General features: G+C 46.2%; 2 protein-coding genes across 7 annotated transcripts; one reads left to right on the top strand and one right to left on the bottom strand.

Moving 5' to 3' along the window:
- Nucleotides 1–31,513: 31,513 nt before the first annotated feature.
- On the top strand, nucleotides 31,514–68,690 carry IL6ST (interleukin 6 cytokine family signal transducer). Of its 3 annotated transcripts, XM_040420911.1 has the most exons (19): nucleotides 31,514–31,644; nucleotides 37,726–37,788; nucleotides 41,486–41,803; nucleotides 52,726–52,846; nucleotides 53,490–53,576; nucleotides 54,234–54,409; nucleotides 56,731–56,873; nucleotides 57,685–57,841; nucleotides 58,013–58,095; nucleotides 60,443–60,650; nucleotides 62,541–62,723; nucleotides 64,592–64,696; nucleotides 64,776–64,922; nucleotides 65,577–65,717; nucleotides 66,348–66,444; nucleotides 66,562–66,643; nucleotides 67,283–67,976; nucleotides 68,010–68,236; nucleotides 68,270–68,690. In XM_040420911.1, exons 2-17 carry the CDS (start codon nucleotides 37,737–37,739, stop codon nucleotides 67,889–67,891), a joined length of 2,709 nt encoding a protein of 902 aa, XP_040276845.1. In that variant the 5' UTR covers nucleotides 31,514–31,644; nucleotides 37,726–37,736; the 3' UTR covers nucleotides 67,892–67,976; nucleotides 68,010–68,236; nucleotides 68,270–68,690. The 3 variants fall into 3 exon arrangements, with proteins under 3 accessions (XP_040276845.1, XP_040276844.1, XP_040276846.1); XM_040420910.1 differs by having other exon boundaries at nucleotides 67,283–68,236; XM_040420912.1 differs by lacking the exon at nucleotides 53,490–53,576 and having other exon boundaries at nucleotides 67,283–68,236.
- Nucleotides 68,691–71,773: 3,083 nt separating this feature from the next.
- On the bottom strand, nucleotides 71,774–107,754 carry IL31RA (interleukin 31 receptor A). 4 transcript variants are annotated; one of them, XM_040420906.1, is made up of 16 exons: nucleotides 107,680–107,754; nucleotides 102,587–102,652; nucleotides 100,778–101,053; nucleotides 95,568–95,682; nucleotides 95,342–95,496; nucleotides 94,549–94,694; nucleotides 93,448–93,616; nucleotides 89,897–89,973; nucleotides 89,198–89,414; nucleotides 86,531–86,716; nucleotides 77,688–77,789; nucleotides 76,860–77,006; nucleotides 76,071–76,211; nucleotides 73,872–73,965; nucleotides 73,646–73,724; nucleotides 71,774–73,359 (listed from the first exon to the last, which is right to left on the bottom strand). In XM_040420906.1, the coding sequence occupies exons 1-16, from the start codon at nucleotides 107,687–107,689 to the stop codon at nucleotides 72,973–72,975; spliced, it is 2,367 nt and encodes a 788-aa protein (XP_040276840.1). In that variant the 5' UTR covers nucleotides 107,690–107,754; the 3' UTR covers nucleotides 71,774–72,972. The 4 variants fall into 4 exon arrangements, with proteins under 4 accessions (XP_040276840.1, XP_040276841.1, XP_040276843.1 ...); XM_040420907.1 differs by having other exon boundaries at nucleotides 100,778–100,964; nucleotides 107,680–107,694; XM_040420909.1 differs by lacking the exon at nucleotides 73,872–73,965 and having other exon boundaries at nucleotides 73,214–73,359.
- Between the last annotated feature and the right edge of the window lie 30,713 nt (nucleotides 107,755–138,467).

Raw genomic sequence — 138,467 nt, 5'->3', positions numbered from 1 at the left:
ATAAAACTTGACAACCATCGGTTTCCTTTCTCTTTACTGCCCCTTTAATAGATTTTCTATCACTCAGGGCTGATGAGGCCCATGTCTCCTACAACAATCACATTAATTATCAGTAGCACAAAAACCGAGCGTTCCACAGAGAACTCAGGATGTGCCATTTCCTGATACAATATCCGTAGTAAGAAGTTATTCTTATCCTCAAAACCTCCGGGGACAGAAGGAATTCTAACCAAGTGACCATCGGCCAGAGACGTGAAGCTCCCGGGCACCAATGCAACGTCTATGACAGGGCCCCGACCCACTATGTGCTACCGGAAATAACTGTGTCTACTTAGGTGGCAGGAAGACCTTTGGGCCCCTCAGGGCCTGGATGTGACTCTTCCCTGCGGCGCTCTTAGGCCTCTTGCACACGAACGTGGTTTGGTTCAGCATCCAAGCCTCATTTTTTGCGACTCTGGTGCGGACTTATTCACTTCAATGGGGCCGCAAAAAATTATAGATCATATCCTATTCTTGTCTGTTTTTCAGACAAGAGTAGGCATTTCTATAATGGGCCGTCTGTTCCGCTCCGCAAATTTGTGGAAGGCACACGGGCGGCATCCTTGTTTTGCGGATCCGCAATTTGCAGACCGCAAAACACGACACGTTCGTGTGCAGGAGGCCTAAGGCTGCGGCTAGACGGCAATCTTGTCATGCGTGGCACTGCAACCATTGAACTCCACTGCGACCGTGACCCCAGAATTACAAAAAATTTGTGTTGGATTTTTTTTTTGGGGCGATCCTGGTGTTGTGGCAACCTGCGAGACGTGCTGCAACTCCGTTCAGTTCAAAGGCTGCACTGCTACACCATGATCTTTGGTTGCAGATCAAGATGGCGGTGTAGCCCCAGCGTTGGGGTATTGACTGACGGCACGGCTGGATTTTGTGGCGGCAAAATCATGTGGCTGGTGGCTGCCGTCGTCGAGTCGTGACCTTACACAATTTGTTTGCAGTGGGTTCACATACTTTTGGCCATGTAATGCATGTTAGAAAAATACAAAAACAAGTGCTTTCTTTGACATTTCTATTCACTGACGATTCAGCTGTATGTACTCAGGTCCTGGCAGCTCCCATCAGGTCTTGTCGGTAGGTGTCAGGTAGGTGGTTGCACTGCCAATATATTGCATACAGCTTGCGGTTGTATTCCTGACAGGGGTCTTACTTGGAACCTATGCTGTCTGTGAAGCAACTGCTTCGGCAATTCCAGGCAGCGAGAAGGGGGAGGGGGGCTGTGATTTCTGGAAAGTCCTTCCTAAGAAAAATCCATGCATCTGATGGTCATTTGCAGAAACCTCATCAAACCTCTGCTTCTACAGCCCTTCTGGGATGGATCGTAAAAAGGATGTCACCCATTCAGTGGGGGAGGGGTGCTGATTCCAGGAAATTGTGTTTTGTTTGTGAAATAATTTGAAAATTTCAACAAATTTACTTAATTCATAACAAACTGAGATGCAGGATGTGCTGATAAACTCCCGGCCCGCCATCGTGTGATATACAACTGTCATAGGCTTCTTGCACACGACTGTATGGCTTTTTCAGTATTTTGCAGTCCGCGGAACGAAACAGCTGGCTCCTGATAGAACAGTTCTATCCTTGTCCGCTATGCGGACAATAATAGGACATGTTCTATCTTTGAACGGAAATATGGAAACGGAAGGCATACGGAGTACCTTCAGTTTTTTTTGCGGATCCATTGAAATGAATGGTTCCGTATACGGAATGCAAAAAAACGGAACGTAAACGGGAAAAAAAAGTTTGTGTGCAAGAGGCCATACTCTTACATCAGCCGACCACAAAAATTACCTGCCGTGGGCACCAACTGGGAGGACCCGGATAAGGGCTCATGCCCACAACCTTTATGTATTTTGCAGTCTGCAAAAAACGGATCTACAAAAAATACGGATGACGTCCATGTGCATTCCTTATTTTGCAGAACGGAACAGCTGGCCCCTAATAGAACAGTCCTATCCTTGTCCGTAATGCAGACAATAATAGAACATGTTCTGTTTTTTTGTGGAACGGACATACGGAAATGAAATGCACACAGAGTACCTTCCGTATTTTTTTTTGCGGACCCATTGAAAAAACAGAATGGACACGGAAAGAAAATACATTTGTGTGCATGAGCCCTAAGGGTCCATTTACATGTCCGCATGAATGGGTCCGCATCCGTTCCGCAATTTTGCAGAACGGGTGCAGACCCATTCATTTCAATGGGGCCGCACTTCCGTTTTGTGGCCGCTGCAAAAAAGTTAGAGGATGTCTCTTAGCCAACCCCCCCCCAGGTGCCAGTATCAAGTGCCAACCCCCCTCCCCCCATGTGCCAGTATCAAGTGCCCCCTGCTCCCCCCATGGCAGTAACAGTCGGGCATTAAAAAAAATAATAAACACTTCTACTTACCTCCATGTCAGCGATGCGATGCAGCCTCTTCCTGTGTCCCGCCCTGTATTGTGTCCCGCCCTGTATTGTGTCCCGCCCTGTATGTCCATATATGGAGTCAGTGCTTGTATTTCAGAAAAGTTTCTGCTGGGATTCGAACCTTCTGTATCAGAGGCAAAGCACCTAACCACAAGACCATAAGAGATGCCTTGCTGCTGACTGAAAAAATATGAGACTTCTACTGTTATAGCTGGCTAAGTGTACATCTATACACATGACAGCTGCTCATATATAGAGATATAGCAGAGCTGAGTGTGCTGGGACAGCTGTCATATAGAGATATAGCAGTGCTGGGTGTGTTGGGGCAGCTGTCATGTGTATAGATGTACACTTAGCCAGCTATAACAGTAAAAGTCTCATATATTTTCAGTTGTAATGCAGTTGTAATGCAGTTGTAATGCAGTTGTAATGCAGCCTTTATGGCTGTGTGGGTAAATGCTTTGCCTCTGATACACTGATACATTGGAGGTTGTGGGTTCGAATCCCAGACACATCAGGAGACTTTAGGATACAGTAAGAGTAGATCACATTAGCGAGAGGGCCTCGTCAGCTGCTGCTGTGAAGGGGCCCTGAACATTAAGACAAGAATCGATATTTAACTAACTTGAAAATAAACTGTCACACACGCTGCCGGGGCGCCGGGCCCGAAGCAGCTGCTTCCCCGGTAGTTATGCCACTGAACAGGGGTATACCCGTCTATTCCTCAATCTTTCCTCTTCTTCTCCCTCTCTGTTCTCTTACAGATCATAACTCTCTTCTGTTAGGCTGGGTTCACACGAGCGTGTCCGGATTAGTTCCGGATGCGTCCCGGTGTGTTGCGGCAAACCCGCGCGAGTAGGAATGCAATTGCAGTCAGTTTTGACTGCGATTGCGTTCCGATGTTCAGTTTTTATCGTGCGTGTGCAATGTGTTTTGCACGCGCGTGATAAAAAACCGACTGTGGTACCCAGACCCGAACTTCTTCACAGAAGTTCAGGTTTGGGTTCGGTGTTGTGTAGATGTTATTATTTTCCCTTATAACATGGTTATAAGGGAAAATAATAGCATTCTGAAAACAGAATGCTTAGTAGGTGATCAGTTGAGGGTTAAAAAAAATAAAAAAAATTAACTCACCTTCTCGCGTAGTTCTCCCGGTCTTTAGTTCTTTAAAAGATAAACTATGGGCTAAAGGACCTTTGGTGACGTCAGATCACATGCTCCAATCACATGGTCCATCACCGCGGTGATGGACCATGTGATTGGAGCATGTGATCTTACGTCACCAAAGGTCCTTTAGCCCATAGTTCATCTTTTGAGAAGTAAAGAAGAGACCGGGACTTACGCGAACAAACGGAGAAGGTGAGTTAATTTTTTTAATTTTTTTTAACCCTCAACTGATCACTTACTATGCATTCTGTTTTCAGAATGCTATTATTTTCCCTTATAACCATGTTATAAGGGAAAACAATACAGTGAATAGACTGTCAGCTAGCAATCATGCGTGAAAATCGCACAGCATCCGCACTTGCTTGCGGATGCTTGCGATTTTCACGCAACCCCATTCACTTCTATGGGGCCTGCGTTGCGTGAAAAACGCTGAATATAGAGCATGCTGCGATTTTCACGCAACGCACAAGTGACGCGTGAAAATCACCGCTCATCTGAACAGCCCCATAGAAATGAATGGGTCAGGATTCAGTGCGGGTGCAATACGTTCACCTACCGCATTGCACCCGCGCGGAATACTCGCCCGTGTGAACGCAGCCTTAGGCTCCTTTCACACGGGCGAGAATTCCGTGTGGGTGTAATGCGTGAGGTGAACGTATTGCACCCGCACTGAATCCGGACCCATTCACTTCAATGGGGCTGTGCACATGAGCGGTGATTTTCACGCATCACTTGTGCGTTGCGTGAAAATCGCAGCATGTTCTATATTCAGCGTTTTTCATGCAACGCAGGCCCCATAGAAATGAAGCAAGTGCAGATGCGGAGCGATATTCATGCATGGTTGCTAGGAGATAATAGGGATGAAAGCAACCCTGCAGCCCATTAAAGGGAAATAAGGGAAATACAGAATACTTACTAAAATGTGGATAGAAATCTTCTGTCTTCTTTCAGCAGGACCTGCGCTGACGTCACCACGTGGTGAGCACGATTACGCCATCAAAGGTCCTTCTGCAGGTCCTGAAAGAAGAAGAGAGAAGACGATGCCGGCTGCGCGATCAATTTGATGAGGTGAGTTAGTTATTTATTTATTTTAACCCCTCGTGCCACATTTTAGTAAGCATTCTGTATGCAGAATGCTATTATTTTCCCTTATAACCATGTTATAAGGGAAAATAATAAAATGAACAGAACACCGAACCCAAACCCGAACTTTAGTGAAGAAGTCCGGGTTCGGGTCTGGGCACCACATTCAGTTTTTTTTTCACGCACGTGCAAAACGCATTGCACTTGCTCAGAAAAAACTGAACATTGGAACGCAATCGCAGTCAAAACTGACTGCAATTGCGTGCCTACTCACGTGGTTTTCCCGCAATGCACACGCGACGCATCCGGAGCCCGTGTGAAAGAGGCCTTACTGTTTCATTTCTCTCTAGCTGCTTTTTAGCTCATTTCCTTCCTTTTCTTCCATTACCCACCTCAAATTTCTTTTTTCCCTTTCTCCGAACTCACCTTGACCCCCCTCTAGATAGTGATTCAAATTTTATTTTAATTTTTTTTTAAAGATTTTATAGCTCAGACAATGCTGAGCTAAACAGCCCGGACTCCAGACTGACCATGGGAGTGCACAAAGGCTAGTGCTTTTTCCTCTAGTGTGCAAGCACGACCACCACTGATGGATTGCAGGTTGGTCGTAACCATGGAAAGGAGCAGTGTATAATGTGATAGGAAAATGAATCCAGCCAGCAAAGGAAGCAATATGGTTAATAACATTAGGATAGGGGGACATTAAGAGGGGACAGGTTCCTTTTAATTAAAATAATACAGAAGACAGAAAGACCCAGGTGTTTATTCTAAGGTCCGGGCGGCTCATGGACCATTTTATGGTTGTGGTCGTGTGCAGAAGGTCTAAAGATAAGGAGTATTAGGGCTCAAGCACATGGCTTTTGCCTGGCCGTGGCCGTATTGCAGCGGGGCAAACAGCGCGTCCACAATACATGGGCACCGGCCATGTGCACCCGGCATCACGGATGCGGACCCATTCACTTGAATGGGTCCGCAATCTGGGAGATGCAGTACGGAACGGAGGCACGGATCGGAAGCCCACGGAAGCACTACGGAGTGCTTCCGTGGGTTTTCTGTCCGTGTCTCCGCACAGCAAAAAAGTAGTGGATGCACTACTTTTTTGCGGTGCGGACAGTCGGATGCGGATCACGGACCGCATTCAAGTGAATAGGTCCGCTATCTGCATGCAGCGGCCCCACGGTTGGTGCCCGTGCATTGCGGACCGCAGCACGGGCCCAGCCGGCACACGGTCGTGTGCATGAGCCCTTAGGCTGAGTTCACATCACCGCTTAGCTTTCTGTTCTTCTGATCCGTCAGAAGAAGAGAGAGAGAAAAAAAAAATGGATCCTGTTGCATCAGTTGTCATTAGTTTGAGCCGTTTCCGTCAGAGATCCGTTTTTGTAGACGGAAAAAAAAGTACTGCTTGCAGCAGTACTGACGGATCAGAAGAATGGAAAGCTAAACGGTGATGTGAATGCACCCTTACACAGGCGGGCGCCGCTTATCTCCTATTCATTGCTTCTGCTAGGAGTTCTTCGTCCTTTACTAACCACCAGAAAGAGGAAGCACAGCTCCTGGGGCTGTGTGTGTATGAAGCGTGGCTGGCGCAGGGAGGCGAGGAATCACTGTGGATGGTTTTGGGGGGACAGACATTGGTAAACACTGTGGCTGGTGAAGTATGGAAGGGAGGCATGCTCTGGTCGGCACGGGATACGCACCTCAGCTGCTGCAGAACCTCACCTTCTTCATTCAATGATGGAGCTTCCTCCTCACATTCAAAATGAAGTTCTGCAGCAGCTGAAGATTGAATTAAACGAATAATGCAGCCTTCCAAAACCGATTAGTCTGGGCTGAGCGCTGAGGCTGAGGAACAGTGACATGTAATCTTCTTAATGAGTGACCCCGTGATTCAAACACAATTGACGTGTGGAAATACATTCCTGTAAATGAAAGTTTGAAGCCCGCGTCCCGGCATCTCAACTTACTTATGGCTGACAGGAGTGGAGATTGCTGGAAATCCCCTCAGAGGACACTTAGGATCCCTCAGTTTTATATGTATCTCTTGGCACCATTGTCTTAAATGGGGGACTTTCCTGCTCAGCGGGTGGAAGAGTGCTGTAGAAAGTCAACATCTCAAGCAGGCAACTGAGAAAACATGAGCTGCCATACATGGGGACAGAGTTCTGGGCCATCCTTGGGGCAGCAGCTTTTGTCACGTCTGGTGGACCTAATTTAGGTTTCTTGGCACTTTGCCTGTCACCAAATAGCCTCAATACACATCTCCAAGGTGGTCTGGAATCACAACCAGGTCTTCTTCTGCCAAGCACCTAAGAAAGCTCTGAAAGATTCCTACATCAATGTGTAATGTCTAAGTGCTATATGCATCCAACCACAGACGCTAAGTCTTGAGACGCCTCCTTGGTGAACCTCTCGAAGCATGAGTTAATGTGTACAGTCTAACGTTACCGCATGTGACACAATGATGGACGCTCAGCATTTTGGGTGGTTTCCAGACATAAAGACATAGAACATAAGTAGGTACGGCAGGCACCACTAGTACTTGGTAAAAGAGATCTGCTCAACCGAGTTTACGGGAGGTACTGGCTCTTCTTAGAGCAATTGTCCCATCTGGTCATTTATGACATATCTGCTTGATAGACCATAAATGTCTGATCGGTGAAGATTTCATCTCTGAGACCCATTGCTATTAGGATTGCATCGGGAATCAAAGTCTTAATACTTTTCCGATACTTTGATACCCAGTTTGGTTCGATGCTGGAATTACACATTTTTTTCATGCTTAGTATCAGTTTCTTTTAGAGAGAGTGGCCGCTGCTACCAATGGAAAAGCTGAGGGGGAGTCAGAACCAGAAGGAACCTGCCTGTGGGAGCCCAGGTGACCCAGCACAGCCTGACCATACTTCGTCCTTGCAGCAGACCCGAGACTCAGCCTCTTCTGTTCTGCCCCTGGAAGCCGCCGCAACCCTAGTCAGCAAGAAAGTGCAGGCAGAATGGGAGGAAAGTGGGTGTCACGGTGCGGTGTGGGTGGTAAACTGCACACCGAACACAGGAGGGAAGGGAAGAGGCACTAGGCCCGGAAACCAGGGAAAGGTCACCACCTAGAGAATCCCCAAACTGAGCCCCAACCACCATCAGCACGAACAGACTCCGATGGCAGGAACGCCCACACGCAGGAACCCAGAGCCCAATCCGACCCCAAAGGACCCTGGAAACAGTGCCAGGACAAAAGACGACATGATACTTCCCAGCTGAAGGAAGAGGAGACTCCCTCAGGCCCAACACCAAAAAACAGGGGAATACAACAAACTAGAAATAGGGAAAAGACACCTAACTCCGAAGTACGCGGACGAGCAGGAACTCAAAGGAGAACCAAACACCAGCACTTCCACAACCAGAAGGAGCTATCAACCACATAGCATGATGGGTAAGACCAGACTAAGTAGAGGAGTGGGAATGACCACTTAAGCTACACCTGAGACAAGAGGTATGGTCATAACCTGCAACAACACAGAAACAAGTGAAACCAAAGAGTCTGTCAGATCACATCATGGGCAGCCAGTTTCTTAGATCTTCTGACCCCTGTCACGGGAGAGACCGTGACAGTACCCCCCCTTCTAAGTGTGGCCTCCGGACACCCAGGACTGACTTTATCCGGATGAGCTCTGTGAAAGGCTTTCACCAGACGACTAGCCTTAAAGTCGGCCGCTGGAACCCACATCCTCTCCTCTGGTCCATAACCTTTCCAGTGGACGAGATACTGGAGGGATCTACAAAGAATTCGGGAGTCCACTATCCTGGCAATCTGAAATTCCAGATTACCGTCCACCATGACAGAAGCGGGAGGCAAGGAGGACGGTTCAACTGGTTTGACATATCTCTTTAACAACGACTTATGGAACACATTATGAATCTTCAAAGCCTGAGGACGTTCAAGACGAAAGGCTACCGGGTTACTAATGGCAGTGATCTTATATGGACCAATAAACCTTGGACCCAACTACCAAGAAGGTACTTTCAAGTTAATGTTTCTTGTGGACAGTCACACAGAATGAACCACTCTCAGGTCCGGACCATTCATGCGTCTCTTGTCAGCCATACATTTATACTTGGTGCACATTTTTTTTAGATTATTTTGAATTCTCCGCCAAATAGATGACAAAGAAGAGGAAAATCGTTCCTCTTCAGGTACACCAGAAGTCTCCGTACCAGAAAATGTACAAAATTGCAGGTGGAACACATATGCCCCAAAAAACTGCAACTTATCAGTGGACTCCTGTCTACGGTTATTTATGACAAACTCGGCTAAATACAAAAATTAAGACCACTCCTCCTGGTTCTCCGAGACAAAACATCTCAAATAAGTCTCCAAATTCTGATTAGTGTGTTCAGTCTGTCCGTTCGACTGAGGATGAAAGGCCGAAGAGAATTTGGAAACAAACTGAGTCCCCCTATCAGACACCACATCAGAAGGAATACCATGTAATTTCACGATGTGATTGACAAACACTTGTGCAAGAGTTTTAGCATTAGGTAGACCTGGCAATGCTATAAAGTGCGCCATCTTACTAAAGCTATTAACAACCACCAAAATCATAGTTTTTCCCAAAGAATTAGGTAAATCTGTGATAAAATCCATGGTTAAATGAGTCCAAGGTCGGGATGGGATGGGCAACTGAAGCAAAGATCCAGAAGGCCGAGTATGTGTCACCTTAGCACATGCACAAGTACTACAAGCAGACTTATACTCCACAACACACTTATGCAACCCTGGCCACCAGAATCTACGAGAGATGAGATCGATAGTGGATCTGCTTCCAGGATGTCCTCTGAGAACCGTACAGTGATGTTCCTTGAACACAGGATCTTCCGAATCACCCCCCTAGGAAAGCTACGCGACAATGCATCAGCCTTGATGTTCTTAACCCCAGGGCGATAGGTGACGATGAAATTAAATCTGGTAAAAAACAACGACAATCTGGCCTGCCTTGGGTTCAGTCGTTTAGCCAACTCCAGGTAAGCCAGGTTTTTGTGGTCAAAAAGCACAGTAATAGGATGAATAGCTCCTTCCAACCAATGACGCCACTCTTCAAAAGCCAACTTAATGGCCAACAACTCTCTATTACCCTTTATTCCTTTCTGCAGTCTAGAGTTTCTTAGAGAAGAATGCACATGGGCGCCATTTACTAGGTGAAGGACCCTATGCTCGTTACCCCTACCTCGGATGCGTCAACCTCCACAATGAATGGCTGTGACACATCCGGTTGCACCAGTATAGGAGCAGCAGCAAAACATTCCTTCACCGCAGAAAAAGCTTGTAATGCTGCATCAGACCAGACTGAGACATCCGAACCTTTTCTAGTCATGTCCGTTTAAGGTTCAACCACAGTCGAGTAGTTTAAAATGAATTTAAGATAGTAGTTGGTGAACCCCAAAAAAACGCATAAGCGCTTTCAAATTTACGGGTCGATCCCAGTCCAACTCAGCCTAGACCTTCTCTGGATCCATACGAAAACCTGAAGATGAAAGTAGGTAACCCAGGAATTGTACTTCCTGAACTGCAAATACACACTTCTCCATCTTAGCATACAATTTATTCTCTCTTAGGATCTGTAACACCTGTCTCGCATGATCCTGATGAGTCTCCCTATCTGGAGAATAAATTAGTATGTCATCTAGATACACAACAACAAACCTCCCCACCATATGATGAAAGATATCATTAACAAAATGCTGAAAAACCACGGGACCATTAGTTAACCCAAACAGTATAAACAGACTCTCAAAATGACCCTTAAGGGTATTAAACGCCGTCTTCCATTCCTCCCCTTCCTTGATCCTGACCAGATTATATGCCCCCCTAAGGTCCAACTTGGAGAACACCTTGGCACCAACAATCTGATTAAACTAGTCAGGAATCAAAGGAAAGGGTACGGATCCCAGACTGTAATCTGATTGAACTCACGGAAGTCCAGACATGGCCTAAGAGTTCCGTCTTTTTTCTTTACAAAGAAAAACCCTGCTGCCACTGGGGACTTGGGAGGTCTAATATGTCCCTTAGCCAAACTGTCGGCAATATACTCTCGCATGGCCGCTCTTTCGGGTTCAAAAAGGTTATATAACCTACATTTGGGCAACTTTGCTACGAGAATAAGATTGATAGGACAATCATATTCCCGGTGTGGGGTGTGACACAGTGAGGGGATTGGTTTGGGAAAACAGGTATTTTCCTTCCAGCGTGTGCTGCTGGGCTGATTTGCAGCCAGGTGGGGTCAAATACTGGACTGGATTTTAATTGCCAGTCCGGGTTTTTGGCAGCCTCTGGCTGTCCTTAAATAGGCAGCTGGGCTCAGGATCTCTGTGTTGGCATCTGAGGCTTGGTGCCAGGTTGGAGGGCTGAGACCCATGGGCCAAGGAAACAGGCCCCCTAAAGCCTGACGTGGACTGCTAGAGGCAGAACTGACATCAAGGTGACTTGTCTTATATAAACTTTCCAATTTGTGTGAAGTAACACCAAGATGTACTTTCCATTGTGTGTGAAGTAAACACCAAGACTGCAAAGTAACGCATTGTTTTGTGCATTTTCCTCAAGTGTGAATAAAACACTGAAGTTTTGCATTAAGAACTTGTCTTTTGCCTCTGTACTGCGTCCGCTTACCCTATCTACCAGAGCGAAACCCCACAGGGGGTAAACCCTGGCAACCACTCTCAGAAAATACATTAAAAAAAATCAGAAATGAAAGAGGGAACAGCTTTAGTGGTCAAGACAGAAAGAGATGTATTAAGACAAGTGTCCATGCAATAATCACTTCAATTGAGAATCTGTCTCGTTTGCCAGTCAATGGTAGGATTACTGAACCATGGTAAACCCAGACCCAACAGAGCAGGCAGACCCTCCAGCACAAAACACGAAATGGATTCCTGATAAAAATCACCCACTCTTAAACGGATGTCCTGCTCCATCTGTGACAAAGATTTCTGAGTAAGTGGTGCGTAGTCTATTGCAAACACCGAAATATTTTTCTCTAAAGCACTTGTAGTCAACCCATGCAAACGGACAAACTGACCATCAACCAGGTTAACCCCTGCCCCACTGTCAATAAACACCTCAATTCCCACAGTTTTGGACTTTAGCGCCACCTTGGCAGACAGGAGAAATCGGGTAGTACCAGTAAATGGCAAAAGTAAGTTTTCTGACTCCCCACCCACACCACCAAGAGTAAGATGGGAATTAAACTTTATTTTTTATTTTTTTTCACCTTGACGCTGAACGTAAGGACAAACATTAACAAAATGTCCCCTTTTCCACAGAAAAAACATACTCCCTCCTTATGACTAAAACTCTTGGAAGCAGGCTCAGTGGTAGCTCCCCCTAACTGCATAGGTTCATCACCAGGCATAAACTCAGAAATCTCTCCACCCAAGGTGTCAGAGGAAGCCACCATGTTATATAATAGTTCGTCTCGAGAGTGAGGGACCTTAGATCTCTCTCTTAGGCGTCTATCCATACGTACAGCAAGGGACATAGCCGCTTCCAATGACTCAGGATTTTTAGCCTATCGGATAATCCTTGACAGAATTGGCTACGGAGAGCTGGATCATTCCACTCCGTATCCATAGCCCATCTCCTAAATTCAGAGCAATAGGTCTCAGCAGAACGCTCTCCCTGCTGTAAACCATGTAACTTGGTCTCGGCCAGGGAGATCCAATCCGGGTCATCGTAGATAAGACCTAGAGCTCTGAAAAATTCACCTACCGACCGGAGGGACTGTGGTCCGGTTGGTAGAGAAAAAGCCCAAGACTGAATGTCCCCTTTAAAGGGCTTCTGTCACCCCACTAAACTAATTTTTTTCTTTTGGGGTACTTATAATCCCTATACTGCGATATATCTATACATTATGTTATTAATCATTTTCGTTCTGTAGATAAGGCAAAAAACGTACTTTTATAATATGCTAATTACTTGTCTACTAGCAAGTAGGGCGTCTACTTGCTGGTATCAGCCGCAAAAAACCGCCCCCTCCTCCTGTTGATTGACAGGGCCAGCCGTGATCTCCTCCTCCGGTGGCCCTGTCTGCATTTCAAAAATCGCGCGCCTGTCTTGATTCGGCGCAGGTGCTCTGAGAGAAGGAGGCTCGCCTCCTCAGCACTCCCTCAGTGCGCCTGCGCCGATGACGTCTTCTCTTTCGGTGACGTCATCGGCGCAGGTGCACTGAGGGAGTGCTGAGGAGGCGAGCCTCCTTCTCTCAGAGCACCTGCGCCGAATCAAGACAGGCGCGCGATTTTTGAAATGCATAAGTACCCCAAAAAATATATATGAGTTTAGTGGGGTGACAGAAGCCCTTTAAGCAACGACATGACAATACTCACTCTTTGACTCCCTCAGGCCCAACACCAAAAGACAGGGGAATACAACAAACTAGAAATAGGGAAAAGACATCTAACTCCGAAGTACGCGGACGAGCAGGAACTCAGAGAAGAACCAAACACCATCACTTCCACAACCAGAAGGAGCTATCAACTGCATAGCATGATGGGTGAGACCAGAGGCGTATCTAGTGAAAATGGCGCCTATGGCAAGCACTGAAACTGCGCCCCTGTCAAAATATTTTAAACCCATCTTTCAGATAACCTTAACAAAAAAAAAAACACGATAGCTCTTTTGTAGAACCCCCATAAAAACTTACAGTTACTTGACTTGGCCCTTGGGGATCTCGGACGCCACTTCAACACTTTGGCTGGGGGCTCGGTGGAGCTGATGTTGTGCTTTAACCTAATGAGAAAGATTTCATAATAAGGAATGGAGAAAGGGCAGAGGGATAGCAGAGCAGGGAGAGGCTGGTGCTGCTACTAGGGGGTCATACCATGGGGGAGTAATAAAGCCCACCATAATGCCCCCCAGTAGTAATAATTCTCCTTATAATATGCAAAACATTTGTAATGCCCCCAGTTGAGCTAATGTTCCCATAATGTGCCAATATAAAATACCCCTTCTCAGTGCCCCCGTAGATGACCCCCATAGTGCCCCCCCCCTTCCCCATAGTACCCACCATAATGTGTCCCAGTATAAAATGCCCCTATACAGAGCCCCCATATAAAATATCTTCTTTTTTAGCCTCAGTAGATGCCCCTATAGTGCCCCCCAATAATCTGCAGTAAGATGTGCCCCCATAGATGCCCCCAATCATGTGCCAGTAATAAGAGCCCCCCCACCATCATGTGCCAGTAGCCAGAGCCCCCCCATATCATGTCAGTAGCCAGAGCCCCCCCATATCATGTGTCAGTAGCCAGAGCCCCCCATATCATGTGCCAGTAGCCAGAGTGCCCCCAATCATGTGCCAGAAATAAGAGCCCCCCCACCATCATGTGCCAGTAGCCAGAGCCCCCCATATCCTATGCCAGTAGCCAGAGCCCCCCCATATCATGTGCCAGTAGCCCCCCTTATGTGCCAGTAGCCCCCCTATGTGCCAGTAGCCCTCCTTATCATGTGCCAGTAGCCCCCCTTATCATGTGCCAGTAGCCCCCTTATCATGTGCCAGTAGCCCCCCTTATCATGTGCCAGTAGCCCCCCTTATCATGTGCCAGTAGCCCCCCATATCATGTGCCAGTAGCCAGAGCCCCCCCCATATCATGTGCCAGTAGCCAGAGCCCCCCCCCCCACCATCATGTGCCAGTAGCCAGAGCCCCCCCATATCATGTGTCAGTAGCCAGAGCCCCCCCATATCATGTGTCAGTAGCCAGAGTGCCCCCATATCATGTGCCAGTAGCCAGAGTGCCCCCATATCATGTGCCAGTAGCCCCCCATATCATGTGCCAGTAGCCCCCCTTATCATGTGCCAGCCCAGTAGTCCCCCCTTATCATGTGCCAGCCCAGTAGTCCCCCCTTATCATGTGCCAGCCCAGTAGTCCCCCATTATCATGTGCCAGCCCAGTAGCCCCCCTTATCATGTGCCAGCCCAGCCCAGTAGTCCCCCCTTATATGCCAGCCCAGCAGTAGCCCCCCTTATGTGCCAGCCCAGTAGCCCCCCTTATCATGTGCCAGCCCAGTATTGTACCTATATAAAAAAAATAAAAAAAATAATACACTTATACTTACCTCCAGCAATGCGATGCGATGCAGGCCACCTCTTCCGTCTGTGTGTCCCTCGCTATACGGCTCAGGCGACGCGATGACGTCATCACGCCATCACCGGCCTCTGATAGGCTGCCAGCACTAAGCCGGCAGCCTATCAGAGGAACAGGAGGGGACACACCTCTCCCTCCTCTGCCGCAGCACAGACAGGCATCTGTATTGCCGTCCTGAGGACGGCAATACAGATGACTATGGAGATGAGCGCTTCCGCAATGGAGGCGCTCATCTCCTGCTCTGCCCTGCCGCCGGCCGCGGCCGCCCCCACTTGTCACCAGGGCCGCAGCGCTGGGGTGCGGGGCCCGGGCACCCACTGCACCCCGTGTAGGATCGGCCCTGGTCGCCCCCCCCCGCTTGGCGCCTATGGCACTAGCCATGGCTGCCATAGCTTGGATACGCCACTGGGTGAGACCAGACTAAATAGAGGAGTGGGATTGACCACTTAAGCTACACCTGAGACAAGAGGTGTGGTCTTAACCAGCAAAAACACAGAAACAAGTGAAACCAAAGAGGCTGTCAGATCACATTACGTGCAGCCAGTCTATTAGATCTTCTGACCCCTGTCACGGGAGAGACTGTGACAGTGGGTTAATTTTAATGTGAGCGACAAGTACTTCCTGGACACCAAGTCGACCTTGTGCCAGGAGCACAAGTCCTTCCTGTACCACCTGTGCCGGGAGCTACAGCCTCTGTACACCTGTGAGCTCATCTCTCAGCACCTTCCTGCACACAATCTCCGATCCTCACAAAACCTCCTTCTCTGCTCTCTTCTCCTCACAATCGTCTCCAAGATTCCACCCGTGCATCCCTCATACCCTGGAACTCTCTACTCCAACATATCAGACGCACACCTATTGTGGAATCCTTCAAAAGAAACCTGAAAACCTGCCTCTTCAGAGAAGCCTACAACCAGTGACCCTGCTGCTGCTCTATACCGTATTTTTCGCTTTATAAGACGCACTCCCCCCCCCCCCCAAAGTGGGAGGAAAAAGTCAGTGCGTCTTATAAAGCGATAGTGCAGAAAATCAAGCTGGCCAGCAGTATTGCAGAATCGCAGGAGCTTTTACTTAGCCTACTCCTGATCCTGTGATTTAAGTGCAGCGGCAGTTAAACATTCAGTGAAACTTGAAACTTTAGGATGAGGGGGATTATAGTCACACAACAGTGCATCATCCACCGATATCCCAATTATCCTCATAACAATGTGTCATCCGCAGATCACCCATAACAGTGTGAAATATTATGCCATTGGTTCAAAATATTTTTTTCCTGTTTTCCTCCTCTAAAACCTAGGTGCGTCTTATCATCTGGTGCATCTTATAAAGCAAAAAATATGGTATGTTTTTCTAGCTGTGTGAGTCGTACTATTTAATATGACTTTGTGACGGTCATCTAATAAACCTTACTAAGACGTCCTAAACACTTATTTAAGACACATTGTTATCAGTAAGATAAGAACTGAGCTATAATGAGTGTTTAAAATGTCAGGGAGCAGAGATAAGGAGCCGTCAGCTGAGCTGCCTGACAGAACAGAGGGAAAATTCAGATCCTGCTACCAGAGAAACTCAAGACTGCACAGAGACAGTGGTTAAAAAAAAATATTTTAAGCTCAAAATGAGTACAAGGCAATAACGGTGTACATAGCCTTTAAGGAAGACTTTTCATCAGTTTGTACTTTCTAAAATCAGTACCTGGCACTGTAGGCCAAGACTAGGAGATGTGATATTGCAATTTATTTACAGTTGCAAGAAAAAGTATGTGAACCCTTTGGAATGATATGGATTTCTGCACAAATTGGTCATAAAATGTGATCTGATCTTCATCTAAGTCACAACAATAGACAATCACAGTCTGCCCAAACTAATAACACGCAAATAATTAAATGTTACCATGTTTTTATTGAACACACCATGTAAACATTCACAGTGCGGGTGGAAAAAGTATGTGAACCCCTAGACTAATGACATCTCCAAGAGCTAATTGGAGTGAGGTGTCAGCCAACTGGAGTCCAATCAATGAGATGAGATTAGAGGTGTTGGTTACAGCTGCCCTGCCCTATAAAAAGCACACACCAGTTCTGGGTTTGCTTTTCACAAGAAGCATTGCCCGATGTAAATGATACCTCACACAAAAGAGCTCTCAGAAGACCTACGATTAAGAATTGTTGACTTGGATAAAGCTGGAAAGGGTTATAAAAGTATCTCCAAAAGCCTTCCTGTTCATCAGTCCACGGTAAGACAAATTGTCTATAAATGGAGAAAGTTCAGCACTGCTGCTACTCTCCCTAGGAGTGGCCGTCCTGTAAAGATGACTGCAAGATCACAGCGCAGACTGCTCAATGAGGTGGAGAAGAATCCTAGAGTGTCAGCTAAAGACTTACAAAAGTCTCTGGCATATGCTAACATCCCTGTTAGCGAATGTACGATATGTAAAACACTAAACAAGAATGGATTTCATGGGAGGATACCACAGAGGAAGCCACTGCTGTCCAAAAAAAACATTGTTGCACGTTTACAGTTTGCACAAGAGCCCCTGGATGTTCCACAGCAGTACTGGCAAAATATTATGTGGACAGATGAAACCAAAGTTGAGTTGTTTGGAAGAAACACACAACACTATGTGTGGAGAAAAAGAGGCAGAGCACACCAACATCAAAACCTTATCCCAACTGTGAAGTATGGTGGTGGGGGCATCATGGTTTGGGGCTGCTTTGCGGCGTCAGGGCCTGGACGGATTGCTATCATCGAAGGAAAAATGAATTCCCAAGTTTATCAAGACATTTTGCAGGAGAACTTAAGGCCATTTGTCCACCAGCTGAAGCTCAACAGAAGATAGGTGTTGCAACAGGACAACGACCCAAAGCATAGAAGTAAATCAACTACAGAATGGCTTAAACAGAAGAAAATACACCTTCTGGAGTGGCCCAGAGTCCTGACCTCAACCCGATTGAGATGCTGTGGCATGACCTCAAGAAAGCGATTCACACCAGACATCCCAAGAATATTGCTGAACTGAAACCGTTCTGTAAAGAGGAATGGTCAAGAATTACTCCTGACCGTTGTGCACGTCTGATCTGCAACTACAGGAAACGTTTGGTCGAAGTTATTGCAGCCAAAGGAGGTTCAACCAGTTATTAAATCCAAAGGTTCACATACTTTTTCCACCTGCACTGTGAATGTTTACATGGTGTGTTCAATAAAAACATGGTAAAATTGTATTCTTTGTGTGTTATTAGTTTAAGCTGACTGATTGTCTATTGTTGTGACTTAGATGAAGATCAGATCACATTTTATGACCAATTTGTGCAGAAATCCATATCATTCCAAAGGGTTCACATACTTTTTCTTGCAACTGTATATTTTTTTTAGATCCACTGCCCTGCTGTGCCCCCTGTTCTGTTTTGCCGCCCAGTATACTAAGAGCGTCACACCATGGGAGAAGGTGAGCTGTTTTTTCTCCTTGGCTGTGACGCTCTCCGCTACAATTAGAGTGTGCCACAACCAGGGAGCAGGAGACGCCCATTGAGAAACGTGGCTGTGTGCGGGGCACAGCGGTGCAACTGAGCAGTGTATAAGAAAAAAAATAGCGCTATCACATCTCATATTGTTGGCCTACAATGCCAGGTACTGATTTTAGAAAGTACAAACTGATAAAAGGTCCTTTTTAAAAGGGTTCTCCGGGTTTTTAATATTGATGACCTATCCTCAGGATATCTGAGGATCCTCGCCAATCTGATATTCATGACCTATCCTGAGGATAGGTAATAAATATTAAAAGCCCAGAGAACCCCTTTAAGGAAAACCAATGTATGTGGAGGCTTAGTGGCAATGGTCCATGGGAAGGTATCTACCCCCAGGAAAGTCAGTCGTCTCGCTAGTGCCACCTACTGGAAGGGGTCACCATGTGGCAATGTCTGACTTTTCAACATAGCCTGGAACGTGACAAGGGAAAATATCCAGACTGAGCCTCTGAATTTCTGGGGCGCGTACACCAAACAGACCCACTCAGCTAAGAAAGTCAATCACTTACCTCTAGAAGTACATACCTTAGACATCGACTTAGTGACTGGTGGGAATTCCACACTGACGGCTTCTTGTAGCTAGGTGCAAATGTGGTTGGTGGGAATCTATAAAACTCGTAGACTATGGACTCCCCGGACCCTCATGATTTATCCCGATTCCCCACCTCTACCATAACTTGATGCAGAGTTTGCCCGACCTCCGTTACCATGATGACGCTGGCATCACCCCCCTGAGATCTGTAAAGCAGACCAGTCAGATTCTCCATAGATCCCAGCAGTGTGGCTTCCAACTATTCAGTCACAGTATGGCAGTATCATTGAGCCAAGGTATGGCGATGCTATTCGACAAATATGGCTGTATTATTCTGCTGTTATATGGAGGTGTTTAAGTAACTGGTGTTTTTCGATTACTCTATGGTGGTATTTTATAGTTACTGTATGGGAGTAATTTCTATAGTCCCTTTATGGTGGTGTTTTGCTATAGTCCCTTTATGGTGGTATTTTCTATAGTCCCTGTATGGTGGTGTTTTGCTATAGTCCCTGTATAGTGGTATTTTCTATAGTCCCTGTATGGTGGTGTTTTCTATAGTACCTGTATGGTGGTGTTTTCTATAGTCCCTGTATGGTGGTGTTTTTCTATAGTCCCTGTATGGTGGTGTTTTCTATAGTCCCTGTATGGTGGTATTTTTCTATAGTCCCTGTATGGTGGTGTTTTGCTATAGTCCCTGTATAGTGGTATTTTCTATAGTCCCTGTATGGTGGTGTTTTGCTATAGTCCCTGTATGGTGGTGTTTTGCTATAGTCCCTGTATAGTGGTATTTTCTATAGTCCCTGTATGGTGGTGTTTTCTATAGTCCCTGTATGGTGGTGTTTTTCTATAGTTCCTGTATGGTGGTGTTTTGCTATAGTCCCTGTATGATGGTGTTTTCTATAGTCCCTGTATGGTGGTGTTTTGCTATAGTCCCTGTATGGTGGTGTTTTGCTATAGTCCCTGTATGGTGGTGTTTTTCTATAGTCCCTGTATGGTGGTGTTTTTCTATAGTCCCTGTATGGTGGTGTTTTTCTATAGTGCCTGTATGGTGGTATTTTCTATAGTCCCTGTATGGTGGTGTTTTCTATAGTCCCTGTATGGTGGTGTTTTCTATAGTCCCTGTATGGTGGTGTTTTTCTATAGTCCCTGTATGGTGGTGTTTTCTATAGTCCCTGTATGGTGGTGTTTTCTATAGTCCCTGTATGGTGGTGTTTTCTATAGTCCCTGTATGGTGGTGTTTTCTATAGTCCCTGTATGGTGGTGTTTTTCTATAGTCCCTGTATGGTGGTGTTTTCTATAGTCCCTGTATGGTGGTGTTTTTCTATAGTCCCTGTATGGTGGTGTTTTTCTATAGTCCCTGTATGGTGGTGTTTTCTACAGTCCCTGTATGGTGGTGTTTTTCTATAGTCCCTGTATGGTGGTGTTTTCTATAGTCCCTGTATGGTGGTGTTTTCTATAGTCCCTGTATGGTGGTGTTTTCTATAGTCCCTGTATGGTGGTGTTTTCTATAGTCCCTGTATGGTGGTGTTTTTCTATAGTCCCTGTATGGTGGTGTTTTTCTATAGTCCCTGTATGGTGGTGTTTTCTATAGTCCCTGTATGGTGGTGTTTTTCTATAGTCCCTGTATGGTGGTGTTTTCTATAGTCCCTGTATGGTGGTGTTTTTCTATAGTCCCTGTATGGTGGTGTTTTTCTATAGTCCCTGTATGGTGGTGTTTTCTATAGTCCCTGTATGGTGGTGTTTTTCTATAGTCCCTGTATGGTGGTGTTTTCTATAGTCCCTGTATGGTGGTGTTTTTCTATAGTCCCTGTATGGTGGTGTTTTCTATAGTCCCTGTATGGTGGTGTTTTCTATAGTCCCTGTATGGTGGTGTTTTCTATAGTCCCTGTATGGTGGTGTTTTCTATAGTCCCTGTATGGTGGTGTTTTTCTATAGTCCCTGTATGATGGTGTTTTCTATAGTCCCTGTATGATGGTGTTTTCTATAGTCCCTGTATGGTGGTGTTTTCTATAGTCCCTGTATGGTGGTGTTTTTCTATAGTCCCTGTATGATGGTGTTTTCTATAGTCCCTGTATGATGGTGTTTTCTATAGTCCCTGTATGGTGGTGTTTTCTATAGTCCCTGTATGGTGGTGTTTTTCTATAGTCCCTGTATGGTGGTGTTTTTCTATAGTCCCTGTATGGTGGTGTTTTCTATAGTCCCTGTATGGTGGTGTTTTTCTATAGTCCCTGTATGGTGGTGTTTTCTATAGTCCCTGTATGGTGGTGTTTTCTATAGTCCCTGTATGGTGGTGTTTTCTATAGTCCCTGTATGATGGTGTTTTTCTATAGTCCCTGTATGATGGTGTTTTCTATAGTCCCTGTATGGTGGTGTTTTCTATAGTCCCTGTATGGTGGTGTTTTCTATAGTCCCTGTATGGTGGTGTTTTCTATAGTCCCTGTATGGTGGTGTTTTTCTATAGTCCCTGTATGGTGGTGTTTTCTATAGTCCCTGTATGGTGGTGTTTTTCTATAGTCCCTGTATGGTGGTGTTTTCTATAGTCCCTGTATGGTGGTGTTTTCTATAGTCCCTGTATGGTGGTGTTTTTCTATAGTCCCTGTATGGTGGTGTTTTCTATAGTCCCTGTATGGTGGTGTTTTCTATAGTCCCTGTATGGTGGTGTTTTCTATAGTCCCTGTATGGTGGTGTTTTTCTATAGTCCCTGTATGGTGGTGTTTTCTATAGTCCCTGTATGGTGGTGTTTTCTATAGTCCCTGTATGGTGGTGTTTTCTATAGTCCCTGTATGGTGGTGTTTTCTATAGTCCCTGTATGGTGGTGTTTTCTATAGTCCCTGTATGGTGGTGTTTTTCTATAGTCCCTGTATGATGGTGTTTTCTATAGTCCCTGTATGATGGTGTTTTCTATAGTCCCTGTATGGTGGTGTTTTCTATAGTCCCTGTATGGTGGTGTTTTTCTATAGTCCCTGTATGATGGTGTTTTCTATAGTCCCTGTATGATGGTGTTTTCTATAGTCCCTGTATGGTGGTGTTTTCTATAGTCCCTGTATGGTGGTGTTTTCTATAGTCCCTGTATGGTGGTGTTTTTCTATAGTCCCTGTATGGTGGTGTTTTTCTATAGTCCCTGTATGGTGGTGTTTTCTATAGTCCCTGTATGGTGGTGTTTTTCTATAGTCCCTGTATGGTGGTGTTTTCTATAGTCCCTGTATGGTGGTGTTTTCTATAGTCCCTGTATGGTGGTGTTTTCTATAGTCCCTGTATGATGGTGTTTTTCTATAGTCCCTGTATGATGGTGTTTTCTATAGTCCCTGTATGGTGGTGTTTTCTATAGTCCCTGTATGGTGGTGTTTTCTATAGTCCCTGTATGGTGGTGTTTTTCTATCATCCCTGTATGGTGGTGTTTTTCTATAGTCCCTGTATGGTGGTGTTTTTCTATAGTCCCTGTATGGTGGTGTTTTCTATAGTCCCTGTATGGTGGTATTTTCTATAGTCCCTGTATGGTGGTGTTTTTCTATAGTCCCTGTATGGTGGTGTTTTCTATAGTCCCTGTATGGTGGTGTTTTCTATAGTCCCTGTATGGTGGTGTTTTTCTATCATCCCTGTATGGTGGTGTTTTTCTATAGTCCCTGTATGGTGGTGTTTTTCTATAGTCCCTGTATGGTGGTGTTTTCTATAGTCCCTGTATGGTGGTATTTTCTATAGTCCCTGTATGGTGGTGTTTTTCTATAGTCCCTGTATGGTGGTGTTTTCTATAGTCCCTGTATGGTGGTGTTTTCTATAGTCCCTGTATGGTGGTGTTTTTCTATAGTCCCTGTATGGTGGTGTTTTTCTATAGTCCCTGTATGGTGGTGTTTTCTATAGTCCCTGTATGGTGGTGTTTTTCTATAGTCCCTGTATGGTGGTGTTTTTCTATAGTCCCTGTATGGTGGTGTTTTCTATAGTCCCTGTATGGTGGTGTTTTTCTATAGTCCCTGTATGGTGGTGTTTTTCTATAGTCCCTGTATGGTGGTGTTTTTCTATAGTCCCTGTATGGTGGTGTTTTTCTATAGTCCCTGTATGATGGTGTTTTCTATAGTCCCTGTATGGTGGTGTTTTCTATAGTCCCTGTATGGTGGTGTTTTCTATAGTCCCTGTATGGTGGTGTTTTTCTATAGTCCCTGTATGGTGGTGTTTTTCTATAGTCCCTGTATGGTGGTGTTTTCTATAGTCCCTGTATGGTGGTGTTTTCTATAGTCCCTGTATGGTGGTGTTTTTCTATAGTCCCTGTATGGTGGTGTTTTCTATAGTCCCTGTATGGTGGTGTTTTTCTATAGTCCCTGTATGGTGGTGTTTTCTATAGTACCTGTATGGTGGTGTTTTTCTATAGTCCCTGTATGGTGGTATTTTCTATAGTCCCTGTATGATGGTGTTTTCTATAGTCCCTGTATGGTGGTATTTTCTATAGTCCCTGTATGGTGGTGTTTTTCTATAGTCCCTGTATGGTGGTGTTTTCTATAGTCCCTGTATGGTGGTGTTTTCTATAGTCCCTGTATGGTGGTGTTTTCTATAGTCCCTGTATGGTGGTGTTTTCTATAGTCCCTGTATGGTGGTGTTTTTCTATAGTATCTGTATGGTGGTGTTTTCTATAGTATCTGTATGGTGGTGTTTTCTATAGTCCCTGTATGGTGGTGTTTTTCTATAGTCCCTGTATGGTGGTGTTTTCTATAGTCCCTGTATGGTGGTATTTTCTATAGTCCCTGTATGGTGGTGTTTTCTATAGTCCCTGTATGGTGGTATTTTCTATAGTCCCTGTATGGTGGTGTTTTTCTATAGTCCCTGTATGGTGGTGTTTTCTATAGTCCCTGTATGGTGGTGTTTTCTATAGTCCCTGTATGGTGGTGTTTTCTATAGTCCCTGTATGGTGGTGTTTTCTATAGTCCCTGTATGGTGGTGTTTTCTATAGTCCCTGTATGGTGGTGTTTTTCTATAGTCCCTGTATGGTGGTGTTTTCTATAGTCCCTGTATGGTGGTGTTTTCTATAGTCCCTGTATGGTGGTGTTTTCTATAGTCCCTGTATGGTGGTGTTTTCTATAGTCCCTGTATGGTGGTGTTTTTCTATAGTCCCTGTATGGTGGTGTTTTTCTATAGTCCCTGTATGGTGGTGTTTTCTATAGTCCCTGTATGGTGGTGTTTTCTATAGTCCCTGTATGGTGGTGTTTTCTATAGTCCCTGTATGGTGGTGTTTTCTATAGTCCCTGTATGGTGGTGTTTTCTATAGTACCTGTATGGTGGTGTTTTTCTATAGTCCCTGTATGGTGGTGTTTTCTATAGTCCCTGTATGGTGGTGTTTTCTATAGTCCCTGTGGTGGTGTTTTCTATAGTATCTGTATGGTGGTGTTTTCTATAGTCCCTGTATGGTGGTGTTTTTCTATAGTCCCTGTATGGTGGTGTTTTCTATAGTCCCTGTATGGTGGTATTTTCTATAGTCCCTGTATGGTGGTGTTTTTCTATAGTCCCTGTATGGTGGTATTTTCTATAGTCCCTGTATGGTGGTGTTTTTCTATAGTACCTGTATGGTGGTGTTTTTCTATAGTACCTGTATGGTGGTGTTTTTCTATAGTCCCTGTATGGTGGTGTTTTTCTATAGTCCCTGTATGGTGGTGTTTTTCTATAGTCCCTGTATGGTGGTGTTTTTCTATAGTCCCTGTATGGTGGTGTTTTTCTATAGTCCCTGTATGGTGGTGTTTTTCTATAGTCCCTGTATGGTGGTGTTTTCTATAGTCCCTGTATGGTGGTGTTTTCTATAGTCCCTGTATGGTGGTATTTTCTATAGTCCCTGTATGGTGGTGTTTTTCTATAGTCCCTGTATGGTGGTGTTTTCTATAGTCCCTGTATGGTGGTGTTTTCTATAGTCCCTGTATGGTGGTGTTTTCTATAGTCCCTGTATGGTGGTGTTTTCTATAGTCCCTGTATGGTGGTGTTTTCTATAGTCCCTGTATGGTGGTGTTTTCTATAGTCCCTGTATGGTGGTGTTTTCTATAGTCCCTGTATGGTGGTGTTTTTCTATAGTCCCTGTATGGTGGTGTTTTCTATAGTCCCTGTATGGTGGTGTTTTTCTATAGTCCCTGTATGGTGGTGTTTTTCTATAGTCCCTGTATGGTGGTATTTTCTATAGTCCCTGTATGGTGGTGTTTTTCTATAGTCCCTGTATGGTGGTGTTTTTCTATAGTACCTGTATGGTGGTGTTTTTCTATAGTCCCTGTATGGTGGTGTTTTTCTATAGTCCCTGTATGGTGGTGTTTTTCTATAGTCCCTGTATGGTGGTGTTTTTCTATAGTCCCTGTATGGTGGTGTTTTTCTATAGTCCCTGTATGGTGGTGTTTTTCTATAGTCCCTGTATGGTGGTGTTTTTCTATAGTCCCTGTATGGTGGTGTTTTCTATAGTCCCTGTATGGTGGTGTTTTCTATAGTCCCTGTATGGTGGTATTTTCTATAGTCCCTGTATGGTGGTGTTTTTCTATAGTCCCTGTATGGTGGTGTTTTCTATAGTCCCTGTATGGTGGTGTTTTCTATAGTCCCTGTATGGTGGTGTTTTCTATAGTCCCTGTATGGTGGTGTTTTCTATAGTCCCTGTATGGTGGTGTTTTCTATAGTCCCTGTATGGTGGTGTTTTTCTATAGTCCCTGTATGGTGGTGTTTTCTATAGTCCCTGTATGGTGGTGTTTTCTATAGTCCCTGTATGGTGGTGTTTTCTATAGTCCCTGTATGGTGGTGTTTTCTATAGTCCCTGTATGGTGGTGTTTTCTATAGTCCCTGTATGGTGGTGTTTTTCTATAGTCCCTGTATGGTGGTGTTTTTCTATAGTCCCTGTATGGTGGTGTTTTCTATAGTCCCTGTATGGTGGTGTTTTCTATAGTCCCTGTATGGTGGTGTTTTCTATAGTCCCTGTATGGTGGTGTTTTCTATAGTACCTGTATGGTGGTGTTTTTCTATAGTCCCTGTATGGTGGTGTTTTCTATAGTCCCTGTATGGTGGTGTTTTCTATAGTCCCTGTGGTGGTGTTTTCTATAGTATCTGTATGGTGGTGTTTTCTATAGTCCCTGTATGGTGGTGTTTTTCTATAGTCCCTGTATGGTGGTGTTTTTCTATAGTCCCTGTATGGTGGTGTTTTCTATAGTCCCTGTATGGTGGTGTTTTTCTATAGTACCTGTATGGTGGTGTTTTTCTATAGTACCTGTATGGTGGTGTTTTTCTATAGTCCCTGTATGGTGGTGTTTTTCTATAGTCCCTGTATGGTGGTGTTTTTCTATAGTCCCTGTATGGTGGTGTTTTTCTATAGTCCCTGTATGGTGGTGTTTTTCTATAGTCCCTGTATGGTGGTGTTTTTCTATAGTCCCTGTATGGTGGTGTTTTCTATAGTCCCTGTATGGTGGTGTTTTCTATAGTCCCTGTATGGTGGTATTTTCTATAGTCCCTGTATGGTGGTGTTTTTCTATAGTCCCTGTATGGTGGTGTTTTCTATAGTCCCTGTATGGTGGTGTTTTCTATAGTCCCTGTATGGTGGTGTTTTCTATAGTCCCTGTATGGTGGTGTTTTCTATAGTCCCTGTATGGTGGTGTTTTCTATAGTCCCTGTATGGTGGTGTTTTTCTATAGTCCCTGTATGGTGGTGTTTTCTATAGTCCCTGTATGGTGGTGTTTTCTATAGTCCCTGTATGGTGGTGTTTTCTATAGTCCCTGTATGGTGGTATTTTCTATAGTCCCTGTATGGTGGTGTTTTTCTATAGTCCCTGTATGGTGGTGTTTTCTATAGTCCCTCTATGGTGGTGTTTTCTATAGTCCCTGTATGGTGGTGTTTTCTATAGTCCCTGTATGGTGGTGTTTTCTATAGTCCCTGTATGGTGGTGTTTTCTATAGTACCTGTATGGTGGTGTTTTCTATAGTCCCTGTATGGTGGTGTTTTCTATAGTCCCTGTATGGTGGTGTTTTCTATAGTCCCTGTATGGTGGTGTTTTCTATAGTCCCTGTATGGTGGTGTTTTCTATAGTCCCTGTATGATGGTGTTTTTCTTAAACCATATATTTTATTGCTTTCAATAATAAAATATAACATACAAGGAGAATACATTATGATATACATTATCAATCAGTCCTTTGCAGGTAAAAGGAATCCACATTAAGAAACAGTAAAATATAGCAAAACCGAACCAAATGAAATAATAACTTCAAACAAAAAGAAAAGTGGCAAGTGATAGAATTAGGTGATTATGTGTTCGGTATTACGGGTAATGAGATTTTATTGAAATAGGAGATAAGACAATTCTGCCATTTAACCTTGAATTTGGCTATTTTGTTGGAAATTGAGGCGTTGATCATCTGGTAAAGACAACAGTCCTTTAGGGCTCATGCACACGACCGTACGCTCTCTGAGATATGCGGTCCATGAGCGGGCCATATGTTCTGGAGCGGCATACATCGGGAGCGCACAGCATGATGCTGTGCGCTCCCGTGAGCACGATGTATGCCGCTCCGGGACATATGTCCCGCTCATGGACCGCATGGGAGCTGTGAGAGAGATGTATTTTTTTTAAATACATTTGCACATTTAACCCTCCATTTTAATTATATTATTTACCCCAGTGTTAAATTCACCCCCCCCCCCCCCCCCCCCCCGGATGCTTGTTTTTTTTCCTACAGTGGGGCAGATAATTACACACAGGGTTTTACAGAATAAACTTCCTGACTCAGACCAAGAGACGACTCAGCAAGTGAATGGAAGCATCCGCGCATGCGCATGGCGCAACCTAAGCTTGGGTTCACTTGCTTCTTGTCAGCTCAGCGAATGAACTGAAGATTCGATTCATTAATCGGTTCATTTGAATGAACTGATTCATGTGAAAGATTGAACTTCCCATCTCTACCCCACACACATCCGGCGGTTTCCCTCAATATGACTGCAGGAGCCCAGGAGCGCGGCCGAAAGTCACGTGACTGTCAGAGCAACGGCTCTCAGCTAGAAGAGAAGGAAGATGGCGGAGCAGGTGCCTCATCCCTTGTACATATAGATATACAGTATATACTGTATGGAGACCAACCCCGCTGCCCGATCATTTTACAGTGCTGTAATATGCCTCTTATATGTGGACAGCAGTGATGTCACTGATGTAATATATTACTTATATGTGGAGAGTGGTGATGTCACTGATGTAATATATCACTTATAAGTGATATATTACATTAGTGACATCACCGCTGTCCACATATAGGCGATATATTACATCAGTGACATCACCGCTGTCCACATGAGTAATATATTACATCAGTGACATCACCGCTGTCCACATGAGTAATATATTACATCAGTGACATCACCGCTGTCCACATAAGTAATATATTACATCAGTGACATCACCGCTGTCCACATGAGTAATATATTACATCAGTGACATCACCGCTGTCCACATAAGTAATATATTACATCAGTGACATCACCGCTGTCCACATGAGTAATATATTACATAAGTGACATCACTGCTATCCACATAAACCGGTAAGTAATATATTACATCAGTGACATCACAGATCTCCACATATATCGCCTATATGTGGACAGCAGTGATGTCACTGATGTAATATATCACCTATATGTGGACAGCGGTGATGTCACTGATGTAATATATCACTTATAAGTGATATATTACATCAGTGACATCACTTTCCACATATAAGTAATATATTACATCAGTGACATCACTGCTGTCCACACATACTGGTAAGTAATATATTACACCAGTGACATCACCGATCTCCACATATATGTGGAGAGCGGTGATGTTACTGATGTAATATATCACCTATATGTGGACAGCGGTGATGTCACTGATGTAATATATCACTTATATGTGGAGAGTGGTGATGTCACTGATGTAATATATCGCCTATATGTGGACAGCGGTGATGTCACTGATGTAATATATCACTTATATGTGATATATTACATCAGTGACATCACCGCTCTCCACATACTGTATAAGTGATATATTACATCAGTGACATCACCGCTCTCCACATATAAGTGATATATTACATCAGTGACATCACCGCTGTCCACAAATAAGTGATATATTACATCAGTGACATCACCGCTCTCCACATATAAGTAATTTATTACATCAGTGACATCACTGCTGTCCACATATATGTGGAGAGCGGTGATGTCACTGATGTAATATATCACTTATATGTGGACAGCGGTGATGTCACTGATGTAATATATCACTTATATGTGGAGAGCGGTGATGTCACTGATGTAATATATCACTTATATGTGGAGAGCGGTGATGTCACTGATGTAATATATCACTTATATGTGGAGAGCGGTGATGTCACTGATGTAATATATAACTTATATGTGGAGAGCGGTGATGTCACTGATGTAAAATATCACTTATATGTGGAGAGCGGTGATGTCACTGATGTAAAATATCACTTATATGTGGACAGCGGTGATGTCACTGATGTAATATATTGCCTATATATGGACAGCGGTGATGTCACTGATGTAATAAATTACTTATATGTGGAGAGCGGTGATGTCACTGATGTAATATATCACTTATATGTGGAGAGCGGTGATGTCACTGATGTAATATATCGCCTATATGTGGAGAGTGGTGATGTCACTGATGTAATATATCGCCTATATGTGGAGAGTGGTGATGTCACTGATGTAATATATCATTATATGTGGATAGTGGTCATGTCACTGATGCAATACAGCGTTACAGATGGCGACCAAAATGGTTGCCAATGCGCCTTAAAATTTGCAGATGGCGACAAGACTTGTCATAGGCTACACGCCTGAGGTCTATTTGGTAGTGAAATCCCAGCGCAGGCAGGCGTGATGATGTCATCATGGGATTAGCTGCACAGCTACTGACAGGACCGTGCCACCCCCCTGCACTGTTTGGGCTCTTCCGTGTGCTCCTCAGTGGTTGTCCTCCTGCGTTCGGGGTTCCGCTTGTGAGCTCCGTTTGAAGGCTCTCACACGGATCCGTACAGCCCCAATGCATTCTGAGAGGATGCGGATCCGCTCAGAATGCATCAGTTTGGCCTCCGTTCCGCTCAGCAGGCGGACACCTGAACGCAGCTTGCAGCGGTTTTGTGTCCGCCTGGCCGTGCGAAGCCAAACGGATCCGTCCTGAATTACAATGCAAGTCAATGGGGACGGATCCATTTGACGTTGACACAATATGGTGCAATTTCAAACGGATCCGTCCCCCATTGACTTTCAATGTAAAGTCAGGAGTCCCCTATTAATATACCATCAGATCGGAGTTTTCTCCAATCCGATGGTATATTTTAACTTGAAGCGTCCCCATCACCATAGGAACGCCTCCATGTTTAGAATATACCATCGGATTTGAGTTAGATTGTGAAACTCAGATCCGACAGTATATTCTAACACAGAGGCGTTCCCATGGTGATGGGGACGCTTCAAGTTAGAATATACTGAGAACTGTGCACATGACTGCCCCCTGCTGCCAGGCAGCGGGGGGGCAGACCCCCCCTCCCACCCCCCTGTATTTAACTGATTGGTGGCCAGTGTGGCCCCCCCTCCCCAGTATTAAATGTGACCAGTGCGGCCCCCTCCCTCTATATTCATTGGTGGCCAGTGCGGATTCCCTGTATTAAATGTGACCAGTGCGGCCTCCCCTCTTCCTTCCCCCCTAATTAAAATCACCCCCCCCCCCCATCATTGGTGGCAGCGGAGAGTGACAGGTCTGTGCGGCGCATTGCCTATAGCACAGACCTGTCACTTACCAGTAGGAGGAGCGCCCCCATCACCATGGGAACCATCACCAGTTAGTATATTCTAACTTGAAGCGTCCCCATCACCATGGGAACGCCCCTGTGTTAGAATATACTGTCGGATAGTTTCAGAAGTGAAAAATCAGATCTGTAAAAACCAGTTAGGGCTTATTCAGACGGCCGTATGCTGTCCGCAAAAATACTGAATGCTATCCGTTTTTTTGCGGATCCGCAAAAAAAATGAAACATGTCCTATACTTGTCCGTGAAAATCAGGACATGGCCCCATTGAAGTCTATGGGTCCGCAAAAATACTGAATGCTATCCGTTTTTTTGCAGATCCGATAGCATTCAGTATTTTTGCGGACAGCATACGGCTGTCTGAGCCCTTATGCAGAGGGATCCGTTCTGAACGGATGCAAGCGTTTGCATTATAGGAGCGGATCCGTCTGTGCAGATACCAGACGGATCCGCTCCAAACGCAAGTGTGAAAGTAGCCTAAGGACTGGTTACCAAACAACCAATCAGATCGCTTCTTACATTTTCTAACCTCCCCAGTAAAAATAGAAGCCGCATTCTCAATGGCCGATAGAATGGACTGTTCCACTCTTCGGCCGGGGAGGGAGAGATGGTGAGTAGACACCATTGCTGACAGTGACACGGGCAGGGCGCCCCGTAGTGTCCACAGGTGAAGGTTGTGATCCCGAGAGCTCCTGCCAATTCCCAGGCCGTGTTTACTGGAAGTGTGTTGTGAGGGAGGAAGCAGCCAATCAGCGCGAAGCACACGCCCCTCTCCCGGCAGACAGTGACGCGCACAGCGGTGTTGGGGGGAGGGCTCTTGGTCTTTGGGAAGTCACGTGGTGCCGATCTCCGCTGCTCTGTTATAGACGGTGGTGAGGGGCTGTCGGCGGAGGAGACCCGGAGTGCGGCTGCTCGGTGCTGGGGGGCCGCGCTCTTCTCTGGCTACTAGTCCGGTAAGTGAACGCCGTGTCCATCACGGAAAGTAACGGTCGTTGGTGCTGCCGGTCATAGGGAATTAGAGGGGCTGGCTTTCTATACAGTGCTGTGGGACTACAACTCCCAGCGTGGACTGTTGTGTACTACTGTCTCATTAGTTCCTGGGAAAGCTGAGTGACAGTATGGCCACAGCCCCTGATATCAGAGGGGTGACTACCCCCAGGTGATGTCAGTGTGTTGGGGGGTCGCCCCCAGCGGAGAGGTGACGTCAGCGTGTTGGGGGTCGCCCCCCAGCGGAGAGGTGATGTCAGCGTGTTGGGGGTCGCCCCCCAGCGGAGAGGTGATGTCAGCGTGTTGGGGGTCGCCCCCCCCCAGCGGAGAGGTGACGTCAGCGTGTTGGGGGTCGCCCCCCAGCGGAGAGGTGACGTCAGCGTGTTGGGGGTCGTCCCCCCCAGCGGAGAGGTGATGTCAGCGTGTTGGGGGTTGCCCCCCCCCAGCGGAGAGGTGATGTCAGCGTGTTGGGGGTCGCCCCCCAGCGGAGAGGTGACGTCAGCGTGTTGGGGGTCGTCCCCCCAGCGGAGAGGTGATGTCAGCGTGTTGGGGGTTGCCCCCCCCCAGCGGAGAGGTGATGTCAGCGTGTTGGGGGTCGCCCCCCAGCGGAGAGGTGACGTCAGCGTGTTGGGGGTCGTCCCCCCCAGCGGAGAGGTGATGTCAGCGTGTTGGGGGTCGCCCCCCAGCGGAGAGGTGACGTCAGCGTGTTGGGGGTCGCCCCCCAGCGGAGCTGTTGCAGGAGTAGTGGTGTTGGCAACAGTGCTACTTAGTGGTAGTAGTGGCAGTTCTCGCTGTAGTGATGATGGTGGTAGTATTGTTAGTACTTGTTTTTAAGTTTAGCTCTGTTGTAATTCTAGTAGTTGTACTACTACTCTCAGCAGGCAGAACACGATGTATAACCTTCAGTAATCGGTATATAAATTAATGCAAGCACACAGCAGTGATCATCTGTTGTAACCAATCAGATCACTTCTTTCATTTTTTTTATTTATTTATTTTTTAACTGTAATGAATAAATGAGAGCTGTTCTGTGATTGGTCATGGTGATAAGCAGAGGCGCAGCTGCCCCTAGCAACCAATAAGATTCCAGCTATTATCTCTGAGGCCTAATCGGTTGCTATGGGCTTCCGTTTGCAGCAGTTGGGCACAGGTCCTCACTGCTGGGGGGTGTCCTGATTACTGGGAGACGGGCACAGGTCCTCACTGCTCGGGGTGTCCTGATTACTGGGAGCCGGGCACAGGTCCTCACTGCTCGGGGTGTCCTGATTACTGGGAGACGGGCACAGGTCCTCACTGCTGGGGGTGTCCTGATTACTGGGAGACGGACACGGGTCCTCACTGCTGGGGGTGTCCTGATTACTGGGAGACGGGCACGGGTCCTCACTGCTGGGGTTGTCCTGATTACTGGGAGACGGGCACGGGTCCTCACTGCTGGGGTTGTCCTGATTACTGGGAGACGGGCACAGGTCCTCACTGCTGGGGGTGTCCTGATTACTGGGAGACGGACACAGGTCCTCACTGCTCGGGGTGTCCTGATTACTGGGAGACGGGCACGGGTCCTCACTGCTGGGGGTGTCCTGATTACTGGGAGACGGGCACGGGTCCTCACTGCTGGGGGTGTCCTGATTACTGGGAGACGGGCACGGGTCCTCACTGCTGGGGGTGTCCTGATTACTGGGAGACGGGCACGGGTCCTCACTGCTGGGGGTGTCCTGATTACTGGGAGACGGGCACGGGTCCTCACTGCTGGGGGTGTCCTGATTACTGGGAGACGGGCACGGGTCCTCACTGCTCGGGGTGTCCTGATTACTGGGAGACGGGCACGGGTCCTCACTGCTCGGGGTGTCCTGATTACTGGGAGACGGGCACAGGTCCTCACTGCTCGGGGTGTCCTGATTACTGGGAGACGGGCACAGGTCCTCACTGCTCGGGGTGTCCTGATTACTGGGAGACGGGCACAGGTCCTCACTGCTCGGGGTGTCCTGATTACTGGGAGACGGGCACAGGTCCTCACTGCTCGGGGTGTCCTGATTACTGGGAGACGGGCACAGGTCCTCACTGCTCGGGGTGTCCTGATTACTGGGAGACGGGCACAGGTCCTCACTGCTCGGGGTGTCCTGATTACTGGGAGACGGGCACAGGTCCTCACTGCTCGGGGTGTCCTGATTACTGGGAGACGGGCACAGGTCCTCACTGCTCGGGGTGTCCTGATTACTGGGAGACGGGCACAGGTCCTCACTGCTCGGGGTGTCCTGATTACTGGGAGACGGGCACAGGTCCTCACTGCTCGGGGTGTCCTGATTACTGGGAGACGGGCACAGGTCCTCACTGCTCGGGGTGTCCTGATTACTGGGAGACGGGCACAGGTCCTCACTGCTCGGGGTGTCCTGATTACTGGGAGACGGGCACAGGTCCTCACTGCTCGGGGTGTCCTGATTACTGGGAGACGGGCACAGGTCCTCACTGCTCGGGGTGTCCTGATTACTGGGAGACGGGCACAGGTCCTCACTGCTCGGGGTGTCCTGATTACTGGGAGACGGGCACAGGTCCTCACTGCTCGGGGTGTCCTGATTACTGGGAGACGGGCACAGGTCCTCACTGCTCGGGGTGTCCTGATTACTGGGAGCCACAGAGCAGTGCATTGTGGGATCTCTGTAACCAGACACAACTCTATAAACCAAGAGAAAGCATGATGGTGTTGCTTCCCCCCCCCCCCTCCTTTACTTTTGTTGCCCCGCCTCCTACAAAATGGGGGGCCTTTTTTAGGTATTTTTTCCAGGACCACTTTAGGTTCCCTATCCGCCCCTGATCTGTAGTCCTGCTGTCCAGCGCTGCGCTGACACATTGCAACGCTGACTCACTGAATTCTTGAGAGGTTTTTATGCAATTTCTGGATAAAATTTTGCATGAGCTCGCTCACTTTACTGCTGCTGTAAAACGCTGTACTTGCCGTTCTGCAGCGTAGCCGTCCTGTGTGGACTTACCCTTAGGCTCCTTTCACACGAGCGAGTTTTCCCGCGCGGGTGCAACGCGTGATGCGTACATGAGCGTGGTTTTTCACTAGGGATGTCCTGATACCGATACCAGTATTGGTACAGACACCGGACATTTGCACGAGTACTTGTAGCAAGCAGGCGCGGATGCGATGCGTTTTTCACTGATGATTGCTAAGAGATGTTGTTTGTAAACATTCAGTTTTTTTTTTTTTTTATCACGCGCGTGAAAAACACATCAATCTGATTTGCAGCCGCACGGGAAAAACTGAACGCAATCGCAGACTGAAATTGGTGCGAGTTTTTCTGAACGCATCCGAACCTAATACGTATCGTTCGTTTAAAACGCGCCTTAAGGGTACGTTCACACAGAATTTTTTCCACACCCAAAAACTGCACCGTAAACGTTTGCAGATCTTCTCTATTGATTACAATGGGAAAACCGCGTGGTAATTTACACTAATAATAAACCGCTCATGGTGTTTTTTGGCCAAGCCAGTGACGTCCTGTACGTGCAAATACATAAAAATAAGACCCAGTAGGTTGCCTCTCCTCCGTTGTGCGCGCGGCGCTGAAGGAAGTGTTCGTACCCATGGGATATACCCGGCTGGTGCAGCGGTGCCCATAGGGTGTATGGTTTCCTCCAGGGGCTCTGCCTGGTGCCGGAGCCACAAATCTGTTGCGTTGGCCGGGAGACCACCAGTATGGCCGCCGTCACCCCCCGTAGCTTTGATGGATGTGTTGCAGCCTGATATTTTGGAGAAGGCTTCCAGTAAACCTCTGGTGGGTGTGAGGAGCCGCAGATCGCAGCTTCTCGTTTCTGAGCTGTGAGCACCCTCTTAGTCATGCAGTAAGGCCGGGGCCCCGGGGGCTCTGTCGGAGAACGTGCGCCCGCATGCCGCCTCCTATCCCTGACTCGCACCTGTCTATTGGTCAGCATCTGCTGGTGTCTTCTCATATTCATCTGGCCCATAAACATTTCTGCATGTCTGGGGGGAGGGGGGCCCTCATCACTAGTATGGGGGCCCCACGACGTACACTTCGAGGTCAGAGGGTCGTCTGCACATTTGTGGGCCCTCTATAGACTATGGGGCTGCTCCTGCCCGCAGCAGTGGCGCCCGCCAGTCATGGGCCCCATTGCATGACTTTATAATTTACCTTGGCGGTCCTAAAAAGAACCCGCCAACTCTTAACTTGTAAACCCCTTCAGGATGGAGGGGAGGATGATGGTGGTGGTGGTGGTTGTAGACTTCTAAATGTGCATTGTTAGAAATGGAGAAGAGAAGCCGCCACCGGGGGAGGGGTGGGACAGAGGCGTCTGAGCTCTTGTTTTGGGGGGACTCCTAGCTGAAGGTGGGGTCTCCGCCAGCGAAGGCTTCTCGAAGTCGCCAGCATTCATTTCCTAGGCAGCGTGCACCGTATTCGCAAAGTCTCACCGCCATCTTCCTGCAGGGCTCGGTTCTATGCTGTCAGATACAAGAGGAAGAAACAGAATGGGCTTCGCCGTCCTCCGTGGGATTATCAGGCGTTCACTCCGCAGTCTAAACCAAGAAACCACCCCTGATAAGGCTGACCGAGAAGGCCGATATGCCAGCCGCCAGCTTCCTGCCCCTCCGCGCTGATTTCTTACAACACGTTCGCAGGAAGTTGTTCTGTGGTTCTGCGTTTTGTAATTTAATCTTTTCGTTTGATGCTTATACAGTTATCGGTCATACATAGCCCATACCCCAAAGCGGGTCTACCACTTACTGGGCCTTATGTCATAAATTATGCTCCAGAGCTGCACTCACTATTCTGCTGGTGCAGTCACTGTGTACATACATTACTTATCCTGTACTGTTCCTGAGTTATATCCTGTATTATACTCCAGAGCTGCACTCACTATTCTGCTGGTTGATTAATTGTGTATATACATTACTTATCCGGTATTATACTCCAGAGCTGCACTCACTATTCTGCTGGTGCTGTCACTGTGTACATGCATTACATTACTTATCCTGTACTGATCCTGAGTTACATCCTGTATTATACTCCAGAGCTGCACTCACTATTCTGCTGGTGCAGTCACTGTGTACCTACATTACATTACTTATCCTGTACTGATCCTGATTACATCCTGTATTATACTCCAGAGCTGTGCTCACTATTCTGCTGGTGTAGGTACACAGTGACTCCACCAGCAGAATAGTGAGCACAGCTCTGGAGTATAATACAGGATGTAATCAGGATCAGTACAGGATAAGTAATGTAATGTAGGTACACAGTGACTCCATTACTTATCCTGTATTATACTCCAGAGCTGCACTCACTATTCTGCTGGTGCAGTCACTGTGTACATACATTACTTATCCTGTACTGCTCCTGAGTTACATCCTGTATTATACTCCAGAGCTGCACTCACTATTCTGCTGGTGCAGTCACTGTGTACATTACATTACTTATCCTGTACTGATCCTGAGTTATATCCTGTATTATACTCCAGAGCAGCGCTCTATTCTGCTGGTGCAGTCACAGTACATTACTCTGCTCTCGCTCCTGCTTTCTGGGAAGTGTTTTGCGACCTCAGCAGGATCGCTCAGTCATTTACATGTTACTTCCTGTTGGGGATTTCTCTGTTTCTTTGTCTTAAAGTGAACCTCCCGTCTTCCGGAGACGTCTTAAAGCTCAGTTTCTAGTTGACTATTTTGCCGTTTTTGGGATGACCTTTGAGACCTATGAGCTCTCGTCCCTTTAGCCCCCAGTCCTGAAAGTGGAAGAACTGTTCTCCACTCTTCATTTTTCGCATGATGGTTCGCGTATCGGTATACAGGAACATGTATCACACATCGCATTACCCCAGTGTATATACGCGTCTGCTTCATACAGGGGCCATCTACCCCCTCTTTACATAATGTATGGGGGTAATGTTTCCTCTGTACTTGCTGACTGTTTCCTGTTTTTGCTGCCGACGTGTTGGAGAGGACCGTCAGGGGTGTATGAATGGGGCTGTTTCAGACGATATTGATGGGTCAGGGGTACGGCATGTTAACGAGGCCTTGTGCTGGTCTTTTTCAGATTCCGCCATCATGAGGCGACTTCGTCTTCTCTGCGTCCTCTGCAGTATCCTCGTTGCTCAAGGTAAGAAGTTCTGCGGACGCCCAGTGTGCTGTTGTGGAAATTTTATTAGGATGTGTATTTAATGTATTGTGTATTGTCATCATGTCTCTCAGTGTCAGGGTAAACCATTGGAGTGGATATCTTCCCGTGTATGTCCTGTCACAGCTGCTGGGCGCAGAGGTCTCCGTCGGCGAATGGTCCATGTGCTAAGCACTGGGATGTGGGCCAGGGGAGACTGATGTGTTCAGCAGAGCAGTGTTTTGTTGGCTGATGTATGGACGCCGGCTAGGGCCCCCGCGCAAGACGCGGATTTATTGGCTTGGCGTGGATGCATTTGTTAAGAGAACAATATATGAAAGGAAGGTGCGTTTGTTGTCTCTAGTGCGCCTGATCAGCCGCTGGAGATAATGACGTTGTCCTGTAAATAAACATGCATGAGGATCATAGTAACTTTATCTGGCATTGATCACTGAGCAAGGCTGGATAAGGTTCGCTCCTGTGGTAATGGTAGATTATTGCATACATGTGTTTGTTAGCTAGCTAGGTTATTCTAAATGATGGTGTCATCACTTCCTGTATGTCATCACTTCCTGTGTCATCACTTCCTGTATGTCATCACTTCCTGTATGTCATCACTTCCTGTATGTCATCACTTCCTGTTCCCTTGTCTTAGGCCAGCCCCTTTTTACACCTTTTGTTAGTAAATAAAGGTGAGCAGACTGAGAAGGGTGGGGGGAGTCTCTCAGGATTTTCTATCAAGATGGTAACATTGGTCTCTCTCTGACTGGGGTTGAGGGAAGGGGGACTCACCTTTTTCCTTACACAAACTTTGATGCGAGCTGATTGCAACTATTAATATTTACCACAACAGTTGGCGACCACGAATTAGAAAGCTAATTTTTTTTTCCCCCCGTTATCAGCAGAACTTAAATGAGACACAGCTTAATTTTCAAAAAGCAAAAAAGGCCGGCATAAGGTAATATCCTTTTTCCTTACTCTCGTTGTTGAGAAAGTTTTGCTCTTTGGGAATTTAAATCTGTGTGCTCCAATCTGCTGATATCTGGAAAGAAATCTACCCGTATATACTCGAGTATAAGCCGACCCGAGTATAAGCCGAGCCCCTAATTTTACCCCCAAAAAATTGAAAATATTATTGACTCGAGTATAAGACTAGGGTGGGAAATGCAGCTATAATGCAGAGTGTATGTGTATATAATGCACACACTCTACATTATATACACACATCTGCAAGAGGGTGACTCCCTGTATTTAATGCAGAGTGTGTGCATTATATACACACACACTCTGCATTAAATACAGGGAGCCATCCACAGATCTCCCCCCCTAAACAGTGCCATCCACAAATCTCCCCCCTAAACAGTGCCATCCACAGATCCCCCCCCTCCCCTAAACAGTGCCATGATGGCACTGCCATCCACAGATCCCCCTACAGTGCCATCCACAGATCCCCCTACAGTGCCATCCACAGATCCCCCTACAGTGCCATCCACAGATCCCCCTACAGTGCCATCCACAGATCCCCCTACAGTGCCATCCACAAATCCCCCCCCCTCCCCTAAACAGTGCCATGATGGCACTGCCATCCACAGATCCCCCTACAGTACCATCCACAGATCCCCCTACAGTGCCATCCACAGATCCCCCTACAGTGCCATCCACAGATCCCCCTACAGTGCCATCCACAGATCCCCCTACAGTGCCATCCACAGATCCCCCTACAGTGCCATCCACAGATCCCCCTACAGTGCCATCCACAGATCCCCCTACAGTGCCATCCACAGATCCCCCTACAGTGCCATCCACAGATCCCCCTCCCCGACGCTCACAGCAGTATATTTAAACTAATCAGTAACCTTTAACTTTGGATATCTTACTTTGTCTTTGCTTCGGTAATACAGGCAGTGCGGGGAGCGGCGCTCACTCACTGACGTCACGCGCCTGCTCCCACTAGGCGGCGCAGGCGCGTGACGTCAGTGAGTGAGCGCCGCCCCCCGCACTGCCTGCTATTACCGGAGCTAAGACCTAGACTCGAGTATAAGACGAGGAGGCTTTTTGAGCACAAAAATATGTGCCAAAAAACTCGTCTTATACTCGAGTATATACGGTACTTAAAAAGAACCTTATTGGTGTATATGATTGTTGTCTGCTGCATCAAGGGGTGTGAGGATAAGGTGAGTGTTTTTCCCTTGTGAGTTGATTGTACAGAGGTTGTATGATGAGGTTGTATGATGAGAAGTAGACAGGGTATTGTGTTTTTTTGTAACTTCTTAACTTTTGTTACTTTGATTTTGTAAGAGGCAATTTTATAGAGGTTTATAGAGGCAGCAATTGGTTTTAGTGTTTGTACATTAGAGACAGCATTTAGAGAGTATTTTTATATTGTTAACCTGTAAATCACCCACAGAGTGGAGGTTGTGCTCTGGTTTCAGGGAGTATTTCAGGATTTTTAACCAAGATGGTAACATTGGTCTCTCTCTCTGACTGGGGCTGAGGGAAGGGGGACTCACCATTTTCCTTTACACAAACTTTGATGCGAGCTGATTGCAACTATTAATATTTACCACAACAGTGCAGGTACAAACCGCTGATGTGGCATATGTGCATCGCTGGGGTATGCCACCAGTCCCAGATAAGTGCGAGTCCCCAAGGTGAAGGGCCCCTGACAACGCAGTCATATCTACGGGAGCTCCGCAATAGCCAAGTGTGGTGCTGGTACTCCCATAGAAATTAGAGAGCGCACCGCACGGCCCCTGCTCCCTTGAATGAATAGAGGGTGGTGGCGCATGTGTGGCTGACCTCCGTTCACTTCGGTGCTCCTGTTCTGGAGATAGGAGCAGGTCCTAGAGGTGGGACCCACATCTATCTGACATTGGTGGCCTATTCTAGCGATGTGCCACCAATGTCTGAGGTGAGACAACCCCTTTAACTGCTCAACGAGTCCATGTCTGGGACCCGCTCCTGTCTCCAAAACAGGATCCTGAAGTAAACCGAGAGCAGCCATTCATGTGTGGACACCCTCTGTTCCCCCCACTATGGGAGTTCCGAAAATAGCTGAACGCCGGCTTGGCTATTTCTGGCCGTCCCATAGAGGCGCCACTCTCCGTTTACCGAAATGGAACTTCCAAAAATAGCCAAGCGTGCTCCCATAGCAATGAATGAGGAGAATGCTGCGCATGCTCTTCTTTACATTGAGGGCCACGCTCTTTAGATAGGTCAAGGTCTCACCTTTGGGGTCTGCTCCTATGTGACATTGATGGCATATTGCTCGGATATGCCCTCAATGTCCCAAATGGGCCAACCCCTTTAATGTGAAGACGTTAATGATAACATCCCTGGTGGTCTAGGGCCGTGCACTGGCTAATGACAACATTGCTGGTGGTGTAGAGCATTGAGGCTGTTATTTGTAATAACCCTGGTGGACTAAGTTGCTGAAGAGGTTAATGATAACATCATCGGTGGTCTAGGGCATTGAGGCAGATAACGGTGGCAAACCTGGTGGTCTGGGGCAAGGAAGGGGTGGATAATATTAGCTGACTGGGATGATGCTGTATAATTTATGAGAAGAACATGGGTGGGGAGGAGAAGCTGCATGGGTATGTGTCTGCCCTTAGTGGGATGTCAATGATCGGGGGTCACGTGCCTTGCTTTGCTGTATTGCCACGTTACTAATCCACGCTGACCTCTCATTTGCTTTCAGCCTCGTGTAGCTTTCTTCACTGCGTCAGCATCTCCCCCCAGTCGCCTGCCGTGGAGCTGGGCACAAACCTTACAGCCTTCTGCATCCTGAATCAGACCTGTCTGCAGCAGGAGTTCAAGAGCCGCATCCCTTCCACGGTGTTATTCTGGAAGGTCGGGACCACGGAGATACCAGAGAGCCAGTACACGCTGGTCAACGACAGCGTCTCCAGTGTCACCTTTACCCCCACCCTGGCCATGCACAGTAGCCTCACCTGCTCCTTCAAGGCCTATGGACAGACGGAGACCACCCTGCACGGGATCTATTTCTCCTTGGGCTGTAAGTAGACTTAGATTTTATTGTGTGTAAAATGTGCGATTGCCGGATCGTCCCCGGTATTCTGGACTGTGGGGCCGTCATAGAAAAGTAGTGGGAGATTTGCGTCCTGTGCCTATTGCTGCAGTCAGCCGCTTGTGACTCCAGCAGAGCTGATGAAGGATGGTGGGAAGAAACGCTGATCCAATGCAATGTCTTTGGGCCCCTGACTGTGGCCCTTGTTGCTAGGCAGTAAGCAGCTCATCGGAGCCCAGTCTATACTATTGTTCTTGCGTGAAATATTCATTTCATCTCCTCTACACCCTGATGAAGACAGGTGTCTGTGCCAAATGCTGAGGAGTCGGCCATGTTTCCGGCGCGGCGCTGTCTCCTCGCCCCTGGGCGCAGCTGATAATCACTGGGCTGCGGGCCGGCGCTGTGCTCATCAATACAGCCCTGTTTTCGGCATTTGGCACAGATGCCCCCCTGGTCCTGTGCTGCCCGTAGTGTGAGGGCTGGAGATCTGGAATGGTCACTATCGGTGTTGGCAGCATTTCTGCTCCAGGGAGAATAAGGCCTCATTCACACAACCGCATCCACTATTTATTTATTTATTTGCAGACCCATTGAATTCAATCGATCGTGATCCACATTTTGTGGACATATTCTATCTTTTTGCAGAAGGACATACGGATGCGGAAAGCGCACAGATGATCCGCGCGCTTTTCCGCATCCTTATGTCCTTTCTGCAAAAATAAAAATAGAACAGGACCCATACTTGTCTGCAATGTTTTTTTGGGTTCGTGTTTACGGCGTTCAGTGTGTGCGAAAAGTCACATGACGTCCTTATTCTGCGGTTTAATTTATAGTTTATATCGTGTTTTACTACAAACTTTTTTATTTTTTATTTTTTTAAACCCTTCAGGACCCTGACATTTTTCACCTTAATGACCGAGCCAAATTTTGGAAATCTGACGTGTCACTTTGTGGTAATAGCTTTGGAACACTTTACTTATCCACACACATTGTACTTCATGATAGTCATAAATTTGAGTAAATATATTTCACCTTTATTTATGTAAAAATCCAAAATTTACCAAATATTTACCAAAAATTAGCAATTTTCTAAATTTCAATTTCTCCGCTTTTAAAACAGAAAGTGATACCTCATAAAATATTTATTACTTACCATTCCCCATATGTCTACTTCATGTTTGGATCATTTTGTAAATGTCATTTTATTTTTCGGGGACGTTAGAAGTTTAGAAGCAATTCTTACAATTTTTAAGAAAATTACCAAAACCCACTTTTTAAGGACCAGTTCAATTCTGAAGTCACTTTGTGGGGCCTACATAGTGGAAACCACCCATAAATGACCCTATTGTAGAAACTACACCCCTCAAGTTACTCAAAACTGATTGTACAAACTTTGTTAACCCTTTACGCTGGGTTCACACATGAGCGTACCGAAGGAGCGCTCTGCATGCGCGATTTTATCGGGCGTTTACAGACGCGGCTCCGGCAACAAGCAACGCCCATTGTCGCGCGTACCCGGAAGTCTATGTACGGGAACGCGCGACCATACGACCCAATGAAGCTCCTGTACTTCTTGGGGCGTAGGGCGTTTTGCAGCGAGGTGAGAACCATGCCCATAGGGGATCATTGGTTCTTGCCCGTTGAGCGTTTTACAGCGCGTAGGAACGCGCTGTAAAACGCTCAGGTGTGAACCCAGCGTTAGGTGTTCCAGAAGAATTAAAGGAAAATGGAGATGAAATTTCACTTTTTGGCAGATTTTCCATTTTTTAATCAATTATTTTTTTCTTTTAACACAACGAGGTTTAACAGCCGAACTAAACTCAATATTTATTACCCTGATTCTGCAGTCTAGGCCTCATGCACACGACCGTTGTTTTGGTCCGCATCCGAGCTGCAGTATTTGCGGCTTGGATGCGGACCCATTCACTTCAATGGGTCCGCAAAAGATGCTCCGCAAAATATTTGACAAGTTCTGATCCCCACAGTCACGGACTGTGGGGATCAGAAACTTTCAGCCGGCATTAGAATCGCGTGATGACTAGCCAATAATAGCTATCGCCGGCCCGGGACCGCCCTCATTGGTCCCGGGCCAGTTAGCTGAGATCCCTGCAGACATGGTGACAACAGTTTAATGCCATGACGTGTATACTCTTCATGGAGCGCCAAGTAGCAGTGCTCCATGACGAGTTTACACGTCAAATAGCACTAAGGGGTTAAAAAATATTTTTCTGTCTTGACACTTTTTCTTATTTTTTATATCTTTCTTTTCCTTTTATGGCATTCACCATACATGATAAATATTTTAATAGTTTAAACATTTTCGGACTCGGTGATACCTGTTTTTTTTATTTTTTATTTATTGTTTGTTTTTATATGTAACAAGGGTCGAATTTTTCCATTTTTTATTTTTATTTTAATTATTTTTACACTGTAATTTTTACTCCCTTTAGGGGACTTGAACGTGCAGTCCTCTGATCGCTTGTCCCATAGACTGCAATAGAATACAATTGCAGCCTATGGGATTCTGACAGGCTGCACCTCAGCCACAGCTTTGCAGGCAGCTCGCTTTCACAAGGCTCCAGGCTGCCACAGCAGATGATCGGAGTCCCGCTGCGCTGCAGGGATTTCAATACCACGGCATCTGAAAGGTTAAATGACTGGGATGGGAGTCCTCTCCATTCCTGGTGACTGTTGGCAGGTGTCATCTGTATTATACAGCTGACACCCACCGTGTTTGGAGCAAACTCAGTGCTTCAGCCCGCTCCGTACAACCTCTTAACGCTCATCAGTTACAGGTACATACTGGTGGGCTAAGGGGTTAATAAGTGGTGTGCAGCTACAGGGTACAGGACAAACATAGCAAATTGTCCAAGAGGAAGTCAGTGGCATACACAGAGTTAACGAAGGGGGCTGGGTTAACCCATTACTCAGTCAGTGTTGTGCAATAAGTGTAGTGACCTCAATATGTGTGTAAACAATTGGCAACAACGTATCACACGGACTTCTTCTCCTTGGACATTTGCTGACACATTTGACGTAACAGTCCTCTAAGGGTTCGAAACGCATAAGCCGTGCTTGTCCTGTGCACCACTTGTTTTTAAAGGGGACTTAAACCCTTACTCACAGCACAGAAGGTGCAGAGTGCAGATCTTCTTCTATACTTTCCATGGATCCGTACTCCGCGTGCCAATACAAGCCAAAGGTGCAGAGCTGTATGGGAAGCGCAGCGGCACCTTCCATGCTTTGGGCGAAGGTTTAGGTCCCCTTTAATGCATGCACCAATAATGCACATGCCTATGGTAGAAATCACAATACATATATCCTACAAAAAAATTACCAGACCGCATGAAGGTACAGAAGAATTGTATTACTTCCAGCTGATAAGACGATACATCACAAAACAAGTGCAGGGACAAGGCGACATCACAGAGGAAGACACACTGCCAAGATCTTCACTGCGCCACAGAACAATACAAGAATAAAGTGCTAGTGCGTGTATATTCAATAATACTAATCACAAAGGCCCATAATGTGCTTCCTCCGGGATGGCGCCAACCCCGACGCTCGTTTCGGCGAACCTTCGTCTGGGGGTGGCGTCATCATCACCGCAGAGCTTACAATAAATATCCCCACCCACCAATCACAACACTGGTTATACCAATGTGCACACCTGGGCCATATGAATAATTGCACCGCGGGCCGCATCTCAGTGACGCGAGGCGTCACACGACTCCCCGGTCACGTGACTTACATCGCGTCACATGATGACACCGGCACATAGCACGAGATTTTCCGGGATAGTGTCGGTGGCATCAAAGAACAAAAAGCGCATGCGCAGGCCTGCATGATGGCGCTGAAAAGGGCAAGGAACAAGGAGACTACATGCCGTAATCATGTCAAACCGTGCATTTCACCATCCCGATGACAACACCTGATTAAAATGTGGAGCGTTTTTAGCATGACGTGAGCCACAACCATGATAATAAATTGTAGAAAAACCGCATCACACGTATGAATGTGAACATCAGTGAATCGCTAAATAAACCAAAATGTGTTAAAAAAGTAAAAAAAAAAGAAATAAAAAAACTAATAATTATAAACAATGCAATCCAGGTTAAGTCGTGATGGATGAAAGTGAAATGGATATATAGCCACGATGATGATGATGTGATCATGATGAATTAATTAAAAATGGTATAATCATGATGAAATTATATAAACATGATAAAAAGTGTTATAATCATGATGAAATAATTAAAAATTATATATCACGATGAAGTGATAAGTGTTATAAATATTATTATGTGTTATAGACATGATTGTAAATAGGAGAGAAAATAAAAAATGATATCCTTTTCCTTGCGCCATAAATAATTGAAAGGTCCGGCGCTGTATTCCCAAGTAAACCTAGACTGGGAGGGGGTTAATTACATGCAGTGACAACACTAATAAAATAATAATAATTATGCAAACCATTAAAAACAATGAGCGGATGCTGACCAGGGAAAGCCTATAGGAAAGACGAAAAGCCAGAAGACTCATTGAGTCCATTTGGACGCAATGTGTTAAGTTTCCAAATCCATTTACATTCCAATTGAGCAAGTTTCTTCGATCTGTTTCCGCCGCGAACACTTTTGGGTATACAATCTATCCCCCGGACCTTCAGAGCCTTTAGGGTCACAGGCGTGATACATTTTGAAATGTCTGGCAACAGGCTTTAAACTCCTCACATCCCAGCCGAAATGTCACGGACATGCTCGCGCATCCAGACGTTCAGCTCCCTTGTGGCGGGGCCCCACGTACACTTTCGAACATGGGCATCTCGCATAATAAATCACTCCTGTACTAGAGCAAGTCAGTCCATGTGTGATTTTTAAAAACCTGTTCACCCGTAACATCGCAGAACTCGGTAGCCCTTTCCATATTAGCACATCCTATACATTTCCCACAAGGGATGAAGCCCCATTTGGGTTTTCCAATCCCTGGAAAAAATTGGAGAGACCGGTCTGATGTAAAGACTTGGACATGGACATTGTCATCCAGGGCATCCCGCTCTAGTAGTCGCAGTTAGCCACGGCGAGTTGTCTCCCATCGTGGACTCTGCCGGCAAAGGTCTCCTGTGTAATACAGTTACTGAGCAGACGTCATCCGCTGTACGTGTACGGTGGACGTCGGGAAGGGTTAAATAACATTTTCCTGGATTGCTTTTTAAGACTAAACAAGAAAGCAATTCTGGCAATGCTTATTAACCCCGTCCCAACTGTTCAGTGTAAATATACATCGGCAGGGTGTATGGAAACGGGCTCACGAGCTGAGCCTGCGGCATATGCTGTGCGTTTCAGATGTGTAATATTGCACACCGCCAACAGTGACCAGCGATGACTCCAATCCCGGTCATTTAACCCCCTCAGATACCACGGTCATCTTACAAGTCAGTCAGAGGGAGGAGGCTTCCTCACCATGGTGTGCCAATCAAAGGTCAGAAGTCTGACTAACCCCTAAGATGCCTTGATCACTATTGACAGTGGCATCTGAACAGTTAAAGGGGTTGTCTCACTTCAGCAAGTGGCATTTATCATTTAGACAAAGTGAATACAAGGCAATTACTAATGTATTGTTATTAGAGATGAATTTTCCAAAAATATTCGATCCAAATTAATTTGTGGCAAATCACGTTGAAAAACAGCTTTTTCCTGGCTGCAGAGAGCCTGTATAGTGGTGTAGAACACTGTACCTTACAGTAACACACATACGGAGTCGGCTGTGGTAGTGAAATAATACTGTGAGTCCGTATGACATGCAGATGACAGGCGTCGCTCTTAGAATCACTGCACACTTCACTTATTAGGGCAGTCACGGGGCCAAAACTGACCAAATAACTCAAGTGTGAACTCAGCCTTACAGGTCGAAGTTAGCGCCAGGTGTAAAGAACCGTGCAGAGGCCCAAGTTCCTACTATGGCGTGAAAGAGCGCACTCCTTTACACCGTCGTCAGCTGATTCCACATAGATGTCTACAGAACTTGTTCTATTAAACGCTTATACAAGTAGAGCCCCCGACAGAGTGGAGAGGTGGAGTGTCAGCAGTAAGTGTGTGTTGATGTCACTGATTATTTTGCCCTTCTTCTGATCTGTCAGAACAATAACCCCCAACAAACAGATCCTGTTTGTGAAGCATCCGCATTTGGTCAGTAATCCATCAGTATTGCTAATGCCAAAAAAAACAGGAGTGGATCCAAAACAGAGATGACACGTGAAGGTAATATTTGCATGTCTTCTGTGTTTTGTACCAATTCCTGCTTTTTGCTACCAAATCACAAGCGAATTCTGATACAGGCCTTACAGCTGCTACACAGACAGGATCCGTTGTGCGTCTCATTTTTCCTTCCTTCTGACAGATCAGAAGAAGGGTCAAATAAATGATGTCAGCCAGGCCGAAAGGCAAAGTAGTGGCCCTGTCATGAATGAAGTGGGGAGGGTGGGAACAGCATGAGAAGTCCACAGAGTGGCCCAATGACATAGTGTGGAGGTGGCAGCAGCAGCATCAGGAGACCACAGAGTGGGAAGGTGACATAGTGAGGAGGTAGCAGCATCAGGAGACCACAGAGTGACCTGGTGGCACTAACAGTACCCGCTGACGATGGTGTAAGAAGGAGTACTTGGCATCAGATGTGTGGCATCAGGCAGGTGGCAGCATCAGAATAGTAGCTGAGGCAGGTAGCCAGAAGAAACCAGTCTCTTTTGTCAATGTTTGGGTGAGGCAGCATGGATGATCTAATCAGATTGGTGGGTAGAAATCCTGGCTGATCCACGCCTGATTCATCTTGACATTTTGGGTCGTCACCTGTGTAGAGAAACCACCCATTTCTCTACACATTGCTTGTGCTCCAATGTCCTCCTTCTCCAGTACAGCCCCCCCAGGGCTCATGTGGCTGTGAGATGTAGGCACCATGTCTCCAGACCCCTGACCAGCCAGATTTACCAGCATCTTTTCCAGGATATAAAGCAGTGGAATGACGTTGTTCATCCCGTAGTCCTGGCGACTGACAAATAACGTGGCCTCCTCAAAGGGCCTGAGCAAACTGCAGGTGTCACACATGACACTGCATATGTTGACGCAGGGCCGTGGTGCCAACATTCTGCCCACAGAGTCGACAAATGGCCATGTTCACCTCTCCCGGCGGCTTAACAATAAACTGCCACACCGCCAAGTAGGTGATTTTACCCCTAACACCCCGCACTGACTGACTGCTACCGCCACTACCTCTGTGAACCCCTGCACCACTACTTTCCGGGCCGGTAGGCTTCTGCAAAGTGGGTGGTCTACCCCGGGCATGTTTGGCTCCCGACCTCCCACTACTGCCACCCTGCTGACTCCCGGCCACGCTACCGACTTGCTGGCTCCGCTGCTGCCTCACACGCAAGCTGCCACCCTCTTCTCCCGATGACGATGAAGCCCCTTCGCCACCCGGCTCCCAATTGCGATCGGCCACATCATCATCGAGTACTGTCTGCACGTCACTGATGTCCTCCTCAACGGTCTCTGAGCCAGGAGCCTGACCGCTCGCAACACCAGCTCCCTCGCCACATTTTTAAGCCTTTCTTTTTCTTTTCCTCACTAATACACGCCAAAAAAGGCTTTAGAACATATAACTGCGGCCGTGAACGGAAAATAATATATATATTTTTTTGCCACTAATACACGCAAAAAAGGGCTGTAATTTTCTCACTTCACCGCACAAGGGCTAATAAGACCCCAATAATAACAGTTTGCTGGAATCACAGAGCTGTATAATGACCATTTGGATCCCCAGTCAGTGCAGCAAGGTATAATAGGATTGTTCCTATTACCCAGGCTGTAACCTCCCCTATTGGGCCCTGTTCTCCTTTTATACTGTGTAATAATTCCTTCCTATCCTTTCCCTACACTTCTAATCTTTCCCTGAACTTGTAAATCATTTTTTTAGCACAATGAAGTCTTTCCTAGCACTGTCCCTAGCGCCTGCTGACATCTGTCCCTGCACTAAGTACACTGGAAATCGGCTGAATCCATGATGGCTGAGGCTATTTATAGGGCTGTGACATCACAGGGCTGGCTGGCTGCTGATTGGCTTACATGTCCTAACGTGCAGCAGCCATTTTAGGAAAAAATGCGATTCGTTACCGCGAAGCATGAGGAAATTTGGATTCAGTGCGAATCAAATTATTCCTGAAATTCGGATCGAATTCCGCTTCGTCAGCCTCCATTCACTCCTCTCTAGTTGTTATCCATATTGCTTCCTTTGCTGGCTGGATTCATTTATCCATCGTATACACTGCTCGTTTCCATGGTTACAACCACCCTGCAATCCATCAGCAGTGGCCGTGCTTGCACACAATAGGAAAAAGTGGCAGCCTCTCTGGTGACTGGGAGCGTGTATAGGCCAGTGCTTTTTTTATTTTATTCATTTATTTTATATAGTGTGCAAGCACGGCCACCGCTGGTCGTAACCATAGAAACAAGTCGTGTATAATGTGATGGGGGAAAAATGAATCCAGCCAGCAAAGGAAGCAATATGGACAATCACAATACATTAGTAAGTGCCTTGTATTCACTTTCTCTTCATAATAAATGCTATTTTTGTGCCGAAGTGAGACAACCCCTTTAAATGACCAGGATTGAAGTTAGTGCTGGTCACTGTCGGCGGTGTGCCATATAACACAGCTTGGTTGCTATGGCAGCCTGGGGCCTTGTGAGGAGCAGCTAGGGATACAATAGGATACTAGTCCATATTTTAGGGAGACCCATCCCTGCATGCAACCCAAGTCCGAAATAACCATATGCACCACGGATACCACAAACGCCCCACAGTCCAACGATACAAGGACTGCATCACTACATGAAGCAGTAATACACCATGTACGATTACAGTGTGTGCAGCACATGAGATCCTGAGCCGCCCGTGGGTTGGGAGATATGGACGCAGTGTCTGTAGAGAGGGGGAATACGGCAGAACTGTGTGTCGAGGAGCTGGCGTTCTTGTCCACCGCCTAGTACTGTCTGCTACATTAGTGCGGATCCTATGTCGCGATGCTGAGAACAGAGAAAGGAAGGAGCACACTGACACGAAAAACAGTTATGAGGCTAAACTATGCAGTGTTTGGGGTACTGTGGGCAGGTAAAAAAATAATGTCATTATGAAACTGGAGAACCCTTTAATAGGAAGCTGGCAGAAATCCCATAGCCTGCAATAGTATACCATTGCAGTCTATGGTATAAATCAGGGGTTGGCAACCTCCCGAACTCCAGGTGTTGTGAAACTACATCTCCCATCATGCACACTTGGCTGTTCTCTGAACTTCCACAGAAGGGAAAGGAGCATGCTGGGAGTTTTAGTTTCACTACAGCTAGAGTGCCGACGGTTGCTGATCCCTGGGTATAAGTTATTGAATGATCGCATGTTTCCTGGGGGGACTTAAAAAAAATAAAATGAATGAAAGGTTTATAGAAATATAAAAAAACTAAAATCACTTCTCACTCCCAATTTTAAATCTAAAAATAACCAGTAAAATGAACATAATTGGTATCGCTGCGTCCGAACTAATAAAATAATAAACCTATTTATCCCGTTACAGTAAGCGCTGTAATGACAAAAAAAAATCAAAAATCCTGAATCGCCTTTTTTTTTGGTCAACACTTGAATGAAAAGTGATCAAAAAGTCGTACATTCTCCAAAGTGGTATCAATTAAAAATACAGCCCGACGCAAAAACAATGTTTTTCAGTAGTGAAACATAATGAAAGCTATTTACTGTGAATTTGGTATCGCTGTAATCGTACTGAACAACCTCCTGTGTGGGTACTCATGGCAGATAGTGAGGAGGTTGAGAAAGGGGGCGCTGTCTGCTCTCCCCTTCCCTGTGTTATAAATAACCGGAGGGATGGGGAGGAGGTTGTACACGGCAGAGCAGAATGTCAAGAGAATCGACAGGCTATAGATAGGGAGGAGAGCAGACAATCCAGCAAGTATTACTGGGGTGGACGCACAGATCTGCCACGTATTACTGGGTGGGAGGCACAGATCTGCCACGTATTGCTGGGAAGGAGGGCACAGATCTGCCACGTATTGCTGGGAAGGAGGGCACAGATCTGCCACGTATTGCTGGGAAGGAGGGCACAGATCTGCCACGTATTGCTGGGAAGGAGGGCACAGATCTGCCACGTATTGCTGGGAAGGAGGGCACAGATCTGCCACGTATTGCTGGGAAGGAGGGCACAGATCTGCCACGTATTGCTGGGAAGGAGGGCACAGATCTGCCACGTATTGCTGGGAAGGAGGGCACAGATCTGCCACGTATTGCTGGGAAGGAGGGCACAGATCTGCCACGTATTGCTGGGAAGGAGGGCACAGATCTGCCACGTATTGCTGGGAAGGAGGGCACAGATCTGCCACGTATTGCTGGGAAGGAGGGCACAGATCTGCCACGTATTGCTGGGAAGGAGGGCACAGATCTGCCACGTATTGCTGGGAAGGAGGGCACAGATCTGCCACGTATTGCTGGGAAGGAGGGCACAGATCTGCCACGTATTGCTGGGAAGGAGGGCACAGATCTGCCACGTATTGCTGGGAAGGAGGGCACAGATCTGCCACGTATTGCTGGGAAGGAGGGCACAGATCTGCCACGTATTGCTGGGAAGGAGGGCACAGCTCTGCCACGTATTGCTGGGAAGGAGGGCACAGCTCTGCCACGTATTGCTGGGAAGGATTACTAGTAGGGACATGAGCATATGAGAGAAGGTTGTAAACCAATCAGGGATCTGAAAATGAATGAAGATTTCAGCATGAAATTTGCAAGAAGCCTGGTTATTGATGGGTTAATAATGTACCAGATCCTGTAGGTGCCAGGTTTGATGAAATGTCTTCCTTTTACAGATCCCCCAGAGAAGCCTGAGAACCTGACCTGCATCTGCTATAATGGGAAGAGCCTGACCTGCACGTGGGAGCCCGGAAGAGCCACCATAATGCCCACCATGTACACCCTGAAGCAATACTGGTAAAGAGGCGCCCAGCTGTTACACTCCAGCTTTACATGAACCGTGCCTAATTGATGATGCAGTCCGTGCGCCTAAACTAAAATCTACACCGGGTCCTAGATTTCAGTCTTCTTTCTATGCTGGGAAAACGGACGTAAAAGAAGATAAATGTTCCGGGCCCCCTTCCCTCGCCACGCCACCTTCTCGGGAAAGCTGCGAGGGCAGTGCAGAAACGGCACTTGTACCTACATTTAGGTGCAGGGATCTTTCAAAAGTCGCAAACGCGAAGTTTGTGACTTTTTTTTTACTCCAGAAAGCTTACATTGGAGAATGATAAATCTGTGCAAGAAGCAGTAGGTCTAATAAATGTGCTGCCCCCGAGGAAGACCCTCTGTGCTGCAGACATGCCGGCAGCGCTGCGCTGCTGTCATTACCCATGCCACAAGTATTGCTGCCAAAAGTCGCCGTGTAGCCTCAGCCCTAGGGGGAGGTGATGTCCCGATTTACTGACGTCTTTGCGCCTGTTCATTTTATTTTGTGTCCCCATTAATTTCTAGTTTTGGTTTCTTGTTTTTAACCCTTTTTATAACCATTAATTTAGCTTCTCTAACCTTCTCAGCTCTCTCCATCTTGTATGTGCTTTTCTTTCCCACCGAACTTTAGGGTGAGACCGGACCTGGTCAGTAACACTGCAATGGTGCAAAACCTAACCTATGACTATCCCCAAACACAGAGACCACTAGTCTTCAGGTAAGGTGGTCTCACAGCATGAAACGCTCCCATCATAACCCGTCTTTCTTTTCTCAGCACTCACTGATCCTATTCTGGATGTTTGCATCAGGTTTAGGGGGAGGTGATGTCTAGAATAAAGTGGTTGCGGACCCTTCACCTCTCGCTTCACCATAGATGTCAGGCATGTGATCGTTCATCATCAGATATTTGTCTCCAGTCCATCTTCTGTGTGTGGCCAGATTGGCGGGGGTTGTGGTGGGCTGTCACGTGGCCATTTGTACTACGCAGGCACAAGGGCATGAATATGGAAGTAACACAAAACTGAGGAAGGAAGAGCTTGGCTAGCATCATGCTCTCCAAAATTCAGAGCCCCTTTTTAAGAAGTTGATCATCCTAAAACAGCGCCACCCCTGTCCAAGGATTGTGTCTGGTATTACAGGTCAGCTTGGCATTGAAGTGAATGAGGCATAGTTGCTACACCACATACAACTAGTGGACAGGTGTGGCAACCATGTTTCTCTAATCTTCGACAACCCCTCTAAGGGCTGACAATGTTGCATCTTCTTGTCCCCAGTTACAGAAGGAAGTTCAGCTGTGGAGCACAAACTGCTGCTCTTGGCATTCAGTACCATGGACACTTCAAGGAGAGGAGTCATGATTTATTTATTTTTTCAGGGCATCGGAGAAATTGGAGAAGAGAAAGGAATGTGTGGCTAAAGCGGGGGAGAGTTCCTGCACTTTATATCACCCGGACTTTATAATGTACATTGACACCGCTTTCATGGTGGAAGCCGAAAATGAGCTCGGAAAAGCCGTATCTCATCACGTGGTATTTGATATTATTGACATTGGTAAATATATATTTTTTTGTTTTTTTTTTTCTTCAAAATAGTTACAAAACTTTTAAACAAAAAGAGAGAACTTACAGACATAGATAATACATGTTAATACAGTCCTTACACAATCAAGAACAATAGCATTAAATCCAGATCTGTAGACTCTAACCTAATATATTTAATCCCACCCAAACTTTTTTTTTTTCTTTAATACCCCCCCCCCCCTTCCATTCTTGGCTGCAGTCGCTGGTATCCAGAACCCCACGCAATGCTCCATTACAAAAATAAACAGTCCGCCCTAATTCTAAGACAAGATAACGCGTTCACGTACCTCCCCTCCTCCGCGTCTCAACTTCCTCATAGGACTTTATTTGGGACATAATCAATCTCCACTCCATAAACGAGGGAGAGATGGGGGAACCCCATTTCTTAACTATCAGAAGCTTTGCTATCAAGCAACCCTTCAACCATATTCATTGGTAAATATACTTCATATCATCAATGTGTATGGGTGGAGGGGGTGGTCTATGGGTACGTCCATACAGGATGCAGATTTGCCACGCTTTGCACCTCATGCATTTGCAAGGGTTATAGGAAATCCACAGCATAAATAGTCAAGATGCAGAGGTACTTGTGGCCGTACCTTAGAAGTGCAATTTCCATTGCAATTGATTAATATTTAGTCAGTGGTGAAGGGGTTGCTTCCATTCTCCTTTCACTATGGGAAGGTCAGAACATTACTGCATAGAGATCTACACAGCCACCACTAGAGGGAGCTCAGGAGATTACTGCATACAGATATATACAGCCACCACTAGAGGGAGCTCAGGGGATTACTGCATACAGATATATACAGCCACCACTAGAGGGAGCTCAGGATATTACTACATACAGATATATACAGCCACCACTAGAGGGAGCTCAGGGGATTACTGCATACAGATATATACAGCCACCACTAGAGAGAGCTCAGGAGATTACTGCATACAGATATATACAGCCACCACTAGAGGGAGCTCAGGGGATTACTGTATACAGATATATACAGCCACCACTAGAGGGAGTTTAGGGGATTACTGCATACAGATATATACAGCCACCACTAGAGGGAGCTCAGGAGATTACTACATACAGATATATACAGCCACCACTAGAGGGAGCTCAGGAGATTACTGCATACAAATATATACAACCACCACTAGAGGGAGCTCAGGGGATTACTGCATACAGATATATACAGCCACCACTAAAGGGAGATGAGGAGATTACTGCATACAGATCTATACAGCCACCACTAGAGGGAGCTCAGGAGATTACTCCATACAGATCTATACAGTCACCACTAGAGGGAGCTCAGGAGATTACTGCATACAGATATATACAGCCACCACTAGAGGGAGCTCAGGGGATTACTGTATACAGATATATACAGCCACCACTAGAGGGAGCTCAGGAGATTACTGCATACAGATCTATACAGCCACCACTAGAGGGAGATGAGGAGATTACTGCATACAGATATATACAGCCACCACTAGAGGGAGATGAGGAGATTACTACATACAGATATATACAGCCACCACTAGAGGGAGATGAGGAGATTACTGCATACAGATATATATAGCTACCACTAGAGGGAACTCAGGAGATTACTGTATACAGATATATACAGCCACCACTAGAGGGAGCTCAGGAGATTACTGCATACAGATATATACAGCCACCACTGAAGGGAGATGAGGAGATTACTGCATACAGATATATACAGCCACCACTAGAGGGAGATGAGATTATTACATACAGATATATACGGACAGCACTAGAGGGAGCTCTGGAGATTACTGCATACAGATACATACATACACTGAGCTCCCCCTAGTGGTGTCTGCAGGCAGGGAGAATTTTCACGTAACTGTTTTCAGGGGATTTGAAGCTTTGTATCAGATCAAAAAACAGATCTGTCGGCTATAACGCTGTATTAATATATTATTTGCACAGTGTTTTGAATCTATTTAGACAAAAAGTTAAATGGAGAGCCGCTGCAAATTGTCTCCTGCTCTGGAGGACTGTCTAGGCGCTGCCATGGTTTATAGGGTTACCCGTTCATCTAAATAGATGCCATGTAATGCTGCAAGCCAAGCACTGCTTCCTCCTGCAATACCTGGTGAATGTTGGGGGTTATAGCCGTTGGTCACCACCAGCCAGTCTGCACTTGAGTTTTGTCCCTTTGATTAAAGTTTACAAATATTTAATGAAGAAAATTGAGAAGTATACGGAAAATATGTAATAAACCATCTGTTCCCTTCTCCTACCTTTTACAAACGTTATAAATGAAGTGAAGCCCAATCCTCCCAACATCTTGAGCGTGTCCTCTGTGCTGCAAAAAGCGTTGAGAATCGAGTGGAGAAATCCAATGGATAATGTGGATCTGAAATACAACCTCAGATACAAGCCCATCGACGGCACCGAGTGGAGTGAGGTAAGTCTCTTTGCAGACCATCTGTAAGGATCCTGGGGCATCGTCTAGTGCAGGGATGGGCAAACTGCGGCTCTCCAGCTGTTGTAGAACTACAACTCCCAGTATGCCCCGTCTGCCTACAGCTATCAGCCTACAGCAGGGCATGATGGGATTTGTAGTTTTACAACAGCTGGAGAGCCGCAGTTTGCCCATCACTGGTCTAGTGGAAGCAGATGGCAGCCCTTGCTGTGGCTGTAAAGTTGGAAGTGCACAGTTATTTAGAATTCTTTTTTTTCTTTAGCTGTCAGGATATATACAACCACCACTAGGGGGAGCTTTCTGTATACAGATAATACAGACACCACTAAGGCTCTATTCACACGTCCGCAATTATTGCAGACCCATTCATTTCTATGGGGCCGCACAATGGGCTGCCCGGCTCCGAAAATGCAGACCCACACTTCCGGGTCCGCGTTTCCGTTCCCCCGAAAAATAGCACATGTCCTATTCTTGTCCGCAATTGCGGACAAGAATAGGCATATTCTATTAGTGTCGGCAATGTGCGGTCCGCAAACTGCGGATCGCACATTGCCGGTGTCCGTGTTTTGTGGATCCGCAAAACACACTCGGACGTGTGAATGGACCCTAAGAGTGCAGGCTTCATACTGATGGATTTATATAACTCTGCCTCCTCATTTTATCATGTAAAGGGGTTTTGAGATTATACAAAAACCCCATAAAGAGTCAGAGGGACCATTTCTGAGGAGGAGGGTAGATACTATGTCGTCCAGATCTAGGACTTCTCAGTAATGTCAGCCCTTCCATCCATCAGGTACCTTCAGAAGACATACAGAAAACTAGAAGTTCATTCACATTGCAAGGACTTCAGTCGTATACGGTGTACGTCATAAGTGTGCGCTGTAAGCCAATCAAAGCGGGATTCTGGAGTGACTGGAGCAAGGAGTATACAGCCACCACCTCAGAGTCGGGTAAGTGGATGCGGCCTCAGGTCTGATCATGTATGTGCCTCCAGTACGCACAGCGCAGTGTTACATGGAGGAATGTGATGGCGGGCAGTCATCTCATCATTCATATGATGCCTCAGATATTAGACAATTACTGAGTGGTTGCATGGTATAATTTTGCTCTGATTTCTCCAGAACCATCTCGAGGTCCAGAATTTTGGAGGAAGATCAGCCAAAGTGACTCTGACGGGAAGAGGGTCGTCCAGCTGATGTGGAAGGTAGGTGTCCTCCTGATGGTCCCAGTAGATAAGTGTTATTCTTAGTGTCCCTTTGTCACAGGGATCATCCCTGATAGATGAGACATTGATGGCATATCCTAGTTGTGCCACCAGCGTCTTCAGTGTCATAAGAGCTTTAACCCATTCACACTTTTGACTTTTCCACCCAGCACTTTACACACATGAGCACTTGAGTGCAGTTTTGCTTAAAACATAATGTAGTATAAAAAAGAAATGCAAGTCATGTTTGTGGGTAACGGTCTGAGCGAAGTCTCCCCCGGGTGTCACGGGAGGCTGTATTGTGGTAGAGCTCACTGTAACCGGCTGTGATGGATGAGAGGGGTGATGACGTGAAGAAAATTTCCAGCATCTCCATGACATGCCCGGTCACATTGTGGCTTATAATCCGCTGCTCCGTGATCTTCAGTGCTGCCTCACATTGCAGAGAATGGGAGGCAGAAAGGACACAGCCGTCGGCGGGATTCTGTTATGGCGCATTTGCATGCCTTGACTGAGCAGGCAGTGATCGGGTTCAGTCATGATACCTGCCTGCATTCACCCATCAGGGACCAGACTGCGAATTTAAAGTGTAACCGTCATGTTTTCATTAAAAAAAATATATATTTTAGTACAGTATGTTACTGCTGCAGCAGCATTATGCATAAAGCAGTTTCTTCACATACCACTGTTTTCCTTGAGTTTTTCCCTTCGTTACGGCTGTTTAAACATTTACAATATGAGGACCTTCTCAAGATGGCTCCTCTGCCAGTTCTCTGAAGCCAAAACTGCTTTCCCTCACTTCTCATACACACTTGCTGTAGCCACCAGCTCCCTGCCAGCCAATCAGATTGGACACGCCTCCTCACTCTGAAGCCTAATGCAGGCATGCAGTGTGAAGGACCGCCCCTCTGTCTTAGCCAGAGACAGACAAGCCTTTTAAAGGGAACCTGTCACCTGGATTTTGTGTATAGAACTGAGGACATGGGTTGCTAGATGGCCGCTAGCACATCCGCAATATCCAGTCCCCATAGCTCTGTGTGCTTTTATTGTGTAAAAAACCCGATTTGATACATATGCAAATTACCCTGAGATGAGTCCTGTCCCTGACTAATCTCACATACAGGACTCATCTCAGGTTCATTTGCATATGTATCAAATCGGGTTTTTTACACAATAAAAGCACACAGAGCTATGGGGGCTGGGTATTGCGGTTGTGCTAGCGGCCAGCTAGCAACCCATGTCCTCCGCTCTATACACAAAATCCCGGTGACAGGTTCCCTTTAAGGGAGCAGTGGAAAGGGACAGAGGACATTAATGAAAGCTGTTATTATAAGGTACTTACAGATCTTCTGACAATTATTGACAGACTAAGGGTCCATTCACACGTCCGTAGTGTATTGCGGATCCGCAATACACCCGGCCGTCACCCCCATAGAACTGCCTATTCTTGTCCGCAATTACAGACAAGAATAGGACATGTTCTATTTTTTTCCGGAGCCGCGGCCCGAAAGATCCGAGGCCACGAAATGCGGATGCGAAGAGCACATAGTGTGCTCTCCGCATCCATTCCATCCCCATAGAGAATAAATGGGTCCGCACCCATTCCGCAATTTGTGGAACGGATGCGGACCCATTCTACGGACGTGTGAATGGACCCTGACTCGGGTATACATGCCTAGCTCTAATAAACTAGTAAATAAAAAAAATATGACAGTTACACTTTAAAGTTGCCCTGGAAAAACTTAAGTGGCCCCAATGTTGTAGGTGGCTCCAAATTGACAGGTGGGGCCAATACAAGTTTGCAGGGTCAGTAATCCCATAGTGCAGTACAGAATATCCCTCCAGAGGCCGTCACTAGCTGCCACGTTCTGTTTTCCTCCTCCAGTTGTCTCTAATAGGGACGTGGCGCTCTAACAGGGCGCTTAGGACGTGAGACGTGATGTGGGCCACAGCACCAGGCTAGCTACCTTCAGCGTGCTGCCTGGACTTCCTCTATTAATGACCCCTATAGTTCCCCCAGTTGTATGTACCCGACCATCGGCAGTGAGGAGGGCTCAGAAGGCCTTATTCCTTGTAAAGTCTGAGCGAAGTCTCCCCCGGGTGTCACGGGAGGCTGTATTGTGGTAGAGATCACAGTAACAGGCTGTGATGGATGAGAGGGGTGATCACGTGAAGGAAAGTTACAGCATCCTCATGACATTACTGAAGTCTTTACAGAGGAGGGACAGGGGTGATGACCTGAAGACATGTTCTTCTCTCGGGACTGTGCTTGGGGACAGATGACCACTTAGGCTCGACCTCGGCCGAAAGCTTATACCGTCTAGTAAACAATCTTATTTCCTGTTAGGATTTACAGTCTCACGCAAACGGGATAATTCTAGGATACAATGTGACTGTGAAGAGAGGTCCAGAAGTTGTCAACTCTTTCACTGTGGAGGACCGTACATGCACCATTACAGTCTCAGAAGACTCTTATGAAGTTCTCCTCACTGCGTACAACAGCCAGGGCTCCTCGCAGTCCAAACTGATTATCCCATCTGGCACAGATAAAAAAGGTACGTCGCCCACATTTAATGGATTTCATGGGCGACCTCATCTTTTTCGGGGGGGGGGGGGGGGGGGGGGGATCTCCACACGTGATGTTGAGGGTCTGCAGTGTGAATTCTGTCCAGAGACTAAAGCACATTTCTGGTGCCCAACGTCATCAACATATCATGAGTAATTAATATTCATCCTAAAGACATGCAAAGTAGTTGCAGAGGTTCTCCACCAGAGCAGGATCGCCGTATACAATTCATTTCTATAGGCTGTGAAGTTTACTACAATTTTTCTGTACAGATCCTGAGTTACATCTTGTATTATACCTCAGAGCAGTGCTCACTATTCTGCTGGTGGAGTCACTGTGCACATACATTACTTATCCTGTACTGATCCTGAGTTACATCCTGTATTATACTCCAGAGCTGCACTCACTATTCTGCTGGTGCAGTCACTGTGCACATACATTACTTATCCTGTACTGATCCTGAGTTACATCCTGTATTATACTCCAGAGCTGCACTTACTATTCTGCTGGTGGAGTCACTGTGTACATACATTACTGATCCTGAGTTACATCCTGTATTATACTCCAGAGCTGCACTCACTATTCTTCTGGTGCAGTCACTGTGTACATACATTACATTACTTATCCTGTACTGATCCTGAGTCACATCCTGTATTATACTCCAGAGCTGCACTCGCTATTCTGCTGGTGCAGTCACTGTGTACATGCATTACTTATCCTGTACTGATCCTGAGTTACATCCTGTATTCTACTCCAGAGCTGCACTCACTATTCTGCTGGTGGAGTCACTGTGTACATACATTACATTACTTATCCTGTACTGATCCTGAGTTACATCCTGTATTATACTCCAGAGCTGCACTCACTATTCTGCTGGTGGAGTCACTGTGTACATACATTACTGATCCTGAGTTACATCCTGTATTATACTCCAGAGCTGCACTCACTATTCTTCTGGTGCAGTCACTGTGTACATACATTACATTACTTATCCTGTACTGATCCTGAGTCACATCCTGTATTATACTCCAGAGCTGCACTCGCTATTCTGCTGGTGCAGTCACTGTGTACATGCATTACTTATCCTGTACTGATCCTGAGTTACATCCTGTATTCTACTCCAGAGCTGCACTCACTATTCTGCTGGTGGAGTCACTGTGTACATACATTACATTACTTATCCTGTACTGATCCTGAGTTACATCCTGTATTATACTCCAGAGCTGCACTCACTATTCTGCTGGTGCAGTCACTGTGTACATGCATTACTTATCCTGTACTGATCCTGAGTTACATCCTGTATTATACTCCAGAGCTGCACTCACTATTCTGCTGGTGCAGTCACTGTGTACTTACATTACTTATCCTGTACTGATCCTGAGTTACATCCTGTATTATACTCCAGAGCTGCACTCACTATTCTGCTGGTGGAGTCACTGTGTACATACATTACATTACTTATCCTGTACTGATCCTGAGTTACATCCTGTATTATACTCCAGAGCTGCACTCACTATTCTGCTGGTGCAGTCACTGTGTACATACATTATATTACTTATCCTGTACTGATCCCGAGTTACATCCTGTATTATACTCCAGAGCTGCACTCACTATTCTGCTGGTGGAGTCACAGGTCACTGTGCTTAGTTGTCCCTGGTTATGGGGGAACTCCCCTTTAATGGGGAATTATGGAAAAAAAATAAAGTACAGCGATTGATCAGTGCAGGTCTTTCCTTTCCTCTTTAGAGACGCATGAAAACATTGAAAAAACTGCCTTGGTGATTAAGGCCCAGAACAGCGGGGACACTAAAGGGTTAACACGGGATGAGCGTGGAGAACATACAGATGATCCTTCACCTGTTGTATTTCTCATCTCTAGTTGTGCAGCCGGCAGGTCTGAACTTTAAAGCTTTTCCCAAGGACGGGCGGCTCTGGGTGGAGTGGACGCCATCGGGGCGAGTGCTGGGTTATGTGATTGAGTGGTGCAGTAATTCTGAGTCTATGGACTGTGATGCAGAGTGGCAGAGGGAGCCGGGCGACACCACCGGAACGTTTCTCAGAGGTAAGAACGGCGCCTGCACCCTCCATGACGTTTCCTAATTACACTTATTACCTGGAGTTACAGAAGGAGATCTCCGGAGTCTGCGGTGGAGAAAATGCTTTATGTTTACAGCACTTATGCAGAGCCATGCATCTCCATGCTTACAGGCCGCAGAGAGACACAGTGAGGGACATTTACTAAGCCCCTCACGCCACTAGTGTGGCGTAAGAAAGTCGCACGTTATGGCGCACGCGGCGGCGGGGCTTTGTGCCGCTCCCACTGCATTTACTATAACTTTCGCCATAAGTCTGTGCCAGCCTGTAGCTTCTGCCTCTTAATAAATTAGTGACATCTCACGCCAGTGCAGGGAGATCAAGACTGGCGTGGTGGTACTCCAGTCCTAATATATTTCCCCCAGTAAATCTTGCAGGTGGGAGACTTTTTTTTAAAGGCGCGTTCCTCGGAGGATGCGGACACTGAAATCCTCATTTCTGGGCAGCAGATCACCTGGAGTAAACTGCAATTTGCTGCCCAGAAGTAATGGCCGTCTGTGGGTACGAGCGATGGCGTCACAGATACAGAGGAGGAGGTTGCTGCGAGTAAATACAGCTCTCACCTCCTCTGACAAACAGGCAGGTGGGAATGAATGAGTCCCGGAATATCGTTTTCAGACGTTCCTCTTTGGTAGGACATGGTGTCGTTTTCTAGCTGAGGGTTGTAGGTCCCCAGATCCTTCCCCTGCCAGGTTACGACAACCTCCGAAGCTGGGAAATTTTCTAATCCTCTCCCTGCAGCTCTGTTCCTGTGGCCCCGATGTTGTAGTCGGGTCCAAATTGACAGGTGAGGCAACGCAAGCAGATGGAGCCAATACAAGTTGGCAGGGTCAGTAATCCCATAGTGCAGTACAGAGGCCGTCACTAGCTGCCACGTTCTGTTTTCCTCCTCCAGTTGTCTCTAATAGGGATATGGAGCAGGACGCTTAGGAGGCGAGACGTGATGTGGGCCACAGCACCAGGCTAGCTACCCTCGGCGTGCTGCCTGGACTTCCTCTAATAATGACCCCTATAGTTCCCCCAGTTGTATGTACTTGGCCATCGGCAGTGAGGAGGGCTCAGGTGGCCTTATGGGCATCGGCCGCCAAGAAATTTCCTTGTAGGGTCTGTGCAGATTAATTGTTTCTGGGCAGCAGATCCCTATTTACACCGCACACTCCTGACCAGAAGCGATGATTGAGGTGTCCGCATGAATGATCATTTCACCTGATGAACAAGAGGAGAACTTGCTCTTTCGTTGGGTGATCAGCGGCTCCTTTACTCGGGCCGACTATCGGGAGCAAGTGTCTTGAGACTCTGTGTTGTACTCTGTCTGATGAAGAGACTTGAGTTGTCAGAAAAGCGCATATGTAACATTGCAGGACTCCTACCTGCAAGACTCTGTGTTCCTCTTGATGAGCATGAGAACATTTTTCTACTGGTGGACATGGCACACACGACAGATGCTGAGTGATGTGGTTATACTCCCTCTTATCCTTGCCCTTTATTTTGCCAACGTATATTTGGTAGGTTCGCAAGTGCTATGGGATAGACTGCAGTAGGGACAGCAGGATCAGACTACACAGTTTGCTTGTAGTCTGTTACCATGGAGACACAGCCCTGCATAGGAGCTGTAGACCTAAAACTAAGCAACCTAAAAGTTGCTTAGTTTTTTTTCCTTCTAGATTCATTTTAAAGTTGACAAGCGGTTTGCATAAGTGTAGACATCCTCTAAAACTAACCTCGTGACCGGATAAACCACATCATACGCGGATGTAACATGTGAATGAGGCTCAGTATCTGCAGCCATTTCCATGTTCTCCGGCTCAGTCTGACTTTCTGATCTTTTGCTTTCAGGTGACATAAAACCTTTTGTCTATTACCTGATCAGACTGAATGCACTGCATGGAGATGGGCAGGAGGAGAGATCCAGCACCGTGGGGACGTATCTACAGCAAGGAGGTAAGTCGCTTCAGCCGTGTAACACACTCCAAGTGTGACCTGGTGAGGCCACTCATCACGACTCTTGTACTGTTTCCAGCTCCTGACCAGGGACCCACTGTTCACGCAAAGTTGTTCGGGAAGACATGGGTCACCCTCGTGTGGAAACCAATCCCTCTACATAAGCAAAATGGCTTCATCACAAATTACACAATAAAATATGGGGATAACTACAGCCCACTGAAAGGTACGAGTCGAAATAGACATAACCATGTCTTTACTAGTGGCTGCAGTTTCTCTCAGTTAAATGAGTGGGGGGGGGGGGGGGGTTGCTGATTATGGCCTCCAAACTGATCCTCCACCTCATCACTAGAGTCAGTGGGTCGGGAATGGCTGATGTGTGCGCTCTGTCAGCACTGCTGAATATGATGTTATTCTGACCTGGCGTCACTTTTAGTCACGTTGACTAGTGCGGACAAGTAGGCGCAACAGACGTTCAGCCTAGCTCCATGTTAGCACATATGTGTCCCATGTGCTGCTGTTCTCTCTGGTTAAGTTAATACACGGACCACAAAGTGGAGTCATGAGACTCTTAAACAAGAAGGGATTATCTAAAGGGTTCCCCCTCTGAGCTGTAATCTGTGGGGAAACGTCCCAGTAAGTGTTGTGCTCCGTTTTCCTGCAGTGCCCCCACAGGGGAAATGAAGTATTACACAGTGTCCATTCATATCAGTGGGTTTTCTGGGTAATACAGGACAGGGCAGGTCCTCCAGAGCGAGAGATGCTCTGTGATCACTCTATGCCCTGAACAATGGAGATGGGGATCCTGATTCGTGAAGTACTGGGGGGGGTGTCACCTGTAAGGGGGTGCATGTAACTCATGACTTGCCTTTTCTTCCAGTTATCACAGTTAATGCAACTGTAACGGAGTATACTCTGAAATCCTTAGCTGCCAAAACCACGTACAGCGTTACTGTGACCGCCTACACCGAGCAAGGCCCGAAGGCCGGGCTCCCATTGAGCGTCACCACGCTGCCGTTCGGTAAGAGTCGTAATCCTTCTTCATGCCTGGGATTTGCTCTGCTTTACACTAGAATATATGCACCATAGGGGATGTTTCTACAGTAGGTGCCTGGGTTACTGCAAGCGCCGTTCAGACGAATGGAAGTCATAGAATCTTCTGCAACAAATCTGCAGCATGTGAATAAACCCCAGCGCCCCCTGTAAAAGCTGGCACGGGCCTTTGTAGGCGTGCTGTATTGTAACTGAAACAAAATGAAGCTGCATCCCCCTCCTCCCCCCCATCTAGTGTGTACTGTATTTACTGAGGAGGCTTGTGAATGATTTTATGGAAAGAGGAACTTCAGACTGCAGGGAGGTGTGGAAGATGTCCTCCGGAGTCTCTTCATGTGTACTGCGGATCTCTGCTGGAAATGTTGTTGCAGGAAATTCTACGATTTTCATGCATCTGAATGGAGTTTGCAGAAATCCGAGCACCTGCTCCAGATATAGCCCCATTTTACTGCAACAGGAGCAAGGAAGAAGCTGGGGGTGCGCTGCACAGGATTCTGCGCGGCCGGTCCAGCTGGAGGCTCCTGTACCACTTCTTTGGAAGATCCCTTGAGCGAGCTGTAGTGTCTGGTTGTAAGACTTGTATTTTTCCTCCTTGCAGACAACGGGGAGGTGGAAGCCATCGTGGTGTCCTCTTGCCTCGGCTTCCTGGTGTTCATACTTGTTCTGTGCTTCCTATTTTGCAATAAGCGAGAGCAGTAAGTATCTGATGAAGAGTGGATGCTGTGCGGGGCGGCTGATATTACTATTTAGGTGCACGCCCATCACAGAATCATCATTATTTTTTTCTCTTATTTTTTTTTTTTTTTTTTTAGGATTAAAAAGCACATTTGGCCCAATGTTCCAGATCCTTCTAAGAGTAACATTGCGCAGTGGTCCCCACAAACGCCCAGCCGGGTAAGAACAAAGAGCCTAAAATTATCCTCTAGACATGGATGGGACTCCAGCACTGCCTCCTCCCGGTGGGCTGTGAATGCTGGCCCTACAGGAGACTATGTATGTGCCGGTCCGGTCCTGCAGATCACCTAGATCAAAGAGGGACCATGGATGGAGCTGTAGCGGTCATTCCTGCTTCAGGATGTGTAACTCCAGTGGTGGTACATGTAAAGGAGAGATTTACACAGGCTGCAGCAGGCGGATCAGGATTAGGGATGAGCAAACTCAGTGTCCTGTCCTGCATAACGGAAACCAGACGGATCCGTTATGCTCCCCATAGATTTCTATTAGGATGTGGTGCATTCCGTCATAGAATTCCATTATAGTCCACAGAACCCGAAAACAGCAAGTTCGCTCATCCTTAATCTGGGTGAACAGCAGTGTGTGTGTGTGTGTGTACCAGACATGACCCATAGGTGGCACTAGTTCTGGAAGAAGACATCCATGTTTTTATAATCCTGAATGTATTGGAAGTTGGCATGATGTGAGGGGATGAAGCTACCTGTGATTACAGCAGCATTAACCAACCTCGAGAACATCTGCAGAACTGCTCACCTATGTTACATTGCTGGACACTAACGTCTTCCTTGTTGTCCGCAGCACGAATCCAAGCGGCCTCCGTTTCAGGATGGTCCTTTCACAGACGTCAGTGTGGTGAAAATAACGGAGGACAAGAAGGAATCTGAAAGCGATCAGGACATGACGTGTGGGGATCTGAAGAAGAACACGTCTGAGGGGCTAAGCAGCGGCATCGGCGGCTCTTCCTGCTTATCTTCCCCGCAGCTGAGCGGCTCTGACAGCAACAGCATCTCCTGCGCCCAGAACACGTCCAGCACCGTGCAGTATTCAACCGTTATTATGGGCGGCTACCAGGGCCAGACCCCGATGTTCTCCAGGTCGGAGTCCACCCAGCCGCTGCTCATTTCTGAGGAGAGACCCGATGAGCAGCAGATGCCCCCGGAGGAAGAGACCCCGACCCCCAGCCAGTATTTTAAGCAGAATTTTACTCAGGAGGACGGAGTCAGAAATCAGGAGGCGGCAAATCACATCCTGAATCTCGCTGGCTTCAGTAATGGACATGACACCGTGGACTTTACGGATGGACACAATGCAAATCCTGATTGTCCGCCACAAGGGGACGCTCTGAACGACGAGCAAAAAACGTATTTGCCTCAAAATTCGAGGCAAGGAGGGTACGTACCTCAATAGGGGGCGAGAGACTTGTACCTCCTCACTGTACAACCACATATATATATACTCGCCTTAAATCCGATACTGCATGAGCCACACAGCGCCAGCCCGAGCGCCAGGGGCGAGTCACACGGCGGATGGATGAACGTGAATATTATGTGGAGAACATCACATGTGTCATTCCTAAAGAAAGTGTTTGTGGAAAGCTCCCTGCATTTACAGTATTATCAGAGTTGTCGGCTAGGGTGGGAGGACATTTTTTAGCTGCGCACCTGCCAGGAGTATTGGGATATGACTGACGTGCTGTGACGGTTCATGTTTCGAAAGACTGAGACAAGTTTGCGCCATTGTCTTATCATTTCAGTCTGTGATCCTCCTATGTAATCAGGAGGAGAGCTCTGCGCTCGTCTCTCCTCCTGTACACAGAACGGCAGAAAGGATTTTGTCTTTGTTTCCCAAAGTGCCGTGTTGCATTATAACAGCAGAGAAATAGTTAATCCACATGCATGGAGTCACTACACGCGGCAAGGGTTTGTGTTTGCCATATGTGCCTTGTATAAATGCCATGAATCATCGCAGTCGGCTGTTAATGAGGCGCCTGCGCCTTTAATTTATGTTTTACAAACCTGATAAATCTGGTAATAAGTGATGGGTTTCCTGGTGCACTGTTGCCCCCCCACCACGCTTTACTGCAGCCGTCACTAGAGGGAGCTCAGGAGCTTACTGCATACAGATATGTACAGCCACCACTAGAGGGGGCTCAGGAGCTTACTGCGTACAGATATATACAGCCACCACTAGAGGGAGCTCAGGAGCTTACTGCGTACAGATATATACAGCCACCACTAGAGGGAGCTCAGGAGCTTACTGCATACAGATATATGCAGCCACCACTAGAGGGAGCTCAGGAGATTACTGCGTACAGATATATACAGCCACCACTAGAGGGAGGTCAGGAGATTACTGCATACAGATATATATAGCCACCACTAGAGGGAGTTCAGGAGATTACAGCATACAGATATATACAGCCACCACAAGAGGGAGTTCAGGAGATTACTACATACAGATATATACAGCCACCACTAGAGGGAGCTCAGGAGATTACTACATACAGATATATACAGACACCACTAGAGGGAGCTCAGGAGATTACTACATACAGATATATACAGCCAGTAGAGGGAGCTCAGGAGATTACTGCATACAGATATATACAGTCATCACTAGAGGGAGCTCAGGAGATTACAGTTTTACATTTAACTTACACTGAAGCTCTGATGCTCCCCCTAATAGTGGAGATAGATATATATATATATATATATATATATATATATATATATATATATATATATATATATATATATAATCAATGAAAAAGACCGGCACTCGCTGTTGATAATTCTTTCTTTGTATTTATTCAGTCACATGTACAGGCAATAAGTGACGCGTGCGTTTCGGTGCTGCCGCACCTTCCTCAGACTTATCCTCATACAAAGAACATTTCATGTTTAAATAGAGCGCCCAAACACAGAGAAATGACATCACACAGAAAACCACACCCACCAATCAGTGTTAAAACAAAAACATATGAGTTCCTTTAAATTCACTTTAGTTTGTTCCTTACTTCTTTCTTCCTTCATTATGTTCGCTGTAAATAATATATAGAAAAAAATCCATTTATTTTCTTACAAAGGATATTTTTGTCAAAAAATTATTATTTTCATTATTTTATTTTTTATTTTTATTTTTTGTTTTAAAGTTTTTTATTTGTTTTTAATTGCACTATTGCAATACTCAAAAATATAACATTATAGAAAAATTATTATCCTGAGAAAAATATTATTATACCAAGGTGATCTATCAGAGGAAGCTTTGTACATTATACTCCCGGTTGAGTCCGTGGGGCTCAATCGTTCGTAATCGATGTATCCAATAAGCCTCCCTCTGCAGCAATAACTTGTTCCTATCTCCACCCCGACGTGGAAGGGGTACACTGTCTATAATCTGGTAACGCAACTGTGCCACTGTGTGTCTATGTGCATGGAAGTGGAATGGTACAGGAAATAATAAATTTTGCTTGCGGATGGTGGACTTGTGGTTACTAAGTCTGTCTTTCATCCTAGTGGAAGTCTCTCCCACGTACAATAGACCACAGGGGCACTTTAAAATATATATAACAAAACGACTGTCACAGGTAAAAAATTTTTTTATAGGTATGCGTTCGCCAGATTGTGGATGTGTAAAGTGTGTACCCTTAATCACACTAGAGCAGTGTACGCAATTTAAGCAGGGAAAAGTTCCCATTTTAGGAGTAGCCAGTACTCTCTGTATAGATGCAGTTTTACTACTTCCAATGTCAGCCCGTACTATCTTATCACGTATATTTGTGGCTCTTTTGAAGCACATCATAGGTGGTAGTTTAAACTCCACTACTTGTGGGTATGACTGACACTACATTCCAATGTTTATTTATTATCCCTCTCAATCTCTGAGACCATGGATGATACTGAATTACAAGTGGAATCCGTGGTTCTTTTAGGGGCTTATCCTGTTGTTTTATCTCAACTCGGTTCCTTTGTTCTTTTAATAAGTGACCAGCAGGTTGTCCAGATGAAGGCCAAAGGGGGGCACCCTATCAGCCACAGCAAGAGAAGTTGGTCGTTCCAAGTCTGTGATTTCTAGAATATTGCATCTTTACAACATCACAAACTCATGCTGGTCGCCTTCTTGGCGTGTAAGAGCATTTGGACGGAAAGCCCACTCTGCAGGGACCAAACCTCTCATTAGCTGAGGAGCATGTTGTGTGGACCGAGGAGAAGTGCTCCAAAGTTCATTTTAGTGATGAAAGCAAGTTTAATTTATTTGGGTCTGATGGGAAACATTATGTTAGTCAAACTGGGGGAAGACTGAGCCTAAAGTGTGTAAAGAGGTCGGTGAAAGGTGGAGGAGGAGGTGTCATGGTTTGGGGAATGTTTTCTGCAGCAGGAGTTGGACCTCTCATACAGCTACATGGCAGAGTGAAGGCAAGTGTGGATCAGAACCTTCTTCAACAACACACGGTTCCTTCCTTGCGTTCATCACTCAATCAGCCAGCAATTTTCATGCAGGACAATGCCCCCCGTCACACAGCAAAACGGGTAAAGAAGTTCCTTGAAACTGAAAACATTGAAACAATGAAATGGCCGCCGCAGAGTCCTGATCTAAACCTCGGGAAAACCCTTGGTGACAAAGTTATGGTCAAGAAACCCACAACAGTCACAGAACTGAGCAGTGTGAGAGACGAGTGATGTCCTGTGGCCGCAGATGTGCTGAAGTCATTCACAGCCTGGACACTTCTACTGACTGGTGTAACCTGCAGAACATGTAGTTAGAATCTTTCTCTGTGCTACCGTCATTGCTGTTCTCTAATTATGATCATCAGGTTTTTTTGAAAAACAAAGGTTTTATATTGATATACTTTGGTTATTTAGGAAAACACTGTTCTAATGGCATGGTGTACCCCTTACAAAAAATCCTTCAAATGATGATCAATGTAGATTACATTATTTCTGAAAAAATCAAGTGTTCATAAATTGTTCTCTAATTTTGATCGCCACTGTGTATTAATTATCTCTGTGCAGTAATATCCTGAGCTCACCTGGTGGTTCCTGTGTATATATCTGTATGCATTAATCTCCTGAGCTCCCTCTAGTGGTGGCTATATATATCTGTATGTAGTAATCTCCTGAGCTCCCTCTAGTGGTGACTGTATATATCTGTATGCAGTAATCTCCTGAGCTCCCTCTAGTGGTTCCTGTATATATTTGTATGCAGTAATCTCCTGAGCTCCCTCTAGTGGTGGCTGTATATATCTGTATGTAGTAATCTCCTGAGCTCCCCCTAGTGGTGGCTGTATATATTTGTATGCAGTAATCTCCTGAGCTCCCCCTAGTGGTGGCTGTATATATCTGTATGCAGTAACCTCCTGAGCTCCCTCTAGTGGTGGCTGTATATATCTGTATGCAATAATCTCCTGAGCTCTCTAGAACAGTCTGCAGGGACCCACATTTAACTGTCTGTACAGGAGATTCGGAGCTCTGTATCAGAAGAATCCCTAAATCTGCTAATGGTGGAGGCAGCTCTCTTACTATGTCATCCACCAGATTATTTTTTATAACTTTATAAATGTAGATGGAGCTGCCCTTTTTACAGATGCACCCTCCATGATACACACGGTTCCTTTATGAAGTGAACCATTAAATGACTCTTCTGCTCTTACTGTGTGTGTATATGTACATATATACACACACAGACATACCATGTATATTCTTCACTACACATAGCATTACAGATGTCAGAAATAAGCAATAACTGTAAGGTAATTGTAGCTGAAATATCATTAAAATATTTAAGCTGAGCCGACCGCTCCGTGTTTCTTGTATCGCTGCACTGTGTAGCTATAGATTGCCGCTCTGTGATTTTCCAGGAGTCCAGAAATCACGTTATGGATGTGACACCCTGACCTGGATTTATTGACCTCTCCCTCCTGTGTAATTCTATTGCTGTAGTTCATATAAAGTGCACCAGGAACTGAGATGTAAATAACATGGCGGTGGGAATACTACAGCTAAACCTTCACTCTACATAGTTATATGTTGATACAAGGGCTGACATCCCACCAGTCAGGGCATAGCTCACTTATCGGCTTTGCTGTATAGACTCGGACAGGATAAACAGAGTAATCTCAATTAAACGTCAGGGGAGCAACAGCATGTACCTAGAAAAAGCTCTGACTCCCTGGTCTCTGAAGAAGGGGAGGCACTCCGTCACTTGCGGAGACTGTTCATGGATAGCTTTCGGTATAACAACCCCCATTCATTGCGGCTGCCATAAATTGGGCGCACCCTACTGACCTGTCTAGCAATACAGGAAGGAAGTGTGTGTCTCCAATATGGCCGTCTCTATACAAATAATACAGGAAGGGTGTGACTCCAATATGGCCGCCCCTCTGGAGCAGGTAAGTTTCTCTGCAGATTTTCACAGTAACTTGTCTTCAAGGACAGTTCTACCATGTTTTTAGTCTTCCAGGGAGTGGAGTTTGTGCCTCCCCCAGGCCATTACTCCTTGCAGCATTGGGTGTGTTCTCTGGTCCGTACAGAATTTTTCAGATATGGGTTGACCACGGCAGTGTCTTCGTTACAGATCAGGTCCGGTGCCGTTTCCCCAGCTGCTGCAGTTTGGCCGCCGTATAATGATGCTGCTGCCCATGTAGGAGAATGTAGGAGCAGCGTGCAGTCCGCAGGCTCCGGGCAGTGCTCCGTCATTGCATAATGCATCACAATGGAGGACTCCTCCATGGAGGGCACGACCTCAGTGCTCCCACACAAGTCAGGAAGAAGACGCTCTCTGTCTGTTTTATCATTTACATAGACTGCATGTAGAATATGGAGGTCTCCGGAGTGAAGCGCCCCGTCTGTCTGCTCTGGACTCAGAAACTGAACAGTCTGGAGGAGAATAAAGCAGTGTACAGGCTGGAGTCATACAATCAACCCAAAAACTGTGCTATAGGACTAGTAATGTATCCAAACTGTCTCCAAGACCTACATTTACTGCAGATGCAAATAATAACAGCAAGTGCTCTTCCTTCAGCCGCCACTAGGGGGAGATCACTGCCACTGAGTCCAATAGTAGCTCTATAAATGTGTAGTGAGCGCCCTCTAGTGGTGGATTCTTTAAACATGCCCAGGCTATAATTACTAGCCACCTAACGACACAAAGGACCATAAATACCTGCACCCAGTCTGACGGCCATTCCGAGATGCTGCTGTTTGATGGGTCAGGGACATTTGGCCAAAAGAGATTCTTGATCCTGCAAAATAAAAGGAGATATTGTGCGTCACGTGATGAATATTCAATATTCTTCATGATGTTTTTGATGGAATTGAAATGGAGATTTTAATTGGCGACGCTTATAGTAAAGATTAGGTATGATGTGTAGCTTCAAGGGGTCACGTACTTCTCTCTCTTCTGTTTATATGCAATTCCAAGGACTAATATCAGCAGCAGACATGCCCCCAGTGCTCCGGCCACCGCTCCCGTGTAGTCAGTGCCTGTATAGGAAATAGACACAGGATGTATTCACACAGGGCAGGTTTATAGAAATCCATGCACCTGCGGCAGTAACAACCAAGTCAGCCACACAAAATCCTGCAATAAATCTGCAGTGTGTGAATTCACCCCAAGAAATCACTATCCAAGATGAGTGGTCCGTTCTGTGCAGATGTACTTCTTAATATTTGTTTATAGCGCAGATCAAGAATAACATTCTCTGCCTGCAGTCACCACTAGGATATGTGGCAGATATGTATATCTGTATGCAGTAATTCTCCTGAGCTCCCTCTAGTGGTGGCTGTATATATCTGTATGCAGTAATCTCCTGAGCTCCCTCTAGTGGTGGCTGTATATATCTGTATGCAGTAATTCTCCTGAGCTCCCTCTAGTGGTGGCTGTATATATCTGTATGCAGTAATCTCCTGAGCTCCCTCTAGTGGTGGCTGTATATATCTGTATGCAGTAATTCTCCTGAGCTCCCTCTAGTGGTGGCTGTATATATCTGTATGTAGTAATCTCCTGAGCTCCCCCTAGTGGTGGCTGTATATATCTGTATGCAGTAATTCTCCTGAGCTCCCTCTAGTGGTGGCTGTATATATCTGTATGCAGTAATTCTCCTAAGCTCCCTCTAGTGGTGGCTGTATATATCTGTATGCAGTAATCTCCTGAGCTCCCTCTAGTGGTGGCTGTATATATCTGTATGCAGTAATTCTCCTAAGCTCCCTCTAGTGTTGGCTTTGTATATATCTGTATGCAGTAATCTCCTGAGCTCCCCCTAGTGGTAGCTGTATATTTCTACATACAGTAATCTCCTGAGCTCCCCCTAGTGAAGGCTGTATATAGCTGTATGCAGTAATCTCCTGAGCCCCCTCTAGTGGTGGCTGTATATTTCTACATACAGTAATCTCCTGAGCCCCCTCTAGTGGTGGCTGTATATATCTGTATGCAGTAATCTCCTGAGCTCCCCCTAGTGGTGACATATATATATATATCAGTAGGTCGTAAACACATGAGCACACCCTGGTGGTGGCTGCAGACAGAATAGTATCATGGGACTATGTCCCAGCATTGTAGTTTGATCTCTGTATCCAAAATGCTGATCTATCATTGCTGCAAAAGTATATTAATCAATCAATCCGTGTAGAAATATGAATTGTTCGAGATTAGAAAACAGAGAATGAGTTGAAGGCCGCCACTACTTTAAAGGGGTCATGTCACGACGCATATTCTACATTTTTTAAACCAGCATCTGACTCCTGAATACTTTTGTAATTACATGTAATTAAAATAATGAAATATTAAAATGTAATTATTTTAGAATTTTTTTATAAATATAAAAAATAATTAAAATGTTGTATTGCCAGCGAACTATTCAATACAATGTTATCTGTATGGCGCCACCTGCTGTTTGTTCTTTTCCTTTTTTTTTTTTTGTCCATCTCACTAAGTTGGTCAACGTGCTCAGTTTAAGGCTACATGCACACTACCGTTGTTTTTGTCCGTATCCGAGCTGCAGTTTTTGCGGCTCGGATGCGGACCCTTTCACTTCAGTGGGGCCGCAAAAGATGCGGACAGCACTCCGTGTGCTGTCCGCATCCGTTGCTCTGTTCCGTGGTCCGCAAAAATAATATATCCTGTCCTATTCTTGTCCGTTTTTGCAGGGAGAGAGCTGCAGCAGAAAGGACACATCCGCTCAACTGCCAGGCTAAAGATAAACTAGCAGGGCAACTGGAGCAGTGAATGTGGAGATCTCTGGACCCATGTGAGGTACAGGGCTGGTTCCAGCTTTGTTAAAAAGGTATGGTCATTGACTATATGATGTCCGATTATTATTTTTTTACATTAATCATGGCAGAACTCCTTTAACAGAAAATTGCAGATATCACTGTCATAAAAGACACATAATTAGCGCACGGAGGCCGCTGCTTTGACTGCTGATATACTGATATAGGGGGATCATTTAGAGGCAGTATCTGAGATGGTGTCTGAAATATCACTCCCCCGAAGTCATCCTGTGGCCCTCAGTAGGCTTAGGCTGTCTCCATTGACCATACTACCCTGTAAAATGTGAGAATTGCTCAGGATTACATCTGACCACACTTACTGTCTGCGAGTGTGTGGAACTGAATGAGGTTTCCGCTTTTGTTCCCGGCTCTGGTGCTCACGATAACGTAGGCGCTGTACAGGGTGTTTGGCCTCAGCGAGCGCAGCGAATGTTCATAGACGTCACTATTCACTGTAACGACTAGAAAAAGTGAGAGAAATGTAAAGAACTGTCACATCAGGGTCAGGCCGCCATTTACAGTACATCATCTATCTGCTCTCCTGCAGAACAATGGAAACAGGAGCGCAGAAGAACCGCGGAGACGGGGAAGCGCCGGCTCCGTTATATATCAACATTACAGATTAATCATGTAGAAGAGCAGTCGTTTTGGTAAAATGTTTGAAAAATGGAAAAAAAAAAAAAAACAGTCTTCAGATCTTCTCCCGTCCTGAAATATGACACATGGGTTGGGGACGAGGCAGCTCACGCTTTAGTTTTGGTAGGTGGCAGTGGACGGTGCTCTTTTGTTTTTTAATCATTTTACTACTTTTGGGGAAGATTTCTGTTCAGATCTATCACAGATTCCACCACATGCAGGATTTTCCATCTTCACAGTGGACAGAAAGTGAAGACAGAAAACAGAACCCTTATAAGTTAGTGAGGTCCCTCGGGTGAACACTGGCATCTTGCAGCCACCACTAGGGGGAGCTCATTTACTCGAATGGGAACTGTATCAATACACATATGGTACACCCCCCCTAGTGGTAAGTAGCAGCAGCCTGTATCGTCAATGATTAAAGGAAGGGGGTTGTTTAACCCTGTAAAGCACATGCACCTATGGCCACTTACTAGATTCCTGTCCATGAAGAGGCCGATACACGATGCTAAATGCGGTGATGAAGCCGTTTGTTTCCTCCGGTCTGAGCGGATCCCATCTTATTGTCACCTCAGTCTTTTTCCGTTTCTCTACTTTAACATTGGGACCATAAAGAGGAGCTGTGCCCAATAAAGAATATGTTACAATGCGCGGTATTATGGAAAGCGGGGGCGGGGGGGAAAAAAAAGTATGACACCTCCGCTAACTGCCATTTTTGGACATACGTGAGCCTATATAATGCAATCATAGTGCAAAGATAAGTTACATATCTCCCAGATCATACCACCATATAGTGCCAAAACAATAGTTATACACATCCCACATCATGCCGCCATATAGTGCTAAGGTAGTAGTTAAATATGTCCCACATCATACTGCCATATAGCGCTAAGATAAGTTATATACATCCCACATGACCGACAGACATACAGTGCTCAAATAATATACAGTATCCGATTAATACCGCCATCTAGCATCCACATAATACTGCAATTCAATACCCTAGTGCTGTCATGGCTAACCTCCGGCACTCCAGCTGTGGTAACACTACAACTCCCAAGGTGCACACTTGCTTGGCTGTTTTTTTCAGAACTCTAAAGAAATGAATGGAGCATGCTGGGAGTGGTAGTTTCACCACAGCTGGAGTGCCGGAGGTTGGCCATCACCGCGCACCTTTAAAAAGTACTGAGTGGTTTTAATTTGTTCCTGAAATTTCCATCCTCAGGGGCCCCACTTGTAAATGAGGCCCTGAGCAGTTGCCCAGTTTGCCACCCCCTCAGCCCCTGTACGGTAGCCGATACCTCCTTCCATGCTATAGAAATGTGCGGTACACGGAGCTGCCGCCCGATCCTCTATAACGGGGTACACGGAAATCCTGTAGCGTTTATATGGTTCCAGGCTTCCTACGGGAGAGAAGGAAATGACAGAAACTTTAAGATGTGCAGTGCTGTGCAAAAGTCTTAGGTGGAAAAAGTAAGAATGCTTCCAACCATAGAAGAGTTAATTTTTTATTAATTATCAACATACAAATGTAGTGTACGGGGACTGTAATGCCCGTCACTACAAAAGGGTCACTTGGTGTGCTGTCGTCCCCCCTTATTTATGGGGAAGTTGGTATATGTCATCTTTATAAATTGTCATGTAATGTAATGTTATGTATTTCCCTGTTACTGTGACACTTGCATGTACAGGCCTGCTAGGGGTGTCATTCCAGCTTCTAGTCACTAGTGGGAGCTAGAGAGCCCTAGTTTATATAAGGCCCAGACAGGGAAGCAAAAGTCAGTCTAGTCTAGAGTCAGAAGTTTCTAGAGGCTGAGGAAACTGAGAGGGAGACAGAGGCAAAGCGCAGAAAAGCAAGAGGTACTCAAGATAACAGAGGAGGTACTTTATAAAGAGAGAACCAAGGATATACGCCAGAGTTAAGGTATTGGGCCTTGGAGAAGATTTTCTATGTTCCAGGATCAGTCAGGAATAGAGTGCAAGCTCCTGTACTGCAAGTCCTGTGTTTCACACTCTGAAGTCACCTTGCTTAATCTGTATTGCCTGCATCGACCGTATTGAAAAATCAACTGTATGCAAAGGAACTGCGCTTCCGTTAATGTCTCTATATGGAAACTACTAAAGTTGGAGTTTTGTTTTAACATCACGTGGTTCCTCAGTTATTCCTGCTATCAGCAAACGGCGTGCCACCGTTTAATTGGCACTGGCGTCACGAACATTTTCTACCATCACCTGCCCTTGCAGAGAGTCAGCCGTCTCAGGTTAGTGTCTATTGCACTACTACACCCAGAAACTTTATTAAACACAACTTGAGTACGCTGCACAAAGTGAATGAAGAAAAGAGAAATCAAAATCCAATCAGTATTTGGGGCGACCGCCCTTTACCTTTTTCTAGGTACAGTTGCCTCAGTTTTTTGAAGGAGCAGGAGGTTCTTCTAAACATCATGGATGTAGGCTTGTTCAGATGCTTCTGTCTCCATGTAATCCCAGACAGACTAGATGATGAGATCAGGGCTCTGTGGAGGCCACATCATCGCCTCCAGGACTCCTCCTCTACACTGAAGATAGTTCCTAATGACATTGGCTGGATGTTTGGGGTTGTTGTCCTGCTGCAGAATACATTTGGAGCCAATCAGATGCCCTCCTGATGGTGCTCCATGATGGCTAGATATTTGCCTGCATTTCTCAGCACTGAGGACGCCATTAATCCCGACCAAATCCCCAACTCCATTTGGTGAAATACAGCCCCAAACTTGCAAGGAACCTTTACTATACTTCACTGCTGCCTGCAGACCCCCATTATTGTACCGCTCTCCACCATCTTCACTGCTGCCTGCAGACCCTCATTATTGTACCGCTCTCCACCATCTACACTGCTGCCTGCAGACCCTCATTATTGTACCGCTCTCCACCATCTACACTGCTGCCTGCAGACCCCCATTATTGTACCGCTCTCCACCATCTACACTGCTGCCTGCAGACCCTCATTATTGTACCGCTCTCCACCATCTTCACTGCTGCCTGCAGACCCTCATTATTGTACCGCTCTCCACCATCTTCACTGCTGCCTGCAGACCCTCATTGTACCGCTCTCCACCATCTTCACCGCTGCCTGCAGACCCTCATTATTGTACCGCTCTCCACCATCTTCACTGCTGCCTGCAGACCCTCATTATTGTACCGCTCTCCACCATCTACACCGCTGCCTGCAGACCCCCATTATTGTACCACTCTCAACCATCTACACTGCTGCCTGCAGACCCCCATTATTGTACCGCTCTCCACCATCTACACTGCTGCCTGCAGACCCTCATTATTGTACCGCTCTCCACCATCTTCACTGCTGCCTGCAGACCCTCATTATTGTACCGCTCTCCACCATCTACACTGCTGCCTGCAGACCCTCATTATTGTACCGCTCTCCACCATCTTCACTGCTGCCTGCAGACCCTCATTATTGTACCGCTCTCCACCATCTTCACTGCTGCCTGCAGACCCTCATTATTGTACCGCTCTCCACCATCTTCACTGCTGCCTGCAGACCCTCATTGTACCGCTCTCCACCATCTTCACCGCTGCCTGCAGACCCTCATTATTGTACCGCTCTCCACCATCTTCACTGCTGCCTGCAGACCCTCATTATTGTACCGCTCTCCACCATCTACACCGCTGCCTGCAGACCCCCATTATTGTACCACTCTCAACCATCTACACTGCTGCCTGCAGACCCCCATTATTGTACCGCTCTCCACCATCTACACTGCTGCCTGCAGACCCTCATTATTGTACCGCTCTCCACCATCTTCACTGCTGCCTGCAGACCCTCATTATTGTACCGCTCTCCACCATCTACACTGCTGCCTGCAGACCCTCATTATTGTACCGCTCTCCACCATCTTCACTGCTGCCTGCAGACCCTCATTATTGTACCGCTCTCCACCATCTTCACTGCTGCCTGCAGACCCTCATTATTGTACCGCTCTCCACCATCTTCACTGCTGCCTGCAGACCCTCATTATTGTACCGCTCTCCACCATCTTCACTGCTGCCTGCAGACCCTCATTATTGTACCGCTCTCCACCATCTACACCGCTGCCTGCAGACCCCCATTATTGTACCGCTCTCCACCATCTTCACCGCTGCCTGCAGACCCTCATTATTGTACCGCTCTCCACCATCTTCACTGCTGCCTGCAGACCCTCATTATTGTACCGCTCTCCACCTTCTTCACTGCTGCCTACAGACCCTCATTATTGTACCGCTCTCCACCATCTACACTGCTGCCTGCAGACCCTCATTATTGTACCGCTCTCCACCATCTTCAACGCTGCCTGCAGACCCTCATTGTACCGCTCTCCACCATCTTCACTGCTGCCTGCAGACCCCCATTATTGTACCGCTCTCCACCATCTACACCGCTGCCTGCAGACCCTCATTATTGTACCGCTCTCCACCATCTACACCGCTGCCTGCAGACCCTCATTATTGTACTGCTCTCCACCATCTTCAACGCTGCCTGCAGACCCTCATTATTGTACCGCTCTCCACCATCTACACTGCTGCCTGCAGACCCTCATTGTACCGCTCTCCACCATCTTCACTGCTGCCTGCAGACCCCCATTATTGTACCGCTCTCCACCATCTACACCGCTGCCTGCAGACCCTCATTATTGTACCGCTCTCCACCATCTACACTGCTGCCTGTAGACCCTCATTATTGTACCGCTCTCCACCATCTACACTGCTGCCTGCAGACCCCCATTATTGTACCGCTCTCCACCATCTTCACTGCTGCCTGCAGACCCTCATTATTGTACCGCTCTCCACCATCTTCACTGCTGCCTGCAGACCCTCATTATTGTACCGCTCTCCACCTTCTTCACTGCTGCCTGCAGACCCTCATTATTGTACCGCTCTCCACCATCTTCACTGCTGCCTGCAGACCCTCATTATTGTACCGCTCTCCACCATCTTCACTGCTGCCTGCAGACCCTCATTATTGTACCGCTCTCCACAATCTTCACTGCTGCCTGCAGACCCTCATTATTGTACCGCTCTCCACCATCTTCACTGCTGCCTGCAGACCCTCATTATTGTACCGCTCTCCTCCATCTTCACTGCTGCCTGCAGACCCTCATTATTGTAGCGCTCTCCACCATCTACACTGCTGCCTGCAGACCCCCATTATTGTACCGCTCTCCACCATCTTCAATGCTGCCTGCAGACCCTCATTATTGTACTGCTCTCCACCATCTACACTGCTGCCTGCAGACCCTCATTATTATACCGCTCTCCACCATCTTCACCGCTGCCTGCAGACCCTCATTATTGTACCGCTCTCCACCATCTTCACCGCTGCCTGCAGACCATCATTATTGTACCGCTCTCCACCATCTTCACTGCTGCCTGCAGACCCTCATTATTGTACCGCTCTCCACCATCTACACTGCTGCCTGCAGACCCTCATTATTATACCGCTCTCCACCATCTTCACCGCTGCCTGCAGACCCTCATTATTGTACCGCTCTCCACCATCTTCACTGCTGCCTGCAGACCCCCATTATTGTACCGCTCTCCACCATCTACACCGCTGCCTGCAGACCCTCATTATTGTACCGCTCTCCACCATCTTCACTGCTGCCTGCAGACCCTCATTATTGTACCGCTCTCCACCATCTACACTGCTGCCTGCAGACCCTCATTATTGTACCGCTCTCCACCATCTACACCATTGCCTGCAGACCCTCATTATTGTACCGCTCTCCACCATCTTCACTGCTGCCTGCAGACCCTCATTATTGTACCGCTCTCCACAATCTTCACTGCTGCCTGCAGACCCTCATTATTGTACCGCTCTCGACCATCTTCACTGCTGCCTGCAGACCCTCATTATTGTACCGCTCTCCACAATCTTCACTGCTGCCTGCAGACCCTCATTATTATACCGCTCTCCACCTTCTTCACTGCTGCCTGCAGACCCTCATTATTGTACCGCTCTCCACCATCTTCACCGCTGTCTGCAGACCCTCATTATTGTACCGCTCTCAACCATCTACACCGCTGCCTGCAGACCCTCATTATTGTACAGCTCTCCACCATCTTCACTGCTGCCTGCAGACCCTCATTATTGTACCGCTCTCAACCATCTACACTGCTGCCTGCAGACCCTCATTATTGTACCGCTCTCCACCATCTTCACTGCTGCCTGCAGACCTTCATTATTGTACTGCTCTCCACCATCTTCACTGCTGCCGGCAGACCCTCATTATTGTACCGCTCTCCACCATCTTCACTGCTGCCTGCAGACCCTCATTATTGTACCGCTCTCCACCATCTTCACTGCTGCCTGCAGACCCTCATTATTGTACCGCTCTCCACCATCTTCAACGCTGCCTGCAGACCCTCATTATTGTACCGCTCTCCACCATCTTCACTGCTGCCTGCAGACCCTCATTATTGTACCGCTCTCCACCTTCTTCACTGCTGCCTGCAGACCCTCATTATTGTACCGCTCTCCACCATCTTCAACGCTGCCTGCAGACCCTCATTGTACCGCTCTCCACCATCTACACCGCTGCCTGCAGACCCTCATTATTGTACCGCTCTCCACCATCTACACTGCTGCCTGTAGACCCTCATTATTGTACCGCTCTCCACCATCTACACCGCTGCCTGCAGACCCTCATTATTGTACCGCTCTCCACCATCTTCACTGCTGCCTGCAGACCCTCATTATTGTACCGCTCTCCACCTTCTTCACTGCTGCCTGCAGACCATCATTATTGTACCGCTCTCCACCATCTTCACTGCTGCCTGCAGACCCCCATTATTGTACCGCTCTCCACCATCTTCACTGCTGCCTGCAGACCCCCATTATTGTACCGCTCTCCACCATCTACACTGCTGCCTGCAGACCATCATTATTGTACCGCTCTCCACCATCTACACTGCTGCCTGCAGACCATCATTATTGTACCGCTCTCAACCATCTACACTGCTGCCTGCAGACCTTCATTATTGTACTGCTCTCCACCATCTTCACTGCTGCCTGCAGACCATCATTATTGTACTGCTCTCCACCATCTTCACTGCTGCCGGCAGACCCTCATTATTGTACCGATCTCCACCATCTTCACTGCTGCCGGCAGACCCTCATTATTGTACCGCTCTCCACCATCTACACTGCTGCCTGCAGACCATCATTATTGTACCGCTCTCCACCATCTTCACCGCTGCCTGCAGACCATCATTATTGTACCGCTCTCCACCATCTTCACCGCTGCCTGCAGACCCCCATTATTGTACCGCTCTCCACCATCTTAACCGCTGCCGGCAGACCCTCATTATTGTACCGCTCCCCACCATCTTAACCGCTGCCGGCAGACCCTCATTATTGTACCACTCTCCACCATGTTCACTGCTGCCTGCAGACCCTCATTATTGTACCGCTCTCCACCATCTTCACTGCTGCCTGCAGACCCCCATTATTGTACCGCTCTCCACCATCTTCACCGCTGCCTGCAGACCCTCATTATTGTACCGCTCGCCACCATCTTCACTGCTGCCTGCAGCCGCTCATTATTGTACCGCTCTCCACCATCTTCACTGCTGCCTGCAGACCCCCATTATTGTACCGCTCTCCACCATCTTCACTGCTGCCGGCAGACGCTCATTATTGTACCGCTCTCCACCATCTTCACCGCTGCCTGCAGACCCTCATTATTGTACCGCTCTCCACCATCTTCACTGCTGCCTGCAGACCCCCATTATTGTACCGCTCTCCACCATCTTCACTGCCGCCGGCAGACGCTCATTATTGTACCCCTCTCCACCATCTTCACTGCTGCCGGCAGACCCTCATTATTGTACCGCTCTCCACCATCTACACTGCTGCCTGCAGACCCCCATTATTGTACCGCTCTCCACCATCTTCACTGCTGCCTGCAGCCGCTCATTATTGTACCACTTCCCACCATCTTCACTGCTGCCTGCAGACCCTCAATATTGTACCGCTCTCCACCATCTTCACTGCTGCCTGCAGACCCCCATTATTGTACCGCTCTCCACCATCTTCACTGCTGCCTGCAGCCGCTCATTATTGTACCACTTCCCACCATCTTCACTGCTGCCTGCAGACCCTCAATATTGTACCGCTCTCCACCATCTACACTGCTGCCGGCAGACCCTCATTATTGTACCGCTCTCCACCATCTTCACTGCTGCCTGCAGACCCCCATTATTGTACCGCTCTCCACCATCTACACTGCTGCCTGCAGACCCCCATTATTGTACCGGTCTCCACCATCTTCACTGCTGCCTGCAGACCCTCATTATTGTACCACTCTCCACCATCTTCACCGCTGCCTGCAGACCCTCATTATTGTACCGCTCTCCACCATCTTCACCGCTGTCTGCAGACCCTCATTATTGCACTGCTCTCCTCCATCTTCACTGCTGCCTGCAGACCCTCATTATTGTACCGCTCTCCACCATCTTCACTGCTGCCTGCAGACGCTCACCGCTCTCCATTCCTTCAGCAAACTACATTCAGTTACAGCCAAGTATTTTTTCATTTTGACTTCTCAGTCCAGAGCACCTGCTGCCATCTTTCTATACCCCAGTTCCTATGTGTCCGTGCATAGTTGAGTCGCTTGGCTATGTTTCCACATCAAAGGTATGGCTTTTTGGCACTGCTGGACATCTTCCGATTTGGAATGGAAGTAACCATGATGTGTCCTTCAGCTACCACACTAAGTTTTCAGCAAATGTTGAGGATTTGATCAGTATTAATGGTGTCATCAATGCTGAGAAATACAGGCAGATACTTACCCATCATGTATGACCATCAGGGAGGCATCTGATTAGCATAAAATGTATTCTGCGACAGGACAACGACCCCAAACATCCAGCCAATGTCACTAAGAACTGTCTTCAGCATTTGTACAGAACTGTATATCAAGAAACACAGACCAATGGTGGCAGAAAACAGCCAAAACCTAAGCTGGCCAAAAGCATTAGACCAGGGATGCCCAACCTATGTCCCTCCAGCTGTTGCAAAACTACAACTCCCAACATGCCCTGATAGCTATAGGCTGGGAGTAGTTTTGCAACAGCTAAAGGGGCGCAGGTTGGGTATCCCTGCATTACACTAAGGGCTCTTTCACACGAGCGGATGCCGTGCGTGGAATCCACTGCGTGAAAGAGAGCCAAGCCCCGTTCCGGACAGCTGGTCAGATTGATGCTGCTCCGTGCCTCTCTGTGACCTTTTTACTACAAAATCACGGTGACAACTTTATCTCACTGTGATTTTATAGTAAAAAGATCAGAGAGGCACGGAGCATTATCCGTCATGTTAATACTGCGTGTCTCTGCTGTCCGGAACGGGGCTTTGCTCTCTTTCACGCAGAGGATTACCCGCACGGCATCCGCTCATGTGAAAGAGCCCTTAAGGTCGGTCGACCACTCCAATTTCTTTGAACCATCTGACCATCTAATGCAGGCATCCTCAAACTGCGGCCCTCCAGCTGTTGCAAAACTACAGCTCCCAGCATGCCCGAACAGCCTACAGGTATCAGCCTACAGCAGGGCATTGTGGGAGTTGTAGTTCTACAACAGCGGGAGGGCCGCAGTTTGAGGCTGCCACTTGTTACCAAGCATCGGCCATGTTAAGTGAACGGTAGTGTCACCTGCTGCAGAGCACCCTCTAACTGGGTGTCCCATACCTAGAGGAAGATACACGGTCTTGTATAACCTCGGCGGACCTCTCAGAAGCCATCATGCAACATTCCCTGTTTGTTCAGTGTCTGCACCGAGCTCTACTGGTTTGCATTGTGAGAGGTGTCATCGTCAGACAAAGAGAAATGATATAAGGCTGCATTGAATCATAGGAGCTCAGAAAGGGGGCGTCCCTGGTGTTGAAGGAAACAGCTGAATTATGAATGCAGCTCTGAAGAATAGGAGACTATAAATAATATGGAGTATCTGAAAACTTGACTTTTTCTGTAGCTTATACCTATAAGATGTAAAATTATATTCAATGATAGCAATACCAGGATTGGGAGTATATAGAGGAAGCGAGCTGAATGGCGTATTATATACACAGAGGGGGAGGTTTAGAGAATATAACGGGGCTGGGATTTTCTACCTTTCTCGATGGTCCATGTTGATGAATTCTCCACGTACTGAAATGATATATTAGAGAGGCCGACTCCCGAGGCAATGCACCAGTCCAGCACAAATCTCTGGAAGTGCAAATTCTTAACCGTCCAGGTGACGGTGACGTCTTCAGCGGCTGCCGTGGATATCTGAAGGCTGCACGTGGCTTCTCCAGCTGTAAAAAAAACAAAAACATTTGCAATTAGTCCTTTCATAGGGACTTAATAGAATGGGCTCTGAGACCCTCGGTGTCGGAGGTATCGCCCCTTCCTCAGATACAGTTGTTGCAATCGACCACAGCTCGTGAGAAGTTAAATGCATGAGATCGGCGTTGTCTGCAATCATGGACATTATTGTCGATGTCTGCTGGGTAATGCGCCATCTTTAAAGTCCTGACATCTGCCGTACATGTACTGCTGATATCAGGGAAGGGGATAGAGGGGTTTGTCCCACAAAAAAATATTCTGCAGTTTTCAAACCAGGACCTGGATCTGAACACTTCTGTAGTTGCATGCAATTAAAAATGTATTTTAGCCACTGAATTTATCTCTATAGCGCCACCTGTTTGTTTTGTTTCTTATTACACTGAGGTGGACGCACATGCTCGGTTCTGTCTTTCGAGCTGCCTGCTGAGGTGAGATAGGAAGAGAGCTGCAGCAGAAAGGACACACTCCCCGAGCTGCAACAGAAAGGTCACGCCCCTGACTTACCAGCTTCAGCAGAGCAGTTGGAGCAATGAATAGGGCGGATCTCTGGATCCATTTGTGGTACAGGGCTGGTTCTAGCTTTCTTAGAAATAGACTGTCATGTACTACATGATGTCTAATTAATATTAAACGGATTGTCTGGGCTTTTTCTATTAATGATCTATCCTTAGGATAGATCATCAATATCGGATCGGCGGGGGTCCGGCACCTGGCAACCCCCGCCGATCTGCTGCATGAGGAGATGGCGCGTGCGTTGCGCGCGCGCCGTCTCCCTTCTCTCTTCCTGCTCGCCGCTGTATGTCTATGGGACAGCCGTCTCCTCAAACAACTGATTAGCGGGGTTCCCAGGTGTCGGACCCCCGGCGATCTCATAGGTCATCAGTAGAAAAAGCCTGGACAACCCCTTTAGTTATACATGTTAATCATGGGATAACCCCTTTAAAGGGTAAGTTCACAGATTTGTTGTAGACATGTCAGTGCATGTGGACCCACTCCATACATGTGAGTGAGTTGCTTCTGCAGCAGGCGCATGGATTCTTTCATCACCCATTAAGAACTAAAGGACAGTCCCCAAATTGTGTGCCACAAATCTGCACCACGTGAACTTACCCTATTTCTGTAATTTGTATGCACCTCGCTGGTTAGGGTACTTTCACACTTGCGTCGCCGGAACTGCCTGCCGGCAATCTGTATGCAAACGGATACCATTTGTAGACGGATCCAGATGCGGATATGTCTCACAAATGCATTGCAATACCGGATCCGGAAAAACTGATCCGGTATTTATCTTTTTCACATATTTAAAGGTCTGCACATGCGCAGACCGCAAAACCGGATCCGTTTTTCCGAAACACTTAGGGCCGGTGTTCTGCCACTTTTCTATACCCGGACAAAAGTCTATACCCGGAAGTGATGTAGCTGCACCGGAAGTCACGTGGACGCGTTGGAATCAGCTGGAGGAGGGGGTGTGCGCGCTGCCCAAGCGCATTCGGCTAAAGTATAGTAATCTGGCAGAACGCCCCTGCATTTTCCCAGCCCTCCATTTCTTTACTATCCATCTCTTTCTTTACTATCAATGGCGGCATAGAGTTAGTTTTAGCAAATGCCGAGCGCAGCGAGCGTACAAATTAATGTAGATTACGGGCTTGCGGTGTTCTGCCAGATTACTATACTTTAGCCGAATGCGCTTGCGCAGCGCGCACACCCCCCTCCTCCAGCTGATTCCAACGCGTCCACGTGACTTCCGGTGCAGCTACATCACTTCCGGGTATAGACTTTTGTCCAGGTATAGAAAAGTGGCAGAATACCGGATCCGGCATTAATGCATTTTAATGGAAAATAATGCCAGATCCGGCATTCCGGCAAGTGTCCCGGAATTTTGGACGGAGGAAATACCGCAGAATACCGCAGTATTTTCTCCGTCCAAAAACCGTACAGTGACTGAACTGAAGACATCCTGATGCATCCTGAACGGATTGCTCTCCATTCAGAATGCATTAGGATAAAACAGTTTTTTTCCGGTATAGAGCCCCTAGGACGGAACTCATTAGCGGAAAAGTTTAAGGCAAGTGTGAAAGTACCCTTACCAAGCAACTAATTCATTTTTGCAATTAAAAATTTGAGTTTTGAACATTCCCTTAACTCATTGAGGAGATCCAGCTGGAGTTTCACAGGCAATGCTCCATGGGAAAAATTTGCAAATGAGCTCTCCTCCAGAAGGAAGAAAACTCGCTCTCTACTGCCACCTATAGGTAACTAACTGTAGGTCAATTATTAGCCAATGCAGACCCCTCTGTGGACCAGGTTCTTGCTAGTTTTCAGGCTGTACGTCAGGGCTGATGACTGCAGTGAGAAGAGTCAATGCACGCTAATGTGCAGGTGGGTGACTGGGTGATCAGAGTTCCCGCTGACTATAGTAGACATTCACACCTGCACCTTCTGCTACTTACTCTTCTCCCCAGCGGCTGGGATTCTCAATGTAGCCTTCGGGGAGCTTCCCGCAGAGTTGAAATGTACCACAGATACGACATGAGCCTCCTCAGACATATTTAACGTCATTTCATGGCGCTTTGTGGTTTTGTTCCAGGAGTCGGAAGTTCTGTCCTCAGTAAACCATTGAACGTCGTAGCCCAGTGTGATCCCGGGGCGCCGTAGACCGGATCTCTCCTATAGAAATAATGTACACCGACATATATGGTGACTATAGGAAGCAGAGTAAAACTTTTCAGGAAGGTATTGGGGTACCACATACAGCTACCCCTCAACCAGTCATTATTAACCACATGATTTTTCTATCTCGATTTTAAGATGCCCTTAATGCCCCTGAGATCCCTGGTGGGCAGGGTCCTGTCACTGACCTGCTTTCCCGCTGTCATAGCATCTTCTTATAGCATCCACTAGGGGGAGCTCACTGCATACAAATGTAAATAACTCCATTGTGTTCTATAGCAGATGTATAAATCCACATGCAGAGAGCTCCCCCTAGTGGTGGCTGCAGGAAGACAGAATTTTTCCTTTTTAGGATTTATTTGTCTTTTCTTCCACCTTCTTCCACCTTTTTCTGTGTTACATGAATACAGGTTTTCCCCTATCTCTTTGTGTGCTGGATATCATACCAATAAGCTTCCTTATATACTGACCACACTCACCTTCCAGCTCAGATACACAAGTCTTCTGCGGCCTGTGGGGCTGATCGCTCTCCATAGTTCAACACTGTGCAGCGGTGCTGAGCGCAGAGAGAGATGTTAAAGCAGAGAACAGTTATCATTAATGACAGGTCGGTGCACACAGACGAGACACTCACTGGAGTCATGCAGAGAAGCACAATGCTGCCAGGATGGGACAGTGCTGGTGGCAGCGGCCAAATGAGGGACGCATCTAGAGCATTTTTATCTGTGGTTGGCTAAATTAGATTTTCAAAAAACCTTATTGTAAGTGACAACCGGCAGCAGAAATCTAACCTAATCTAATCTGATTCCTTGTACAGTCGTGGCCAAAAGTTTTGAGAATGACACAAATATTAGTTTTCACAAAGTTTGCTGCTAAACTGCTTTTAGATCTTTGTTTCAGTTGTTTCTGTGATGTAGTGAAATATAATTACACGCACTTCATACGTTTCAAAGGCTTTTATCGACAATTACATGACATTTATGCAGAGTCAGTATTTGCAGTGTTGGCCCTTCTTTTTCAGGACCTCTGCAATCCGACTGGGCATGCTCTCAATCAACTTCTGGGCCAATTACTGACTGATAGCAACCCATTCTTTCATAATCGCTTCTTGGAGTTTGTCACAATTAGTGGGTTTTTGTTTGTCCACCCGCCTCTTGAGGATTGACCACAAATTCTCAATGGGATTAAGATCTGGGGAGTTTCCAGGCCATGGACCCAAAATGTCAGCGTTTTGGTCCCCGAGCCACTTAGTTATCACTTTTGCCTTATGGCACGGTGCTCCATCGTACTGGAAAATGCATTGTTCTTCACCAAACTGTTGTTGGATTGTTGGAAGAAGTTGCTGCTGGAGGGTGTTTTGGTACCATTCTTTATTCATGGCTGTGTTTTTGGGCAAAATTGTGAGTGAGCCCACTCCCTTGGATGAGAAGCAACCCCACACATGAATGGTCTCAGGATGCTTTACTGTTGGCATGACACAGGACTGATGGTAGCGCTCACCTTTTCTTCTCCAGACAAGCCTTTTTCCAGATGCCCCAAACAATCGGAAAGAGGCTTCATCGGAGAATATGACTTTGCCCCAGTCCTCAGCAGTCCATTCACCATACTTTCTGCAGAAGATCAATCTGTCCCTGATGTTTTTTTTGGAGAGAAGTGGCTTCTTTGCTGCCCTTCTTGACACCAGGCCATCTTCCAAAAGTCTTCGCCTCACTGTGCGTGCAGATGCGCTCACACCTGCCTGCTGCCATTCCTGAGCAAGCTCTGCACTGGTGGCACTCCGATCCCGCAGCTGAATCCTCTTTAGGAGACGATCCTGGCGCTTGCTGGACTTTCTTGGACGCCCTGAAGCCTTCTTAACAAGAATTGAACCTCTTTCCTTGAAGTTCTTGATGATCCTATAAATTGTTGATTGAGGTGCAATCTTAGCAGCCACAATATCCTTGCCTGTGAAGCCATTTTTATGCAACGCAATGATGGCTGCACGCGTTTCTTTGCAGGTCACCATGGTTAGCAACGGAAGAACAATGATTTCAAGCATCACCCTCCTTTTAACATGTCAAGTCTGCCATTTTAACCCAATCAGCCTGACATAATGATCTCCAGCCTTCTGCTCGTCAACATTCTCACCTGAGTTAACAAGACGATTACTGAAATGATCTCAGCAGGTCCTTTAATGACAGCAATGAAATGCAGTGGAAAGGTTTTTTTGGGATTAAGTTAATTTTCATGGCAAAAAAGGACTATGCAATTCATCTGATCACTATTCATAACATTCTGGAGTATATGCAAATTGCTATTATAAAAACTTAAGCAGCAACTTTTCCAATTTCCAATATTTATGTAATTCTCAAAACTTTTGGCCACGACTGTAGTTAAAAAATAAATAAAATATTAATTAAAAAAATAATAATAATAAATCGAATAAACAAAATAAACCAATATGATGTGGTATCATTGACTAAAATGCCAACTCAGTTTGGGGAGGAAGATGGATCTGACTCGATGACTAATCGCTGTCTACATGCATGACAACACACAGCAGAGCCCGGCGGCAATCCTTCTGGTTCCGGTACTAGGTCTATGTACTGAACTTGGCCCTGGGATCCTATCCATGTACTAGACGGTAATTGTATCTATGCAGTAAGCTTGGTTCTGTTAATGTAATTGTATGCTTCGCTCTGTTGTTGAAGCTATGTAGTAAACTGTGTACGATTATTGAACCTATTTTACTACACTTGGTTCTGGTACCATATATATGCACTAGGCTTGGCTTGGGTACTGTATATATGCACTCGTGGCTTGGTTCTCATGCTTTATCTATGCACTAGGCTTGGTACTGGTACCATATATATGCACTAGGCTTGGTTCTCATGCTGTATCTATGCACTAGGCTTGGTTCTGATACTATATCTATGCACTAGGCTTGGTTCTCATGCTGTATCTATGCATTAGGCTTAATTCTGGTACCATATCTATGCACTATACTTGGTTCTGATACTGTATCTATGCACTATACTTGGTTCTGATACTGTATCTATGCACTAGGCTTGGTTCTGGTACCATATCTATGCACTAGGCTTGGTTCTCATACTATATTCATGCACTAGGCTTGGTACTGGTACCATATCTATGCACTAGGCTTGGTTCTGATACTATATCTATGCACTAGGCTTGGTTCTGATACTATATCTATGCACTAGGCTTGGTTCTGATACTATATCTATGCACTAGGCTTGGTTCTCATGCTGTATCTATGCACTAGGCTTGGTTCTGATACTATATCTATGCACTAGGCTTGGTTCTCATGCTGTATCTATGCATTAGGCTTAATTCTGGTACCATATCTATGCACTATACTTGGTTCTGATACTGTATCTATGCACTATACTTGGTTCTGATACTGTATCTATGCACTAGGCTTGGTTCTGGTACCATATCTATGCACTAGGCTTGGTTCTCATACTATATTCATGCACTAGGCTTGGTACTGGTACCATATCTATGCACTATACTTGGTTCTGATACTATATCTATGCACTATACTTGGTTCTGATACTGTATCTATGCACTAGGCTTGGTTCTGATACTGTATCTATGCACTAGGCTTGGTTCTGATACTGTATCTATGCACTAGGCTTGGTTCTGGCACCATATCATAGCACGCTGTATCTCTATCCTGCCACGGCCTCTGAGGCACACCCTAATACAGTGCGCTGTGTAGACCTATGTTTAGTACACATGAACAGTAACAGAAGAGAGTTCATGCACAGATACTGTACCACATCCAGAACTCTAGAACTATGCACGCCCACTACATTCAAGCACGCTCCATATATACATGTAAACACATACGTGCACAATTTCCAAATATTCACATAAACCCTGTATCCAGCTCTGTATAGTGCTGATCAGTCATCCTACGTTTTAGGCTTCTATAACATTGGGAAGAGATGTCTCAGATGCTACTCAACATTTAGCCTGAAGCTGCTGTCACATCCCAAGGCCAAGCGGTTGTCGTCCACCCTGTTACCTTGTTCTGCCGTCCTTCCTGCGAGCTCTCCGCTCCACTCACTCCACCACGTCTGACCAGTGCTCCCAGTGCACCTTAGAGACACTGCATACTCCGTGAAAGCATGGAGTCCGCTGAGACTGTAGATCATTTTCTTCTCTCTCTCCATGTACAGGTGAGGGGTGCAGTCCTGAGATGACAGAATATGTCACATGTAAGGCTGTCCTCTCAGTGTGATACCCAGCCAATCATTTATAATATTTCCTCCATTACTTTCATGTGACTACTTGCTACTGTGTAGCTACATGAAGAAACAAGGTGGTCACCCAGAAAGGAAGTCAGCTCTGGAGTACACTACAGGATGTAACTCAGGATCAGTACAGGATAAGTAATGTATGTACACAGTGACTGCACCAGCAGAATAGTGAGTGCAGCTCTGGAGTATAATGCAGGATGTAACTCAGGATCAGTACAGGATAAGTAATGTAATGTATGTACACAGTGACTGCACCAGCAGAATAGTGAGTGCAGCTCTGGAGTATAATACAGGATGTAACTCAGGATCAGTACAGGATAAGTAATGTATGTACACAGTGACTGCACCAGCAGAATAGTGAGTGCAGCTCTGGAGTATAATACAGGATATAACTCAGGATCAGTACAGGATAAGTAATGTAATGTATGTATACAGTGACTGCACCAGCAGAATAGTGAGTGCAGCTCTGGAGTATAATACAGGATATAACTCAGGATCAGTACAGGATAAGTAATGTAATGTATGTATACAGTGACTGCACCAGCAGAATAGTGAGTGCAGCTCTGGAGTATAATACAGGATGTAACTCAGGATCAGTACAGGATAAGTAATGTATGTACACAGTGACTCCACCAGCAGAATAGCGAGTGCAGCTCTGGAGTATAATACAGGATGTAACTCAGGATCAGTACAGGATAAGTAATGTATGTACACAGTGACACCACCAGCAGAATAGCGAGTGCAGCTCTGGAGTATAATACAGGATGTAACTCAGGATCAGTACAGGATAAGTAATGTAATGTATGAGGTTCAGGTATAAATGATCTCTTTGGTGCAGAATATCCATTAGTATCTGTAATACTGACCCACTCATCATCCTGTAGCTCTCTGTACCTCATGCTACATGTCACATCTAGTTCATGTGGTGCCAGGGCTGGTCTTCTCCATGATATTAAGAAGGATGAGTCTTGAAGTGGTTCCAAAGACAGGATATCAGGAGGATCCATTTTCACTAAAGAAATAAGAGATAAATCAGAAGCAATAGGTAAATGTAACAGTTGTGGTATAAACACTGAATTGTAATATTCTCAGGTACAGATCCTGCTCCGTTCCTGCACCACTAAACTCTAACAGTCCTGCTAGGATCACCAGGACCTGACAACAACCTAATGTCTACGTGGAGAACCTCACTGTACCTGGATTTCTGCTGCTGAAGAAAACAAGGATTGATTTAATATTGTCAATCCCCCGTTCACTTGGGAGACAAGTGGAGTTGGGTAATGTGGTCGATGCTGGATAGGTTTGGTTGGGGACCTTCTTCCCTAAATGATGTAAGAGCTGTGTATTCTGATCAGTTCAGATGTCCCCTACCTTCTGCCATTTCAGTGAAACATTGAGGAAGAAACTGCAGCTGCATCCCCCTCCTCTCCCCACCTCCCTGCCTTCTAATTACTGTTTTACACTAGATGGATTTTTTTTGGTGGCTGAGAAGGTTTCTGAATAATTACAGAGGGGATGCAAGCAGGAAAATGGTGAAGAAGATGAGGAGGTCCCGGTCCCCTGATAACATATATTATAAAGTTTGCAAAACAGTTAAACTGATGATACGCTGCAGTCCTATATTCTGGTTCACAAATAGTCATCAATCAGAGGTCTTACCTATCTCTGCAGCCTTCACTGTGAATTGTCTTGTTGCTTTGCCCAGTCCATTCTCCACCTGAAGTTGCAGATTATATTCTCTGCCGAACTCATGTCCGACGAGGAAGGAGCAGGAGTTTGTGTCTGGTAAGCACTTCTTTTCGGGGTCGTTGAGCCTGTCCATCAGAAGGTGAATGAGGTCAGAGACGTAACCGTACAGACTGGAGCACAGAGCAGTCACACTTACACAGTCAGGTTGAAGGTTGTGGGGATTTTGTGGTCTTTTACGGGGGTCCAGCTGCACGTGACATTCTGTGTGTGGAAATACATACAGGAGATATTTTTGGGAACTTCTGGTGGATCTGTAAAGAGCGAAAATGATCAGATCAGACTGACACTTTATTTAGTGCACCTTCGTGGAGGACTATAAGACTGCATCCACACAGTGCACCCCAGGGAAGTACACTGACGAGCAAAAGGAAAACAATGTTTTGGACTTTTGACTTTCAGGCTCCATATCTCACCATCCACTACAGCTTCGGACGTGAGACTACCATCATTTTATAGACAATCACCTCATACATAAATTGGACTTGTACTATGATTAGTTCTGCAGATTATTCTCATGTAACTGCCTTGTTACTGTTTTGCTCCCAGTGGTGGAACAATCTTTTTCTTCTTGTAGACTACAAATCACAACCTGTCCTCACATTCCCTGATTGCTCAGTGTGTTATTAGGTTGATTCCCAAGCGACAGGTCACTGGTCCGAATCCAGGAGCCGCCATAAAGAAGATCTCCCAAGAAAAGAGAAACAACATCATCCAGCTCATCGATAGCGGTATCTCAACCAAGAAAATAGCCAAACTGCATCATGTGAGAGCCATGGCAGAAGAATAGGAAATGAAGTCCGTTCATCCTGTCCAAAGCCAAGAGGTAGACGTCCAGGAAAAATATCAGAGTCATCACAAGGTCTATCAGTTCTGGAGCGACGAATACGGCAGTGGAGGCGGTTCGTGTGCTTCGTAATAGTGAGATCACAGACGTCCATGCAAGCACCTAGAAAGTCTGGAATGGTGGCCCGAATAAAGGTGAAGAAGCCTCGACTTCAATATCCTCATAAGAAACATCAGCTAGAGTTTGCAAAAAAGTATGAACAGTGGACAGTAGAAGATTGGAAACGGGTGATTTGGAGCGATGAGATGAACATCAATAAGACTGGGCTCGTATGGGTGTAAATGGGTCTGGAAGAACCTGTCAAGTTCGGTGGAGGAAGCCTGATGAGATGGGGTTGTTTCACAGCCAAAGGCGTTGGATACTTGACCAGGATGGATGGTGGTCTCAATGCTGAGCTATATGCGAGTATCCTACAAGATGAGTTACTTCGTACACTCAAGTACTATGGGTATGAAAAGGACGACATAGTGTTCCAGCAGGACAACGACCCGAAACATACGTTGAGATTGGCGAAGCAATGGTTCAGTGACAATGAAGTAGAGGTGCTGGATTGGTTCCTACAGTTCCCAGACCTCAACCCAATCGAACACTTGTGGGTAGAGTTGAAGTTGAGACATGCTTGAATCTGATGCTCAGAAAGATTTAGGCAGTGTTGAAAGGTAAAGGTGGGTTTACAAAATAATAAAAATTAAAATTTAGAATTTTAGGAGCAAAACAGTAACAATGCAATTACATGACAAGAATCTGCAGAACTAATCATAGGATAAATAGTTGTCCAATTTATGTTTCAGATAGTCAAGAGGATTGTCTATAAAATGATGGTAGTCTCGCATTCGAAGCTGTAGGGGATGGTGAGATATGGAGCCTGAAAGTCAAAAGTTTAAAACATTGTTACCCTTTTGCTCGTCAGTGTATAAGGGAAAGCTTTAGGGTACGTTAACACCAAAGGGGGACATCCAGCCTGTGCAGTAGAGTCGGATTCGTAGGGGCCCAGAAAGGACGGGGCCCACACAAGCCACAAGTGCCAATTGCATTATTAATCTCTTTGCTGGCTTAGACCACTTTTAAAGTTATCATTAAACTCTGTACTGTCACCAGACCACCATTTAACTCCTTCACTGACCTAGAAAATCATGGATATTACCATTAACCCTTTTCTGCCCTATACCTCCAGGGACGTAATCATTAACTCCTTTATTGCCCTGATTACAGGGATATTTTCATTAACCTCTTTTGCTGTCCTAGACCGTTGGAGATGTTACTATTTACCTCTTCACTGCACTATCATCAGGATTGATCATCAATATCAGATCGGTGGGGTCGGACAGCCTGCGGTCAGCTGCGACATGAGGAGGTGGTGCTGCATGCGAGCACTGCTTCCTCATCATTACACTACATCCCGTTTCCAGTGGAGCTATGGTGTAGTGTAATTACAAGTACCCGCACTGTTCACTTAAATGAAACGGGTGCTTGTATTACACTGCACTTCCGAGACGAAGTGCAGCTGGGTGTCGGACCCCCGCCATTCTGATATTGATGACCTATCTTTATGATAGGTTATCAATATTAACCACTGGATAACCCCTATAAACTATTCCGTGCCTTAGACCAGGGAATACATCCTTCATTGACCTAGACCAGTGATAGGCAAACTGCGGCTCTCCAGCTGTTGCCAAACTACAACTCCCACCATGCCCTGCTGTAGGCTGAAAGCTGTAGGCAGTCTTTGCATGCTGGGAGTTGTAGTTCTGCAACAGCTGGAGAGCCGCAGTTTGCCTATCACTGACCTAGACCACCAAAGATGTAACTATTAAACCCATCATTACCCTAGTCTACCTTAGATGTTACCATTAACTTATTCACTCCCTGCCTTAGATAATCAGGGAAGTTACCATTAACCTCTTCACTGCCCTAAAACCACCAGGGATGTTACCATTAACCGGTTTCTGCCCTATACTACCCAGGAAGTTATCATTAGATTCTTCACTGCCATAGATCACCAGAATTATAACCATTTAACTCCTTCACAGCCCTAGATAATCAGTGATATTATCGACCCTTTACTACCCTATAAAACCAAAGATGTAACCATTAGCCCCTTCACTACCATAGACTACCAAGGATGTTATTATCAACTCCTTCACTGCACTAGCTGACATCGGATGTTACCATTAAACCATTCACTAGCCTTGACCATAAGAGAAGTTATGATTTACTACCCTTTTACTGCCCTAGACTACCATGGATGTTACCATTAACCTCTTAATTGTCTTAGACAGTTTGGGACATCTGAAAAAATGATTGTCCAGAGAAGACAATGTGAGCAGTATCATGAGTCCTGGGTCATGCCAACAGTAAAGCATGTAAAGCACATTCATGTGTGGGGTTCTTTCTCATCCAAGGGAGTGGGTTCACTTACAATTTTGCCTAAGAACACTGCCATGAATCAAGAATGGGATCAAAAGAGCAACGTCTCCCAACCATCCAGGAGCAACGTCTCCCAACCATCCAGGAGCAACTTCTCCCAACCATCCAGGAGCAACTTCTCCCAACCACCCAGGAGCAACGTCTCCCAACCACCCAGGAGCAACGTCTCCAAACCATCCAGGAGCAACGTCTCCAAACCATCCAGGAGCAACTTCTCCCAACCATCTAGGAGCAACTTCTTCCAACCATCCAGGAGCAACTTCTCCCAACCATCGGGGAGCAACTTCTCCCAACCATCCAGGAGCAACTTCTCCCAAGCATTCAGGAGCAATTTGGTGATGAATAATGTTTTTTCCAGCATGATAGGGACCATGTCACAAGGCAAATGTGATAACTATGGGGCTTCGTGAGCAAAACATTCAAATTTTGGGTCCATGGCCAGGAAACTCCCCAGATCTTAATCCCAAAAAGCGGGTGGAGAAACAAAAGCACAGAAATTGTGATGTGCACTAGTGTTGAGCAAAGCGAAGCATTTGAAGTGGAATTCGGTCCGAAGTTTAGGAACATGGCAGCTGCAAGTGTTACAAAGTTAAACTAAGTGTAGAGAAGACAAGTCCGGGAACGCAAGATCACCCATAATGCCGTGCAGCCAGCCAATCTGCAGATAACCATCCCCTGTGATGTCCTATAAAATCCTCATCCTGCATGGTCATTGTCCTGTGAGATGAGCATAGGGAGAGACATGACAAGCCCTAGAGACAGTGTGGCTGTAAACAATTAATAGAATATTTGAGAGGGAGAGTGCAGGGAGACTGCAGGGACAGTGCAGAGAGGGAGTCATTTTTATTTATTTATTCCTACATTGACTTATTCCTACATCAGCCATAAACTAAGATATGTAATTATCAATACCAATAAGATGGAAGCCTTTATTATTCTGGTGCCAGCGTGCCAACCAATACCATTCAGTCTGCGCCCCTTAGGGGGGCCAGGTCTTAATGATGACCATCCTCATCTTTTGTTGGTTTTATTTCTTCCAAATCATCCTTCAAAGTCTCTATGTCTGAGAAAAGTCAGCAAGATGCAGAGAGAGGAGGAGCTGGATGTTCCCGATTACATATTCACATTGATATTAGATGATGTGGAAAAGGAGGAAAAGCAGATGGTAGAAGAAGGGCTCCCACCTGTAGGGCAGGCGAGCGCTGGGGTTGGAGGAGTGGGTATGCCAGAGCTGATTAATATTCTGTGTTTACTGTCAAATAACCTGCAGGAGATTGCAGGCAAGAACAGTAATAATCTGTATATTGTCCAACAGCCCCTCATTAAAGGTGCATAAAAGGTACTGTGCGGCCATTAACAATGAAGAAGGACTATACAGTGCGGTCTTCATTATTAAATGAAAGGCAGCTGCACAGCCGCTCTGTTTGGCCATACCCTATGGCAAAGAGGCCTGGGTATACCTGATTCACAGCTATTCGTGACAAATTTATTCAGAATGAATTTCTCTGGGAACTTCGGCTAAGTTGGCAAATTGAATTTTTCAAGACTTTACTCATCTCTAATAAGCACTTACTAGGGTAGAATGGGTTGCCATCAGTCAGGATTTGGCATAGAAGCGGACACCCAGCATATCAGGGCGAATGACAGAAGTCCGGAAAAAGAAGGGTCAACACTGGACATATAGGGGCACATTTATTAAGACCGGCATTTTAGACGCCGGCCTTAATAAGCCCCTTCGCTGGATTGCCAAAGTTATCTAGAGGCCCCCGGCCCCTTCTCTGCCTGCGCCATGCCCCCTTTTTTAGACCTGGCGTGAGCGGGGGAGAAGTCGCAGATTCTGCCTCAACATGGCGTGCGACAGAATCTGCGCCAGATATACGTTACTCCCAAGGAGTCTCAACAAAAAAAATAAACTTATGAAATGCTTATAATCGTACTTCATTATACCATAGAAACATCTGAAAAAAGACCAAAGCGGCAAACTTTGTGAAAACCAAAAATTTATGTCACTCCATAATGATTTGCAGGATTTCCGATAACATTATGATCCCTGCTTTCTGTCACTGAATACTCACATCCACTTATTATGTTGATTTCATCCAGCTGCTGCCGCTTGGGTATATAGATGGAGCAGGCCACCCTCGCAGTGTCAGCCAACAGGTTGGGTATGGTGACTTTAATGGTGGTGTCATTGACAATGTCATAGACCGCAGCCAGGTCTTTTTCCAATTCCCACTGCACCTTTTTTATAACACCAGTTGTCTTCAAAATACAGTAAAAACTGACATCAGATCCTTTCAGAACATATTTCACTTGTGGAGATATGGAGCCTTGTATCGTACCGTCAGTACCTGCGGAGTAAATACACACGTGGTGAACAAGAAGATATGTGTCTACAATAAAGCCAACGACAAGTAATGGGTTGTAGACCATTAGAAAAAAGAGAAATGACAATGATCAAAGAGGTTTTCAAGGAATGTCTATCCTTAGCAGACGCCATCAATGTGTGATCAGTGGGAGACTTTCCCCTGGGACCCCCAACGATCAACAGATCAAAGGGGTCTTCAGTGTGTCTCCAGGTAAAATGACTCATCTGCACAGTCACCTGTACCTGGTACAGAAATTCGGGATAATTTAAGGTCACCACGTCTACCCAAAAAATGATCAAAAGGTCCCATGTATCCCAAAATTGTATCAATAAAATCTATAGCTCTCCGCGTGAAAAAAAATAACAAAAACCATATAAGACTGGTAGGTCTCGCCATACTCACCCACAGAATAAAGGAAAACGTCATTATTACCACACAGTGAACAATGTAAAAACGAAACCCTCAAAAAAAACAATAGTGGAATTGTGTTGATTTTTTTCATAGTCACCAAAAAATTTTGTTTAAAAGTTATACAATTGACCTGATGCACCCCAAAACTGTGCCATTAAAAAATACAACTTGGCCTGTATAGAATAAGCTCTCATACAGACATGATAGAAAAACAAGAAAAGTTATCGGAGATCAAAAAACTGTAAAAAAAAAAAATAAGACTTAAAAAGATTGTGAACAGTTGGGGTGGGAAGGGGTTTTGGCAAACCACCCCCCCCCCCCCCCCAACTCCTGTGCAGACCTGCGAAGGGAAGCATACTTACCTGCTTCCCGACGCAGACTCCCAGCTTCCAGTGACCTTTCACCCCTGCGGAATGTGACCCAGTGACGTTTCGCAGTGATTGGCTACAGTGGTCATGTGACAGCCAGGGGCGACCATAGACCCTACAGGGAAATTTCCCTGTGGACCAATGCCCCAAGGGGTCGCCCAATTCCTCCACTGAGTACATTCTGATCTGATACTCTTAGCATTAATTAATGCTAGGTACATCAGGTACTTATGTCTCCTGTCTGTCTGCCTTCTGTCAATGTGGACTCGCGTACAACATGGGGCCACATTTAGGTTTTTATTCCGGGGTCACTTTAACTTCCCAGTCTGCCCCTAGTGACAGCTGTCAACAGGATGCTGATTCCAAGGAACCCGGGACCTGTGGAGGCCGCCATGGAGCCGGGACCAGCTAAGTATTAAACCCTCCACGGGTCCAGCCACTCTGAAGGGGTCTGTTAAAAAAGTTTAGTGTTGGATAACCCCTTTCAGGCGGAAGTGTCCCTTTATAGGGTTTTTCCAACTTTTATACTGGTGACCTATCCTCCGGTGAGGGTTTGCTGTCTATACACGAGAGTAGGACTGCTGCCATTTGTGCCATGACTGCATACAGCACAGCCGATTGTATTATGTGGTCACTTAGGCTCACAGGTTGCTTTTGTTCCCCCCCCCCATCCTCAGAGCATACACTGGGTGATGAGGAGGATGCTCACTTGGCTAATCATCATATGATGAGATACCTGATATCTGTGCTGCAGCTAATAGTAAAAACCAAGGCGACCGGCAGAAGACCATCCAACCAGGTGCTAGAAGAGAAATAAGAGACAAGAGTTACACAAGAACACTGCCATTCGTACATCAGGTCGGGCTGTTGTAAGGAGGGTTAATTCTTTTACAAGTCTTGTGATTTTGGAAAACATACAATACTCAAGGATGTCTGCAAAAAATATTAGATATACCTGTATATCTGTGTACATGGGTGCAGGTTACACTGTGCTACTGTCTAAGACCTGCTGTTGGACTTGTCTGCTTATAGAATTTCAGGTTCAGAGCTCGGTGGGTGTCCCCTGCTTGTGGAGCTGCAGGTTCAGAGCTCAGCGAGCATCCCCTGCTGGTGGAGCTGCATGCTGAGCTCAGTGGGTGGAACTGCAGGTTAAGACATTGTTGGTCTCACCCGCTTATGGAGATGCAGGTCCAGAGCTGACTTGGAGTCCTCTGCTTGTGGAGCTGCAGGTTTAGAGCTCAGTGGGCATCCCCTGCTTGTGGAGCTGCAGGTTCAGTGCTCAGTGGATATCCCCTGCTTGTGAAGCTGTGGATCAAAGCTCAGTGGGCGTCCCCTGCTTGTAGTGCTGCAGGTTCAGAGCTCAAAGGGTGTCCACTGCTTGTGGCGCCACAGGCTCAGAGCTCAGTGGGTGTCCCCCTGCTTGTTGAACTGTAGGTTCAGAGTTGAGTGGGTTTCCCCTGCTTGTGGAGCCACAGGCTCAGAGCTCAGTGGGTGTCCCCCTGCTTGTTGAACTGTAGGTTCAAAGTTCAGTGGGTTTCCCCTGCTTGTGGAGCCATAGGCTCAGAGCTCAGTGGGTGTCCCCCTGCTTGTTGAACTGTAGGTTCAGAGTTCAGTGGGTTTCCCCTGCTTGTGGAGCCACAGGCTCAGAGCTCAGTGGGTGTCCCCTGCTTGTGAAGCTGCAGGTTCAGAACATAATGGGTGTTCCCTGCTTGTGGAGGACTTACATGCAGCAATCATCTCCACTGTAGGAGGACGAGGGGTCGCTATTGTGATCACTTGTCCTCATAAAGCTGCATTGTTTCTGGGCAGAACATCGCTGTTTAGACCGAACGATCTGCTGCCAAGAAACTATGATCGGTGGTGCCTGCATGAACATCAGGATCACCCCAAGAAAGAGCGTTTCACTCGTTCATCAGGTGGTCAGTGGCACATTTACACGGGCATACTGTCGGAAATGAGAATTTGCAGGAATGTTCATTCCCATAATCTGTCAGAGAATCTGCCCTTGTAAATCCACCTTTATGCCTCTTCACGCATCAGTGTTCGGTCAGTGATTTCCATCAGTTATTTTGAGCCAAAACCAGGTGCGGCTCTAAACACAGAACAGGAGCAGATCTTTCCATTATACCTTATCTCTGTGGAGGCTCCAATCCTGGTTTTGGCTCACAATCACTGATGGAAATCACTGACCAAACACTGACGTGTGAATGAGGCTTTACACAACTGCAGTGTCAGACTGCAACAATGGAGAAGCACTTTGTCCAGAAGGAACGTTTGCCTTCCAAATTTATAGGTAAGAAAACACCTCAGAACCTGACCTGAAGGAGATATGGGCTCGATCATCAAGCAGGGTCGTAGCCTGAACTCGATAGACCAGTCTCTATTGAACTTGTGTGTTGAAAAGCTTTGTGGTTAACTTGGCATGACCATGTCTTTATCCCAAAAAATAACGGATCCCGTGCATCAGTTATACACATTTGGTATCCGTTTGAGACATTCCTGTCTGAGATCAGTCCTGCAAGTAGTACTGTTTTTCCATCAAAAAAAAAAAAAAGATGGATGTTAGAAGCAGCGGTCGTCATGCTACAGAGGACTGATCCATCTATAGAGCATTACCCCTTAGGGTATATTCACACGTCATGGTTTTTGCCATAACTTTTATGGAAGCAAAGCCGCAGCATATTGCCAGGCCTTCTCCCTGCTCACCAAGCCTGGTGTCATAAATTGCTTGGTATCGCAGCTCTGCCCCATTCAATTCAATGGGGTTGAGCTGAACCTAGATCACGTCACCGATGAATGTGATGTCTCATGGACTAGGCAAATCTGCGAGAAGGTCACGGCGCTACTGTGAGCACCGATGCAGATGGTTAGAACCCCACTGATCAGATACTGATGACCTATCCAGAGGATAGATCATCAGCTTAAAAATCTTGGAAAAGTCATTGGCCCAGATTGAAGGGATGGCTACATGGCGACTTGTGCACATAGCCATGACCGTAACACACCACAAAAATCCAAACCATTCACCATTATTGGTCACCATATAGCCTTGGGTCTTGTTTTTTTTTTACACCATAAAAAGGATGACACTGGAGTGACTTGCACTAAATGTTATTAAAAAGTGAAGGCATCTCACTAACTTGGCACATCTCAACTTGTTTTGCTCCGTGTCCACCTATTCGAGAGGCCTAAACTAAGGCTCCTCCGGAAACCACGTTATCTTCTCTTGTCCTGTAAGTTTTATTTGTCATGATATGGCATAATTTTCATGTACAATTTATACCATCAGCTATAGTAAACTTCTTTGTGGTTTGTTAAGTTCTGCTCTGCTGTAAAGTCTCTTAGTTCTTCTACCTTTTGTGGTGAAGCCTGGTGACCACCAATATGGCCTCCATTACAGCTCGCACAGGGTCTGTCACCTAAGCCTGAGCAGTCTGGTCTTAGAGGAGGTTTCTCTGTGGGCACAGAAGATGCTCCATAGACAAAATCCAGGCCACCATAAACAGCTCTGTTCTGTTGAGGTATCACAGGGCGATGGCAGACAGTCCATGGACCCTGCAGGCATGCAACCGATGGCTGATGAATGCATTTTCCTATATAGCGTAGGATCGGAATAAAAAAAATCTACAGGCAGAGGGGTAACTTGTAGCCTGCGGTTTGGCTTCTGGTCTATTTCACTTGCAGGTTGAGAAACGGAAGATTCTGGAAGACGAAGAGTTAACCGTCCAAAGCAACTGTTGAGCAAGAAGAAGGTTCCTGGAAGACGTACGTCTTCCTGAAGCTGAGGAAATGGTCGCTGTTACCCGTTGTTCACCATTACCCTGTCTGTATACCACGTCCCGATTATACAGAGATGAGCGTCGCTACGTAGGCACCGCTTATCTACTGCTGGAAGTTTCGTTCCCTGCGTCAACCACTGATTAACACTCTGCAAGAAGAGGTCTCTTTAGAAACTAAGGCGTCCTTAAAGGGGTTATCCAAAGATTAATGTACAAAATGAAAATCAGACATCATATAGTAATATAGCAACCTCCGGCCCTCCAGCTGGTTTTTAAACTACAACTCCCAGAGTGCTACATTCACTTCTATGGGAGTTAGAAGAACAGCTGAGCATGTTTGCATGCTGGGAGTTGTTGTAGTTTCACAGCAGCTGGAGTGCCGAAGGTTGCTGATCCCTGATATAGTACATGACAATCTCTTTCTAACAAACCTACTACCAGCCCTGTACCTCAGATGGATCCAGAGATCTCCACATTCATTGCTCCAATTGTTCTGCTAGATTTATTTCAAGGGGGTGCCCTTTCTGCTGCAGAGCATCCTCTTTATACGCTGCGTTCACACCTGCTGTTGGGCGTATACACTCAGGACGCAAGTTTGAGATGGATGCCATATACCATACAGGACAGGATTTTTTTCAAGGTGGCGTTCAGTATAGGAAATTGCAGTCACCTATTTTGGCCCCCATTGGGTCCTATGTCCAGTATAGACAACACGCTAAGAGCACGGACACAGTGCCCTACCTGCTGCAGAACATAAACTTACAGCTGCTGCAGCCCTTCTTTGCTAGTATGATGAGGCTATTGAGTGGGATGACCAAGCAGGGGACTCCCCCTATGACGCCCCAGTAGGACATATGGACTGGGGGTGTCTAATGTTAGCAACCAGTTAGGGTACGTTCACATCTACGCAGGCTGTTCCGGCAGAGAGCAGCCTGCTGGATTTCGCTGAATCCCCATTGACTATAATGGGGTCTGATGGTGATCCGGTAAAAAATGTCGGGTTTCGGACGGAAAAGAACTGCTGCAAGCAACAGTTTTTGTATGGCTAAGGCCTCATGCACACGACCGTGCCGTTTTTTGCGGTCCACAAAAAAATGGAAGCCGCCCGTGTGTCTTCCGCAATTTGCAGAACGGAACGGGCGGCCCATTGTAGACATGCCTATTCTTGTCCACAAAACGGACAAGAATAGGGAATGCTATTTTTTTTTTGCGGGGCCTCGGAACGGAGCAACGGATGCGGACAGCACACGGAGTGCTGTCCGCATCTTTTGCGGCCCCATTGTGAAGGGGTCCGCATCCGAGCCGCCAAAAACTGCGGCTCGGATGCGGACCCAAAAAAAACGGTCGTGCGCATGAGGCCTTACAGTCAGCGTTTGTGCCGGATCAGGCATGCCGCAAATGCGAACGTACCCTTAGACAGTGTTTCTCAACTCCGGTCCTCGGGACCCACCTACCGGTCATGATTTGAGAATATCCCACAGAATGAATACCTGTGGTAAGTCCTGATGCACTGACACTAATCATATCACCTTCTCAATGCTAAGGAAATCCTGAAAACATGACCAGCAGGTGGTCCCTGAGGACCGTAGTTGAGTAACACTGCCCTTGGAGACATTTCACAGATAAGCATGTGTTGACATCTCGGTGGGTATGCCGAACATGCCTTGGGCCCCAATAACGTCCATTTGGCATCCACCAGCTCTGCTATGCCTTCCTATATTGAAGCCTCCCATTAAAGTACATGGGGCTGAGGCTCTCCAGCTGTTGCAAAACTACAACTCCCAGCATGCCCACACTGCCCACAGCTATTAGCCTATAGCATGGTGGGAGTTGTAGTTTTGCAACAGCTGGAGAGCCTCAGGTTGGCCATCCCTGCTCTATGGGGATGAGTGAAGGCTGTAGCGACTGCTCATCTGGATTCAGAGGAGATAACTGCAGCACATAGATGTAGCTCTCACCCCCAATGAGTAGCAGACAGGTAAAGGCCTCTCTGAAGGGACCTATATCGACAGTTCTAGTATATGAGTAAAGACTAAACTCCGTGTCTTACCCTTCTCCATCCCGCCGGTGATGATGATCCGCTCACCCGGGCACCAGGACCAGGATCTTTACATTGGTCTAGTGGCAGACCACGCTGGAGGAAGCTCAGTTATAGACAGCAAGAGAAAAATAGGAACTTGTGTTTCAAAACCTCCAGGAAACAGCGGCGGATTTCTGCATCCTGCAATGAGATTTCACGGATTAATTATACTGTAAGTACAACGTATAGTCAACTGTGAATCTACAGAGTCAGCTGCTACTACGACTTTACTGCTTCGGTCTAGTACAGGTGTAAGACCTCATGGCCACAAGAATAGTCCTCCTCAGCTGGACTGTGAAGGTACTACCCCGGACACAACCATGGGCTATATACCGTTATACCGTACAGTGCACCGGGTGAAAGTGTACAGCGAGGGGGGGATCACACAGGCTGGGTAACGCTGAACCCGCCGAAAAATGCGTCACTTCAATGTGTGTGGCAGGCTCCCGACTCTCTCTCGTCAGACAGGTGTGAACCTAGCCTTTCTGCTGCCTGAGGCGAAAACTGAAACACAGCCCCCCGCCAATTTCTTAACCTAACCCCTTTGTCACAATAAAAGCGCTCATTGCCCATGGCCCTGCCTGAGGCCATCGCCTCACCTGGCCTCAAATAACTCATATTCCCCAATAATACCTCACCTTCACTACTGGCACCACTAAGGCTTGTTTCAAGAGCTCACACTCTTAGGGCTCATGCACACGACCACGTGTGCTGCCCATGGCCGTATTGCGGCCCGGGTACGCGATACACGGGGCACTGGCCGAGTGCAGCCGCATCACGGATCACGGACCCATTTACTTCAATGGGTCCGCAATCCGGGAGATGAGGTGCGGAAGCACACTCCGTAGTGCTTCCGTGGTGTTTTTGACCGTACCTCCGCACCGCAAAAAAGTAGTCTACTTTTTTGCGGTGCGGACCCTCGGATGTGGATTGCGGACCCCATTTAAGTGAATGGGTCCGCGATCCGCTGCGGATGCCCCACGGCCGGTGCCCGTGCATTGCGGACCACCCTTACGTTCATGGGCATGAGGATAACTTCAGTTACTCCATATCTCCACATAATTCCAGTTAGTTAACCACTTCATTACCGAGCAATTTTCAGTCTTTTTACTCTCTTCCTTCCCAGAGCTATACCTTTGTTGTTTTATCCATCCGTTCACATAGCTACCGTATATACTTTCTAATGGCCCCATTTAATATTGCATACAATGTAGCTGGAAAATATTAAAAATGGGGTGGAAAGAAAAAAAAAAGTGCAATTCTACCACAGTTTTATGGGATTTGTTTTTTACGTCGATCTCTACGAGAAAACTGAAAAGTATGCCCATCTGAGGGAGTGACAATGGTACCTCCTACAGTCTACCGCAGTGGAAAAAACATGTATATTTAGCGGGAGCAGTAGTGAATCCTAAAACTTAACCTTTAATATATAGATAAAAATGGGGAATGAGATACAATAATTCCCTGAGACTCAAACCTCCAATCTTACGAACAAAATAGTTAAAGAAAAAAAAAAAAAAAGCCAAAAAACAAAATATTAAAAAATTTGTGGTGTTCCAACGTGTTTCATCCAATTGTTCCCAGCCCCAGAATCATCAGGGGACACGGGGCTAATGTGTCCTATGCAAAAAGTAGATGCTGCATAGGGCACCAAAAATCATGTGATTTTCACGGACCCATAGACTTCAATGGGCGTGTTTTGTTCGCATCACGGACCAAAGTAGTGCATGTCTCCGTGATCTTTCTTTTTTACTGTAAAAATATTAATGTGTGAACAGACACATTTAAATCAATGGGTACATATGCTGTCGGTGGAAAATGCGGGCAACACACGTCTGTGAGATTGAGAAACAGCTCTCACTGTTTAAAGGGTAACTATCATGTTTTTTTTTTAGTCTGTCAATGATTGCCAAAAGATTTGTAATTACCTTATAATAGCAGCTTTCATTAATGTCCCCTGTCTCTCTCCACTGCTCCCTTAAAAGACCATTGCTATGGCTCATCTGTCTCCGGCTAGGAAGACGAGGTGGCGGTCCTTCACACTGCATGCCTGCTTAGGCTTCAGAGTGAGGAGGCGTGTCTGATCACATGATCAACTGCAGTAAGGGGACATGTGCGGCCTGTATAATATCTGATCAGTGGGGGCCGACTCCAGGCACACCCACTGATCAGCTGTTTGGCGCTAATTCTTCTTCAAGATTATACTGAGGGTCGTCTCGGAAGTCTCTGCAGCGCAGTGTGAATTACAAGTGTATGCTCCAAAAAAAGTTAAAAAATTCTAATTTCCCTCCTTTCCCCATTATAAATATAAACAAAAAAAATAAACATAATCAGCACAGCCGCATCCCAAAGTGCTCGTACTACTAAAATATAAACGTATTTAACCTGTACAGTGAACACTGTAATGGAAAAGGATTCTCAGGTTTTTTTCATCGCTTCACCAATCCAAAAAAAGAAATGATCAAAAAGTCCTACACGCTCCAAAATGTTATCAATACAAATTACAGATCGGCCCGCTAAAAACGAGTCCTCCCATAGCTCCATAGACATAGCTGTAAAAATGTAATGTGGTCAGAATATGGCGCCACTATGTGCGGTGATTCTACGCCACATGCTATAAGTATCTACTCTTAAACCTGCTCCTGATGAAATGTGGTATTAAATCCGCACAGAAACACGTAGAGCGTGGCAAATAGACAAAGAGATAGTTAGCAGAGTTGCCAGGTACCAGCATTCTGCTCTAGCGCACCCATATTAAAGGGGTTGTACGGGTTCAGAGCTGAACCTGGTCATACCCATATTTTCACCCAGGCAGCCCCCCTGACAAGAGCATCGGAGCAGTTCATGCTTCGATGCTCTCCTTTGACCTGCACTGAATCGTGCAGGGCAAAGGCATTTTGTGGAGTTCCGGTGAGGTACCGGGCTCTCCTTCGAGTTGCCAGGCGGAGGCTTCAGCCCAGTAGTGTATTATTGTAAATAAAAGAGCCCTTGCCCTGCACGATCCTGCGCACAGCAAGGGAGAGCATCGGAGCATGAAATGCTCAAGTCGGGGGAGCTGCCTGGGTGAAATTCTGGGTATGTCCGGGTTCAGCTCTGAACCCGGACAATCCCTTTAAAGGAGGGTGCACACTCTGTGTCTGTGCAGTCTTAGAGAAGGTTCCCTGAGACATTGCATACAGTAGCCAGCCTGTTCACACTATTAAGCAGACTACTTTGTGTGGCACCATTTTATTACAGTGGCACCATTCATTGGGGTACTATAATTGGAGGAGTATATGGACTCTCTCTCTATATATATACAGTACAGACCAAAAGTTTGGACACACCTTCTCATTCAAAGAGTTTTCTTTATTTTCATGACTATGAAAATTGTAGATTCACACTAAAGGCATCAAAACTATGAATTAAAACATGTGGAATTATATACATAACAAACAAGTGTGAAACATCTGAAAATATGTAATATTCTAGGTTCTTCAAAGTAGCCACCTTTTGCTTTGATTACTGCTTTGCACACTCTTGGCATTCTCTTGATGAGCTTCAAGAGGTAGTCCCCTGAAATGGTTTTCACTTCACAGGTGTGCCCTGTCAGGTTTAATAAGTGGGATTTCTTGCCTTATAAATGGGGTTGGGACCATCAGTTGCGTTGAGGAGAAGTCAGGTGGCTACACAGCTGATAGTCCTACTGAATAGACTGTTAGAATTTGTATTATGGCAAGAAAAAAGCATCTAAGTAAAGAAAAACGAGTGGCCATCATTACTTTAAGAAATGAAGTCAGTCAGTCAGCCGACAAATTGGGAAAACTTTGAAAGTAAGGGCTATTTGACCATGAAGGAGAGTGATGGGGTGCTGCGCCAGATGACCTGGCCACCACAGTCACCGAACCTGAACCCAATCGAGATGGTTTGGGGTGAGCTGGACCGCAGAGTGAAGGCAAAAGGGCCAACAAGTGCTAAGCATCTCTGGGAACTCCTTCAAGACTGTTGGAAGACCATTTCAGGGGACTACCTCTTAAAGCTCATCAAGAGAATGCCAAGAGTGTGCAAAGCAGTAATCAAAGCAAAAGGTGGCTACTTTGAAGAACCTAGAATATGACATATTTTCAGTTGTTTCACACTTGTTTGTTATGTATATAATTCCACATGTGTTAATTCATAGTTTTGATGCCTTCATAGTCATGAAAATAAAGAAAACTCTTTGAATGAGGTGTGTCCAAACTTTTGGTCTGTACTATATATATATATATATATATATACAGACAGTACAGACCAAAAGTTTGGACACACCTTCTCATTTAAAGAGTTTTCTTTATTTTCATGACTATGAAGGCATCAAGACTATGAATTAACACATGTGGAATTATATACATAACAAACAAGTGTATAACCTTTTTGGGAATTGAAATCGACACAAAGAACATGAAATTTAGAATCCCCTCTGATAAAATAAACAAAACTAGTTTGGCCATTGCGACTGTTCTCTCAAAAAGCAAAACTACACTTAAAAATTAAATTTCATTTCAAGAGTGATTCTAAGCGCCTATATGGGGCAACAAAGGGTATGTCTTCTCCATTCTCACACATCAGATTAAACAAAGATTTGAAGGATGATCTCACGATGTGGTTATTTCATTCTTGAGTAATATCAATGGACACACAGTTTGGCAGCAGAATTTTATTGAATCTGATGCGGTACAATTATTCTCTGATGCCGCAGGGTCAGTGGGTTATGGCGTCATCTTTCAGAAGAGGTGGTCAATGGACCTGTGGCCGAAGAAATGGCTCGATAATGGTTTAACCACCTCCGGACCGCTGTACGCACAGACGCGTCCTGGAGGTGGTTGTTTCATTCCGAGTGGACGCGCCGGCGCGTCTTCTCGCGAGACGCGAGATTTCGGTCACAGCCGGCCCGCGCATGCGCATCGCGGGCCGGCAAAAGTTCGAGGAGAGTTGCATCAGCAACCTGCCAGCCAATGATCGTCGCTGGCAGGTTGCTGATTTTTAAAAAATCGAATCACAAACCAGATAACAGATCATATTAGTAAATATGATCTGTTATATGGCTTCTCTGCTCCTGTGCTGGTCCTTTTCGTCGGTTGGATCCAGCACAGGAGCAGACTTCACAGTGAGTACACCAAACACTTCACTGTAGCCCCTGATCACCCCCCTGCACCCCAATTAACCCTTTGATCACCCCTTTGATCGCCCCTGTCAATCACTAGTGAAAGGAAAAAAAGTGATCAGTGTAAACTGTCACTTTTTTTTTTCACTGGTATTGGCTGTTAGGTTTTAGGGATAGTTTAGGCCCCTTGGTTAGGTAGTTAGCGTCAGTTAGCGCCCACCCCACCGCAGTCACTTTTATTCGCTGATTAGCGTATCGCTAATCAGCATTTGTACTTTTATAGTATCTGTAAGTGATCAAAACTGATCACGGTCAGATCTATAATTGTATTAGTGTCACCTTAGCTCGCCCTCCACCCAAAACGCAGTGTTTGCCCGATCAGGCCTGATCGGTCGCCCACACGTGCGTTCACCCACGCCCGCCCCACCGCAGTGACAAAAAATTATTATTTTTTGATCACTGCACATTCACTTTACACGCACTGCGGCGATAAAAAAATCTGTTTTGATATTTTTTATCAACCGCAGCGGCCTCCGGTACTTCGCTAGCCTCCCCTTTGTAAGACAGGTTTGCTTTTTTTCTTGGGTAGTCTCAGGGAATACCCCTACATTTAGTAGTCCAAATGTCAAACAGGGGGTATTCTTCTGAAGAGGCCTACAGGATTCTGACCCAGTCGGATGAGGAGTGGGAACCCTCATCTGACGAATCTAGCGGGTCAGAATATGAACCTGTGGAAAGCAGTGGCTCTCTGACCCAAAGTTCGGACGAGGAGGTTGAGGTCCCTGGCAGCACCAGGCGTACCCGGCCCCGTGTCGCTAGACCACAGGTTACGCAGGATCCGCTTCAAGAGCAGCAGAGTGGGGCTGTCGCTGCCGGATCACGTGGTGAGGCATACACCAGCAGCGCAGCCCTTCCTGGACCTAGTACCAGCACTGCCGTACAACCTGGTGAAGTAGCGAGCACCAGAAGGGCAGTTGAAGCTGGTACGGTGGCACGTGCAGTAGTTACCCCGTCGCAGCCACCGCGCAGACAGGCCCGTAGACCCCCTAGAGTCCCTGAGGTGCTGGCAAACCCTGATTGGCAGTCACCAACTTCAGCCGCACCTGTAGTTCCCCCTTTCACCGCCCAGTCTGGAGTTCGGGTTGAGACGGCTCAAATCGCTTCGGCCCTGGGATTTTTTGAGCTGTTCTTGACTGCGGAGCTCTTGGACTTAGTCGTGGCAGAGACCAACCAATATGCCACACAATTTATAACCGCAAACCCGGAAAGCTATTATGCCCAGCCTTTCCGGTGGAAACCAGTCCAAGTTTCCGAACTTAAAATTTTTCTGGGCCTTCTCCTCAACATGGGCCTGACAAAAAAGCATGAATTGCGGTCATATTGGTCCACGAACCCAATTCATCACATGCCCATGTTCTCTGCTGCTATGTCCAGGACACGATTTGAGACCATCCTGCGTTTTCTGCATTTTAGCGACAACACCACCTCCCGTCCCAGAGGCCACCCAGCTTTTGACCGGCTCCACAAAATTCGGCCCCTCATAGACCATTTCAACCAGAAATTTGCAGATTTGTATACCCCTGAGCAAAACATCTGCGTAGACGAGTCCCTAATACATTTTACCGGGCGCCTTGGCTTCAAACAATACATCCCAAGCAAGCGCGCCCGGTATGGGGTCAAATTGTATAAGCTCTGTGAAAGGGCCACAGGCTATACCCACAAATTTCGGATCTATGAGGGAAAAGATCAGACCCTGGAGCCGGTCGGTTGCCCTGACTACCTGGGGAGCAGTGGGAAGACAGTCTGGGACTTGGTGTCACCCTTATTCGGCAAGGGGTACCATCTTTATGTGGACAATTTTTACACAAGTGTGGCCCTCTTTAGGCATTTGTTTCTAGAACGGATTTGCGCCTGTGGCACCGCGCGAACTAGTCGCGTGGGCTTCCCCCAACGGCTTGTAACCACCCGTCTTGCAAGGGGGGAGAGGGCTGCCTTGTGTAACGAAGAACTGCTCGCGGTGAAATGGAGAGACAAGCGTGACGTTTACATGCTCTCCTCCATTCACGCAGACACGACAATCCAAATTGAAAGGGTAACCCGTGTCATTGAAAAGCCCCTCTGTGTCCACGACTATAATGCGCTCATGGGAGGGGTGGACTTCAATGACCAGATGTTGGCTCCCTATTTAGTTTCCCGCAGAACCAGACGCTGGTATAAGAAGGTGTCTGTATATTTAATTCAATTGGCGCTGTACAATAGTTTTGTTCTCTACAGTAAGGCTGGGAGAACAGGATCCTTCCTCAAATTCCAGGAAGAGATCATCGCGAACCTCCTTTACCCAGGAGGTTCCGTGGCCCCATCCACCAGTGTAGTTAGCCGTCTACACGAGCGACATTTCCCCAGTGTCGTTGCTGGTACCTCAACCCAACCGCCACCCCGAAAAAAATGTCGTGTCTGTAGCAGGAGTGGAATAAGGCGTGACACCCGCTATTTCTGTCCTGACTGCCCTGACCACCCTGCCCTATGCTTAGGTGAGTGTTTCCGGAAGTACCACACACAGGTACACCTAGCATAGGGATTGCATCTCACAGGACAGGCACACAGGGCTATTAGGGCCCTTTTACTCACAGCTGCTGCAAACCTCTCCTTTCACCTGGGATAAAGTGCATAACGTACTTCGCCACATCTTTGGGCGATTTGCGCTTTGCACATTGTCCCATGGGGAAGGAGAGGTTTGTTCTATAAAGGTAAAAAAAACTAAACAAAAAAAAATTACCGGTAAGTAAAAAAGTTACAAAAGTTAAAAAAAGTTAATATGTTCTGTTCTAAAGTTAATAAAGTTATTGCTTTGCGGCCTGGTTTTTTCTTTTTTGTTTTGTTTTTTTTACCTTTCAGGTGGACCAACCGATCGACTAGCTGCAGCACTGATGTGCATTCGGACAGAAGCATTGTGCTGCTGTCAGATTACACGCAAGTCGGTGTATGCGGCGCTGCAAGACGAGATTTCTCCTCTGCAGTAAAAGATACGTTTGCCGAGGCATATGAGCTGAGGAGGTGGCGGTGTTCATATACTTTGGCAAACACTTTGTATATATAAAAAAAAAAATCCCGGCAATGATTTATTCATCCACATCGATTGATGTGAATGGAGAAATCGGGTTTGCCAGGGCATACGAGCTAAGTGGGCATGGATGTTGGGCGGAGCTCCTATGTCCTGGCAGACGCCTTTCCCCTCCTTTTTCTTTTTTTGGCAGAGATTTTTTCATCCACATTGATTGATGCGAATGAAGAAATCTGTGCCGTTCATTTTTTTCTTTCAGCCCAGCGGCTGAACGGAAAAAAAAAATCTCATTACCCGTATGCTCAATATAAGGAGAATAGCAGAAACTCCTAATGCTGGGCATACATGTAATGATTGCGGAGACCCTCAAATGCCAGGGCAGTACAAACACCCCACAAATAACACCATTTTGGAAAGAAGAGACCCCAAGGTATTCGCTGAGGGGCATATTGAGTCCATGAAAGATTGAAATTTTTGTCCCAAGTTAGCGGAAAGGGAGACTTTGTGAGAAAAAAAAATAAAAAAATCAATTCAATACTCAGTAGAAGTTGGGGAATGTGTTTTGGGGTGTCATTTTACATATACCCATGCTGGGTGAGAGAAATATCTTGGCAAAAGACAACTTTTCCCATTTTTTTATACAAAGTTGGCATTTGACCAAGATATTTCTCTCACCCAGCATGGGTATATGTAAAAAGACACCCCAAAACACATTCCCCAACTTCTACTGAATACGGAGATACCAGATGTGTGACACTTTTTTGCAGCCTAGGTGGGCAAAGGGGCCCATATTCCAAAGAGCACCTTTCGGATTTCACTCGTCATTTTTTACAGAATTTGATTTCAAACTCCTTACCACACATTTGGGCCCCTAGAATGCCAGGGCAGTATAACTACCCCACAAGTGACCCCATTTTGGAAAGAAGAGACCCCAAGGTATTCGCTGATGGGCATAGTGAGTTCATAGAACTTTTTATTTTTTGTCACAAGTTAGTGGAATATGAGACTTTGTAATAAAAAAAAAAAAAAAAAAAAAAAAAAAAAATCATCATTTTCCGCTAACTTGTGACAAAAAATAAAAAGTTCTATGAACTCACTATGCCCATCAGTGAATACCTTAGGGTGTGTACTTTCCGAAATGGGGTCATTTGTGGGGTGTTTGTACTGTCTGGGCATTGTAGAACCTCAGGAAACATGACAGGTGCTCAGAAAGTCAGAGCTGCTTCAAAAAGCGGAAATTCACATTTTTGTACCATAGTTTGTAAACGCTATAACTTTTACCCAAACCATTTTTTTTTTACCCAAACATTTTTTTTTTATCAAAGACATGTAGAACTATAAATTTAGAGCAAAATTTATATATGGATCTTGTTTTTTTTTGCAAAATTTTACAACTGAAAGTGAAAAATGTCATTTTTTTGCAAAAAAATCGTTAAATTTCGATTAATAACAAAAAAAGTAAAAATGTCAGCAGCAATGAAATACCACCAAATGAAAGCTCTATTAGTGAGAAGAAAAGGAGGTAAAATTCATTTGGGTGGTAAGTTGCATGACCGAGCAATAAATGGTGAAAGTAGTGTAGGTCAGAAGTGTAAAAAGTGGCCTGGTCTTTCAGGGTGTTTAAGCACTGGGGGCTGAGGTGGTTAACAAGGAATTCAGTCTTTATTGAGCTTTTTCTGGTTCTCGTAGCTTTCGAAATATAGAAACCGTCTTTCAGTAACAAAAGGATTTTACTGCATTCAGACAACAAAGGTGTGGTCTTCGCTTTAAACTGTCTGTCTTCGAGATCGGAGCCAGTCATCAAATTGCTATGAGAAATAGTGTTATCATGTTTGACTAACAATGTTTGGACAAGAGCTATTTAATGGCTGACTCTCTATCTCGACAGGACATGCGGACCTTCAGAAAGCTGTTGCTGGATGCAGATACAAAGAACATCCCATGTCCACAATTCCCATGGAACATAGTCTAACGACCATACTTAATATTCTTAAAAATTCCTTGGCCGAAAATACATGGTCATCATATACTTCGTCTTGGAACATGTGGAAGTCTTTCTGTGAAAGATCTGATTCAGATAAGTTCCAATTCACCACTTTTAGCATTCTCTTTAAACTCAAGGACCTAACCCGGAGCAAGGTGGTGCGTAGCACTGTAGATAACAGTAATGACATTCATTCGTCAGTTCACCCAGATGTAGTTTGGAGTCTTCTGGATATGTACTGGGTAAGGCTACTTTCACACTCGCGTTTTGGCTTTCCGTTTGTGAGATCCGTCATGGGCTCTCACAAGCGGTTCAAAACGGATCAGTTTTGCCCTAATGCATTCTGAATGGAAAATGATCCGCTCAGAATGCATCAGTTTGCCTCCGATCAGTCTCCATTCCGCCCTGGTAGCGGACACCAAAACGCTGCAGGCATTGACGAAACTGAGCCAAACGGGGATGGATGGTCATTGCTGCTGCAGCCAATGACTGTCTTCAGCGGTGCGAACAATGAGGGCTGTGATCATTTACAGCAGGGATGCTCAACCTGCGGCCCTCCAGCTGTTGCAAAACTGCAACTCCCAGCATGCTCGGAAAGCCTACAGCTATCAGCCTACAGCCAAGCATGATGAGAGTTGTAGTTTTACCGCAGCTGGAGGGCCATAGGTTGAGCATCCCTGATTTACAGGTTGTCAACATCTGCAGGCAGATAAAGAGCTCTGCCGGGAGAACCGGAGAGGTGGCGCTCGATCTGGCAGATAAGTAATTGCCAGTTCTTTGCTGGAGGCTTCAACAGATGTCCACTTGCAGTTTAGTTCTGCTCCCACTTATTGGGGCTAAACCGCATGTGGGTCCCGTGGTATCCAAAGTGAAAAACCGACAGAGTCAAAATCTGCCGTGTCAAGGGAGAAGAACCTCATGTGTTGACTTGTGCTTTATTATCAGTGTAGTAATGACTCCATTCTGTATTTTCAGGAATATCCATTCATATTGGATGCCTTTCAGAAAGAAGCTATTCTTTGCATCGATAACAGTCTGTCCTCGTGTCCGCTCATACGTCGGCTGGAAAAACAGTGTGTCCAGAGTATGTACCTTTTTAACTGTATATAATTTAATATTATAGTATATCATTTTATAACGCCCACTGATCATGAGAGTGAAGGGCCCATAACTCTCATTGGAACATCATTCAGAAATATAATAAAAATAACTTATTAGAAAGTGGCCTGAATTGGGGTTCGGCGACATGCGTTGGAGGACATTTCATGTAGTGTTTGTCAGTGGTGTCACAATGCAACACACGATATGTTGTGACTGCGACGCAGCAGTTGCATAAAATCTAGACATGTCAGATGTGCTCCACACTGTGCGCAACTTTTCCTCCATTGACTTTAATGGAGGTCGCACACCACACGTGACGTGTTTTCACAGCCAAATCCCAGTTCTAAAAAACTCGCTCAACAGCAAGTTGGAGACAAGTCGCAGATATTTTGTATCACGCAGCTTTTGAGTGGGACAAATCATGTCGCCGTGTAGCTGAACCCTTAATCAGTGGATGTTCTCGATGTCTGACTTTTATTTATTTTTTTCTCCTCTCTTATCCTCGCCAGAGAGAGGAGTTGTCTGGGAAGAGACGATCATCCTGCTGCCAGACAACGTTCACAATGTTTCTGCAACCATTCCCAATGCAGGTCAGTTTGCTGAATGGATCTGCCATCTACACAAACAGGTTCTGTAGAGATTCAAGAGGCATTATGATTCCAAACCCGCAGCCTGATCTGCCAGCGGCATGATGTTACAGAGCAGGAGAAGCTGAGAAGATTGATAGCTTTATGGGAAAGGGCTCAGGATGAGTTTATATAAATTCTGCCCTTTCTGGGCTTCGGGTTCAGTGGTGGTCCTAGCAGTGATTGATGGCCGTATGCACACTCAAACAGGAAAAACTGTCAATTGTTTGTTAGTACCGGCTACTGGGCTTTTAGGTTTGCCCATAGTCGCAGAAAACGATCTCATCCATTCTTCCATCTAGGGCTGCAGCTATCGATTATTTTAATAATTAAGTATTCTATCGATAAATCATGCTCTAATAAGAAATACCTAATTAAAAGAAAGTTTTCCTTTATAAAAGTTCATCAGACGCCTCTGTGCCATCAGCTCCCCCCCAGTGCCATTAGTCTTCTGTGCCATCAACTCCCCTGTGCCATCACCCCCCCCATGCCAGCAGTCCTCCATGTCCTCAGCTCCCCCAGTGCCACCATCTCCTCTCCTAGCCATCAGTCCCTGTTTAACACTTACCTCACCTGTAGGGGCGCCGCTCCTCGTCTTCTTCTCCGCACGCTGCACTGTAGTCCTAATGTCACACAGCGTCATAGTGCGCGCTTACGCGCACTACGACCTGACGATGTGTCAGGATACACCACAGAGCGTGAGTAACAGCAAGCGCTTCACTCACGTTCTGTGGTCACATGACATGCATGCAGTACTTTTGGTCTGGCCTCCTCTCGCCATGCGCTGCCGCCAGAACTCCACCCCCCTTATAGTCAATGGGGACGGAGCGCCAGTCCGGGGGCACACGTGAACTAGCGGCAGGACGGATCCGACAGGCTGTTCACCCGCCGGAACAGCCTGCAGCTAGTGTGAAAGTACCCTAAAACATAATGGGCTGAACACCAACCGTATGTGGTGATGATTTACAGCCTCATAGCCAGTGAGTGGCGATAGCCGATTATACTATGAGGGTGCAAATCTGCATACAATTGTTAGGACTCAAATACCCTTGATAGTAAGCAAGAAAATATGAAGAAAACAATGGTATTGTAGTGCTGATAACATGAATTAACTTGTATAGTTATTAGAAGAGAAATGGAGCGCTCTATCAAATATCCATGATTGTTCAGACAAAAAAAGAAGTAGATGATAATATCTCATATAATGCAATTTGTAGATGTTGGATAAATAAAACACTTCCTTTGTTATTTATGCAGCTGGTATATGATGAACAAATGTCCAATCTGGCATCTATGACACCTTGTATCGGATTTGTAGTCCCACTGACTGAAGTTTTGATCCTATGCTAAAAGTAGTTGGTATCTCTTCTATGATAATAACATAGTATCATTTGTGTAAAATTAATATGTAATTGTAGCAGCTTTTCTTGATAACACGTAGTCTACATTACTGGTGTGACTGGTTTTGAATGGCCGCTGTGCTTTGTTGGCCCTGCTTATACAGCATCCCACGTGTTGGGGGGCTGATGCTTGAATCAGGAGCATCAAGCTCCTTCAGTGGTGAACAGTGGACATTTTCTTGCTTCATTTTAAAGGGTGACTTCTTAATTGAGGTGGAGGTGGTGCCTACAGTCCCCATACATCTAGAAAACATGGACTGGATTGCTCCAATGGAGTAGTTTCATACATAAGTATCCCACATAGTAATCAACCCAAATGTTAACCATAGACATACAATTATATAGATTATATATATATATATATATATATATATATATATATATATATACACACACACAGGTGAAACTCTAATAAAAATTTGAATATCGTACAAAGTTTATTTATTTCAGTAATGCAACCTTAAAGGTGAAACTAAGAAACTAATATATGAGATAGACTCATTACATGCAAAGCAAGATATTTCAATTTGGATGATTATGGCTTAAAGTTTATGAAACCCCAAAGTCACAATTTTGAGGTACCCTTTGCTCAGGGGGTATGGATTAATTAGCTGACTAGAGTGTGACACTTTGAGCCTTTAATGCAATTCCTTTTAATTTGCATTAGTGAAATAAATGAACTTTTGCACGATATTCTAATTTTTCGAGTTTCACCTGTATAGCCCTAAAATATGAGGAGCTACCCTAGAACAACACTAGGGGAGTTTCTAATATAAATTGGTTATTGGTGCATTTTCTATAAGTTTTTTTGTGTTTTGTTTGTGTTTAAACTAAGTATAGGTGGTTAGATAGATTGCACTAGTTCTGTGCTTTTTTTTATTATCTACATATGGTAATAGAGTGTCAATCTATAAAATAGTTCAAAATCTCCAATTTTATATAAAGTATGCATCATTCTCATAGTTCTCTGACAAACGGATTACTTCTAATTGTGACATATAGATTTGTTGAATATCCCTTAAATTGTCTTAATAGTCCTGTGTATTTAATAATACACTGCTCAAAAAAATAAAGGGAACACAAAAATAACACATCCTAGATCTGAATTAATTAAATATTCTTCTGAAATACTTTGTTCTTTACATAGTTGAATGTGCTGACAACAAAATCACACAAAAATAAAAAAATGGAAATCAAATTTTTCAACCCATGGAGGTCTGGATTTGGAGTCACACTCAAAATTTAAGTGGAAAAACACACTACAGGCTGATCCAACTTTGATGTAATGTCCTTACAACAAGTCAAAATGAGGCTCAGTAGTGTGTGTGGCCTCCACGTGCCTGTATGACCTCCCTACAACGCCTGTGCATGCTCCTGATGAGGTGGCGGACGGTCTCCTGAGGGATTTCCTCCCAGACCTGGACTAAAGCATCTGCCAACTCCTGGACAGTCTGTGGTGCAACGTGACGTTGGTGGATAGAGCGAGACATGATGTCCCAGATGTGCTCAATTGGATTCAGGTCTGGGGAACGGGCGGGCCAGTCCATAGCATCAATGCCTTCGTCTTGCAGGAACTGCTGACACACTGCAGCCACATGAGGTCTAGCATTGTCTTGCATTAGGAGGAACCCAGGGCCAACCGCACCAGCATATGGTCTCACAAGGGGTCTGAGAATCTCATCTCGGTACCTAATGGCAGTCAGGCTACCTCTGGCGAGCACAGTGAGGGCTGTGCGGCCCTCCAAAGAAATGCCACCCCACACCATTACTGACCCAATGCCAAACCGGTCATGCTGGAGGATGTTGCAGGCAGCAGAACGTTCTCCACGGCGTCTCCAGACTCTGTCACATCTGCTCAGTGTGAACCTGCTTTCATCTGTGAAGAGCACAGGGCGCCAGTGGCGAATTTGCCAATCTTGGTGTTCTCTGGCAAATGCCAAACGTCCTGCACGGTGTTGGGCTGTAAGCACAACCCCCACCTGTGGACGTCGGGCCCTCATAGAGTCTGTTTCTGACCGTTTGAGCAGACACATGCACATTTGTGGCCTGCTGGAGGTCATTTTGCAGGGCTCCTCCTGTTCCTCCTTGCACAAAGGCGGAGGTAGCGGTCCTGCTGCTGGGTTGTTGCCCTCCTACGGCCTCCTCCACGTCTCCTGATGTACTGGCCTGTCTCCTGGTAGCACCTCCATGATCTAGACACTACACTGACAGACACAGCAAACCTTCTTGCCACAGCTCGCATTGATGTGCCATCCTGGATAAGCTGCACTACCTGAGCCACTTGTGTGGGTTGTAGACTCCGTCTCATGCTACCACTAGAGTTACAGCACCGCCAGCATTCAAAAGTGACCAAAACATCAGCCAGGAAGCATAGGAACTGAGAAATGGTCTGTGGTCACCACCTGCAGAACCACTCCTTTATTGGGGGTGTCTAATTGCCTATAATTTCCACCTGTTGTCTATCCCATTTGCACAACAGCATGTGAAATTGATTGTCACTCAGTGTTGCTTCCTAAGTGGACAGTTTGATTTCACAGAAGTGTGATTGACTTGGAGTTACATTGTGTTGTTTAACCGCTTGCCGCCACGCTAACGCCGAAAGGCGTCATTGCGGCGGCTCCCCCAGGCTACGCTAACGCCAATAGGCGTCATCTCGCGTGACCCGAGATTTCCTGTGAACGCGCGCACACAGGCGCGCGCGCTCACAGGAACGGAAGGTAAGAGAGTTGATCTCCAGCCTGCCAGCGGCGATCGTTCGCTGGCAGGCTGGAGATGTGATTTTTTTAACCCCTAACAGGTATATTAGACGCTGTTTTGATAACAGCGTCTAATATACCTGCTACCTGGTCCTCTGGTGGTCCCCTTTGTTTGGATCGACCACCAGAGGACACAGGTAGCTCAGTAAAGTAGCACCAAGCACCACTACACTACACTACACCCCCCCCCCCCCCGTCACTTATTAACCCCTTATTAGCCCCTGATCACCCCATATAGACTCCCTGATCACCCCCTGTCATTGATTACCCCCCTGTCATTGATCACACCGCTGTAAAGCTCCATTCAGACGTCCGCATGATTTTTACGGATCCACTGATAGATGGATCGGATCCGCAAAACGCACACGGACGTCTGAATGGAGCCTTACAGGGGCGTGATCAATGACTGTGGTGATCACCCCATATAGACTCCCTGATCACCCCCCTGTCATTGATTACCCCCCTGTCATTGATCACACCCCTGTAAAGCTCCATTCAGACGTCCGCATGATTTTTACGGATCCACTGATAGATGGATCGGATCCGCAAAACGCACACGGACGTCTGAATGGAGCCTTACAGGGGAGTGATCAATGATTGTGGTGATCACCCCATATAGACTCCCTCATCACCCCCCTGTCATTGATCACACCCCTGTAAAGCTCCATTCAGACGTCCGCATGATTTTTACGGATCCACTGATAGATGGATCGGATCCGCAAAACGCATACGGACGTCTGAATGGAGCCTTACAGGGGCATGATCAATGACTGTGGTGATCACCCCATATAGACTCCCTGATCACCCCCCTGTCATTGATTACCCCCCTGTCATTGATCACCCCCCCTGTCAGGCTGCATTCAGATGTCCATATGATTTTTACGGATCCACGGATACATGGATCGGATCCGCAAAACACATACGGACATCTGAATGGAGCCTTATAGGGGGGTGATCAATGACAGGGGGGTGATCACCCCATATAGACTCCCTGATCACCCCCCCCTGTCATTGATCACCCCCCTGTCATTGATCACCCCCCTGTCATTGATCACCCCCCTGTCAGGCTCCATTCAGACATTTTTTTGGCCCAAGTTAGCGGAAATTATTATTTTTTTTCTTACAAAGTCTCATATTCCACTAACTTGTGTCAAAAAATTAAATCTCACATGAACTCACCATACCCCTCACGGAATCCAAATGCGTAAAATTTTTTAGACATTTATATTCCAGACTTCTTCTCACGCTTTAGGGCCCCTAGAATGCCAGGGCAGTATAAATACCCCACATGTGACCCCATTTCGGAAAGAAGACACCCCCAGGTATTCCGTGAGGGGCATATTGAGTCCATGAAAGATTGAAATTTTTGTCCCAAGTTAGCGGAAAGGGAGACTTTGTGAGAAAAAAATAAAAAATATCAATTTCCGCTAACTTGTGCCAAAAAAAAAAAATTTCTATGAACTCGCCATGCCCCTCATTGAATACCTTGGGGTGTCTTCTTTCCAAAATGGGGTCACATGTGGGGTATTTATACTGCCCTGGCATTCTAGGGGCCCCAAAGCGTGAGAAGAAGTCTGGTATCCAAATGTCTAAAAATGCCCTCCTAAAAGGAATTTGGGCACCTTTGCGCATCTAGGCTGCAAAAAAAGTGTCACACATCTGGTATCGCCGTACTCAGGAGAAGTTGGGGAATGTGTTTTGGGGTGTCATTTTACATATACCCATGCTGGGTGAGAGAAATATCTTGGTCAAATGCCAACTTTGTATAAAAAAATGGGAAAAGTTGTCTTTTGCCAAGATATTTCTCTCACCCAGCATGAGTATATGTAAAATGACCCCCCCAAAACACATTCCCCAACTTCTCCTGAATACGGCGATACCACATGTGTGACACTTTTTTGCAGCCTAGGTGGGCAAAGGGGCCCATATTCCAAAGAGCACCTTTAGGATTTCACAGGTCATTTACCTACTTACCACACATTAGGGCCCCTGGAAAATGCCAGGGCAGTATAACTACCCCACAAGTGACCCCATTTTGGAAAGAAGACACCCCAAGGTATTCCGTGAGGGGCATGGCGAGTTCCTCGAATTTTTTATTTTTTGTCACAAGTTAGTGGAAAATGATGATTTTTTATTTTTTATTTTTTTCATACAAAGTCTCATATTCCACTAACTTGTGACAAAAAATAAAAACTTCCACGAACTCACTATGCCCATCAGCGAATACCTTGGGGTGTCTTCTTTCCAAAATGGGGTCACTTGTGGGGTAGTTATACTGCCCTGGCATTCTAGGGGCCCAAATGTGTGGTAAGGAGTTTGAAATCAAATTCTGTAAAAAATGACGAGTGAAATCCGAAAGGTGCTCTTTGGAATATGGGCCCCTTTGCCCACCTAGGCTGCAAAAAAGTGTCACACATGTGGTATCTCCGTATTCAGGAGAAGCTGGGGAATGTGTTTTGGGGTGTCATTTTACATATACCCATGCTGGGTGAGAGAAATATCTTGGCAAAAGACAACTTTTACCATTTTTTTATACAAAGTTGTCTTTTGCCAAGATATTTCTCTCACCCAGCATGGGTATATGTAAAATGACACCCCAAAACACATTCCCCAACTTCTCCTGAATACGGAGATACCACATGTGTGACACTTTTTTGCAGCCTAGGTGGGCAAAGGGGCCCACATTCCAAAGAGCACCTTTTGGATTTCACCAGCCATTTTTTACAGAATTTGATTTCAAACTCCTTACCACACATTTGGGCCCCTAGAATGCCAGGGCAGTATAACTACCCCACAAGTGACCCCATTTTGGAAAGAAGACATCCCAAGGTATTCGCTGATGGGCATAGTGAGTTCATGGAAGCTTTTATTTTTTGTCAGAAGTTAGTGGAATATGAGACTTGGTAAGAAAAAAAAAACAAAAAAAAAAACACATCATTTTCCGCTAACTTGTGACAAAAAATAAAAAGTTCTATGAACTCACTATGCCTATCAGCGAATACCTTAGGGTGTCTACTTTCCGAAATGGGGTCATTTGTGGGGTGTTTGTACTGTCTGGCCATTGTAGAACCTCAGGAAACATGACAGGTGCTCAGAAAGTCAGAGCTGCTTCAAAAAGCGGAAATTCACATTTTTGTACCATAGTTTGTAAACGCTATAACTTTTACCCAAACCATTTTTTTTTTACCCAAACATTTTTTTTTTATCAAAGACATGTAGAACAATAAATTTAGAGCAAAATTTATATATGGATCTCGTTTTTTTTGCAACATTTTACAACTGAAAGTGAAAAATGTCATTTTTTTGCAAAAAAATCGTTAAATTTCGATTAATAACAAAAAAAGTAAAAATGTCAGCAGCAATGAAATACCACCAAATGAAAGCTCTATTAGTGCGAAGAAAAGGAGGTAAAATTCATTTGGGTGGTAAGTTGCATGACCGAGCAATAAACGGTGAAAGTAGTGTAGTGCCGATTTGTAAAAAAGGGCCTGGTCTTTAGGGGGGTATAAACCTGTGGTCCTTAAGTGGTTAAGTGTTCCCTTTATTTTTTTGAGCAGTGTATATACTATGGTGTTGTTTTTTTCCCCTCTATCTACTTTCTATGTCTTTTTCTTTCCCCTTTTTTCTTTATTCTTCTTTTCTTTTCAGATATGGGGATACTGATTGGAGATATGGAAGATTGAGGGGATGGGGGCCTTCCCAGGAGGGGAGATCAAAGTGCTGGTAAAACAGCCAGACTTCGATGTCCCGTCCCAGATTGTATAACAATCTGTGAGGCCAAGTAAACAAGCTTGACCAATTACTCCCAAAAACAAATGGCAAAATGTACTGATCCCCTAGGGCAGGGGTAGGCAACCTCCGGCTCCCAGCTGTTGTGAAACTACAACTCCCAGCATGCATACTTGCTCTTCTAAGAACTCTCATAGAAATGAATGGCGCATGCTGGGAATTGTAGTTTCACAACAGCTGGGAGCCGGAGGTTGCCTACCCCTGCCCTAGAGGACAAAGGGGTAAAACTTAACATTTAATATGTATTTCTCAAATAGAAAAGCGCTAGCAAGGAGAGCCTCTAATACAAACAAACATGAGACAGCCCATTAAGGCCTAGACAAAACAAACGCTGAATGGTAACAAAAGAAATATAGCAAAAAAAAGGAACGTTTTCACCCATATATATTGTAGACTTGGATGGTGGAGTCTCTTTCGTGTTGCAAATATCAAGCGGTAGACAATGTTGATATGTTACCATACCGGATCGGTGCCAGCGTGTGGACCTCAGCATAGATAGGAATGGGGAGCAAAAAGACCCTAAATCACCCTACTAGAGGGGCAGGGGCTAAAACGCCCTACCTGTCTATACGAGGTACTTGCCCCGCAAGGAGCGTCCCTGTCCGGATACCTATACCTGTGTCCGGACGGAATCCCTAGTACACCCTATTCAGGTAAACTCCCGACGTGTCACGTTTCATTCAGTGAACTCATCAGGGGAGATGTACATAAGCAATAACAAGCAATAGATGGCGCTTGTATTACATGCCAAAAATAAGAGGGGGGGGGGGGGGTTGTGAATACAGGCTAATGGTGGTTAAGGCTGGTATAAAAATATTCTAGAAGGAAAAAAGGGGGCTGGTCAGTAGAACTCAGATCACCTAAAGAGACCAGAAAAAAACCCAGTTAGATTGAATGCAGGTGCTGGATCTGGTGACTGTGGGGGCCATTTTAGTACAGTGAACTCATTGTCATGTTCAAGAAACCAATGTGAAATGATTCGAGCTTTGTGACATGGTGCATTATCCTGCTGGAAGTAGCCATCAGAGGATGGGTACATGGTGGTCATGAAGGGATGGACATGGTCAGAAACAATGCTCAGGTAGCCTGTGGCATTTAAACGATGCCCAATTGGGACTAAGGGGCCTAAAGAGTGCCCAGAAAACATCCCCCACACCATCAGCCTGCACAGTGGTAACAAGGCATGATGGATACATGTTCTCATTCTGTTTACGCCAAATTCGGACTCTACCATTTGAATGTGTCAACAGAAATCGAGACTCATCAGACCAGGCAACATTTTTCCAGTCTTCAACAGTCCAATTTTGGTGAGCTCGTGCAAATTGTAGCCTCTGTTTCCTATTTGTAGTGGAGATGAGTGGTACCCGGTGGGGTCTTCTGCTGTTGTAGCCCATCCTCCTCAAGGTTGTGCGTGTTGTGGCTTCACAAATGCTTTGCTGCATACCTCGGTTGTAACGAGTGGTTATTTCAGTCAACGTTGCTCTTCTATCAGCTTGAATCAGTCGGCCCATTCTCCTCTGACCTCTAGCCTCCACAAGGCATTTTTGCCCACAGGACTGCCGCATACTGGATGTTTTTCCCTTTTCACACCATTCTTTGTAAACCCTAGAAATGGTTGTGCGTGAAAATCCCAGTAACTGAGCAGATTGTGAAATACTCAGACCGGCCCGTCTGGCACCAACAACCATGCCACGCTCAAAATTGCTTAAATCACCTTTCTTTCCCATTCTGACATTCAGTTTGGAGTTCAGGAGATTGTCTTGACCAGGAGCACCCCCCTAAATGCATTGAAGCAACTGCCATGTGATTGGTTGACTAGATAATTGCATTAATGAGAAATAGAACAGGTGTTCCTAATAATTCTTTAGCTCAGTGTATATATTGTTTGCAAAATGGGCATTGCAATATATATATTACATCGGTTGAATCGCAAGTAAGGTGATCTTTTATATAAAAATGGTAAGTATTATGTGTTGAACATATTTCCATATTTTTTTTTTTAGGGAAATTGGTGATCTTACAGTTGTTGCATGTACCACATCTATAGAAGCCTTTCAGGGATAACCAGTTCAATTTTATCCCAATAGTTTTTTGCTTTATAGTTGTTGCAATTTTTAAACCTAGGTTTGGAGCTTTTATATATGTTATTTGGGGAGTGATGGTTAGTATACAGTAGATCCTATGACCTTATCTCTTAAAAGATGGTGCCCATGTTTTATTGATTTTCTCTATAGTCCAATATTTTGCGTGGAAAGGAAAATAATACAGAGATTGTCATCTTGTGTCGTTTCCTTTTTGGTCTATCCATAGCTTTCACTTTTCAAGGGATGAATCCACTATCTTATTTGGATAATTCTTCTCTATAAATTATTGTTTTAATTCTATGGCCTCATTCTCAAATTGTTCATTATTTGTACAGTTATGTTTAATTCTCCTAAATTGACCAAGAACAACATGGACATGCATGGAGTTTGTATGTTCTCCTTGTGTATGGAACATACTGATAGGGAACTTGTGAGCTCGATTGAGGACAGCGCGATCATGTCTGGTCAGCGCTATATAAGTGATATGGCTATAAAAATAAAAAAACACGAGATTTTGGTGAACTCACTTGTAAAATCTCTCTCGCTTCATTGGGGTACACAAGACCGTGGGTATAGCTGCTTGCTGCCACTAGTAGGTGACACTAGGCTGAAAAAAGACTTATGCTCTCTCCAGGCTGGAGGGGGTATAGCCTGCAGGGGAGGAGCTGTCAGTTTGTGCTCAAGCAGTAGAAACATGTGCGAAGCAAAAGGACAACAAATGCCAGCGGGAGCGAACCCGAGCTGAAGACCCGACCGTCAACCAACAATAATACTGTGTGAACTAAGCGAGAAAGATTTTACAGGTGAGGTCATAAAAATCTTGTTTTCTTGCTCATATCATTGGGGGAGACAGGACTGCAGTCCACGGGGAGGGAAAACCATAACCCCATGAAAAAAACACCCTCGAAGATGCATAATCTACCGCCACCTGCAAGACCTTGCGGCCCGGAGTAGGATCCGCCGATGCCTAGGAAAGCACCTGGTAAAACTTGGTGAACGTGTGCCCAGAAGACCAAGACCGATGGTCGGGTGGGCCATAACTCCACTGTGCGGTGCCTAGCCTTGGGAGCGAAATGCCTCAGCAACTATCAAACAGATCCACCTGGAAACGTCCCCTTGGAGGCCACCCCCAGCCTTTACAAGGACCTCCAGGAAAAAAACATAAGTCTGTACGGTGGAAAGAGCTAGTCATGGACAAGCAAACCTCAGAGGCTAATACACATGGCTGATGGAGAGCCCGCTCTCTAGAATGCAAGGGAGAAAGATGGAAAAACCACATCCGCGATGACGTCGAAGACTGCGACTACCATCAGCAAAAAAAAAGAAGGAATTGGTCAGAGCACCGCCTTATGTGGGTGCATGACAAGAGAAAAATGTACATACAAGAAGGCGCTACCAACTCCGAAAATCACCCCCCAAACGACCCACAGGTCAGTATTGCTGAAGGTAGTCGCAGTCTACCTGGCCGCAACTCTGGAAGCAGAACCAAAAATCCAGGGCCGCAGGATCCTCCTGTGGTAAAGAGAAACGCTCCCTAGGAAGCGGTAAATTGGTAGACCGATGAGCCCAGAGCCGTAGGGGCTTGTGGTGAGAACCCCTGAGAAAAGCAGCTATATACCCACGGTCCTGTGTCCCCCAATGATACGAGCGAGAGAGAGAAAAAAAAAACACATATACTCTATATTTGAGAATAAGTAAGGCTGCACTCACCATTTGTCGTATAAAAATGCTTTATTCGTCTCAACAGACAAACACGTGTTAGAGGGGCGGACAAACCTTCCTGCAGTCAAAGTGGCCAGAAAAGAAGCGCAACGGCATGAAACGGCTGTCGCCTTGTTATGGACTATTAATACAAAATGGATACTTGCTTGTTGAGGACTATGTTTAGCTAAGATGGCGGCCAGGCATTCAGCCAACACCTATAAACTAGAATCTTACTTTGTGTTTTATCATGTGTTTCTTTGTGGTTTCCGTTCAGCTCAAGCAAGCAGTTACAAAGAGGTTTCCGTTCAGCTCAAGCAAGCAGTTAGAAAGTAGAAAGAAGTAACGGTTTCTCCCACGAGCCAGGAGGGAGGGGGGAGGAATTTACTCTGAGCTGTGAAGGTTACAGAAAAAGTATAGTGTTTGTAGCCAATAGGGAAGATATACTTTATCTTTCACTCACCCCCCCCCCCTCCCACCTCTCCCTGTCGTAAAACCTATGTATTATGCTGTTTTCAGAAAATAAAGCAGAGATCCTGTTTAACCCCGTGCTGTGGGTTGTCTCAGTTTGATCTCTCCGTGCACGTACACTAATTGATTTGGATCAGTACATCAACCGAACTGGCAGCTTGGCCAGAACCAGAACAATTTTGGTGCCCATCGTGGGGCTCGAGGATTGGACCCTCTGTTCCCGTACCCCCAGAGACCAGACGAGGAGAGGCGCACTAACGGACACCGGGATCGCAACCCGTGATATGAGGTGAGAAAATTGAGTCATCTTGCCTATAAAGTGTCCCCTGGTGTAGCCTCTTGGAGTTCGTCTGAGGGAGGGGTGCGGAAGCAGTCTGGGACGTCCTCGAGGGCATGAAAGTAAGAACCCCATATGTTTTTTAAAGTCTTGATGTACTGTGTTGTGCCTATAAAGTTGTGAAGACCCTGTTGACAAGTATCACTGACTGAGACACGGAGTTCTCCTGTGTGCCTGTATCGGAGTTCAGCCCGGCGTCTGACTCAAATCTCCATAAAGGGGACGATCACAGATGGGTGGAGAGCGGTTCGGGGTAGCCCAGAGTGTGCTGCCGGGACTCAAAGGTCTTCACGTCCAGTGATTACTTTATACAGAGGTCTTTAGGCGGCTCCAGTAGGTGCGAGAGACGATTAGACAGTACGCAAGGGTTCTTCCTTGATGTATTGTGGTTTATTGTTTTTAATGTGCGACCCTTTGTAACGGAAACACAGACTGATAGAAACCCAAAGGTCTCCTAAAGTGCCTGTGTCAATTGGTCACCCTGGTGTTGTGACCGAGAGGCGACAGAAGGGAGGAGACCGGCCAGTGTCTACCCAGAGTGTGTAGGACATTAGGCTCAACGTGTTATATCAGGTTTCTGTGTTGTCCAGAACAAGGTGAAGGATCCAGATAATGGGAAATGAGGAAAGTGTCCCGAAGGGTTACTGTTCTCCTGAACAGTACGTGGCGGACAGGAGAGGCAAACGTTTCATAAAAGGATTAACTAAGTTGGAGAAGAGTTATAGTGTCTGTAAAGGAGGCATCCTTTGTAGTGCCACCTGGCAAGTGTTGTTAAACGAGAAGAGGGGGAAGTTAGAAGATGATAAATTGACAGACATGGTCCGTGTGTGGTTGGACTGTAGTAAAGAATTTGAACAGACGGGGGGGGGGGGGGAACAAAATTTGGATGAGAAAAGACAGATATTTCTGTAAACCTGGTGTTGCATTGATACATGACTTGCCAACACCCTATAAATGGCGCCAGGAAGAAAGCAGGTGGGTGGACCTGCAAAACATGTGGTCAACAGAATCCCTCCTCCCGAAATACGTGCCTTCACTGTGGGGCTCCCCACCCACAAAACCACACCTTGGTAACTACTCCCCGGCACGTCCCATCACTTCCCGTGTTAGCTACAGCGCCATCTTGTCCCCAGGCAACGCCCATGAACGGACCTTTAATATCATTCGGTCCGGACCCCCCCCCCCCCCGTCACTCCTATGTCACCCTTGCCCCTTCCTACTACCTTGTACCCCATGGTTAACCCGGACGGTACATTCATGCTACCACACTCACCTGCCACCCTTACTCCTATAATGGTAGGGGGGCAACCTGATGAAGCAGAACAGGGGGATGCAGACGGTGCTGCAGAATCCACATCCCCACAACAGTTATTCACCATAGTGAATTTACTGCCTGACCCTGAGACCCATCCCATGCCCTTTTTCAGGAAACTGTTTCAAGTGCACCAAACCTATGGGTGCACATGGTTAGACCTGCAAAGTATAGTGGAAAACAAGACAGGTGAATACTCCACACTGGTAATGGATCAAATCCACATCCCTGAACTTAAAGGTGCTAACTTTGACCCCCGGGATCATGAGTCTGGAGAATTCTTTATAGAACAATTACAGACAAATGGGCGAAAGCAAGATTAGCAGATCATTCCACCACATTGCAGGACAGCTACGGGGGATCAGTTGACCCCCACCTTTTTTCTTTTCACAGAAATGTTAGTTTCTGCTGTGTTAGTTTAAGATCCTCTTTCTGATAAGAAACTGTCTTGCTTCTTGGTCTTTGTGGTTTTCACTCAAATTATGTGACACCCACGGCTGCTGGATGTCTGACAATAAAATTCTGCACTGATTCATATGAACAAGGGGATTCGCTGCAAACCATTTTGCACCTCATCCCCAATACTCTCTGGACCAAAGGACCCCATGATATCGGACGCCTCAATGTCCCACCGGTCACTGTGACCCTGAAGGATCCCAAGGTTCTGCCATACAAAGCGTAATATCCGCTTTCTATCTCACAACAGGATGCTATTACCCTCCAGGTGCAGGCCCTCCTGCAGAATGGGGCAATCAAGATCACTACTTCTCCCTGTAACTCACCCCTTTACCCAGTACGGAAGAAAAGGGAGAAAGGACAGCCTCCAACGTACCGCATGGTGCAGGACCTCCGAGCTGTCAATGAGGCTACTGTTCTTGAGACACCTATTGTCCCCAATCCGCACACACTCCTTGCTGGCATTCCACCCACTGCCACAACTTTTACTGTCATTGATCTGGCCAATGCATTCTTTTCTGTTCCCTTACATGAGAAATGTCAGTTTCTTTTTGCTTTCACACATGCAGGCAAACAGTACACCTGGACTGTTATGCCTCAAGGGGCTCAAAACAGCCCTTCCTGCTTCAGCAAGGCTATGTCCTCTGTTCTGCAACCCTGGCAAGCAGATCACCCGGATGTGGAACTCCTCCAGTATGTGGATGACCTTCTCCTCTGTGCGGTCTCTCCCCAAATCTGCATGACCAAATCTGTCTCACTTCTCCAGTTTTTAGCCTCTGCTGGATGTCGAGTCTCACAAGCCAAACTACAACTGTGTCTCCCCAAAGTTGTCTTCCTAGGTCATTGCATCTCTCAAGGTCACAAGCACCTAACTGAGGCGAGGAAGAAGGCTATCTCTGACATCCAACTCCCGGACACTCCTCATCAGCTGCAAACCTTTCTGGGACTCATCTCCTACTGCAGGCCCTGGATCTCTGATGCTTCCATCCTCATGCAGCCCTTATATGACTGTATACCTCGCAATGCTGCTACTCCTTTCCAGATGACAATGGAGGCCGGAGAAGCTTTTCAGTCATTGAAGGCCGCCATTGCATCTGCCCCTGCTCTTGGCATCCCCAACTACAACCTTCCTTTCCGGCTGTAAAATCCTGCTGCACTCCTTCCTCTTCCAAGGGGGGAGTATAATGGAGATTCTGAAGATTTTATTGATCTACATGCTGAAGAGGATCTTCAGGAAGAAGAACTATGGGCCTCAACCGACTCTCTTTACAAGGAACAAGAACATGATTGCATCACAATGATGGAAGCTGAAGTAGGGACACCACCATCAGTCCAAGACACTCCTCTGACAAACCCTCATTGGATTCTCTTTGTGGACGGCTCAAGGTACGCCGATGACAAGGGGAAGTTCCATACAGGCATGGCAGTCACAAGTGAGCATGAAGTGCTGTGTGCAAGACAATTGCGCCCATACCAGTCAGCACAAGAAGCTGAACTCATTGCCCTCACTGGCAAAAGACTCTACCGCCAATATCTACACAGATTCTAGATATGCCTTTGGAGTGGTTCATGACTTTGGACTAATATGGAAGGCCCGGGATTACATCACAGCTGCAGGAACCCCGATTAAGAATGCTGCAGCAGTAGCAGCCCTAATGGCAGCAGTACTCCTGCCCAACCAAGTGGCAGTGATCAAAGTAAAGGCCCATACTCGAGCTGACACCCCTGAGGCCAGAGGAAACGCCCTAGCTGACCAAGCGGCCAAGGAAGCAGCAGTGAAAGAGGAAAGAGTCCAGTCAGACCAGATTATGATAACACAGGAGGACCTGGAACAAGAAGAAATCACATGGGACCTACTGAAACAAATGCAGAAACAGGCCACTCCCAGGGAAAAGGAAATCTGGCTGAAAGAATCAGCCCTCGAAGAAGAATCTGGACTCTGGACACAAGGAAAGAGAGTCTGCCTACCCAGAGCTCTTTATCCCCTAATAGCCTCAGTGGCCCATGGGCCCACCCACCAATCCAAAACCATCATGAAAGAACTAATTGACAAAATATGGGTGGCCCCAGGGATAACCCCTGTCCTGGTGAGACATACCCAAGCGTGTCTCATCTGTGCAGAGTGTAACCCCGGCAGAACCAAGCCCACTCCCAGAAAATGTCTCCCGAAAGCCTTATATCCCTTTCAGAGGATACAAATCGATCATATCCAGATGCCAATGTGCCAAGGGTTTCAATATGTACTAGTAGTGATAGACTTGTTCTCTGGGTGGCCAGAAGCCTACCCCGTCCGAAACCAGACAGCAACCACTACTGCAAAAAAACTGATGCAGGAGCTTGTCTGTAGGTTCGGAGTACCTGAGGTCATTGAGAGTGATCAGGGCCCAGCATTCACTGCTAGTCTAACCCAAGAGGTCTGGAAGATGGTAGGGTCACACCTGGCGTATCATACCCCATACAGGCCCCAAAGCAGCGGCAAAGTCGAAAGATTGAACGGGGTGTTAAAATCTAAAATGCTGAAGATGACCAGGGAGACAGGGCTTAATTGGGTTCAGTGTTTGCCTATAACCCTCTTTTCAGTTAGGCATACACCAAGGCCCCCACACAAACTAACCCCATATGAGATCTTATTTGGAACAGGGCCAAGAATGGGACAGTATTTCCAACAGTTACAAATGCATTATGAATCTGTTGCAAAATATGTGATAGCCTTCAGCAAGCAATTGTCTAATATACATGCACAAGTTTTCTCTTCCATTCCAGATCCTAACTCCCTGGAGGGAAGCCACACTCTCAAACCTGGAGAGTGGGTGGTGGTCAAGAAACACGTCAGAAGCACCCTCGAACCACGATACGAGGGACCTTACCAGGTGTTGCTGACCACCCCAACCTCTGTGAAACTCGAAGGGAGACTCACCTGGATCCACGCTTCACATTGTAAAAGAGTGAAGGCTGTCCCACCGTCCCAGGAACCATAAGCCATGAGGATTCACATACTGATCATGACTTTGACAGTGGGCATATCTGCAGTATTCACGCCACTGGGTGATGAATGGGACAATTCACTGATACAGCACCATCAAATTTTAGTCCAGGGGTTGAAGGAGACTGAAACTCGGAGAGATTGTTGGATCTGTACCCACAGTCCCGTGAGTTCAACCAGTATGCCTTATTTTGCAATACCCCTGGACCTTTCTGAACTGATTGACCTGTCTAATTCTACCATCTTTCTCACTAGTATACACCAAGTTAAATCCAGTACAAACAAGGACAGGGAAGTAGCCTTACCTGTTGCAGGGTGGGCAGATGCCCCATGGCTCATGATAAACAGATCAGGACCCTCGGTAGATCATAGCTCTACTCCTTGGCAAGAGGGACACTGGGCTAATGTCACATGTTTTCCTAGCTGGACACACTGTTATTGTCTCCAAGTACAAACCAAAGGTATGACATTTAGTCCACACATACACTCAGGTTGCAATGATTCAAAAAACAGACAGCCACGTGCAGTGTATTGGTGTAGATGCTGTGAACGGAAAGGATCTGCCCTGTAACAACCGTACTGTACAGGACCTTATCACAGGTATATTAGCTAACGACACCGAAAGTCAGTCAAAAGGTATTGAGGGCTGGCTCATGGGAATTGTCCAAGTAATATTACAGGTAGCCCTAATAATATTGGTGATATATGTAGTGATTAAGCTCGTTCTTATTTGTGTGACCCGCTTTTCAAAAAGAATGAAGAAAACTGATGAACGACCTATTATGCTCCTCTACGATGAGGAAGGACAGAAGGAAACATCGTTCAACACAGCTCCCCCTCCTCACAATGATGCCTGGCTGAGATAGGGTGAGATGAATCCCAGGGTATTACCACAAGTCCGAGCAACCGGGAGCCTACCTATAAGGGGTAGGTTGTCGCCACTGCGGGTGAAGAGGATACGAATGGTATGCCCAGGGGATTCGCTAGGCGAAGGGAAAGTCTACAATCAAGTTTCCAAGGGGGGACTGTTATGGACTATTAATACAAAATGGATACTTGCTTGTTGAGGACTATGTTTAGCTAAGATGGCGGCCAGGCATTCAGCCAACACCTATAAACTAGAATCTTACTTTGTGTTTTATCATGTGTTTCTTTGTGGTTTCCGTTCAGCTCAAGCAAGCAGTTACAAAGAGGTTTCCGTTCAGCTCAAGCAAGCAGTTAGAAAGTAGAAAGAAGTAACGGTTTCTCCCACGAGCCAGGAGGGAGGGGGGAGGAATTTACTCTGAGCTGTGAAGGTTACAGAAAAAGTATAGTGTTTGTAGCCAATAGGGAAGATATACTTTATCTTTCACTCACCCCCCCCCCCCTCCCACCTCTCCCTGTCGTAAAACCTATGTATTATGCTGTTTTCAGAAAATAAAGCAGAGATCCTGTTTAACCCCGTGCTGTGGGTTGTCTCAGTTTGATCTCTCCGTGCACGTACACTAATTGATTTGGATCAGTACATCAACCGAACTGGCAGCTTGGCCAGAACCAGAACAGCCTTTCACTGCAGGAAAGTTTGTCCGCCCCTGC

This window comes from Bufo bufo, chromosome 2 (genome assembly GCF_905171765.1).
Source record: "Bufo bufo chromosome 2, aBufBuf1.1, whole genome shotgun sequence".
NCBI lineage: Eukaryota > Metazoa > Chordata > Amphibia > Anura > Bufonidae > Bufo > Bufo bufo.
This window is presented reverse-complemented; position numbering and strand designations above follow the sequence as displayed.

Excerpts from the sequence above, each read along its gene's own strand:
- IL6ST (XM_040420911.1), top strand. The coding sequence starts at position 37,737 with ATGAGGCGACTTCGTCTTCTCTGCGTCCTCTGCAGTATCCTCGTTGCT. Across the intron at positions 60,651-62,540 it reads ATCTGGCACAGATAAAAAAG|TTGTGCAGCCGGCAGGTCTG; the intron begins GTACGTCGCCCA and ends TCTCATCTCTAG. Across the intron at positions 66,644-67,282 it reads CCCCACAAACGCCCAGCCGG|CACGAATCCAAGCGGCCTCC; the intron begins GTAAGAACAAAG and ends TGTTGTCCGCAG.
- IL31RA (XM_040420906.1), bottom strand. Across the intron at positions 101,054-102,586 it reads AGCTGCAGCACAGATATCAG|GTACTGACGGTACGATACAA; the intron begins GTATCTCATCAT and ends TTTACTCCGCAG. Across the intron at positions 89,415-89,896 it reads TTGTGTATCTGAGCTGGAAG|GAGAGATCCGGTCTACGGCG; the intron begins GTGAGTGTGGTC and ends TTATTTCTATAG.